The sequence below is a fragment of the Panthera pardus genome, unplaced genomic scaffold, assembly GCF_024362965.1.
Source record: "Panthera pardus isolate Hobbes unplaced genomic scaffold, ASM2436296v1 HiC_scaffold_17, whole genome shotgun sequence".
NCBI classification, from domain to species: domain Eukaryota; kingdom Metazoa; phylum Chordata; class Mammalia; order Carnivora; family Felidae; genus Panthera; species Panthera pardus.
The window spans coordinates 25,533,278-25,677,456 of NW_026526732.1; the positions used below are offsets into that span (position 1 = coordinate 25,533,278).

Here is a 144,179-nt window from a genome sequence, read left to right on the forward strand (position 1 = left end):
GGTTCTAGCAATAAATTTCTTGGTACTGGCCAGGAAATTCCATGTTGACTGATTAAAGTTTACATTCCTTGGATGATTAAAACTGCAGTTTGTTTAGGTATTAAGTTTTGGTTTGTTGACATGGGGCCTTAACATAAGTGACTCCATTTGAGGCCTTTGTTTATTTGTTTGTTTTGTTCTGTTTTGTTGTTAACAAGACAATAGTATGCACCTTTTTATCTTAATTTAAAAAAATAAAAGTTTGTTAAAGCAATCTCTATGTCCAGTGTGGGGCTTGAACTCATGATCCTGAGATCAAGAGTCATATACTCCACTGACTGAGCCAGCCAGGTGCCCTAAATGGTATGCACTCTTGACTTAGCTTAAACTTTCTAGGGGTTATTAAGAAGTTAAAAATATCTTAGATGCCCAGAAAAATCAACTGGGTTTCTACACATTCAGAAAGATGAATGCCCCCACTCGTTCCGTAAACCACTGTTTAGCATCTATACTACTGGGCCCTAAGTTTGGACAGTAGAAATGTTAACAAAGCTACTCCAAATATTTCCTTCTGAGGTGTGTTTATTTATGTATCAGGTTGGCTAGGGTAAGGTGCTTATTTGTTTGATTACACATTATTCTAGATGGTATTTTTTAGATGTGATTAACATTTACAATCAGTTGACTTTGAATAAAGCAGACTACCCTCCATAATGTAGATGAGCCTCATTTCATCAGTTTAAGGTTGTATAAGCAAACACAGGCTTCCCAAAGAAAAGGAAATTCTGTCTCAAGACTACAATATAGAAGGACACCTGGGTGGCTCAGTCAGTTGAGCACCTAACTCTTGAATTCAGTTTAGGTCACGATATCATGGTTTGTGGGATTGAGCCCTATGTTGGGCTTTGCATTGACAGTGCGGAGCCTTCTTGGGATTCTGTCTCTCTCTTTGCCCATTTCCTGCTCTCTCTCTTTCACCATAAATAAATAAATGTTTAAAAAAAAAAAAAGACTACAATATAGACATTCTGCTTGAGCTTCCTGCCTGCTGCCCTGTTCTGCAGATTTTGGACTTAATATTGCAACATCAACTCTTACATGATTTCCAGTCTACTGACTTACCCTACAGATTTCAGACTTGCCAGCCTCTACAATTATGTTAGCCAAATATATATCTATATATATATATATCTATATATATATATATATTTATATTTATATATATATACATGCAATAACCTAGCTGCATATATATATATATATGTATATATACATATATATACATATATATAGATATATACATATATATGTATATATATACATGCAATAACATAGCTGCAAAGCAATTCAGAAAATGCACCTGTTAAAGGAGACCTTCTTGTACTGTTGGTGGGAATGTAAACTGGTGCAGCCACTTTGGAAATAGTATGGAAGTTCCTCAGAAAGTTAAAAATAGAACTACCCTGTGATCCAGCAACCACACTACTCAGTATTTACCCAAAGAATACAAAAACACTAATTCAAAGGGAATACATGCACTCCAATGTTTATAGCAACATTATCAACAATGACCAAATTATGGAAACAGCCCAAGTGTCCACTGATTGATAAATGGATAAAGAAGCTTATCTATATGACATGGAATATTACTCAGCCATACAAAAGAATGAAATCTTGCCGTATGCAACAACATGGTTGGAGCTAGAGAGTATTATGCTAAGTGAAATAAGTCAGTCAGAGAAAGACAAATATCGTATGATTTACACATATGTGGAATTTAAGAAACAAAACAAATGAGCAAAGGGGGAGCAAAAACCAGGGAGAAAGGCAAACCAAGAAACAGACTCTTAACTGTAGGGAACAAACTGATGGCTCCCAGAGAGGAGGAGGGTGAAGGGATAGGTTAAATAGGTTATAGAGATTAAGGCATGCACTTGTCATGATGAGAGCTGGGTGATGTATGGAAGTGTTGAATCACTATATCGTACACCCCAAACTAATATAAACTGTATGCTAAGTAATTGTGATTTATAAAAACTTCTTAAAAGTGTACCCCTATTAGCTTCCCAGCCTCTTAGAAGAAAAGACCACATGGAAGGGGAGTGGGAATGGTAGCTAGTGCTTCAATCTCTAGTACTGCTACATAGATATATGATTATTTATTTATATATCAGCTTCCCCTGGTAATCAGTTGGCCTTGAATCAGTATTGTAACCTCATACCACCCATCCAATCTGGCCATATACTTCATAACATACAAATACATAAGATATCCTAGCCCCCGATTTGTCATTTACAAATGATTTAAACATTTAATTAGTTTCTGTGTGTTTACTTACTTGATGATATTATGCCTATATATCTTTAAGAAAAAGAAAATAAATAAAATAATTTATAATCTCTATTTTGAGAAAACTGAAGGAAAAAGGATGACTCATTTAACCCAAGTCATTTGACAATTCAACTTAAGGAAGCAACAGAGCCTGGCCTAGAATACAGGTTTTGTGAGTTCTTGATTAGTGTCCTTTCCACTCTACCGTGCACAAATAAACATTATAACCCACAAGGAAATATTCACCTAACTACAGCCTGACTTGCCCATGTGTAAATAAACCAAGGCAACAGGAAGAAATGTGGAGTTGAGGCAGGGGAGATCGCAAACAGACAAAAGCTCTCTGGACAAACCTCAAACTTCAGTGCTTTATGTAAGGATGAAACCCATAGAACATATTCTTTTCCTCAAATGTTTAATTTGTTATTCTTTTATATGTAGAAATTAGACAACATTCCGAAAATCTAACAGCAGTCTGTGCTCTTTCTCTGAATTCAAATAGTCCACTTTTATTGAACATTTTACTAAGCTTAGATAAATCAGAGAGATTATCCAAACGCATTCAGCTCATTGTAAAAAACACCAGAGAGACCTTTAAAAGGATTGTAAACACTCTCAATCAAACTAGTTCTCACAGAAAATGTGTTAAAGGACATAGGACACAGTTAAGAAGCTGGAAGCGGGATCCATTTCCACAGCTACCATTTAAATTCACTCTTCTGCTACCTCCATCTAGAATTCTTTAACAGCACTCCCAATGGCCTCCCCTTTCTAATCTTCCTCCTCCAGTTTGACCTTGAAACACTGTTTTTAGATTAGTCTTGAAAAAATATCATGCCATTCTACTGTTAGACAGAGTGATGAAGGACTGATAGCCAAAAAGTCTTGGCTTGGGCTCCTAAACTCTGGTCTTGGGCAAAATATACTTTTCCTGAAAATACTATTCTGAGCCTGTGTCTCTCTGTTTTTCCGTCTCTCTTTCTCATCAATTAAACTGTTTCATAATCCCTTCCAAAAACATGGTTCATATTATAATTAAATCAAGTGATTAATTTGAAAAAGTGTTAAGCACTTTTAAATATTTCAAAACAGAAAATAATAAAATATTTTGAGGTTATCAAGCCAATAATCTAAACTCAAAAGTCAACAGATAGGCTATATAAATTTTAATTGTGACCATATTTGTATTCTGATACATCATTTTCTTTTATTGGTGAACATCTGTGAAAATAAAATTAATTTTGTCCACTTTTAAATAAAACATGATTTATTAGTGCAAGGTCAAATTCCTCAAATTATCCATTATACTCATTAACCATTAGAAGTCTTATTTTTAAAACATTCAGTCTTTATTTTAGTGTGTTTTTTTTTTTGCTTTTCTATTCTCTCCACAAGTACACACATGCATGTATACAGACACACACACACACACAATCCTCATGTTAGTCATAATGCATTTATTAAATAAATGATGATATAATCTAAGTATTTGAAACATAATAGTAAGAAATGTTTTTAAATATTATTTTAAAAAGACAACTTGTTGACTGTTATGTGCCTATGATATTTCAACAGTCCTAAGAAGTTCAAAGGGTGAAAATGATTGCACTGTGTTAGAATTCTACAAATCAGAGCAATATTCTCCAATAAAATAAAGGTGCTTCTTTTTTTTTAAGTGTATTTATTTTGAAATAGAGAGAGAGGGAGAGACAGCGTGTGGAAGGGGCAGGGAGAGAGGGAATCTCAAGCAGGCTGTGCATCGTGAATGTGGAGCATGTGGGGTTTGAACTTAACAGTAAGATCATGACCTGAACTGAAATCTAGAGTCAGACACTTAACCAGCTGAGCTACCCAGTTTACCCAAAATAAGTAAATATTATTGTAATGCCATGTTATCAGTGGCTTTATTATTATCCATCTCTTATTCTTCCATAAAGAGCTCAGACCACATTGACAACTTCTACAGCTAGGAATCCATCTTTAAAAACACATTTAAGGTGGTCAGCTATTATTATGTAAATAAAGACATCCATATTCTTTTTTATTCTACACTTCACCTCCATATAGGATAAACTCAACTTAAAGAAAATATGTAGCTAAGATTAGCATCCCTCTAGATTCTTTTATGAAATTGATTCAAGCTACTGACCAAAATAAATGGTCTGCTTCAATAACATGCCATTACTTTTCAATTGTACTGGTCCCAACTTGTTCTTTTTATTAAACAAAATAAAAACTTGTTTATCAGACGATGTAGTTGTACATAGCTCTAATACATTTTTCGTGGCTGACTAGTATTTCCTTGCATGAATATACCACAATTTACTGGCCTATTCACTTATTGATAGACATTTAAGGCATTTCACTCTTGACCTTTATGAATTTGCTGACATGAATACTTTTGTAAGGGTCTCCTGGTACAAAGGTGCCAAGATTCTCTAGGGTAAATATGTAGGCATAGAATTGCTGAGTCATTGAGTGTATGCATGTTCAGATTTACCAGGCACTGCCGAATGTGTAAGTCCTACTTTGTGTGACTCTCTCAGAACTGTCTATTCATCTCAGGTCAAATCACAAGGGGCATGGCAGAGGCCCTCGGGGCCAACCCACAACCTTGCTTGCTTTGTCTTATTTGGACTGATGATTTCCTTACACTCTGGCCATGGAATTTTTTCAAAAATATGTTTATTTGTCCTGCATGTTATATACTACTGTGGGAGAGTTTTAAGTTCGGTTGTTTGTTTGTTTGCTTAGTTTACCCTAACCACGCTGCTGAAAATGTAAATTTAGGTACAGTCTAGTCAACTCCTCTTGATTTATCTTTATCTTGCATCACTTTTTGCCCTCACAGATTATCCGGCTGTCATTTCTACTTTTAGTTTTAAGATTTTTTTGAAAAAAAAAATTACTTCTTTTCTTTCAGTTTCCATCTCTAATTCTCACTTTCTTTTTTTATTTGTTCGGTGGCTTGCATTACTCTTCGATGCGTATTATGCAAATTCGAGAGTTGCTCTAACTCTTTCTTCATTACAAGGAACAAGTATCATAGATTATGTGGTGATAATTGGCAGTGGGCAGAAGAACAGTCATTAAAAACAGATACAAAATGTAACAGCCACAGTCCAAACAGGAGATAGAATCCACATCATAATTTGAACAGCGAATGTTTAAAATTAAGAATTATTAACTCTAACAGGGCCCTGGCACCTGAGGAGTATGGATAACTTTAGACAATAAAGCAATAGCAGATAGAAGAATCAGCCCGCACTCCTGGGACTATGATAATGTGTGCAAAGAAGAGGCTTCACATTCACAAGTGAGCTCCAGAACTTGGTGAAGAGGGTCTGGCCAAGGTACCTGAATGACAGAGAAATCACTATGAAACTATACTAGAGGGACTTGCTTGAAATCTGCCCTCTGGACCTTGCCCAAAGTCTCCTGTGTTGCAAGAAAAGTTGTTTGGGGTAGGGTGTCTTGCTGGAGATATTCTGTTACAAAACTGTCCAGAGAAGGTGCAGGGGGAAGCTGTTTGCCATTGGCTGTTGCTGATCCTGGGACACTGAGTTCTCCCAACAATCAGTAAAAGGACCTTGAGTTCAAGAACAGAACACAGCCCTGCCACCAGCAAGACCATAACCTTGTCGAACCCTGAACAGTGGACCAAGTTAAGCTGATGGACCCAAACTCCTCACTCATAGAAACTATGAGACAACCAATGTATGTTGGTTTTAGCTGATACGTTTGGGGTAATTTATTATGCAGCAATAGTTATTTTTTGGAAGCAGTATTTTGACCCTCTGTAACATTATTCCTGGAGCCTTGGCTAATCTTGAATGTAGCTAGTGGAGAAGAATCCAGGTTTTGCCACAAGAGAGAGATGCATCTAGAGTGAAAGATTGTAAATATAAAGGCATCAAACACGGGGCGAATTTTCCCCATGAGACATTTACTGAATTATGAAGTTGAGTAAGACGGGAAACTCAACACTTAAACCACAATTCTCTAAAATACTGAGCTTCATTGATGGCAGTCTTTCATATTAAGAAGCAAAAAACCACTGAGGAGATGCTTCACAGTCATAACATGCTGTAACTTGAAGTTCCAGAAGAGATATAACCTAGAAAAGGGGACAAAGAAATATAGATTGACTATTACAGCTTACTCTCTGATTAGATTGAGATGGTTAGTCACCTACTCTGTCTGCTAGGAAAATAAAAATGTGAAATTCCTTATGGTAATGTAGTATCACGTGAGGTCTCTACAAATGTTTTATGCAGTTTCTGGAGTTCAGTTATAGTAATTTAATTTTTAAAATTCATGTCAAAAGAAAGTACAGAATTATTAAACAAACAAACCCAAAATAAAACAGATTTACAGATGATCCAGATCTAACCAACAAGGATATAATTATGGTTAATTTGTTTAAAACATATAGATAAAAAAGATAAAACAGGGTAAAATATTGAGAATTTCATAAGAGAATTAGAATCTAAAAAATATAATAAAATAGAACTTACAGAAATGGTAATAGAATATGTGAAACGGAAAGTAGATTATTTTAATAGCATAATAATCTAAGAGAAAGAGAATTAGTCAACTGGTCAAAAGAAAATATTTACACTGACACAGAGAAGAGTAAAAGGAAAATACAGAGAAGAGTGTAAGAGACCAATGGAATATAAAAGAGTTGCACTAGCTGTAATTGGAGTTCTAGTCGAAGAGAAAGAATTGGGCAGCAGGAAAAATTAAAAAGAGAATGAGTCTTAAAATTACTAACTAATGATACTAAATCACAGGACAGAAATCTGTGCATATACCCAGAAAGATGTATAACAATCAAAACAAATCAAGTAATACACTTAAGTACATCATAGTCAAAATAATGAAAAGGAAAAGGAAAGAAAGAAACAGAGAGAGAGAGAAGGATAGAGAGAGAGAACATGTTAAAAGCAACCAAAGGTAATACAGACATAACATTCGGGCACCTGGGTGGCTCAGTTGGTTGAGCATCTGACTTTAGCTCAGGTCATGATCTCAAGGTTCATGAGTTTGAGCCCCACATCGGGCTTTCTGCTGCCAGCCTGTCAACGTAGAACCCACTTAGGGTCTTCTGTCCCCCTCTCTACTGTCCTCCCCCCACTGTGCTATCCAAAAAATAAATAAATATTTTTTTAAAAAAGAAATAGATGAAACATTCAAGAGTAACAATCTGATAGGTAGCTGAAATATTATAAAAATGTAGCAACCAATAGACAACATGAGGCATCTTTAAAGTGCTGAACACAAGTAAATGTCCCTTCAAAATCTTCTGCACTGTAATTATTTCTATAAGTATGAAGACAAATTAAGGATATTTTTGAATAAACGAAAACTGAAATAAACGGTCGCCAAGAGACCTGTATTTATTTATTTATTTATTTATTTTTTAGTTTTTGTTTTGTTTTTGTTTTTTTTTTAATATATGAAATTTATTGTCAAATTGGTTTCCATACAACACCCAGTGCTCATCCCAAAAGGTGCCCTCCTCAATACCCATCACCCACCCCCCCTCCCTCCCACCCCCCATCAACCCTCACTTTGTTCTCAGTTTTTAACAGTATCTTATGCTTTGGCTCTCTCCCACTCTAACCTCTTTTTTTTTTTTCCTTCTCCTCCCCCATGGGTTTCTGTTAAGTTTCTCAGGATCCAAAGAGACCTGTATTTAAAAAACGCCAAGGGACAGAGAACAAACTGAGGATTGCTGGCAGGGAGGTGGGTGGGGGTATGGCCTGAATAGGTGATGGACATTAATGATGGCGCTTGTTGGGATGAGCACTGGGTGTTATATGTAAGTGATGAGTCACTAAATTCTATCCTGAAAACATTATTACACTGTATGTCAACTAACTTGGATTAAAATAAAATGTAAAACAAAAGAAAGAAAAAACATTTTAATAAAATATTAATAAATAAATAAACAATACATTCATACATACATACATACATACATACATACCTAAATAAAGCTAACGGGAATTATTTACTCAGAAGGAAATGATACCAGAAGAAAAGACAGAGAAGCAGAAAAGAATGAATAAAAACAGCATAAAATAGAAGTTAAGATTGTATAAAAATGAGTATATTGTATAGAGTTTTAAATATATGCATAATACAATTCTTGAAAAGAAAAACACTAAATAGGGGATGAGGATAAATGGAATTTGTAAAACTTATCATTTATATTAGGTTATGAGAAGTCAAGTGTGCATGTTGTAATACCTTGAATAAAAATATTTAGTGTAAAAAATTTCAGTAAACTGAAAAAATAGTGAAGAATTTTATACTAACACCTTAGTAGAGAAAAAGTTAAACAATAACAATAAACATTACATTAATACAAAAGAAAGCAACAAAGGAAAGAAAAAAGGAATATAAAGCCCCTAGTAAAAATAGGAAACGTAGTAAAATTTTAGATACAAACCCAAGTATATCAATAAATTAAATGTAAATGATCTAAATATACATACAACAAGGGCTTATATTAAGATCTATAAAGTACTACCACAAATCATAAGGACTAGATAGAAAACCAAAAAGATATGTACAAAATATTTATATAAGACAATCCGTGCTATACGACTTTGTTAAGTTTACTTAAATATGCCATTGATAGAGTTCTAGAAAGATAGTCATCAAAATCTTAGAGGTGGTTTCTACTGTGTCAACATTTGACTGATGTTAATGTATTTATTATACAGTTCTTTACTATATTATTTATATATTAGCAATATATACTTTTTTATAATTTGGAAAACACTTATTTTTATTATATATTCACCTCGTAGGTCTTGTCTTCATTTCCCAACAGCTAAACTTGTGCCAGAGCTACGTAGGAAAATTATTTAAGCCTCTTCCCTCATTAATAACCCATTTAAGTTTCTAAAAAATTCAATTCTCCTTCCCAAGGAATTAAATCAGTTTCAATAAAACTGATTAGCACCTTACCGAACATATTGTACTTCCATTTTAAAGATGCAAAATATCTGAGGCACAGAATACCTTCATTAGAGCTGCGTTAGTGACAGAATTTGGTTAAAAGCATTGCATGTATTTCTCTTGCTTAGTGTGAACCCAAGTGCTGTGAAACATGGGATAAAAATGGTTCTTTTATAAATGGAAATAAGCTAAGGTAGAGTAAAACCTATGGTCAAAAACTTACAAGTACTCCAGAGTGAAGTTGAATTTCCTCTCTATAATCCTTTACTGATAGGTTTATATATAAGTTTATTAGGTTTATCAATCTTCCTTAACACAGTTACATGCTATAAAACATCTGGTAAGGAAAAACAGAACACAGTATTTGACTTAATGCTAGTACAGTCAGGATATATATTTCTTATTATATTAGTAACAGACACAATTCCACAATACAATAAGTAAAAATGTTTCCCCTTAAAAGCAAAGTACTCCCTTCTTGGAAATAAATTACCCTGGCGAGGACCATCATGGGGCTCCCGAGAATAGGTAATTCACTTCAAATGAATGAACCCTCAACCAAAGGGAGAGTGCTTCTCCTGGTGAATTTTAAACTGTTGTTTCACTTTCTGCCTCAGTTTCCTTATTTAAAACATATGGTAATACACAGCCCGTTTACAAGTGGGGATAATACGAGTGTATTTACAGGCAAGTTATGAATATATTGACACAGATTTAAATCTCCCCAAATGACGAATCCCATACACATACTGAATAACAGACTCCAGCATTAAACTCATCTGTTTTTTTTTTTTTCACACTAACTTCCCAGCATTGTCTGAAATACACCTATGTACTAAACAAAAATCTCCCTGTATTTTACCACCTTAGGCACATCACTAGATGAGTATCTCTTGAGCTGAATACAAAGTATTCTGGGGTTGTTGGGCTTTTTCCCCCTACTATAAAAAGACAATAACTGTTGGGGTCCTTTCGGTTAGAATGAGCAATTGATGTCTTTTTCAATTGTGCCATACTTATAAAATTGAGCAGTTTATATTCATCTGGGTGCTTTATTTATTCACTTCTGTGTGAGCTGTTGTGAACTGGAACTTGAACATGTAGTTGCTTTTCCCATTCTTTAGTGAAAAGATTTGTAATGTGCACCTCCCCCACAGTACTTGAAAAATATACACTTTATTGACCTATTATTGATGTTTTGTGGTTCCTGAGACGATTTTATATAATTACATTGTGAATTCTGGCTTGAGTTCAAGCATCTTTGAAAGTGAAGCTCTGATTACTGACTTGTATGCATAACATAAGTAGGAGTAAATGAACACCTCCCTCAACCTTCCCCAGACACTCAGTTCTAACCTCATCTCCCCTTTCCTTTGGTTCCCTTTGAAACATGTAGAGTAAGGTCAGATTATATTTGAGCATTTGGTAGTTAAGGATGTGTTTTATTTCCTTCCTCATTTGGCACCATTTGTTGTATCTGAACAGGTAATCTTTCCTCTTTGAGTCACCAGAAACAAAACACAGCCTCTCAGAAAGTGTTGGAGACTTTTAAAGGACCATTACTCTTCTAGACAGTGAATACACTGCTTCCATAGAAAAAGAAAAGTATCTTGTCTCCCCCTGTCTCTCTCTCCCTGTCTCTCTTCTTCCTCTCTGTCTCTCCTCCTTATATCTCTCTTTTGCATTGCATAATAAGAAATACTGTTGTATTATACACACTGATGGACCTTTCAGTGCAGAAAGGGAATGCAGGAAGAATCCACCAAATGCTGAGTGCTAACTAAACACACCTCATTTCATCAAAAGGTTGCAATTAATAGTAAGAGACTCACTAAGGTGTGGCATATGGACTCAAAGCCTTTGAGCAGGAGGAAATTGAGTTGAATGTCAGCTGCTTTGCTTATGGACTATATGACATGCAACTTACAAAGAAACGTAGACGTGAATCTCAGTTTTTATATCAATAAAATGGGAATAATAAATTCTGCCTTGAATAACTGTTTTTCTTTGACACTTCTTCCTCGTAACTTTTGAACATAGACGTTCCTCAGACAAAGGTGTCTCATGTCTCTGTGTGTATTCTGGCCTGCTGAAGGATATCGTCCACTCGTGATGTTTTGACCCCACCTTTACACCATTAACTCCAAAATGTGTATCTACAGCCCAGACATCTCCAGACTCTGTCTACGTATCCCCACCAGCCTACTTCACGTCTCCTAAAATTCTTAATTGTATCTCAAACTTAAACCAAACTATGGATCTCCCTCCTGACCTAAAGCCGATTCCCTTCTGGGGCACCTGGGTGGCTCATTTGGTTAAGCATCTGACACTTGATTGCAGCTCAGCCCATGACCTCACAGTCATGAGTTTGAGCCCTGTGTCAGGCTCTGCAATGAGCATGGAGGCTGCTTAAGATTCTCTCTCCCTGTCTCTTTGCCCCTCCCCCACTCACTCGCTCTCTGTCTCAAAAGTAAATAAATTAATTAATTTACAAAATGGATTACCTTCCAACATTCTTTTCCTCAGTGAAGAGGAAATCCTCCAATACTTAATTCAAAAACTGGAGATAACTGGAGTTATCTCGGACATTTGTCTTTTAAATGTCTCTCAAAATCTGTCCAGTTGTGTCTGTCTTTCTTCCAACAAACTGATTCCAAGAACCATCACTCTGTGCCTCCCTAGAGAGACACAACAGGTGTTTAACTGACATTTTCACGCAGTGGGTTTTTTTGGTTTAGGGGGTTTCTTTTATTTTAGAGAGAAAGGGAGAGGGAGAGTGCATGCTGGCGAGAGGGGAAAAGGAAGAGAGAGAAAGAGAGAGAGAGAGAGAAAGAGAGACAGAGACAGAGAATCTCAAGCAGGCTCCATGTTCAGCACAGAGTGCAACTCGGGGCTCAATCCTATCACCCTGGGATCATGACCTGAGATGAAATCAAGAGTCAGACACTCAACCGACTGCACCACCCGGGCGACCCCACATAGTTTAATACTCCTTACAATAGAGTGATCTTTTAACATGCAAACCTGATCGTATTATATTCTGTCTTAAAATCCAATTGTAAAATAGTTAATGTGCATTGAACATTCAGTGTGTTCTAGATCTTGCCTTAAGGATTTTACATAAGTCACCTCATTCTATACATAAGATGGGAATTATTGTTATTATTACTAAATTGTTATTATTATATTCATTTTATAGCTGAGAAGACTGAAACACTAAGAGACTAAGAAACATGCTCATGGAAACGCAGCTGCTAAGTGGAAGAAGCAGGTCATAGTCTAGGTTTAGAGTTCACATCCCTAACAAGACACTACACTGTTGCCCAGTATCTCCTGTTCATTCTTGAGAATAGACAAAGATTTAAGAATATCTAGCTACAATGCTCTTATTAAACCCATCTTGCAATGTGTGTGATTGACTTGTAGATTGCAAGAACCCATTGATAAATTTTCAGGAATATTGCAAGCTTATTGGTAAACACAGCCATTATTAAAAACTAAATTTTATTAACTTACAATTAAATAAATTTTCTTAAAGCTGAAGGCAAAGATAATAATTACTCAAAGCTCATCACTTCCTGCTTATCTTTTGCTCTTGAGATTATGTCTCAGCATAGTAAAAATACAATAGAATGGTGAGCTACTGGAAATCTCTTCCCAATTCCGTGTTCAGATGATACTGCTCATGGTCGGGCAATTAACTGCATAAAAACTGTAAATGCTTCCCATCAGGACTTTGTTCATCATTTTTGCTCTAGGCTTAAGAAAATAATGGAGAAAAATATTAATGAGAACTGAGTAAACTTAATATCTTTGCTGACTATTGACATTGTATTGTGACCAGCACAAAAAAATTGAGGAGATACACTTTCAGTATTCAAAGATTAGTATCCAAATCAGTAAAGGTGTCTCTCATACCATTAATGAATGGGTGAAGTTCTGACACACATATTTGTTTCATTTCCATCTTGCTCTTTCCTGTAAATGAAAACATCAGCTAACAGTCACGTTGGAATCATATTCTCTCGTCAGTTGCAACTATTGTCTATGGACACACTAGATGGGCAAAAATCAATAAAAGTATTCCGTGAAAATCAATTACATGGAGTTGATGTTAATATTATCTAAAGCATGTAAGCTATTCTATATATATTTAAATATAAAGCATTTTTTTACAAATTCTGAAATATTGTTCAGATAACCTAAGATGTGTCTTCCTTTTAATAAATTTGACAAAATTGGTAAATCCTTACTGCAAGCTGTTTTGAAAGCTATAAATCATGCACTTTGTAAACAATAGAGACTCTTCTTTTTATTTTTTCATATATCCAACAGGTTTTTATAGAACTTATAGACTTGATAACTATGTGATATGTTCCAGAGTATTCTATAAACTTGACGTGTTCTTGTTTGACATTGATCTCCAGCAAGAAACCAGGCAGAGAACTTAAAGAGATGATTTATGAGTATAGAAAAAAATTAATAACCATCACCAGAAGACAGCCTGTGTTTATTTGGCTCAAGTAATGGCAGACTAACCATATTCAAACACTTTGAAAAGAGATGAGACTCTTGTATTGTTGAAATGCAATATTTATGTAATATATTTTTTTGTCTCAATAAAGCATTTGACAGATTCAAGACACTGGGTAAACAAAATGTTGAAATATGGATTGAATAATAGCACCAATGAACATAACTAGGAGACATATATCAAATCAACAGTAAGCACTTTGCATGAGTTGAACTTATGCAAGAAAATAGAATGAGTAGACCTAATGAGGAGGGGATTTTCTATCACCAGATGTTTATTTAACCAATACATGCAGGTAAGCTGGACTTACCTATATAATAGAAGGGTTAAGAAGGTTGGATGAGGTTGGCCTAGAATCCATTTCAACGGGCCTTTTATGTTCTTAAGATGGTTTCAAATGTCTGTGTAAATTGTAAAATACTTATTTCTAAAATAAGGTGTTTTAAATTTTTTCTATGAAAACATTGTGATAGCTAAAGATGTATATAACCCCATTCTAGAATTTGACCCAGTAAATTAGTCACTGGTTTAGTTTTAAATGCTAAGCACTGCACCTGGTATCTCAAAAGTATCCCAGATGATGAATATATTATTCTCAAAAGACAAGATGGGAATCAGATCAAATGTTTTTATCCTCATATAAAAATAGACTCATTTTTATCCTCCAGGATTCAACAGGGACTTGGAAGTCAGTACACTATGCTTCTGTTTTGTTTGAAGCACTTTCAACACCTTGATTTGATAATCCAGGAGTTGAATATTCTTGAAACATTTTACTCTTGGAAAGAAATGCTCACATCAAATTACTAATTTTGGATTACTATTTATCATAATCTGTACCCCCCCCAAAAAAAGAAAACACTGGAAGGAATTGAAAGTACCAAATATCATAGAAGGCCTGTCAATGGAAAAGGATTACCATTAAATTCTAAATGCAGAAATTTGTTATAATTACTATCACTATGAGAAAATAAAAGTAATAAAAATCAGTGCATGAAAGTGAAGCATGTTGTAAAACATCTCAATCACCAGAAAATATTAAAAGGTAGAAATAATAACACCATATCTTGGTGCTGATTAGCAATTAGATTTCACAGTTTTTAAACTCCATCTGGTCCTAAAGTGTGGGTAAGTAACTCTAAGTTTCGATTACTTAGAACCGCATTCAGCTTCAAATAATAGAAAACCTAAGCAACGATTTGTCCACAAATAGAGATCTGTTTTTCCAACAGAACAGAATGTCCAGAAGAAGGAAGTTGCTTGTCTTGCTTTCTTTGTTCAGTGTTGCCATCAAACACTCTACTTCTCTGCTCTGCTGCCTCAATGTGTTGGCTTCTCATTCTCTTGAATTGTATCTCATAATCACAACCAATCAGCCACAAATCTCTGCCTAAAGCTTTGTGCTCAAAATTTCGAAGTACAAAAAAACAAAAAACAAAAAAAACAGGCTAAGAATTCAGGGCAAGTGGGAATTTAGTATTTCCTATTAATAGAGAGGATAATGATTTTTCTAATATTGTGAAAGTATTTTTACAGAAAATGGAAAATAAACAAATACTTTCAATTTGATAGCAGTTGGTTTCAACTGCATAGTAGTTCCAGTAAACCATCATCCTTGGCTACAGAATCAATATGTTTTAGTTCTGGCATGAATCTCATGGGTCATCTGGCCCAGCGTCTTACTTTAAAGATAAAGAAAACTGGGATAGAGACAACTTAAATTATTTGTTCAAGATCATACATGCTACAAAGTTGTGGGTAAACAGCAGTCACAGATTGCTAGCAAGAAAATATTTTTTAGGTACCCATAGAGATCTGTACACAGACACATAAAAAGACTCACAGTCTAATGGCTGGATTGGAAAGCATCCAGCGTATTGTAATGGTACTGAGATCTATGTGGGAAACATATTCAGAATTTCTTTTTATCCTCATCCAGATTTTAATACTAGATTTAAACGTTCTGCATTAAATAATTGATTCCCAGTCTTTGCAGGTGGGATTTAGTACAGTAACACAAAATAATAGGGAAACGGCATTTAGCAGCATCATTGTTATTTGCCTTTCAAATTTTTTTTTCATTTGAGTTGATCTGTGTTTTTAAATGTTACCTTTGGAAAAGCTGTCCACAAAGCATTGGAAAAATAGGGAACTATATTTAAATGGTATAATTGTCAAGGAACCCATGTGTAATTGTGCCATACTAAAGCAGAAAGTATTGAGTCACATCCACAGATGATATTTTATAACAGGCATTAAGAAATTTAAAAGTATGTAGACTTATTGGCAGCAAATTACCCATAAGTTGGAGGGGATGATTGGCGCAGAACAAAAAGGTCAATTGTGCTTGGAAAACACATCCTTCCCGTAAGACAGCCCCCGAGTAAAGCCACAAAGCAGACACATGTGTGAACCTTGAAATAAGCAGTATTTTCAAATAAGTGAAGTAATTGTATATGAATTCATTGTGTACATAAGTGTAGCACCCTACCTGTATTGCAACTGAGAGCTATAAAACCAGAGAGGCATGTTATGGAATCAGAATAACCTGAAAATGGGTTGACGGTCTCAGCTGCCTCGTGTGTAAACTGGGAATAATAACAGTATTTACTTCACTGTGCTGTTATGAGAACAAAATGAGATAAGGCAAAGCGAAGCACCCAACCCAGGGGCTGGCATATAGTGAGCACTCCGTGACTATCAGTGGTTACTATTATTACAAAGCCATATCCTTCCCTTCCCAGGAAACCAATGACACAACCTGGAAAGATCAGCTGCTGGTAACTCACAGACATGAAAACGTGACACACCGGATCTCGCCACCCTTGGCGTCTACCTAAAGACTTTTTACATGTCTTAAACATCACTTCCTTGTTTACAGGTGCTAAGGGACAGTAGCATTGAAATGGTATTCAACAGTGTCATAGTCCTGTCATTCTATTAACTGTCTTTAAGCCAATGGGATTTATGGAGGATAGAGAGGTTTATTATCTTATTATCCAAAATATATTCCATGGTGTGTAAGTCAAATTTACAATTTGAGCATCAAATAGTGTTGGCTATTCTTTATTCTCATTTTATTCCAGTGCAGAGTACGCCAGATATGCTAAAAGTACTGGCCAGAAAAGCATCCAATTTAACCAGCATTCTCATTGGAAATAGTGATCCTCCAAATATAGCTCTCCATTGATTTTTACCACCACAGTGATAAGTCATCAAGTATCAGTGCCACTTAGGCGGTGTGACTGTGTGTGTGTGTGTGTGTGTGTGTGTGTGTGTGTGTGTGTGTGTGTGATGATGTGTATGTGTATGATTGAGGGAGAGAGAGAGAGAGAGAGAGAGAGAGAGAGAAGAGATTAAGAAACAGAAAGAGACATTGAGTGGGGGGAAATCTGTGTTTATTATATTATTGCTTCTTTCATCCTAAGATGACTCCGTTTGGTGCTGTGAAATTTTTAAGTGCCAACCAAGATGCAAAACCATCACTGTCACACAGAATAAACCCTTAAATGAGCAGATGCAGTTGCGTTTGTCTAATATGCTATTATTGATATGTCATTATTTCTGTCTACCTTTCTCTCTGGGCATTGATCACTTTTGCTCAAACTGAACACTCTTAATTTGTCCTATTTATGCCATAAGAAACAGCAACTTACATCATTTGCCCTTCAGTATTCCTGAGCTAAGCTTCATGTCTTCTAATAAATCATTCTTCCTTGATGGGGGGGCATATTTTATTCATCTTTGGGTCTGCAGAGCTTGGTATAGTGCTGCTGGTTCACAGTAGACACTGAATGACTAGCCACCATATTGAATTGAACTATACCATTTAAAATTGTCTTTAAGCAAGGGTTTTTATATCTACCCCCTCTGGCTTTTCTAATTGAATTCAAATAATTTGAAGTGAAGTTTCAATTCTTGTAGAGGGGTGGCATTTCCATCCTTAATTACCAGTGACCTACTCTTATCTATCGATGTTAACTCTGGTCTTTTAATGTCAAACATGACATTGATCCAGAAGCCAAATGTGATTCCTTCAGTTTGGATAAGAGCCTGAACCTATATTGTTTTGGATGACATTATCATACATGAACCTTAAACATGCTCTTTATGGTAATGCAAACTTCCTAGTCTAGAAACTCTAGCATAGTTTCTACCTTAGAGGCAAGATGGAAACATCATCCTTACTGTTGTATCTCTCATTGTTTCAACATCTTTAGCATGGTAAATTTATGCATGGTCTTCCTATTTTTTTCTTTCAGGAAAGGGGCTGTGGAAAAGGTATTTTAACATTCATATTTTCTAGTGAATGTTATTAAAATTCTATTAATTCTAATATTTATTATTGTTGTAGTAATCTTTTATAAATAAATAAGATCAAATTGCAAAATTTAATGATTAATTTTCTCCCCTAATTTATTAGACTCTTAGCAAATTGTCATCCATTTAACTCCTTTCCTTTTTTCTTAAAAATCCATCCTCAGTATACATTATAAAACCAATCATAGAGTAATGAAAACCTAGGAATATTATGGTATAACTTGTAAACTTAAAGTGTAAATTCTTGAGAACTGATTATGGTGAGTTTTTAGATTTCATAACTTAATGGCACTTTAGAAATAAATTGCCCTGATTCCTTCATTGTTGAAATAAGGAAGCTAAAATTATGTGTCAGTTAATGATTGCCCCCAGTCATAGTTGGTGAGATGCTCAAACGTGACAGAAGATTTTCTCACTTTAGGTCTAAATATTTTACTCTTAAATCATGTGACCTCTGACTGATCCCTTTAAAAAGTAACTGAGTAGAGAATGTGTATGGGTGCCATTTACAGACACGTAGAGCCACATACTCATTGTTGGCAGGTAGTATCAATTACTATGCAGATAACTCTATATATACCATGGTGGTATATCATCAATTCAAATATTTAGTGACAATACCAACTTGATGTCTTATTTGAAAAAGCTACTAAATGTTAAGAAATCAAAAACCTGTATCATCAATTGCAATGATGCCAGAAAGAGGCATGGAACATGGAAAGGTCACAGTGGGGGAATGTGTTTGACTTTTCATACCAGAGCCAATACTTCATACGAGATATATTCATACGAGATATATTCATACAAGATATATTCATACATCATGAATATATTCATACGAGATATATTCATACGAGATATATTCATACTTCATACCTCATACGAGATATATTATTAGTTACACCTATTTCATAATATCTGCTATATCATACGATTAGTTTTCCTTATTAACAATATTACGACCAATAGCTACCATTTTTGAGAACCTACTTCGAGCCAAGTTTTATTACATCATTCAAGAGATTACAACAGGTCCCATAAGTGGAATCTAAAAAAAAATAATAATAAAAAATAAAAATAATAAACAAACAAAAAAGCAGAATCAGACCTATAAATACAGTGAATAAACTGATGGTTGCCAAAGGGCAGGGTGGTAGGTTGGGCAAATTGGGTGAAGGAGAGTGGGAGATACAGGTTTCCAGTTAGGGAATGCACAAGTCATGGGAATAAAAGGCATAGCATAAGGAATACAGTCAATTATATTGTAATAGCAATGCAATAGGACAGATGATAGCTACACTCGTGGTGGTGGTGAACACAGCATAATGTGTAAACTTGTCAAGTTACTAAGTTGTACACCTGAAACTAATGTAGCACTGTGTGTCAACTCTACTCAAATAAAACCATAAAGAAGATGTACAGCAATTCTGCAAGATAGATATGATTGCCCTCATTTTACCAAAACAATATTGTTACCAAAAAAATACCAAATTGCTAAGTAAGAGAAATAGAATGAAAAATCCAGGTACACCATAACAACCTCTACCAAATCAATCACCCCAAGTAAATAAATAACTCTTGCTCTCTTCCCATAAATCATTCTTCCTCCTTGTGCCAGTTTGGATTCTTTGGAAAGAAAATGCCAAAACAGAATTTGCAGTACGAAAGATTTATTTTAGGTAATGTGTGTGAAAGCTAACAGAAGAGAAAGCAGAAGTGGGCAAAGCTCTCCGACTGTGGTGTTGGTCTGACACCTGTGGAAGAAAGGGGGAACAATTAGGAAGAGAGAGACTCAGGCTATGGTATAGGTGTGAGAAAGTCTGAAGCTCAAAGGGGTCTAAAGGCTGTCAGTAGAGGAATCCTGCCTTCAACCGAAATAACAACATCCCGCTCTATTATGCTTGGGCATTGGTTAAAGCTGCCTAAGGAGAACATAACCTCACCTTGCTGCAATCAGAGATGGTCACTTGAGGCAGGATGTCTCTTAAACGGTGATTAGAGTAGTGCATGCCTATGGCCAACTTACTTTGTAAAAGTCCCTTAGAAGTTCTTAATTTCCTTGACTAAAATGGGGACACTTGATCTAACTGAAAGTGTTAGCATTTATTTGCTAGTAACCAATTACTAGAAAGCATCTAGGAATTTGCCAGTACATAAAAAGCACTCGAAATATTTTCATGAAAATAAATGTAGGGCATTCAATAACACGACTTTTAGTATTTTAAATACACTATCTCTACAGTTATTGGCTAATTGGGTAGAAAAATAGAGAAATGGTCTTTCAGAATGTATCATTTTAAGTTTATCATTCTCAACTCTGGATTTGCTTTTGCCAGTGCTAGGGATAACCCTAACCCAAACGCATCAACCATTAAACATCTATGGCCAGTCACTAGTACTACTGAAGAAACATCATTCCCGAGGGTAATATTCCTGTTACTATTTTATATTATCACACTCAATTAAAAAATTCTACAGTAAAGTTCATTGCAACGTGATTGCTCAACTCCCAAGTGAATTGAAGACTGTTAACTTGGCCAAATGAGATAGGTCTTTATTTTCCAGCCCTTATCTGGATAATTTAGGCAGAAAATAAAACCACTGAGGAAGGGCTGAAAGATTGTTTATTTTAGAGTTGATAAGATTATGGGAAAATTAAATTAAAGAACTACTCAGTGTACACCAAGGAAGATATTTTTCATACTATGAAAAATATAATGACGGAGCATATTTTCTCTATCTTCACTAACAGTTGAGCAAAGGAAAATTAGTGCTACCATAACAAATTTATTTTAGAGTATAAGAAAAATTATCCTGTATTTGGGATTTTTATACTACAGAATAAGTCACTAAGGTAGGTAATATAAATCTTTCTATGGGTGTACTGATTGATTTATTAATTCATTCATGCATTCATTCAATATTATTTTTCAGTATTTACTATATGTAAAATTTTAGGCTTTACAGTGGAATATCATGAAACATAGTATGAAATAGAAGTCTAGACCGCAATAAGTGTCCATTCTGTCTATAACTTAAAATCAATATCAAAAAGTAAGCTAGAGTGACATCAGAACATTAGAGTAGCAATTTCAAAACTTTGTCTCATTACAAAAGCAAGATATGAGCTGGCAAAAACTGTCAGAATTAACGTTTTTTTTTGAATTCTGGAATCAAAACACAACAATCAGGGGAATATTTAATGAAGAGAAACACTGTTGGATTTTGGTAAAAGATCTCTGGGGCACTTTAACTCATGTGGTTGCCATCTGCACGACTCATTTTAGCAGCAGCAGCCTTGAGATGGCAACTTGTGTTGCTGGTGCAGGTTATTGGTAACAGAGGGATCAATATGCACCTTGTTCTTAAAGAATTGTGGCTGTGTGTTTTGGCCTGTCTATTGGATGTCTGAAGGATCATCTCAAGGGCTTGATGTGTTTCATCTACCTCAGAGCTGTCACAGGAATGTGACAGCATCCCCAGCAGTGTTTGCTGAAAACATGTAAAGGTAAATGTATTAGCCATGGCCACTTGGACCAAATTAGAATATTTGAGACAAACAAGAGACCAAGAAGCTTGGGAATAAAGAGGCTGGGGAAGGAGAAACATAGGGTGGAAAGGCTTTGAAAACTTCCCACATAGTCTCAAGTATATAGATGGTCATGAAAATGGCTAAGTCTGAATGCATGCTCAGAAAACACCTGAGAAGAACCTAAGTTTTCACCTCTCGCTGAACTTCAGGCTCTGTGTGGCAGGAAGTCAGGAAGTGAAGACCACAGCAGTCTTATAAATTACCTGGCAAGTGGGGTGCCTGGGTGGCTCAGTCAGTTAAGCATCTGACTCTTGATTTTGGCTCAGGTCACAAACTCACGGTTTGTGAGTTGGAGCCCAGTTTGTGAGCTTGAACCCCACATGGGGCTCTGTGCTGACAGCACAAAGCCTGCTTGGTATTCTCTCTCTCTCCCTCTCTGTCTTGGCCCCTCCACTGCTCACACTTTCCCTCTCCTGTCTCAAAAACAAAACAAAACAAAAACAAAACAAATAACAAACAAAAACTACCTGGCAAATCTTGGAGTGCCTGAATGCAGAGTCCATCTGAAAAGTCAAGGAGAGGTGGTTGTTTTTTTTTCTCCTTTCTTTTTTGGTTTTAAGTACTTAACAACATCTCTGTCAAATCTTTAGCTGACTACAAAGCTGAAGAAACAGAAAAGTCAGTGGCCAATAAGACAAAGAATGTATATTAACAAAATTAGTTTAGAAAAAGAACTAGACAAACAACCCACCAAAACAAATTGTAACAACAAACTATGGGGAAGGAGAAGAATCTGATTTCTAGAGTTACCACACTGCAATGTTCAAAATATCCATCTTTCAACAAAAAATTATGAGACAGGCAAAAAAAAAAATAATACACATGAATGTTCATACCACTAACAGGAAAAAAAATTAGTAGTAACTGTCACCAAAGAACCCCTGAAATTGATCTGACCTAACAAGTAATTTAAAATAATTGTTTTAAATATGTTAAAGGAGCTAAATGAAACCAAGAGAATGGTGCCTCACCAAATGGGTAATATCACTTAAGAGATGGAATTTGTTTTAAAGCCATATAGAAATTCTGGAGGTAAAAGGTATAATAACTAAAAGAAAAATTTCAGTAAAGCAGTTCAATAGCAGTTTTGAATAGACAAAAAAAAATCTGTAAATTTGAAGATTGATTATTTGAGAGCATCCAGGGTGAAAAACAGAAAGAAAAAAAATAAAGAAAAACAATAAAGAAAGATGAGACTTCTGGAACACCATCAAGCATATCAATATAAACATAATGGAGTCCCAGAAGATGAGGAGAAAGAGACAGTGGTCAAAATAATATTTGAAAAATTCACGGCTAAACACTTCCTAAATTTGCATACTGAATCTACACATCTAAGAATTTCAACAAACCCAGCTTGAGTAAACTCAAACAGTTCTACACTAAGACTTCTTGAAAATTGTTGAAAGACAAAGAAAGAATTATGAAAGTAGCAAGACAGAAGTGAATTGTCTCATACAAAGGAAACTTAATAGTATTAACAGCCATTTCTCACCAGAAACTATAAAGGCCAGAGGGCAGTATGATGAGATATTTAAAGTGTTGAAAGAAAAAAAAAAATCTGTTAGCCAAGAATTCTATGTGTGGTGAATTTCCTTCAAAAATGAACCCATTCTTATATAAACAAAACTACAGAGTTCAGTACTAGCAGAGATGTCTTGTATGAAATGTTAAAGGAGGTCCTCAAAATGAATTAAAAGGACTAGAAGTAACTCAGAGCCATAGGAAAAAAATAAAAACCCTGGTAAAGGTAACGACATAGGTAAACACATAAGCCAGTATTATTGTATTTTTTATTTCTTTTTCCTCTTTTCCTCATTTTTTTCTTCATTTTTAGCAAATTTCTTTATAATTGTAGTTGACACAAAATGTTATATTAGTGTCAGGTGTGCAGCACAGTGATTTGACAAGTTTATATATTAGGCTATGTTCACCATCACTGTAGCTTCCGTCTATCACCATACAATGCCACTATAGTATCATTGACTACATTCCTTATGCTGTGCCTTTTATTCCCATGACTTATTCATTTGTAACACTTCTTTTTAGTCTATACAATTTAAAAGAGAATTGCATAAAAATAATTATTAATCAATGTTAATGGGTACACAATGTGTAAAGATATAATTTGTGGCAATAATAATATAAGAGGGTTGGAGTTATATAGAAGCAAATTTGTATACTATTGAAACTAAGCTGGTATTAATTGGAAATAGAATACGATGTCAATTGTATTCCCCAAGGTTACCGTTAAAAAAATAACTAAAAAATATACAGTTAAAGAAATACCATGGGCTCCACTAATATCATATAAAATAGATTGTAATGCAAAAATTGTCCCAAAAGAAAAAGAAATACTGTATATTACATATTACATATTGATAAAAGAGTCTGTTTTTAAGAATTTTTAACAATTACAAACATATACACAGCTAACAACAGGGCCCCAAAATCTGTAAAGCAAAAACTGACAGAGAGAAATACTTCTAAAACAATAGTTTTAAACTTGAATATCTCACTTTTAATAATAAATAGAGCAACTAGACAGAAAATGAAAAGTAAATAGAGTATTTGAAGAGCACTATGATGCAATTAGGCCTAATAGACACATGTACTGCAGAATATACATTTATTTGATATGGACCTGGAAGATTCCCCAGGCTACACTGTATTCTACTCCATAAAACAAGTCTCCATAGATTTTTAAATAGCTAAAGAATAAAATATATTTTCTCCAGCTGCAATGGAATGAAACTGCAAACCAATAATAGAAGCAAATCTGAAAAAAAAATTATGGAAATTGGACAACATAGTTTAAATAACTAATAGTTTAAAGAAGAAATCACAAGAAAATTTTGATAGTACTTTGAGACAAATGGAAACAAAATCCCAAAATAATGAAACCTGTAAGATGCAGCTACAGTAGTTCTCAGAGGGAAATTTGTACCTATAAATCATACATTTAAAAATAGAACTATCTAAACTCAATAGCCTAATTTTAAACATAAAGGAACTAAAAAAGAAGGGCAAACTAAGTCCAAAGCTAGCAGAAGAAAGGAAATGAGAAAGATAAGAATGAAGATTTAAATTAAATAAATAAGTAAATAAATTATGGAATAAGTGAAAATAAAAGTTGGTCCCTTGAAAAGATCAACAATACTGACAAACCTTCAGGTAGACAAAGAAAAAAGACAGATTATTCAAATTACTTAAATTAGAAGTGAAAATGGGAACCACAGAAAAATGAAAATGAGGATATTGTTTCTGGCCTTAGATAAAAATATTATAAAAAACTTCATAAACAATTGTATGCCAAGAAATTAGTGCACTATATTATTTTATATGTTGAATCACCCTTGAAATTCTTGGGTAAATCTCATTTGGCCGCAGTGTATAATCCTTTCAAATGCTGCTTGGTTCAGTTTGATAGTATTTTGTTGAGAATTTTGCATCTATTCTTACAAAGATGTTGTGTTTTTCTTTTCTTGTGATGCCTTTGTCTGGGTCTGGCATCACGCTAATGTTAACTTCACAAAACAAGTTAGAAAGTGATCCCTCCTCTCCTATTATTTTGTAAGAGTTTGAGAAATTTCGTGTTAATTTTTCTCTAAATGTTTGGTAGAGTTAATCAGAAAAAGTGAGATTTATCCAAGAATTTCAAGGGTGATTCAACACATTAAATCAATCAATAATATATCACATTACCACAATGAAAAAAATGCATGATTGTGACGATTGATATAGCAAAATCACCTGACAAAATCCAGCATCCAGAATGTATAAGTTACACTTAAAACTCAACAACAAAAAGGCAACCAGTCCAATTTAAAAATTGGCAGAAGACTTGAACAGGCATTTCTTCAAAAAAGATATACTTAAGTATCCAATATGCACTTGAAAATGTGCTAAATAGCATCAGTCATTAGAGAAATGCAAATTAAAACCACAAGATATCACTTCATAGTAACTAAATGGCTACAACAAAAATGCAAAAATTAAAAAAAAAGAAAAACACCAGAATGTAACAAGCGTTGGCTAGTAACGAAACATGGAGAAATGAACTCTCACACATTGCTGGTCAGAATAGAAGAGTGCTACCACTGTGGAAAACATTTGACTCTTCTTTGAAAGTTAAACACAGTGTTCCCATAAAACTCAGCAATTCCTCTACCAGATATATATACAAAAGAATGAAAAACAGATGTTCCAGCAAAAACTTGTGCACAAATGTTCAAAGTAGCACTATTCAAAATTGGTCCAACAATGGTAATAATTCAAATGTCTACCTGTTGATGGATGGATAAGTAGTGGTATATCCATAGGATAGAATCTTACTCAACCATAAAAAGGAATGAAACAAGGATATATGCCACAACATAGGTGGATATCAAAGGCATTATGCTAAGTGAAGGAAGACAGACACAAAGGCCACGTTTCGCATGATTCCCTTTATATGGTATATTCACAGTAGACAAATCCAGGGAGACAACCATCTTGTGATTGTCAGAGGCTAAGGGATCAAGGAGTAGGGATTAGGGAGTGACTGTTTAATGGTTGTGAGGGGCTGTGAGGGGCTGGAGAGAGGGGGAAATGAATAGTGACTGCATAATGGGTAAAGATTTTCCTTTGGGGTAATATCAATATTCTGGAACTAGATGGTGGTGATGTTGTACAACATTGTAAATGTACTAAAAGCCACCATGAATTTTATCTCAAGTTAAAGAAGTATAAATTAATGGGCAGCATAATATGATCCTACGAAAGATGTCACGCAGTGGTATATAATTCCTACCAAACAGATGAGACAAAAAAATGTTCTGAAGGAAGGTGGAAGGAGAGTTCAATAAGCTTCAGAAGGGGAAATGTTTACTAGGAGAATCAAAACTTCCTCTGAACTTTCAAAGAAGTTAGGATGGAGATGGCTAAGGGGGGGTTTGAGTGAGCCGCGAGGAAGTGGGGAGAAGTTCAGAAGCAAAAGATAATGCTCTGCATGGGGTGGCATAGTTCTGCTATCACCTGAAAAAAAAAAAAGCCATTTTCGGAAACATAAATGGCAAATGGGTAACTCAAAAGTCACATGTAGCTCATCGATGACAACTGTTTGGTGCACATAGCTATTTAAATAGCACAAAGCTATTTAAAATTTTAAGTGGAAAAATCCACTTAAAATCTGGATTTTGAACTTTTCTTAAAAATTAAATATATAGGAATGCCCAGGTGGCTCAGTCTGATGAGTGGCTGACCCTTGATTTCAGCTCAGGTCATGAACTCGTGGTTTGTGTGTTCAAGCCCCACATCAGGCTCTATGCTAACAAAGGCAGAGCCTGCTTGGGATTCTTTCTCTCCCCCTGTCTCTACCCCTCCCCTGCTCAAGCTTTTGCTCTCTCTCTCAAAGTAAATAAATAAACTTAAAAAAATAACAAAAAATTAAATATATGTATTTAATATATATGGCAATGGACTCCTTATTCTTAAACATTACAGATTTACTGGAGCAAAACAATGGTGGGCCCTTTCCGAAGGAGTCTGAAAACACTCAGTTGCATTACTTATTTCCTAGACATTTAAATTTGAAGGACAGAATCAAAATTTTTAACATCTCTTTTAGCTTCTACAGTACCGTAATTCTAAAGTAAATTTGCAAGAATAACCTTTCCATGAACCTTAAGAATCTAAGTAATAATTTTAAATTTTTGAGTCATTATGCATCCCATAGAACGTAAGGTGCTCTGTGTTACAGACATCCAGTTTTAATTTTACATCAAGCCATCCAACTCTCCTTATGAGATGAGCAGATTTATTATTTCATAATCTCATTTTAGGATTTTATAGACCAAATGGGACACATGTCCTAGGAAATGTTAATGTGGAAAGGATTTGTTCAGAAATATAAATTTTCTCTATTTAAAAAACAGAATTTAAAGAAAGGATATATTTTTTCAATCAGTTTTATAATGGCACCCCCACGCATATTTTGCACCTTCAAAATATCCCAATTCTATATATTTGTAGCTGAATATATTTTTGTTCTGACACAGCTGGAAAAAGCTTCAATTTAGCAATTTAGATTTAGCAAACAATTTGTGCATAATATGGCCCATTTGCTTTTGGTGTTATTTCATCATGATTTTAGAGCCAAAAATACTGCAATATAAAAATCAGCAATTGAGTATGTGCAGTGACTCTGATGAACTGGATTTTCAATAGTGTTTTGTTTAAAATATTATCCAGCCTGCTTAGAATGTATAATTTCAAAAATGTCATGGCTTAAAAGGTAAGATGCCCCTTACTGGGTCTAATTTCCATTACAAATCAAGAGGACACAAGCTGTGATATCACTCACGGCCTATGTGAGAAGAACTTAACCCTCTGACCCACCTCATTCTTCTCTGTTCTTGCGAACACTGAACCAAGGCTATGTCTGATAAATTTATAACTTAATTTGTTTTGAGATGGTACATCTAGATTTTATGCAGTTTCTCAAATGGGAAGCAAATTATGCCCTACCTTCCAAGACTCTTGTCCTCTAAGTAAAAGAAGGAACAAGACTCAGTTGCACTGAAACTAATCAGTGTGGGCTTTTCAGGATCTTCCAGGTACGGCCAGTGAGACACTGAAGCCCCATTTTGTTCAAGTTTGGTTCAGGAGAAGAGGTTATAAAATCCATAGACACAAACGCAAATGCACACACACATACGCACGTATGCAATGAATGAGGAAAGGTGATCTCAGGATCAGGACCTCCTGCTTTGAGTTTCTAGTGGTTATTTGGAGGCTAGCAACCACTTGACCTCAGAGCACTTGTTTTCTTGCCTTTAGGATGAATGTTCTCTGGTGCCTCCCTGATTGTACACAGCTTGACTTACTAAAAAAAGCTGTGCGTGTACTGCTCTAGAACCCACTCAAGTATAAACTCTATTTTTTTAAATTTTTTTAATGTTTATTTTTGATTAAGAGAGAGAGAGACCGACAGACAGACAGAACACAAGCAGGGGAGGGACAGAGAGAGAGGCAGACCCAGAATCCGAAGCAGGCTCCAGGCTTTGAGCTGTCAGCACAGAGACTGACGTGGGGCTCGAAGCTACAAACCATGAGATCATGACCTGAGCCAGAGTGGGACACTCAACTGACTGAGCCTCCCAGGCACCCCAGGGTTTTAATGAATAGGATTAATGAAGGGAAAGAAGATGGTGAGGATGAGGGGACAAAAGGAGGTAAAGAAAAAAAGTACTGCATCCGGAGGTAGCAGAATAAGGACATGAGAATGAGAATCAACATACTGTCGCAGGGGACTACAGGCTTCCTCATGGTGTCCAATTAAAAAGTGGGAGCCAGAGATCATTAGAATTGAGGAAGGAAAAGTACGATGAATTCAGATGTCTGCAGGCCTTAAATCCCAAGATAACCCTGGGTCCTAGCATTCTACCAGATGGCAGTAAATATCCTTCAAAATTAAGCTTCTAAACACCTATACACTTATTATATTTCTTTCTTAAGGTGAATATTACCTTAATCATTATTTCCCACACTTCCTTTATGAAAAGAATCAATTGGAGTTGTAAAAAGCCTCACATTATGAGGCCCCTCTGGAAGACTGAAACAATACTGTCTGAGAGGGCGCAAGAATCTGGATTCTTCACAGGAGTCTTATGGTCAGACATGTTCGAAAACTCTAATGGTGGAATTTCCTTAGCAGTAATTTCTATCAAAAGATAATGTGTCAGGGGTGTCTGGGTGCTTCAGTTCTTTAAGTGTCCAACTCTTGATTTTGGGTCAGGTCATGATCTCTGTTGTGAGATTGAGCCCCATGTGGAGCTCCCCACTGAGTATGAAGCCTGCTTAAGATTCTCTCTTTCCCACAGCCCCTCCCCCACTCATGCTCTCTCTTTCTCTCTCTCAAAAAAACAAAAACAAAAACAATGACAAGATAGAAAAAACCACACCAGGATGTGTCAAATTTGATGTTTTCTTTTTAAGTTTTAAATAACATTAAAATACAAGGAGGCTATTGTATACACTGGAGAGAAATCAGTATTATAATAAAAAAAATTATTTAGTATGTCACAGTTAGGGTAAGATTTAAATTTGTTATTTCAGAATTGTATGAAGCAATTTTATACCATTGAATGACTGAATTAATTAACCATAAAATGCTGATAACCAGTTTTCTTCCTATATTTTCTTTTTAAAAGGAAATGAATGAAAATACAAAGAAATGATAATTATAGTTTTATAAATTCCAAAGATTAATTTCCATGTCCAGTCTAATTTGTGTGATAACGACATTCTGTCAACCTTAATTTTTACTCTGAATTTTCACTTGGTCATGGTATATGTATTTGCGTTTTTCTTTATGCTTTGCTGGTAATTCTTAAAATAGGTGACATTTTAATCCAGGGGTAATACAGAAAATATATACGTGATATAAACTGTGTGATATGTTCATATAGCTTCCAAAGTACCTCACAATTCATCTACATGAGAGTTGTTATTGAAGCTTAAGATCATTAGCACAGGAAACTTGGCAAGGACATAAGACTGGGTTATAAATATTGGCTTCAGATGTCATTTTAGGACAGAATTAACTTCTCTCAGGATGTAGTAGCACGGATTATACAAGAGATCTCAGTTGAATCCAAAGTTATTTGTGAGATTAATGAATTAGACTGAAGGAAAAGCATAGAATACAATTTGAATTCATGTTGCTTTTGATTAAAAAAAAAAGTTTTGGGGGCACCTGTGTGGCTCGGTTGGTTAAGTGTCTTTTTTCAGCTCAGGTCACGATCTCACACTCCATGAGTTCAAGCCCCACATCTGGCTCTGTGTTGACAGTGCAAAGCCTGCTTGGGATTCTCTCTCTCTCCGTCTTTCTGCCCCTCCCCTGCTGAGGCTCTCTCTCTCTCAAAATAAGTAAACAAACTTTTAACAACAACAACAACAACAAAAAGTTTTGGTAGCAAAGTTGAAGAGTTCAATTTTTGTAACTTATACATTATCTAACATGAGGAAAGTTACTTAACTTCTCTAAATGTAGTTTTTGTCCTGCGTCAAATTCAAGTAGATGGAAACTGCTTTTTTTTCTATGGTTCTTGGCACATGCTAAGTTCTTCTCCTTCCTCTTTCTTTTCTATACTTCATTTTCCTTCATCTTCCTCCTCTTTTTAGTCTATTATCATTAGTTTCACATCACTTTTCCACATTTACTGACACATCCCTCTACCTCTGTTTTCTCAAGATTCTTTAGTTCCTTGAAAACCTTGCAAAATTACATTTTATCTATGAGAGTAGCTGTATATAGAGCAAATATGTACATCAAAACACTTTCTCAGTGACATACAGTTTGAAAAAAAATACTATTTATTCAAATATCTATTGTAAAAATGTATTAGGGCTGTTTATAAAATTGCATGGATTCTGACAAGATAAAAAAAATAAGTGATGAAAATAAGAAGGGAAAGAATGAGGTGAAGTCAGAAGAAAGTTTAATACACCAAGGAATTCCATAAAATAATTTGTAAGAATTTAGGCTGTAAATTTGCTTTTCCCAAAGCTAATGCATACAATAATGATGATGGTAATAACCAAAAAAGAGAATAAGGAAAAATTATGTTTCATAAGTTACAGAGTTGGAAAGATGGGATCACATCACCAAGACCAGCAGTGGAGGGCAGTGATAACCACTGCTGTTACTAAGAATAGAGACAATTTTTTCCTTTAGTCCTCCTGAGGTAAGTACCGATTGGTAGAAAGGGCAATGGCCTTGGCATTCCTCCAGGAAATGAGTCTGTCCCAGAGGGCACTGGTATCACCAGCATTTGGAATTGAGGCATTGACATGAGACCAAAGTAATGTTCAATGAAAACTACCCTACAACTAGCCAAAATAGTGTTGTTCCATTGTGGACCTCTATGATGGTCTGACATGACAGAGGAGTAAGTTGTAGAATGCCTTAGAGAGATATTCTTGGCATATTTTTCAATCCTCAATAAATCCCGCAGACCTAGGTAAAAAATGTGGGGTAGTAAGTTTAAAGTTGTATTCTGATTAGTACCTGGATAGTAAAGATAATACATTGTCAATTTAAGGTGGATCACATGACAATCACAGGCCTGACATCTCCTTGCAAACTGTTAGGAACTAGCAACAACATATGAACAGTTGGAAACTCATTCCATTTCTACACAGGTGTGCACGAAGGAGATAACATATTGTCAGAGTCAACATTTTCCTCAGAAAAGGAATCCAGTTTTGCTTTAACACACAGGAAAATGGCCTGTGATGGCTTCCAGTCGAATCTTATTGAATGTTGTTATAACCTAAGGCACAGATTTAAAAATTGATTCTAATTTATATCAGTTTAATAATATTTACCTGAAGAAATATATATCCTAATATATGTGTGTTTCATTATTTAATGAAATCTTACAAAATGCATCTGGCAATTCTCATGGTTTTGACATATCTGTTAAAATATACGAGTATACCTGGACTCAACATAATCACCCTTTTATTGAGAGAGGTGGCGTAATATTATGGAAGGTGTTGGAGACTTAAAGTAGAGAGATCTATGTTCTGTTCCAGAATGCACATGAACTTTCTGTGCAACCACTATGGTGTTCAGCTAAGTTTTCTTTTTGGTGAAATGAGAGATTGGTAACAGATAAGTTCCAAGGTCCCTTCCATGTACAGATTTGAAGGGATTCTCACTGACTTTAACGTTTAAGAAATGAGAGATTGGTAACAGATAAGTTCCAAGGTCCCTTCCATGTACAGATTTGAAGGGATTCTCACTGACTTTAACGTTTAAGCAGTTGTATGTACGTTATCCATCTTAAAATTTTATTCAGTTGCTAAAACAGCTCTTTCATCTTTCACCAAATACAGCTGAGGATTGTCTCCTCAAGCAGGAGTGAAACAATTACTCAGTCAACAAATCACTAACTAACTACTTAACAAACATCCATAGGTTACGTCAATAAGCAAAATAAGTAATAAAAATCATTCCTATCACCTAAGACATACAGAATAGTCCTCATTTTAGAAACATAAAAACTAGTGACCAGAAGATGTAAGTAGATTTCAAAGGCCGTACACCTAGCGAGATAGAATTTGAGTTTTGATTTTTCAACTTCAAGAATTATGATCTTTTTCTAGTAAGCCATGCTCTTGAGGACATGACAGAGATTCGGGTTATAGAGGTAGATAAGCCAAGACATTCTAAAGAACAAAACAACAGTACTCAGTGATAAATTGTGTCAAAATTATTCTTTGAAGATTATGTTAGTTTTTCCATAGAAAGCATGCATCACTAACAAGCACAAATCAAGTCACTAGGCTGATAAAATATTAAAAAAAAAAAAACCTGAAATGTGGGGCACCTGGCAGGCACAGTAATTAAAGCATAAGACTCTCGATCTTGGGGTTGTGAGTTCTAGCCCCACATGGGAGAGTGGCAAAGAATACTTGAAAAAAAAATTTTAAAAGTGAAAATGCTCAATTTAATTTATAAATACCCATTATTGGAGACTCAATACATTGCATTTACCTTTACATAATTGGAAAAGAAGCATGTATGCCATTTAAAAATTTTTCTGTCATTAAATACCTGGAAATTGTCAGCTGGGCTTTAAAGAAAGAGGAAGACCAAGAAGATTTTTTAAATAAATAGTTATAAAAAGTATCCTTGTTTCAGCACATGACCTTTGCTTTGTCACCACTTTCCTTAGGAAAGACAAAGGGGGCACTAATGGGGTCCAGGATATACTACCCCCAAATATGGTGTCTGGGCATATTGATTACTTTAAGCTGAAGACATTTGAGAAACAGCCAGTACAGGAAGGATTTTCCCTGAATCAGTTCATAAGATCTTTATGTGAGAAGGACCCTCTCTCCTCCCAGAGGAAAGGATCATCCTTATCTCAAAAAAGAAGAGTGAGATAAATCTGAATGAACAGGTTTTGCTAACTTTCCCTCAGGTTACTACCCTTAGCTCATATCCTTTTTGTTCTGCCACATTTTTCTACCACTTTCTCCTCTTTATCAAACCTGGTATAAAGACACTCAGATTAACTCTATCTTTCTGTCTTCATTTCCATATGAAGTGCCCATGTCAGGTAAAATTTACATTAAATAAATGTGCACACTTTTCTTAATTTGTCTTTTGTCACACAGACCCCACTGAGAACCAAAAGGATAGGAGGATGAAGGTATTTTTCTTTCCCTCCAGAATAATGCTTTCAGACTTTAGCTTTCTCATACGTGAGACATAGAGACTTGTCAAAATAGTATCTAAGGTCCGTTCTGGTCAATAACATTCTTAGAGTTTATTAAAATAATTAGTTGTAGGGGTGCCTGGCTGGCTCAGTCAGTAGAGCATGAGACTCTTGATCTCAGGGTCATGAGTTCAAGCCCCATGTTGGGCATAGTGCTTTGTTAAAAAAAAAAAAAAAAATGTAAAACAGTTAACAAGTAGCAGCAATAGAGAAAGGAAGAGAAGAAAAGGGTAGTGTGATTTTACAACGTATAGTAAGTCAAGAAAAACCAAATTTTTGACTAACAATGACTTTGGGATCTTTTTCTTTGTAGGAAACATTATCTCAAAATAGCAGAAGATGGCCCAAAATGTGAAGAAGATTTAACATTTATCTCATTCTTAGGCCTTGAATCACTGCATAGAAACCATGATAGTCTAATAATTTCCATTAGATATTATATAATCATAAGGATTTGCAGTTAAATATATGGACTACAAACTTTTATAAGCTACATTTTAAAATGGGGTCAATATCATTAAATTTCTAATACAGAATGTGAAGGAAATGAACTACTTTACGTTTCAAGTGCTATCCTTATTATGAAAACATGAATCTAAATCTGCAGTTGTACTAACCTATTGCCTAAGGCATTAGAAAGAAAATACCAGTATCTCTGTGTATTTCCACAGTTAATTGTTGTACTTTCAAAATAGTGCACGATCAGGGCGTCTGGGTGGCTCGGTCGGTTAAGCCGCTGACTTCGGCTCAGGTCATGATCTTGCGGTCCGTGAGTTCGAGCCCCGCGTCGGGCTGTGTGCTGACAGCTCAGAGCCTGGAGCCTGTTTCAGATTCTGTGTCTCCCTCTCTCTGACCCTCCCCCGTTCATGCTCTGTCTCTCTCTGTCTCAAAAATAAATAAACGTTAAAAAAAATTAAAAAAAAAAACAACAAAATAGTGCACGATCAATATATAAATTATAAGGTATTCACTGTAATTTTTATTTCTTAATCTTCACAAATTCATTAACAGTCAAGATAACCAGTACCTGGGACAATCTCAACTCAAAAACCATGCAAGGAGGAACCTGAAAATATTTCACGTTTGTTAGATTCTGAATACTTTAAAAATAAGTATCCCAGGGGCGCCTAGGTGGCTCAGTCAGTTAAGCATCCGACTTAGGCTCAGGTCATGATGTCACAGTTTGTGAGTTCGAGCCCCGCATCGGGCTCTATGTTGACAGCTCAGAGCCTGGAGCCTGCTTCAAATTCTATGTCTCCCTCTCTCTCTGCTCCTCCCCTGCTCATGCTCTGTCTCTCTCTCCTTCAAAAATAAATAAAAACATGGGGCGCCTGGGTGGCTCAGTCGGTTAAGCGGCCGACTTCGGCTCAGGTCATGATCTCGCGGTCCGTGAGCTCGAGCCCCGTGTCAGGCTCTGTGCTGACAGCCCAGAGCCTGGAGCCTGTTTCAGATTCTGTGTCTCCCTCTCTCTGACCCTCCCCCATTCATGCTCTGTCTCTCTCTGTATCAAAAAAAAATAAACATTAAAAAATAAATAAATAAATAAATAAATAAATAAAAACATTTAAAAAAATTAAAAAAAAAAGTATCCGAAAGATTTAAGGCCAAAAACAAAACTAAAATAAATCAAACAACAGTCACAAAAATCGGTAAACATCAGACTTTCAAACGGTAACTAAGACCACCAACCAACATAATTTAGGGTTGGAAAATCTATAACCCACAGTAAAAGGTGTGTTTAGGTTAAAAGAGTATATGTTATTATCTCCAACATGAATTTAAAACGGAAAATGAAAATGAGTTGCTTTTGATAGACCCTCATTTTCAAGATTCAAATCTCAAAACATTTCAGAATGACATATTTATGAAATGGTCACCTAACGAAAGACTGTTGGATATTTATATTGTTGTAATCTTATTAAGTTTGTAAGTAAAGGTTGGGAATAAAGCACAAAACTTTAAACTGGACATCCAGACGTCACTGCTAACCACAGACTTACATTCTTTCTCTATTTATACCGTTTGTTTACTTTTTGCATTTCCTCAGCTTGGACAGGGACTTTCTGCTTCTAGTCAATTTCACTCTTATTTTTGGCACATAAGTAAATTTTCCAGTACTTCTGGAAAATGTTACATCTAAACAATCCTTAGCAAAGAGATGATGGAAACATTCCTATTGGGATTTAATAAATTGGGTGGTGATAGTTGTCACTATTGTCCCAGAAGATATCCACGGTAACCCAAAACAGGTCTCCCAGTCATCTCTAGGAAGCTGACAGCAGTTTAATAGTTGGTGACTTCTCTCCTTCCTCCCTCCCCAACACTACAATCTCAAACTACTATCCCCGTGTAAAACAAAAATGGCCTCCCAGGTTAGCCTGGCAACAACGAGTACATATTCCAGCCCCTCCTGAGTTTTCTGAATGATTCATTGAGAATTTCTGTCAATATGGTAGTCTGGAGAACTTAAGGCTGGTCTCTCGTGAGTACAGTTAACTCCACTCTCCTGTCAGTTACCAAATTCTTTTCCATCTAATCACATCATGTGATTTAAAACTAAACTTTAGAACACCATAAACGTATACTTCCCCCCCCCCAAAAAAAAAAAAACTGCCAAAAGGCAAGGGGATATTTTGTGTATAATAACTTACAGCTTTTATGGATTACACATACTCTGTTAAAAGGGAATAGTAAAATTAATTTCCAGATCAATACTCATCCGACACCTTCATTTGTATGCTTGCAAAAGAAGTTGCCTTATTCAAATCCCAGGGTTTTCTGTTATTATTTTAACTGGGGCTCTCCGCTTTATCTACCTGCTGGTGAGAAGTAGATTTTACTTGTTTTATTGCCCAGTCAGGAGAAAATTTCCACACCAGGGTAGCCAAACTAAAAATGAAGAGGAAATTATAAATACAGCTTGAGGAGGAAGGAAAGACCATTTCCTTTCAGCCACTCTCGATTTGGCCTGACTGCATTATGACAAATATCGTGCAGCCTCAATATAGAAAGTGCTCCTATTGTAAAACCCTCAGTGCCGCCTCCAAACAGAACACAGAAGCAGCTTCCCACCAGGAACTCCAAGGAACACCCTGCATCCCGAAAGTAGTTTCCTATCTCGGTAACTTTCAATCTCAGAATCTTTAGTTCAAAGGTAACAATTGCTGCTTATGGCACAAACGTAATGATTAACAAGATTTTTATATCGTGGTAATGGATGTGCCTGTGACCACTTCGGGGTCTATGTTAATGCCCTTTGGAATCAGGGAATGACTCCCCAGCTCTTGCTGAAATGTCCTAATACATGTCAGGAAGGGAATAGAATAAACAAAGACTATGACTTACTTGGATAGGAATCTAAGATATTTTACCATTTATCATTTCTCCTGTTTAGTTTACACAGAGAAATTCTAAATATTTCCTGGCATACCTGCATTTTCAAAGTGACCCGAAATGAAAGAGGAAACATAGCAATTTTATACAATGTAACAAATCTTACATGTTATCTTTAAAATTAAAATTTTACACTTTAGGGGCACCTGGGTGGCTCAGTCGGTTAATTCAGCTCAGGTCATGATCTCGCAGTTTGTGGGTTCGAGCCCCACGTCAGGCTCTGTGCTGACACCTCCGAGCCTGGAGCCTGCTTCAGATTCTGTGTCTCCCTCTCTCTCTCTGCCCCTCCCCTACTCGTACTTGGTCTCTCTCTCTCTCAAAATAAAATAAAGACATAACAAATATTTTTAAAAACTTTACACTTTACATTGAAATCTATGACCATTTTGAGTTGATTTTTTATGTCGGGTATGGGGTTTAGTTTGAGGTTTAGAGCCTGGTGAACAGATCTGGGACATGAAGGCAAAAGCATGGTCTATAAAAGGAAATAATCGATAAATGGGACTGCAGCAAAATTAAAAATGTCTGCCCTCCCAAAGACCTTATTAAGAAGATTAGAAGACAAGCCGTATAGACTGAGAAAATATTTGCAAACCACGTATCTGACGAATGACTTCTATATGTAATACGTAAAGAACTCTCAAAATTCCACATTAAAACAATAATCCAGTTAGAAATGGGCAAAAACAAAATAGTTCACCCCAAACGATATACAGACAGCAAATAAACTTTTGATAAACGATCAATATCACCAGCCATTAAGAAAATGCAAATTAAAAGAACAAATAAAATATCACAACACACCTTTCAGAAAGGCTAACATTTTTGAAGTTATAGCACAAAGTGCAATCCAGGAGGTAGAGAAAGGGATCTCTTCTTCACTGCTGATGGGACTGTAAAACGCCTTCCAACAAGAGCAAGCTATAGTGGGGGTGGGGGGGGCGGGGGAGTAATCCCTCCTCCATTAATAAGGTCCAGACAGGGCCTTGTTCCCTATCTGCAGCGATCAGTACCTGTCCTAGGACGGCCAATAAAAAGGCTTCCTTCCCCTGACCAGAGCAATTGATTTAGGCGTGAGAAATGTGACCCATACCACGCAATGTAAGTCCTTCTGAGATTAATTCATGAAATTAGAAAAAACAAAACAAAACAAAACATGTCTTGACTTCATTTACAGTCACTCCGATGATATGGTATTTAATTCAAGAATATGTTAAAAATCTGTCAACCTATGAAGAAACTAGATACAGAATCTTTTTAAATGTTTATTTCTTTTTTTGAGAGAAAAAGAGAGAGAGTGTGAGCATGAGCATGTATGCAGGAGAGGCAGAGAGAGAGGGAGACAGAAGATCCAAAGCGGGCTCTGCACTGACAGCAGAGAGCCCGATGTGGGGCTGGAACCCACCAACCATGAGATCATAACCTGAGCCAAAGCTGGAGGCTTGACCAACTGAGCCACCCAGGCACCCCGATACAGAATAATTTTAAAGGAATGTTTTGTAGTTTGTACATAAAATGTTAGCTTTAAAGGAGGATAAAATTATAAAATATTGCTGATATATTCATTGGGTTTCTTTTCTTTCATATTGACAAGCTATGCCGAATACAGCCATTTACTTTAAAAATGTTGCTTTAGCTCCTTTTTTAAAAAAATAACTTTTTTCTTTCCTTCAGTATCCTGGCCTCTGCCCCCTTACATCTCTGAATATGAAGTATGTCATCGTTAAGTTGCAATTCTTATAACTTCCTCAAATTCCTGAAAGCCATCTCCCCCTGGGAAAAACAGGAAGAAAGAATTGAAAAGTAACAGCAAATGAGCTCTGATTAGCAGATCATCTCTGGGGTTCAAAGCTATACCCCTATGACAGCTTAAACACCCCAGAAACTCAGTAAGAATTTTTATCACCATATCATAACATGTATAAAATTGTCCTTTGATTTTTATCGAAGTTTGTACGTGTGTGTTTCACGCAATTTATTATTCAAACCAAAATTGAAAACTAGAATTAGTATACACAGAAAACGAACTGACTAGGAAATGATGCATTTTTATATTTTTCATTTTACCAGGTCGAAAATTAAAAAGTAAAATGACTTTTTTTTAATTGAAGTCCACACAACATAAAATTAACCCTTTTAAAGCTTTCAACAGAGTGGCAGTTAGTGCAGTGATGATGTTGTACAACTACTATATTAACTTTCAAAACATTTTCATCATTCTCCCCACAAAAAAACCCAAAAAAACCAAAAACCAAAAAACAACAAAAACAAACATCCATTAATCAGTAATTTTACATTATCCCTTACCTTACCCCCCCCCCCCCCAGCAAGCACTAATCTCCTTTTTGTCTCTATTATTTTAGCTCCTTTGGATATTTCATATAAATGAATTAATACACTATGTGACCTCTCATGTCTGGCTTCTTCTATGTCTGGCATAAAGTTTTCAAGGTTCATCCATGTTGTAGCATGTATCAATACTTTACTCATTTGTATGGCTAAATAATATTCCATTGTATAATGCTACATTTTATTTCTCTGTTGATGGACATTACAGATGTTTCTACTTTTTAGTTATTATGGACATCGATACTATGAACATTCATATGGAATTGTTGTTTAAACACCTGTTTTCAATTATTTGGAGTATCTATCTAAGAGTGGAATTGCTGGGTCATACGGTAATTCTACCTTTTACTTTTTAAGGAACTACCCGATTGTTTTCCACAATGGCTGCTCTCTTTTACATCTCTACCAGAAATGTAATATATGAGGGTTTCAGAGTCTCCACTTCCTTGCCAATGCTTGTCATTCATTGGTTATTATTATCTATTATAACTATCCTATATTGTATATTATTAATAATATATATTGATAATATAAAATGTTATTTTATTATTATAAAAATTATTGAGGTATCATTGAAATACAACAGTTTATTAATTTCAAGATTTGTTGTTTTAAATTTCATTTCTATAATGACTAATCACTTTAAGAATCGTTTGTCATTGATATATGTCTTTTGTTTTGGATACTTCTTTTTTTATTTTTATTTAACTTATTTTTTAATTAACATCCAAGTTAGTTAGCATATAGTGCAACAATGATTTCAGGAGTAGATTCCTTACCCATTTAACCCATCCCCCCTCCCAAAACCCTGCCGGTAACCCTCTGTTTGTTCTCCATATTTAAGAGTCTCTTATGGTTTTGTCCCCCTCCCTGTTTTTATATTATTTTTACTTCCCTTCCCTATGTTCATCTGTTTTGTATCTTAAAGTCCTCATGTGAGTGAAGTAATATTACATTTTTCTTTCTCTGACTGACTAATTTCGCTTAGCATAATACCCTCCAATTCCATCCACGTAGTTACAAATGGCAAGATTTCATGCTTTTTGATTGAAATGAATAAAACTCCATTGTATATATATACCATGTCTTCTTTATCCATTCATCTATAGATGGACATTTGGGCTCTTTCCATACTTTGGTTATTGTCAATAGTGCTGCTATAAACATTGGGGTGCACGTGCCCCTTTGAAACAGCATACCTGGATCCCTTGGATAAATCATTAGAGAAATGTGTATTCAAGTTCTTTGTCCACATCCTAGTTGAATTTTTGTCTTTTTGTTGTTGAGTTGTAAGAGTTTTTATATATTCTGAATATCAGATACTTAATATCTGTCCTTTTTCTGTTTTGGGGGTTTTCTTTTCACTTTCTCAGTACTGTTCTTTGATGCCAAAAATATGTGAATTTTAATGAAGTACAATTTACCTATTTGTTTTTCTACCATTTCTTCTGCTTTTGTTCTCACGTATAGAATCCATTGCTTAACCCAAGGTCATGATGATTTACCCTTAAGTTTTTTGCTAAGAGTTTTATGGTTTTAGCTCTTACATTTAGGCTATTGATTCATTTTGAGTGAAGTTTTGTAAATGGTGTGAGGTAGGGGTTTTGTAGCCTTTTGAGCCTCATGAATATTTGAGCCCCTGAAAAAAACAATTCTGACAACATAAAAGAATTATTTTACTGTGATTTGTTATCCTTGATTAAAAAAAAATATTAATGTAGATTTTGATGTATGTATCGTCCTTACAAAACTTGGAATTAGTTGATACTACTCCAGACATATCCCATATTTGATTTACTACCTACGTTAGAGTTACTGTGCCTTTCTTATTTATTTCTGCTGGCAACTTTATCACTTGAGCACTAGTCAAACAAATCTGGCAGTGACAGGGAAGTATCCAAAACTATAATGTCCAGAACATGTCTGTCAATGTTCCTAAGGTCCTCAAATGTGGTGGTAGGGGGTGGGGCTGTAAATCTCCTCTGTGATTACCACACCTCATACTTATATAGGGCTTTCCATTTTATAAAGCACTTTCAGCATAATATTCTATTTGATCCTACTAGTCTCTTTTGAAATAGACAGGACGTGTGCTTTTTCATTATTTTATACATATGAAAACTGAATCTTTGCAGAGCTAAATGATCTTCCAACGTCAAATAACAGAACATACCAGATTAGTACTCAAAACCCAGTCCTTAGACTCTGGGAAATAAATATATATATATACGTATATATATATATATATATATATATATATACGTATATATATATATTTCTTTTCCTTTGCCCTACTGTGATGAGTCAGTGTGATTCTGAAGCAAATTTATAAGAGGGGTTTATCAAAATTTTTTTAAATTTTTTATTGAAAACCAGGTTTAAAAATGTTAAAAAGCTGTAAAGTGTTATTTCCTCTCTAAATGATTGTGCAGTGCGTATTTATAAGCGTTTATACAATAATTTGATAACCAAACAGCTGCTGAAACAATGAATTTTTATGACCAGCATCTCAGTTAGTGTTTTTCTCCTAAGCATGATAAAATAAAGTTTGTGTGATACAATTCATCTATTTCAGATGCGTTTAATATAAGCACCAGCAAAAGGATAATCAAGAGGAGAATCCATGAAATAAAATCACATGGGCAGTAGAGTAAAATAAAAACACATGTCAGTTACCTATTTTTTTTAACTCATGTGTGTGCCTGATCATAGAGAACAATACTTTTTGGGATTCTTTAAAAGAAATCAAAACTAGGACTTTTTAGAGCTGCATGGTGTAGACATCTATCCTTAGCTCATCATCACGTTGCACATACTAAGCGAGCACCTTTCATCTGGACAGCCCCATGCTAGATATTATAATAGGATAACAACGTGAGTAAGATTTAGTCTCTGGCTTTAGTTTACAATCAAAGAGAAGTGACATATATGTATCCAGCTAACTAGATTGTAAAAGAATACGCCACAGCTAAGGTAATGAGCTGCCCTGCAAGGTAATGAATTTCCTCTCCCTGGAGGTGTTCAAGCACAAGCTGGCCTTCCACTCAACAGCATTGTTATAACAGAAGCTGATGCCTGGGTAGAAGCTGGCAGTGAATCACTTGTTAGAGCACTTCCAATTTTAATATAAGCTCTAAAATAATACAGTTTACAGTTAAAGCTGTAAAATAAACCCCTTCTCAAAGCATTAGCTTGCTATTGTATTAATGTTTTTGGCCTGCTTATGATTTTCTTTATTCATTATTCATATGTACTTGTGAAACATTTTTATTACATCTTGAATGAAACATTTTCTACAAGAGAAATAGCCTAGTATGTCTTTGGTAATAGCAATTCCATCCAAGATAAGTCTTACAGTTATTCCAAGTGACTTTTTGTTTTGTTTTTTTTTCCTTAAACAGCCCTCTAACATTTGATAATGTTGATTCCACCACCAGAACTCTCTGCAGTTAATGCTATCACATTACTATTATACAGTGGATCAAAGGATTGTGTAAAAACTGAAATATAGTGTAATTAGTAGCTGAAAGCCCAACTAACAAATGTAAAATAAATTTTAGAGAAATACAAAGTGTTATTTGGCACTGATCACGACCATATAAAGCATGTCAAATTAAATAGCATCCCAATATGCTAACAATGTGTTTTCTAAAAGGTGAAGAGGTTAATTGTGTTGTAAAAGGAATTTCCAAAAGAATGCATCATCTATTTTACATTGAAACCTCAATTTACTATGGCAGGAAACCGTATTACTGAACTTTGCAGATTAGCAAGTAATTGACCAAACATTCAGAAATAGTTTTCTCTAATTGTTGGTTGTTGGAGCAGTATATATTATTATATTTAGCAATCCCAATGAAGTTGAATAAATTAAAGTGATCTTTGTTGTGAACTAAAATTTGTATTATACATTTTTAAGTTAATAAACTTATATGAATTTGCTCAAAGATTTCTGTGATTACATTTGTCATGGTTGATATAAAACTGCTCAGCCATTTGGAGGAAATGAATTTTTTTTCAGTGTTTTATGTTTAGCAAATGAGAATTGCTGATTATTATTCATCCTAACAACATTCACTTCTCAAATTATGAATCGAATACATCTTGATTGTGGCTTACGGTAATATGTAAAAAGTTTAATTAGTGTATACGAATGAGTTGGGCTTTTTTTCAGTAAATCTTATAGGTTTTGTTTTTACTTAGAGTTTTTAGTTTTCAACTTGTCCAGCTTTCGAAGGAGTAGAGAACCCAGTGAAAAGTGATGGCTTCCAGATAGCAACCAGCATTAGTAAACACTCTCTCTCATGTATGTCCTTCTTTTTAAAGAATGTATCATCCTTTAGCTGAAGAAATACCAGAGTGATTCTTAAAACGAAAAGGTATTAGTGATGGACAACATTACCCAGTGTTTGTATATATATATACACACACATAGATACATATATATACATAGCAAAACCGGTCCTAACTTCATGTACTCTGCACAGGCACAGTCAGTCCTGGATAATGTGTAATAGAGATAATTGGTATTTACAAATGTTTGTGGATAGGTGAAAAATTAATATAAGATTTAGGTAAAATTCGAAAGGATTCTTATATTTATTTATTTTTTTTTAATTTTTTTTTAAAGTTTTTATTTTTGAGACAGAGAGAGACAAAGCATGAACAGGGGAGGGTCAGGGAGAGGGAGACACAGAATCCGAAACAGGCTCCAGGCTCTGAGCTGTCAGCACAGAGCCCGACGCGGGGCTCGAACTCACGGACCGCGAGATCATGACCTGAGCCGAAGTCGGCCGCTTGATCGACTGAGCCACCCAGGCGCCCCTAGGATTCTTATGTTTAAAACCCGCTGCATATTATCGTTATTTTAAAAGGCAGAGCATGATTAATTAGTTCACAACCACTTTAAAGAGTCACATTAAATAAACAGCAGACCAAATTGAGGGAGGAAGCCACTAAAAATTAAGTCGTTATTATTGTTCTACTCTTTTATATGAGCATATAATCTTTCATTTGCTGTAAAAACAAAAATAACACAAAAACAAAAACAAAACAAAACAAAACAAATGAACAAACAACTCAAGGCAAAATAGCTCACACTATAAAGGAAATGTATTGGCTCATGTGACCCAAATGTTCTGTGCTTACTTTTATCTTTTCAAAGAAGCTTGCTTTGGCAGTTCAAATGCTGTGACCAGATTCCCAGTCTCTCTCCTCAGTTCTGCCTCTTCGGGTGGGCTCTGTTCATAGCAACCTCCTGTCGTCATGGCCTGACATTGGTTCCCAGTGGCTCCCAGGTCGTTCCTCTTCCTCCTTAATGTCATATAGAGAAGATAACAAAGTTCTATAAGAAGAATTTTAAAAAGCATCTTTTCCAGAAATCCTAGGGAAGGTTACCCTTCAATTCCTTGGATGCATTTGGAACAAAGGCCTTGCATCAATCACTCTGGTCAGAGGAAGGCAAGTGATGATTGCCTTAAGCCAATAATGAAGCTATAGTTCTGTGGCCGAAGAGGGGTTCCACTTCCCCTGAAATATGTGGCCTGTGTCAGGGAGGACAAATCCCCACAAAAATAGAGATAAACTTTTATCAAAAGAAGAGGGAAACGGACATGAGCTAACCACCAGAAAAAGTACATGACACTTGTGTTGTACGTCTCTGCCTTTCTACTGATCTTCTCCTTGCCTTCAAGTAATTAATAGAAAAATGATTTTTTGTAACGATCAAAGGTCATGAAACTGGTGAGCCAATTATTCTCTTTCCTCCCATTTAGAGCTCATTACCAAATGTGTTTATTACAAGAGGCTGCCTCCCACCCTGCTTAACATCTATGGAAAAAAAAACTAAAGACCCTGCTGAATCATAGTCCCTTTTGTAATATACTTCACTGGCCAATTCTTCAATAGTAATCATCAATGTAAGTGATCTCTCCAAATGTAGAAAAAGGTGAAGATACATAGAGTCCGTCCACTATTAAATCATATTCCATAATTCCCTTATCTTTCCAAAGAAACCTGTAGGCCTCAGTTCCTCAATTACAAATTCTATGGTTCTCAAATTGGGCCCCTGAGTCAATCATATAAATCCAAATAAAAGTTAGTGGAAAAATAAAATATGTGGATGTATGAAAAGACACAAATTATTACCCTGGCATTTGGATATTTGTAGATGCAGGCTCCCTATGCCAAAATTGTATGTGATGGGGCTCTGCTAAATAGGAGAAAGGTCATTGTCCAAACTGGAATGGTGACAGATTATCTTCTATATTCTCCTTCAGATTCATGCTCCACCTTGGACTGTGTTCCAGTAGCTAACCTGTCTAAACTGCTTAGATTCCCTGATTATCTCTGATTTATGGCTGGGCTTGGCCATTTAAAATTACCAGTAGGAGATAAGTAGAAAGATGGAGAGGGATATTTTGAAATTCTCTCCCCAGCTCTCTCTCCTCTAGTAATTCATGGTAGGTTGGTTCTGTCCATCTTTAAGACCCCACAGTTCTTTTTAAGCAGTCTCCCCCAAAAAGCTTTTCTCCCTGGTTCCAGTAACTGTTCCTTTCCCCTACTCTTTTAGATATCGGGATGTTCAGAACTATGACAATCTGAGGGTTGGATTGTTGGATTCCTTGCACTCACTTTTGTATTTAATCCAATAACTAGGCTCACTCCAATATACCCAGTAGAATATCCTATTTCTTTCCAGGACCATGACCGATACCAGGGCCAACAGGGACATGGGAATAATATAAGAAAGAACAAGTTGTGCTCAGCAAAAAGTGGGAATGGTCCAAATACACTAGAGAGAACCCTCAAGGAAAGTGTGAAATAAAATAAAGAGGGGGCCAGATGATATAGAGCCTCTAAATCCAGAGGCCTTTATAGAGTTTGCCTAACAAGAATAAAAGAACTACAAAGTGTTTGTGAGAATGATCAGGTATGCTGAAAATATCAGTTTGGCAGACTGGAAATTGAAAAGACTTAAAATAGAAAGAAAGTTTAAAGGACCATAAAGATATCTGAGCAAAGACAGATATAAGCCTGAGCAGAGAAGTTGGTAAAGAGGACAGGTGAAGAAAAATGGATGCATAGAATCTTTTAATTATGGAGACTTGAATAAGGAACATGAGAGGAGAGATACGGAGTGTGATCATATGATTTACCATCCAAAGAAAGACACCTTTAGAAGTGATAAAAGTTGTATTAATACCTAAGGTAATTAATGCCTACCAGGATTAGTCCCATAAAATGGAGGCATATAGTCAACCTAGAGATAAACAAAACATTTCATGACAGCAAACCTGAGTTCTTTAGAAACTGATCGCTTTTGGTGAGGACAAGGAAGGTAAAAATGCTAAATATCTAGCTAAAGCGAAATATGTGGGAATAAGGAAAAAGATAATGGGTCATTTTGGTACATAAAGTTGAAAATGCCCAGATAGCATTTGGCAGTATAGAACCAAACTCATGGTCAATTGAGAACACAGGATAAGAAATATGGATTTGAATCTCTTCCACATAAAGAATGAATCTGTTCTACCAAAGAGATAATTTCCCTGACAGAAATCCCTTCCCTCTTCACTATTTATGCCTGTGAATTATTACCTCCACAGCAGTCTAGGAGCCTGAAGGGCAGGGCCAGCCTCTGATTCACTTTTGTAAATCACCAGGCTTAGCACACTGTTGTATATCCGAAAGAAACTAATACATATTTGTTGAGTTAAAGACTTGTTTTACTTAGGCCACTTGAATAGCATATCCATTACCATATCTCTGTCCTGCTACTACTCTGCCATACCTCATCTTTTACCTAAACAATCCTGCTGCTGCTCAATCTGGTTTGCCATGTAAAAATAAAGAAGAGTTTAAGAATCGGTGTCTCGCCAGGGACTGAGCTATGGCAAGATTCCTGTGCTGCTTGAAAGTAAGCCAGAGCATAAATTAACTGCGTTGTACATAAAAGTCTTATGTCTTGTCTGGGCAACTGAATGGACAATGCTGTCACTGGAGTACTGGTTAAACAGTGTTATAGATTTAAATGCTAGATTTTTCTTACTCTCTTCTTCATATTTCCTTTTGAGGAGATGTTTTTGAGGTTTTAGGAGATGTTATTCTTTTTTTTTTTTTTAATAAGATGAATGGGGGAAATTTTCTTTGTATTTGTAACATTTTGATGTCCCAGATCAGTATTTGACCTCCAGTAGGTCACGTATACTCTAACTGTCTACTTATTCTCATGTTTTTGGCAACTGGTTTTATAGATATATTCATTTTACTTTTTTAAAGTAGCTGCCATTTCTTCTTTTGTCATAAAATCAATTTCCCTGCTCTGCATCCAATAAATATGAAATCCATGCTGATAGAGTTTTTCATTCATCATTTGGCAAAAAATTTACCAAATGTTTGAAACAGTGCTGGGTAAAACACATGAGATATGGATTTTGTGGGTCGGGAAACACAAAACTAAATTAATAAAACATTGCCCCTGACCTCACACAATTATAAATTTTTATGGTGACTGAATTATGTGATTCTTTTGTAACAATATTATTTGACAGAAATAAAAATGTCTGAAGTCTATAGAATCTCTTTCTCTCCCTCTCTCCGTTTCCCTCCTGCCTTCCTTTTTCCTCATATTTAAGACAGCTATTTTCAGAGCATGTCAATATTGAATATTCATTAATTTTCAAAGTCCTGGGTTTTTGCCAGTTTAGATTTAGTTGATGTTCCATTACACTGTTGAGCACATTTCATGGTTCTCTAATCAAATTAGCTCACTTCTAAACACAAACATTTTTATAAGACTTGCCCAAAGCAGTTGTGACTTAGCTCCCATCTTATTTTTTTAAATAAAAAAAACCAAGCAGCAGGTTATTAAGTTCGGCACATCACCTGCTGTGCAAAGAGACCAACACACAAGAAAAGCAGCCAACCTTCCTACAGCACATACTGTAGATCACACAGTGTAACACAGACTGTAGATCAGAGAGTTGTTACATCACTAATATTCAAAGCCCCTTGAATTTCAATTATACTTTATTTATTATCTTAGCTGCTTCACCATTTGTAATGCATAGTAATCTTCTACACATTCACTGCTTCCACCTTGATGGTTGCGAAGTATCTTCTATGATACATTTTGTCATTTAATATTACGTTTACTATGCAAAACACAGCTAAATCTTGACAGGCCCCATAAAAACCCATCCTAAATGAACCATTATATTGTATGCTGTCAACGTGGACTAAAAAAATACAGTGCCACTCCACCAAGCTTGCAGAAGCAGTAGAAAATAGGGAGGGATGTAACTCCCAAAAAGAAGATAGCAACTACATATTTTGCACCGACAGGACATATCCCGGCGGGAGATGGGGTGAGGATAACTAGGGAAATGGCAATAATTAATTAAAATTTGATTCCGTTCAGGAAGTCATTTTTTGAATTCTTACGGGAGACTCAATGTCTAACAAGACCTCGATTGTATAGAAGTTCAGCCAACGCAGGAGAATAAGAGGTACACACGTGACTGTAAAACAAGGCCACTGTCATGCGGGATGTAACAACAGCAGACGCAGCAGACCATGGCAATAGAGAAGAGGGAGTGAATTGCTGTCCCTTGGGCGCTTGGGGAGCGATGCGCTCATGACTCCCAGGGCCTGTTAATCTTCTCAAGGGTTCCGAAATACAGCGCAGTCAGCCTACTATGTTGGAATCATGGGGACCAATGAGTTCTGGGATCTTTGGCACCTGACAAGTTCCAATAGGCAGAGAGGTGATTCCCTAACTAGTCTGCATGTCCAGCTCACCGTGAGAGTCACGAATAAACGGATTCTTCTGCCCTATCCAAGAGCTGCTCTACTGAAGTCCCAGAGTAGAGTCTGTATTTTTCAAAAGTGTGCTGGGCAAATCAGATATGTAGCAAGGCACTGAAGACACAACTGTGCATCTGTGACTTGCTAGATGTTAGAGCTCCTGCCACCTGTGATCAACATTGAAATATGTTTTCTGTTCCTTACGATCCCTGGCCTGATAAAAACCACCCGTTTATCTCTCACCCTTCAGCAACCAATTTTTGTGGCCAAGCTAACAACCAGGACGCTACAGTGTAAGAGCTACATACTTCTTTAGCTTTATCTCAACCAGGGTTGTTTTCCCTCCAGGTAATTCAGCATCTTCAACCAAAAGGAGCCAATACACTGCTGCATTGAAAATAATATTTTTATTAATAGGAGTTAAGGCACAGAATTAGAAATTAGTTTAATCTTAGTATCTATAAACATGTGCTGTTTCAAAGTTATCAATACACAAATATTATATGTATAATATACATATATACATATATATACATATACACATATATATATGACATGTGTATGGTATAAAACATATCTTGGGGCACCTGGGTGGCTCAGTCGGTTAAGCGGCAGACTTCAGCTCAGGTCACGATCTCACGGTCCGTGAGTTCAAGCCCCGCGTCGGGCTCTGTGCTGACAGCTCAGAGCCTGGAGCCCGTTTCGGATTCTGTGTCTCCCTCTCTCTCTGACCCTCCCCTGCTCATGCTCTGTCTCTCTCTGTCTCAAAAATAAATAAACGTTAAAAAAAAAAGTTTTTTAAAACATATCTCATGTGGACTTGAAGATAGTGGAGTTGTATATATATATATATATATTTTTTTTTTAGAAAACAGAAGTTGGAAAATAAAAGTTACCTCCAAGAGGTAACTTATGGAAATCTAACAGTAACATTATGTAGAAAATTACAGTTTTTTTTTTTTTTTTTTTTTGGAGGGAGACAACAGGCAGGAAGGGGCAGAGAGAGAGGGAGAGAGAATCTGAAGCAGACTCCACACTCAATCTCACAACTCTGAGACCATTACCTGAGCTGAAATCAAGAGTTGGACGCTTAACCAACTGAGCCACCCAGGTGCCCTGAAAATTACAGAATCCTTAATATCACAATTTAAAAAGTGAACGTTATGGTAAAACTTTTATACACTAAGTGCGAAGCTCCACTCCACGACATGGCATGATGAGGTAGGTGCTCTTTAACATCTATCTGCACCTTGTTGATACTAAGATTGCAACTTTACCATATATTTAACCTGTATTGAGACTCCAGAGTATATCCTGTGGTAATCCTGAAGTTGTGTCCTAACGCATGGCTCATGGCTTTCAATGGGCAGATTTAGACCTGAAAAGGGACCTTTAATATCATTTTTCCTTCTATTTATGTTTCTATTTTATTTATTTTGTTTCAGTGTCTTCCTTTTACAAAATACCTGGAAATTCTGGTTAAAATAAAAACAAGCATAGTTTTCGAATTAAAAAAAAAAGAAATTAAATCGTCTAAATTTTTATTGGAAAATTAAAAGGTTTTAGGGTGCCCAGTTAGGCAGCTACATTAAAGCTGCCATAATCCATCCTGTTCCAAATAATCTAGAATCTTGATTGTTAAAACGAAGCCAGAGAATAAAGTCAAGACATGAGGACTCAAGCGTGGTGAAATGAAACTGACCACCTGAATAAGTTAGGACATTTAGAGGACTTCAACTTCAATACAGAGATGCACTAGGAAAAGTTCACCTTCTGGAAAGGAGACGTGACAAGAAACTTCTGTCTTAAAGAGGACTGTGGGTGGGAAAATAAAATAAAATAAACTCTCCCCTAAAAGTTTACCATTTGGGCCTGTCTTCACACCAATGGAATTTGATTTTATATTTCTTGCAAGTATAAGTTAAAAATTAAGAAAGAAATTAAGTTATCAAACTAACTCAAGTTCGTCCTGTGCCAGTAAGCCCTAAGGCACTCTTGTAAGGATTCATAGCCACTCAGATTTCATATGATGCAAAGAGATAAAACTCAGCTGGATGTGAACTCCCAATACAGAAAGACATATGTCAACACGAGGAAGAGTAAGCAAAAAGAACACACGGTTGAATTAGATAACCAAGGAGTTTAGATATTCCGTCTACTGCATACAGATTTTGGAGGAAGTACAATTAAACTTTTTTTTTTTTTCAAATGAGTGAATCTAGACCACAAGTGAGAAAGAGGACCCGATCAAACAAAGCCAGATGGATTCAAAAAAAGAATGAAACAGTATTTGTGTGTAAGATTATAAAAAAATATGTATGTCCATATCTATGTAACCACCACACAATTTTTAAGAAAGAGAATATTTCTAGACCTTAGAGGATCCTTGTGATACTTGCCAATCAAGATCCTTCCCTCTGAACCATAGTTATGACTGCCTTGATTTATAGAAAAAATATTCCTTAATTTTACTTACTTGTCTTAAACACTATCATATTTCATTTTGTTTATATCTGAATTATACATACATAAAGTTGCACTTTATTCATTTGGTTGCTGTCTTACTTTCTTCAAAATTACTTTTGAAATCCTTTTGTGTTCAGTTATAATGCACTCACTTTTATTAGCCTGTATTAATTTGTTGCATGCATATGCCACAATCAGCCTGTTAATTCTAGTACTCACGAACCCAAACAGAATTCCACGAGTAAAAATATAAACATCAAAAGGAATTAAGTAAAATTAATGTCATGTCATTAAAAGTAATGTTACATAATTAAAAGTGTTATTAGGGGCGCCTGAGTGGCTCAGTCGGTTAAGCATCCGACTTTGGTTCAGGTCATGGTCTTGTGGTTAGTGAGTTTGAGCCCCCATCAGGCTCTGTGCTGACAGCTCGGGGCCTGCAGCCTGTTTCAGATTCTGTGTCTCCCTCCCTCTCTTCCCCACTCACACTTTGTCTCTCTCCCTCTCTCTTTCTCAAAAACAAATAAATATTTTTAAAAAATTAAGTAATATGAAACAAAAAAATTTGATGAATAAAATTGATAATTTGTGAAGTGGAAGAAAGGCCAACAGAAATTATACAAAGTTCATCAAACAGAAACACAGTAAAGATTAAAAGCCACGGAGAAGAGAATGAAAAGGTGTGGAATATATCTAATCAGACATCAAGGAAGAGGATGAAGATAATGGGAGAGAGGAAGAATACTTTAAGAAAAGAGTTTCCCAGAAACTAAAAAGTAAATGAATATTTACATATAAGATACACAGCAAATGACCTATCCGATAAAGGGTTAGTATTCAAAATACATAAAGAGCTTATAAAACTCAAACCAAAACACCCCAAGTAATCCAATTAAAACATGGGCAGAAGACATGAACAGACATTTCTCCAAAGAAGACACAGAAGGCAAACAGGTAATGTGGAGGTTCCTCAAAAAATTAAAGTAGAATTACCATACGATCCAGTAATCACACACTGGATATTTACCCAAAGAATATGAAAATGCTAATTCAAAAGGATATGTGCAACCCTATTTTTATTGCAGCATTATTTACAATAGCCAAATTATACAAATATCCCAAATAGATGAATGGAGAAAGTGTGTTATGCATATATATATGTGCATATATATACATCACTCTTCTTCCAGTATATATAATGCATATATATAATGCATTATATATATATAATGGTATATTATTCAGCCATAAAAATAATGAAATCTTGCCATTTGTAGCAACATAGTTGGACCTAGAGGGTATAATGCTAAGCCTAATAAGTCAGTCAAAGACAAATACGACAAATACCATATGATTTCTTCATATGTGGAATTTAAGAAACAAAACAAGCAAACAAAGGGGGAAAAAAGGAGACAAACCAAGAAAGAAACTCTTAATTATAGAGAACAAACTGATGGTTATCAGAGAAGTGGGTGGGGGATGGGTGAAATTGGGGAGGGGGATTAAGAGTACATTTACGTGATAAACACTGAGTAATGTATAGAATCGTTGCAATACTACCTTGTACACCTGAAACTAATATAACCCTGTATGTAAAGTACACTGGAATTGAAATTAAAAAAAAATGTGTACAAGAAACAAGAATCTTACCAATTATGGATCTTAGTAAACAGAAATTCTAAAAGACATAATCTAGAAACAAAGAAAATAATCCTAAAAGGAAGATCTGAGCATCTAGAAGGAATAGTGAGAAAAGATATTGCATATATTTGGGTAACCTAAACAAAAATTTAGTATATACAAAATAACAATGCTTAATTTATGAGACAAAGAAAAAGACAAATTAAAATCCTGCACAAGATTAGCATTTATAATGTGAGGAAATGAGATTATAATTCAAGTGTTCTTTAATCCTTGTATTATTCAAGAAGTATGTGAATTTAAACCTTAAATTAATGTTGTTTAAATTGTAATATTATAACTTCCAAACCAAAGTTGGTTGAAGAAAATGGAATAATAACAATAACAATAATAACCACAGCCGTAATAGTTAAAAATAATCCCAGGATGGCAGGAAGTGAAGTAAAATGACCAAAAGTGTATGTAAACACATAACATAAAAATAGTTCAAAATATATCAGTAATCAATAAAAGTAAGTTGACAAATCAATTACCAATACTTGAAGGTAGGTTGGAATTAAAAGTGGGAAACCCTGCTCCATGGTATTTATAATAGTTCCTCCTAATAACTTTGTAAGTTTCGAGGGGCCTGGATGACACAGTCAGAAGAGTGAGAAACTCTTGATCTCGGGGTTGTAAACTCGAGTGTAGAGATTATTGGGTGTAGAGATGACTTAAATAAACACACAAACTAACATTACAATAAGTTTTAAAGTAAAAGAATGAAACATATTATACAGTTAGGAAACACTAAACAAAAGACAGCTGATATGGTTGTTAATGGGGCATCAGCAGGGGGATTGAATCTCAACACGTAATGTAAAGAATGGATTCATCAGGAGCTAAAAAGTTCTCAACCCATTTGAGGGAATGACCTAGGTTCAAAACACATGAGGCAAAATTGATAAAATATAAAGAAAATTTAACTCATTTAAAACTTTAGTGAGATTATTTAACACTCTTCTTCCAGTAATCTATGTTTGCAGCAATAGGTAACAATATAGTTTTGATAACAGAATTAAGTAACTGTGAATAGACATATATAGAACTTATAAAATTAGCATTCTTCTCCAGCTCATGTAGAGCATTTATGAAAACTGCCAAGCTACTAGGACATGTGGCAAGTCCTGTATCGTACAGACCAGAATCTTCAACAAGAGAAGAAATGAAAATCATCAGCATTGATACACTGAAAAACAACAACAATGGCAACACAAGCCTTAGAAAGAGCCACAAGCCTGGGTGGCTCAGTCGGTAAAGAGTCCGGCTTCGGCTCAGGTCATGATCTAGCAGTCTATGAGCTCGAGCCCCACGTCGGGCTCTGTGCTGACAGCTCGGAGCCTGGAGCCTGCTTCGGATTCTGTGTCTCCCTCTCTTTCTGCCCCTCCCCTGCTCATGCTCTGTCTCTGTCTCAAAAATAAATAAAAGCATTAAAAAAATTAAAAAAAAAAGAAAGAGGACAATTTTTTGAAGATTTTAGAACGTTTACCAAATAGCAATAGCCAACTGATTAACCCTAATGAAAACTTGAAAAGATTTAGAAGTCAATGAAAATGAAAATATTATATATGGGGCTGGTGGGATAGGGCTAACATAGTTTTCAAAAATAAATAAAGCTTAAGTGTTTCTATTAGAAAAAAAGAAAAGGCCAAAATATAATTAATTAAATACCTGCATTAAGTACTCTTTTACTCAGCACCCCAAATTCATCCTGGCCTAGAAATGTTAGTTTCCCTTTTTGAGTTTATTTTTGTGAATGGTGTAAGAAAGTGGTCTAGTTTCATTCTTCTGCATGTTGTATGGAAACCAATTTGACAATAAATTTCATATTAAAAAAAAATGTTAGTTTCCCTTTTGTGATCTCAAGTTTCTGGTCCTGATTAGACTTAGCTTATACTCAAACTATTTCCTTCTGGCCTGATAAGGTCTTAAATGAACTTAGTCACACCCCTTCACTGGACTTCACAGCACAACCTTTACCCAGTTGTACAATCTCAGCCTTTTACTGGATAAAATCAAATATATGAACCACTTGTACAATCAACCCATCCTTTTCTTTCAAGAAATTTACACGTGCCCTTTCTTTCTTGGGCCTTAATAATCTGGCAACAACACTGATAGCAGTGTGCAAAGAAAACATCTAGAGATGAAGAAATGAGCCAGCTGAATTTACATGTGTTCATTTTACTGAAGAGCATAGAGCCCTGAGGCTTTGTGTTCAGATGTTTTTTTTGTGGTGATAAGAACATCTTTCCCTGTATTTAAGAAAAGCTAGATGACCCTGCCTGAAGATCTCACTGCACATAGACCTTAGAGTAAATTCAGAACCTACCACTAAGTTCCAAACGGTTACCTCCTCATATTTTTTCTCACCATGTCATCCTTATGCTAAAAGGACTTTTTCTCTCTCCAGTAACCATAGAGGACAAACTGGTGAGAATTTTTTCTTTCTCCTTCTCCTTCTCCTCCTCCTCCTCCTCCTCCTTCTTCTTCTTCTTCTTCTTCTTCTTCTTCTTCTTCTTCTTCTTCTTCTTCTTCTTCTTCTTCTTCTTCATTCCCACCGCAAATGAAGATACTGATCAGTCATTGAATATGGGAACTCATCTTGTCTTCTTAAACTGAACTGGAATAAAACTGATACACTAACCAGAAAACCCTAAGTAACTCTCTTCAAGATCTCCAAGATGAGTTTGTCTGAGAAAATTTAATCACATGCTTGTTCAATTAAGTGTTATATTCTATCACTTGCAGAAATCTAGATAAGTTCCTGGTGAGGGGATTTTGTTGTATTGTGTAGGCACATATACTAGCCATTTCCTTGAGAGGATATGTGACCTATAACAGAAGACTCCCCACAGATCAGCTACTAAAATATATATTCCTCTACACTGAATAGTAGCTTCTATTTATAGACAAGTTCATCATCAGGAATCACCCCCAGTAATCTGTATATATTAATTTTATTTATTCCTGAAAGAAATCCTATGGGATAGGTACTTTTATCCTCATTTAACTATTTGAGACACAAATAGTTAAGTAGAAGTAATTTGACAAAGGTGAATGGAAAGTGAAAGAGTCAGGATTTGCATCCAGATACGCTGGGTTTCAGAACTCATGTTTGGAACCTTATTACTTCTACCCTCATTTTGAGTTTCTGAGGGCATCCTAAGACAACAGTAAAATATAGAAATCAATAGCTATATAACTTATACAAAAGTTTCTGTTTTAAAATGTTTATTTATTTTTGAGAGAGAGAGAGAGAGAAAGAATGAGTGGGGGGGGGGGGGCGGGGGTGCAGAGAGAGAAGGAGACAGAATCCGAAGCAAGCTCCGGGCTCTGAGCTGTCAGCACAGAGTCTGAACCGGGGCTCCGACCCACAAACAGTGAGATCATGATCTGAACCAAAGTTGGGTGCTTAACCTACTGAGGCACATAGGTGCCCCACACTTATACAAAAGTTTCTAAGATTCATCCTGTGCTACAATCACCCACCTTGCCCAACTATACTTTCCATTACTATACTTTCCATTATTGTACTTTCATTGTAAGCCACATAGTGTCTGCCTTTACTGGGGATTTCCTGTATGTAAAATGTTATTGTTTATAGTTAAGAGTCACCATTATGTAAACCATAATATGATATATTTTATTGATTCCTCCAACTCTATTCTGAGTAGCATATGAATAAAGGCCTGAGCTTTGGAATGAGATTGTAAATTCCAAACCAGATCTATATATTCTAGCATATGGGGAGGGGGTACAAAATAGCCTCAATAAGCATCAACTTCCTTTTTTGTAAAATACTGATATTAATAGTACTAACTTCAGAGAGTCGTGATGAATAAATTAGATAACATATAGAAAGAATTTGAATAAATTTTATGTGACTCATTAAGTGCCCAGCACTTTACAAAATTAATGATTCAAGGATGCGATTGCTGAATGATTTGCAAAAAAAATACATGATGATGATTTTAGAAAATAATTAATATTAAAGTGATTTATCATTTAAATTTTTGCTAGGATATCCAACCTAAACACTTATATGCATCTAGAGTGTATTTATTATAGGAAGCCAGTATGAGTTTCTCATTTGTTAGGTTTCAGACACCATAGTTTAATGTTTTAAACATCTTAATATATTCAGGAAACCCAAGAGAAATTGGCAAAGGTTCAGAGAAATCAAATGCAATTAAAAAAGAAAAAAAAAAGCACCTCTTAAAGTACTAAGGAAAATGAGGTTATTGAATCAGCATTACCCCGATTCGATAACCTCACTATGATTCTCGTGAAACTTGAGTGACAACATAGAACAACACGCTCTACAAAAATTATAACGCTCCGGAAGAGGGTTAGAACTAGAAAGTTCCATAAATCTTTGGAGGATACCTGCATTTACACAATTTGGAAACCGATTATTTAGTGAACTTCAGCCAAACTGATCTAATTTAATTTTTCCTGTGCTAATAAACACATATTGGATCAAGGGCAAGTCTGGGATGTGAGAAATTATAGATATCTGTGTGTGTTTTGAAAGAGATTTCTTTTCAAACAAAAGTATAGCCTAGAGGTGCTCCTACTGATACACATTTTTGCTAAATGAAGAGTGAAGCCAAGATGACTATTATAATCTGAATTTTTATTTAAAAAGTGAAATTTTAAGCAGCAACCAATTTTGAACGTTATGGCTTGGGAAAAATAATTTCTCACTTAGATTGCTCTTGCAGTATATAATAAGGATTTTTGGTACAAGATGATGCGTTTACCTAAGGGCCTTGGAAGAGTCGCATATATGGGTGATGCCTTGTTTTCTCTAACATTTCCATTTCTAAAACCTTTAAACTATATGTATATGCTTTATTATGTCTCAATCAACATTGATCTATTCTGAGTGCTACCATACTTTTCAGTTTTTCTTTCTTATATTTTTGAAGGGTCAAAGTTTACATTTTTCTTTCAAGATTTGAAGAAGATCTACTTAACATTTTCCTCCCAGGCCTAGTGACCTTATTTAGGTCTCCTTAGTGGAATTAAATAAAGAAACTTTAAATATAATTTTTAAATTGTAGTTAAACTTATTCTGTTGGATGCTATAAACATCAGCAAAACGTTTAGATTATGGCATAATATAATCTCTCTTATTATAGCTTAGATTATTACTCAAACTTTATTGACATTTATGGATATAAAGGTATATATATATATATATATATAATTATATATATATATATATATATATACATATAATCTCAAAAAGGATAGAAAGTCTCCCAGTATAAATACGCTTTATGATATTGTCAAAACATGTTGTATTTGTTTGAGAATTCTCAGTAATATTTATACATAAATTATTAGCTTTCACAATCGTCAGTAATTGTGGATATATTAAATAGACATTTAAACACAACTCATTAATAGAATATTAACATATAAAGCATATGATTTTTATTTCAAATTACAGACACAATCCTTACCTATACATGAAGTTATTATAAGTTATTAACCTATAACTTATAGGTTAATATAAGTAAAAGTCCAGATGGAATATTCCTAGTAGTACTATTTTTTTTAGGTTTATTTGTTTGTTTTGAGAGAGAGAGAGAGAGACGGAAAGAAAGAATATGAGCAGGGGAGGGGTGGGGGGTGGGGAAGAGAGAATCCCAAGCAGGTTCCTTGTTGTCAGCCCTAGAGCCTGATGCAGGGCTCGAACTCAGGAACCAGTGAGATCACGACCTGAGCCAAAATCAAGAGTTTGAGTCTTGACCAACTGAACCACCCAGGCACCCCAGTATGACTACTACATTTATGCTGATTAAACATAACACTATCTAACAAAATTAAATGAGTGTGATTCCCAGTTTCCGAGATACCACAAAATAAAATGAAATATGCATTTGGTCTTCAGCTTTCCAAATGTTCAATCTGCGGCTGAAACACCTGAACAAATGTTTGAAAGATTCTGAGTCCAAAGTCAAACTTCCGTGCATTTGTAGCTGGCGGATAAAATACTAGTATTATCAATTATCAGAACTAGTATTTTAAAATTTTTATTGCAGCATCTTTTTTTTTCATTTTCTTTTCCCCTTCTTCTTCATAGTTCTATTTCTCTTTCCTTCCTTTCCTTTTAGGAAGGGAAGGGGTGCTGGAGGAGGGTAGCTGCGATGGCTAGAGCAGGTTGTCAGAGTCCAAGAAGGTGGGAAGGATATTTATGTGGAGAGCGACCTGGCATGGGAGGTCAGAGTCCAAGTACATAAGAAGGATGTCCCCATAGAAGGGCAGCCTGGTATGGGGCCTCAGTTAAGGTGAGGAGGGCATTCCTGCAGGAGAAAAGCTTGGCTTGAGGTGTTAGTGACTAAGAGGGTGAGGAGTGGCCTAAATGGAGTGTCAGATGTAAGGTCAAAGGGTTTCTCTTCCTTGGGACCATTCCTGATTCCTTTAATTCATGTTTATGTAATAGATACCCCTCCTTTAACAAAATGTGTCCTTTTTTTTTTTTTTAATGTGTATACTATAAACTTCCACAAGGATTTACTTACAAAAGACAAATTAGGAATGGGTCAGTTTACATAATGTTTTTATAAACATCAAGGCTCAGGTATTCCTTTGAATTAGCATTTTTGTATTCTTTAGATTAATACCCAGTAGTATAGTTGCTGGATCACAGGGTAGTTCTGTTTTTAACTTTTTGAGGAACCTCCATACTGTTTTCCACAGTGGCTGCACCAGTTTGCATTCCCACCAACCGTGTAATAGAGCTCCCATTTCTCCACATCCTTGCTACCACTTGTTGTTTCTTGTGTTGTTGATTTTAGACATCCTGACAAGTGTGAGGTGATATCTCATTCTAGTTTTGATTTGTATTTCCCTAACGGTAAGTGATGTTGGGCATCTTTTCATGTGCCTGTTGGCTATTTGTATGTCTTCTTTGGAAAAATATCTATTCATGTCTTCTGCCCATTTTTTAATTGGATAATTTGTCTTGAGGGTGTTGAGTTTTATAAGTTCTTCATAGATTTTGGATACTAACCCTTTACCAGATACGTCATTTGCAAATATCTTCTCCCCTCCGTAGGTTGCCTTTTAGTTTTGCTGTTTGTTTTCTTCGCTGTGCTTTTTATTTTGATGAAATCCCAATAGTTTGGTTTTTTGCTTTTGTTTCCCCTGCCTCAGGGGACATATCTAGTAAAAAGTTGCTAAAGTCAATGTCAAAGAGGTTACTGCCTGTGTTCTCCTCCAGGATTTTAATGGTTTCCTGTCTCATGTTTAGGTCTTTAATCCATTTGTGGAATTTAAGAAATGCAACAAATGATCACAGGGGGAAAAAAGAGAAAAATCAAACCAAGAAACAGACTCAACTGTAGAAGAACAAACTGATGCTTACCAGAGGGGAGGTAGATGGGGGGAATAGGTTAAATAGGTGATGGTAATTAAGGAGTGCACTTGTGATGAGCACTGGGTGTTATATATAGTGTTGTACACCGGAAATTAATATCACACTGTATGTTAACTAACTGGGGTTTAAATGAAAACTTAAAAAAAAGTAATAGGTAAGTGATTCAAAGGACTGTGAGACAAAAGTCTGCACTTCTAATTTGTGTTTATTGCGTGATTCTGGAGAGCTACCTTAGCCTCCCTTTATTTATGTTTTCTCATTTGTACAATTGAATGATGTATTTTTTTTCTTTCCTGATCTGCAAAAATACTAAAGACTCTCTATTTCCTTGGAGAGATCTTGACGCTTGATATAGACTTCATAGTAATATACAGTCTTGGGAAGCATTTCAGCCATTGTGGAAATTAGTACCATTATTGATTCTGGATCTATGAGACATTTAAGCTAAAATCCAGGAAACAGCCAATTTTCAGAGTCACCGATGCACATTCATAGCTTGGTAGAATAAGCAAAAAAAGGGAACTTTAGTTCATAGAAATGGTGAGAAATTATGATTTACACTTGTGTTTTCTGACTTATTTTTCTTAAATCACTCTTCTGTGCCCATTCAATTCATATGGATTACACCAACCACGTGAGATTTTTATCTGAAGCAATTCTTTAACAACTGATTTGTTTTAACTACATTAATGACTTTTCTACATGTATGATACAGTTTTTTTTCCAATTTAAACTTAAAGCTAGGCACTTAGTAACAACGGTTTAAACTTTTCAGGTCACTGGAATAGCAATGTCCTGGAGCTGTGCCACTCACAGCATACCAAGCGCTCACTGTGGGAGTTGCCAGATGAAAATCCATAGTCAAGTTCCTGCCCTCATAAACATGTACTTGGTTTGGCTGACAAAGTATTTAACCAAAAATTGAATTGGACTTCTGATAAGGGATGCATGATCTCTTCAGCTCAGCGCAGGCCCACCCTTGCCTGGTCCTTCTCCCAGATCTAACTCAGACATTTATGTACTGGTCTGACCTGGCAGGTATTCGAGTTTGCTCATGATTTAACATAACTGCCAAAGTGACAAAACTTAATGAAGTATGGGAAATTAAGCAGGCTGCTAAAATGACTTGAGTAATTTGAAACTATATATTTTCAAGCATATCCTTAAGTAGGTGACAATTATGTTCACTGACTACTGAATCACAATAGAACACGTGCATGTGAAAATAACATGATTGTGTGCTATTCTTGCTAAATGTCTATACTCACTCTGCATGAGAGTATCAATAATTTTTATCCAATAAGATTATTATATAAGCAAAAGGTGAACATAGTTGCTCCCAAGTCAAAGTCAGTAGCAGATGCAAGGTGCCTCATTTCCAATGATATCTGCTAAAAGAAATAGAGCTAACACTATACAATTTGATTCATAGAGTCTTAATTACAGGATATAAAACGTTCTGTAAATGAGCCATTATATGTTTTCCATTTTGTTAGTTACTTCAGTAAATAAAAACTTCAGAACTAAACACATTTTTAGTTAAGATGCAAGTTGCATGTGCTGAGAAACACATTATTTAAAGAGTAGTATGCCCTTGTTTAGAAGCCCCAGATCCTAAATCCCTTTAGTTCAATGGACTTCCTATATGATCTCAGGCAAGCCTCCTCTCAGCACAGAAGTCTTTACAGCTTATAAAATGAAGACTAATACCTACTGTAGATTAATCCCAACAATTATGTAGATTTAGAACACTGATTTGTAAAGGACATTGGGCTTTTTCAAAGCAAATGAAAGACAAAAACTTACACATGTTTTTATTGTTATTGCTATAAATTCTATCATTATTTTGGTCAAAAATTTCCTTAATGATAGATTTATGCAAGAAATTGTTATTTGGAAGAATTGTGTCCATGCTAAAAGTCTATTCATTTGTTAAGTCAACCACCCACACGACAGTTCATTTTATCTATAATTTGTACATTCTTTGAGTTCTTTTGAATTACTGAAAAGGAAATATTTTCTTTTTTTCATGTTTAGGAATACATTATTATAAATCCTATTCCACATTCCTCCCTTCAAAGTTAAAAAGAAAAGAAAAGGAAAGAGAAAAGAAACAAAAAGAAGAGAAAAGATCCTAAACTAAAGTATATTCTAAATGAGATAACTTAGTCTATAAACACCCATCAAAATATTTTTTTATTTTTGTTTCATACATGAAGTTGCACAGGATATGACTCAATTTACTCTGATTTTAAATAATTAGAAGTGGAAGATAGTGTTTTTTTCATAGAAAAAAAGTAAACAAAAGGCTTAAAATCTAATTTATCCAGATAAATAATCTGTGTATATAGGAAGGTGGCTGCGTTTACATTTTGGGATGTTGTGTCCATGAAGGTCCCTTCCATCCCAAACACTTTCCATTAGTTCACCATCAAGACAGGTTGCAACTGGGTTTGTAAGCTTATTATATTTTGGGAGCAAATGACCTTGATTTTTGCCTATTTTTCCTTTTTTATTGGTTTATCACAATAAGAGATAATCAACATTCCATGTTATAAAAATCCTGTATGAGCACAGGTACAGAATTAGCAGTAAAAAGTTCAGGGCATATATTACATTATAAAATAACTAAAATAGTGATATACTATAGTTCACACCCACCTGTGTCTATCATTAACAGTTATGAATTGATTTCATTGTTGGAACGTCCTGGGTATTTCACACCATCATTTGATGTGTACATGTGGGTAAACTCATAAGAGGAAATGAGGAAGGGCAAATAATGTAGTAGCGATAGAAAATAATCAGTTCAACAAGTGGATCCAGCTGGGTACAAATTGAAGTCACTCGATTCTTCCCTTTGTCTCTTCACTCTTTTCCTTTCATTTATATTCATTGACTGAGAAGAGCCCTCAAAAAATCATCTCATAAAGCCACAATGAGATAATATAATCAAGATAATTCCGAGAGTCAGTATCTAGCAATGAAATCTGCCAGGAAGTATATTCAGTGTTTCATCGTTTTGACTCATGAAATGGTTTTCCACATGTCATTCTGAGAACCCTTCTTGTAACATCAGAACCTAAGGACATCAGTTCACGTTCTTCCTTTCATGGTCATACTTTCTCTTATCTCTGTTATGTGCTGGTTCCTGTCCTCCTCCCAAAATTCATGTGATAATTGAGGACAAGGGCTTTAGAGAGATTATTAAGTTAGGAATAAAGTCTTTATGGTAGGCTTTAGTTCCATATGACTGGTGTCTTTATAAGAAGAGGAGATTTGTGGGGCGCCTGGGTGGCGCAGTCGGTTAAGCGTCCGACTTCAGCCAGGTCACGATCTCGCGGTCCGTGAGTTCGAGCCCCGCGTCGGGCTCTGGGCTGATGGCTCGGAGCCTGGAGCCTGTTTCCGATTCTGTGTCTCCCTCTCTCTCTCTGCCCCTCCCCCGTTCATGCTCTGTCTCTCTCTGTCCCAAAAATAAATAAAAAACGTTGAAAAAAAAAATTAAAAAAAAAAAAAAAGAAGAGGAGATTTGGATGCAGGGACAGAAACACAGGAGATTTGCAAGCACAGAGACAACCATGTGAACACAAAGCAAGAAAGCAGTCATCTACAAGTCCAGCAGAGAGGCCTGGGAAGTAACAAAATCTGCTGATACTTTGATGTCAGACTTCTAGCCTCCAGAACCGTGAGAAAATAAATTTCTCCTTTTCAAGCCACCCAGCCTGCGGAATTTTGTTACGGCAGCCCTAGCGAACCCACAGAATACCCTATAGCCAACTCTGGGTTGTATCCACTTACTGGTGTAATGGGATGTCTAACAAAGCATAGAGTCAATGAGATTGAGCATTTACTTTGAAAGGAGATCTTAGAAATTATGCCATTTGATGTCTAAAGATAAAGGAGACAGGCCAACCAAATTAGAAAAGCCATCCTACGAAATTCCCTTCTCGGGAAAATTGTAAGCAATTTTTTTTTTTAACATTTATTCAGTTTTGAGAGACAGGGCTTGAGTGGGGGAGGGGCAGAGAGCTAGAGAAACACAGAATCTGAAGCAGGCTCCAGGCTCTGAGCTGTCAGCACAGAGCCGACCTGGGCTCGAACCCATGGACTGCGAGATCATGACCTGAGCTGAAGTCGGATACTTAACCGACTGAGCCACCCAGGTGCCCCAAGAAATTTTTTTATTCCAGGAAAAAACACTATTCTTTTTCTTAGCACTTCAGCAAAAAAATGTCTCTCCCCTTAGTAGGTATATTTAATCACAAGTGAGTAAGTGAACAGGTGTATTAGATCCTCTGGGTAGGAAGAGACCAACATCCTATTGTCAACTATATATTTAATATATTGATGTCAACGATGTTAGCTCAATAAAGACTTGATGGTAGTAAAGGGCAAGGCAGTCTTGAAATTAAACAATCTCAGGAAAAGAAGTAAATTGCTTAACACAAAGGCCTGAATGTTTGAGAGGTACTTTTGCCTGCCTCATTTCAATATACAGAATGAGTGTGATTTTACACCGGATTTATCAAATGAAGAAATTAGCATGAGTCACCTTGCCCAGAGCCTTTTGATCTTTGGACACTACTTCTTCTTACCTAAGCCTTGATTATTTATTAACCATGTCACTCTGCCAATGGTCTCCTAATGAGAATATGAGCCCCAGCCGTAACAAAGTACGCATATTATTCAGTTAGGCCTAGCACCTCAAAATTAAAAATTTAAATTTTCCCAGGACAACAATTAATATGCTTTCAGTCACTAAATACTAGTTTGTATTTTCTTTTTTTTTTTTTTTTTTAGAATATCAATAGAGGATTTATTTTTTTTTATTTATTTATTTATTTTTTTAATATATGAAATTTACTGTCAAATTGGTTTCCATACAACACCCAGTGCTCATCCCAAAAGGTGCCCTCCTCAATACCCATCACCCACCCTGCCCTCCCTCCCACCCCCCATCAACCCTCAGTTTGTTCTCAGTTTTTAACAGTCTCTAATGCTTTGGCTCTCTCCCACTCTAACCTCTTTTTTTTTTTTTTTTTCCTTCCCCTCCCCCATGGGTTTCTGTTATGTTTCTCAGGATCCACATAAGAGTGAAACCATATGGTATCTGTCTTTCTCTGTATGGCTTATTTCACTTAGCATCACACTCTCCAGTTCCATCCATGTTGCTACAAAAGGCCATATTTCATTTTTTCTCATTGTCATGTAGTATTCCATTGTGTATATAAACCACAATTTCTTTATCCATTCATCAGTTGATGGACATTTAGGCTCTTTCCATAATTTGGCTATTGTTGAGAGTGCCGCTATAAACATTGGGGTACAGGTGCCCCTATGCATCAGTACTCCTGTATCCCTTGGATAAATTCCTAGCAGTGCTATTGCTGGGTCATAGGGTAGGTCTATTTTTAATTTTCTGAGGAACCTCCACACTGCTTTCCAGAGCGGCTGCACCAATTTGCATTCCCACCAACAGTGCAAGAGGGTTCCTGTTTCTCCACATCCTCTCCAGCATCTATAGTCTCCTGATTTCTTCATTTTGGCCACTCTGACTGGCGTGAGGTGGTATCTGAGTGTGGTTTTGATTTGTATTTCCCTGATAAGGAGCGACGTTGAGCATCTTTTCATGTGCCTGTTGGCCATCCGGATGTCTTCTTTAGAGAAGTGTCTATTCATGTTTTCTGCCCATTTCTTCACTGGGTTATTTGTTTTTCGGGTGTGGAGTTTGGTGAGCTCTTTATAGATTTTGGATACTAGCCCTTTGTCCGATGTGTCATTTGCAAATATCTTTTCCCATTCCGTTGGTTGCCTTTTAGTTTTGTTGGTTGTTTCCTTTGCTGTGCAGAAGCTTTTTATCTTCATAAGGTCCCAGTAATTCATTTTTGCTTTTAATTCCCTTGCCTTTGGGGATGTGCCGAGTGAGAGATTGCTACGGCTGAGGTCAGAGAGGTCTTTTCCTGCTTTCTCCTCTAAGGTTTTGATGGTTTCCTGTCTCACATTCAGGTCCTTTATCCATTTTGAGTTTATTTTTGTGAATGGTGTGAGAAAGTGGTCTAGTTTCAACCTTCTACATGTTGCTGTCCAGTTCTCCCAGCACCATTTGTGAAAGAGACTGTCTTTTTTCCATTGGATGTTCTTTCCTGCTTTGTCAAAGATGAGTTGGCCATACGTTTGTGGGTCTAGTTCTGGGGTTTCTATTCTATTCCATTGGTCTATGTGTCTGTTTTTATGCCAATACCATGCTGTCTTGATAATGACAGCTTTGTAGTAGAGGCTAAAGTCTGGGATTGTGATGCCTCCTGCTTTGGTCTTCTTCTTCAAAATTACTTTGGCTATTCGGGGCCTTTTGTGGTTCCATATGAATTTTAGGATTGCTTGTTCTAGTTTCGAGAAGAATGCTGGTGCAATTTTGATTGGGATTGCATTGAATGTGTAGATAGCTTTGGGTAGTATTGACATTTTGACAATATTTATTCTTCCAATCCATGAGCAGGGAATGTCTTTCCATTTCTTTATATCTTCTTCAATTACCTGCATAAGCTTTCTATAGTTTTCAGCATACTGATCTTTTACATCTTTGGTTAGATTTATTCCTAGGTATTTTATGCTTCCTGGTGCAATTGTGAATGGGATCAGTTTCTTCATTTGTCTTTCTGTTGCTTCATTGTTAGTGTATAAGAATGCAACTGATTTCTGCACATTGATTTTGTATCCTGCAACTTTGCTGAATTCATGTATCAGTTCTAGCAGACTTTTGGTGGAGTCTATCGGATTTTCCATGTATAATATCATGTCATCTGCAAAAAGCGAAAGCTTGACTTCATCTTTGCCAATTTTGATGCCTTTGATTTCCTTTTGTTGTCTGACTGCTGATGCTAGAACTTCCAGCACTATATTAAACAGCAGCGGTGACAGTGGGCATCCCTGTCGTGTTCCTGATCTCAGGGAAAAAGCTCTCAGTTTTTCCCCGTTGAGGATGATGTTAGCTGTGGGCTTTTCATAAATGGCCTTTATGATCTTTAAGTATGTTCCTTCTATCCCGACTTTCTCAAGGGTTTTTATTAAGAAAGGGTGCTGGATTTTGTCAAAGGCCTTTTCTGCATCGATTGACAGGATCATATGGTTCTTCTCTTTTTTTTTGTTAATGTGATGTATCACGTTGATCGATTTGCGAATGTTGAACCAGCCCTGCATCCCAGGAATGAATCCCACTTGATCATGGTGAATAATTCTTTTTATATGCTGTTGAATTCGATTTGCTAGTATCTTATTAAGAATTTTTGCATCCATATTCATCAGGGATATTGGCCTGTAGTTCTCTTTTTTTACTGGGTCTCTGTCTGGTTTAGGAATCAAAGTAATACTGGCTTCATAGAATGAGTCTGGAAGTTTTCCTTCCCTTCTATCTCTTGGAATAGCTTGAGAAGGATAGGTATTATCTCTGCTTTAAATGTCTGGTAGAACTCCCCTGGGAAGCCATCTGGTCCTGGACTCTTATTTGTTGGGAGATTTTTGATAACCGATTCAATTTCTTCGCTGGTTATGGGTCTCTTCAAGCTTTCTATTTCCTCCTGATTGAGTTTTGGAAGAGTGTGGGTGTTTAGAAATTTGTCCATTTCTTCCAGGTTGTCCAATTTGCTGGCATATAATTTTTCATAGTATTCCCTGATAATTGTTTGTATCTCTGAGGGATTGGTTGTAATCATTCCATTTTCATTCATGATTTTATCTATTTGGGTCATCTCCCTTTTCTTTTTGAGAAGCCTGGCTAGAGGTTTGTCAATTTTGTTAATTTTTTTCAAAAAACCAACTCTTGGTTTCGTTGATCTGCTCTACAGTTTTTTTAGATTCTATATTGTTTATTTCTGCTCTGATCTTTATTATTTCTCTTCTTCTGCTGGGTTTAGGCTGCCTTTGCTGTTCTGCTTCTATTTCCTTTAGGTGTGCTGTTAGATTTTGTATTTGGGATTTTTCTTGTTTCTTGAGATAGGCCTGGATTGCAATGTATTTTCCTCTCAGGACTGCCTTCGCTGCATCCCAAAGCGTTTGGATTGTTGTATTTTCATTTGCGTTTGTTTCCATATATGTTTTAATTTCTTCTCTAATTGCCTGGTTGACCCACTCATTCTTTAGTAGGGTGTTCTTTAACCTCCATGCTTTTGGAGGTTTTCCAGACTTTTTCCTGTGGTTGATTTCAAGCTTCATAGCATTGTGGTCTGAAAGTATGCATGGTATAATTTCAATTCTTGTAAACTTATGAAGGGCTGTTTTGTGACCCAGTATATGATCTATCTTGGAGAATGTTCCATGTGCACTCGAGAAGAAAGTATATTCTGTTGCTTTGGGATGCAGAGTTCTAAATATATCTGTCAAGTCCATCTGATCCAATGTATCATTCAGGGCCCTTGTTTCTTTATTGACTGTGTGTCTAGATGATCTATCCATTTCTGTAAGTGGGGTGTTAAAGTCCCCTGCAATGACCACATTCTTATCAATAAGGTTGCTTATGTTTATGAGTAATTGTTTTATATATCTGGGGGCTCGGGTATTTGGCGCATAGACATTTATAATAGTTAGCTCTTCCTGGTGGATAGACCCTGTGATTATTATATAATGCCCTTCTTCATCTCTTGTTACAGCCTTTAATTTAAAGTCTAGTTTGTCTGATATAAGTATGGCTACTCCAGCTTTCTTTTGGCTTCCAGGAGCATGATAAATAGTTCTCCATCCCCTCACTCTCAATCTAAAGGTGTCCTCAGATCTAAAATGAGTCTCTTGTAGACAGCAAATAGATGGGTCTTGTTTTTTTATCCATTCTGATACCCTATGTCTTTTAGTTGGCGCATTTAATCCATTTACATTCAGTGTTATTATAGAAAGATATGGGTTTAGAGTCATTGTGATGTCTGTATGTTTTATGCTTGTAGTGATGTCTCTGGTACTTTGTCTCACAGGATCCCCCTTAGGATCTCTTGTAGGGCTGGTTTCGTGGTGACAAATTCCTTCAGTTTTTGTTTGTTTGGGAAGACCTTTATCTCTCCTTCTATTCTAAATGACAGACTTGCTGGATAAAGGATTCTCGGCTGCATATTTTTTCTGTTTAGCACACTGTAGATATCGTGCCAAGCCTTTCTGGCCTGCCAAGTTTCAAAGGAGAGATCAGTCACGAGTCTTATAGGTCTCCCTTTATATGTGAGGGCACGTTTATCCCTTGCTGCTTTCAGAATTTTCTCTTTATCCTTGTATTTTGCCAGTTTCACTATGATATGTCGTGCAGAAGATCGATTCAAGTTACGTCTGAAGGGAGTTCTCTGTGCCTCTTGGATTTCAATGCCTTTTTCCTTCCCCAGTTCAGGGAAGTTCTCAGCTATAATTTGTTCAAGTACCCCTTCAGCACCCTTCCCTCTCTCTTCCTCCTCTGGGATACCAATTATGCGTATATTATTTTTTTTTAGTGTATCACTTAGTTCTCTAATTTTCCCCTCATACTCCTGGATTTTTTTATCTCTCTTTCTTTCAGCTTCCTCTTTCTCCATAACTTTATCTTCTAGTTCACCTATTCTCTCCTCTGCCTCTTCAAGCCGAGCCATCGTGGATTCCATTTTGTTTTGCAATTCGTTTAAAGCGTTTTTCAACTCCTCGTGACTGTTCCTTAGTCCCTCGATCTTTGTGGCAAGAGATTCTCTGCTGTCCTGTATACTGTTTTCAAGCCCAGCGATTAATTTTATGACTATTATTCTAAATTCACTTTCTGTTATATTATTTAAATCCTTTTTGATCAGTTCATTAGCTGTTGTTATTTCCTGGAGATTCTTCTGAGGGGAAGTCTTCCATTTGGTCATTTTGGAGAGTCCCTGGCGTGGTGAGGACCTGCAGGGCACTTCCCCTGTGCTGTGGTGTATAACTGGAGTTAGTGGGCGGGGCCGCAGTCCGACCCGATGTCTGCCCCCAGCCCACTGCTGGGGCCACAGTCAGACTGGTGTGTGCCTTCTCTTCCCCTCTCCTAGGGGCGGGATTCACTGTGGGGTGGCGTGTCCCGTCTGGGCTACTTGCACACTGCCAGGCTTGTGTTGCTGGGGATCTGGCGTATTAGCTGGGGTGGGTAGGCAAGGTGCACGGGGGCTGGAGGGGCAGGCTTAGCTCGCTTCTCCTTAGGTGATCCACTTCAGGAGGAGCCCTGTGGCAGCGGGAGGGAGTCAGATCCGCTGCCGGAGGTTTGGCTCCGCAGAAGCACAGAGTTGGGTGTTTGCGCGGAGCGAGCAAGTTCCCTGGCAGGAACTGGTTCCCTTTGGGATTTTGGCTGGGGGATGGGCGGGGGAGATGGCGCTGGCGCCTTTGTTCCCCGCCAAGCTGAGCTCTGCCGTCCGGGGGCTCAGCAGCTCTCCCTCCCTTTGTCCTCCAGCCTTCCCGCTTTCCGAGCAGAGCTGTTAACTTATGACCTCCCAGACGCTAAGTCGCGCTTGCTGTCGGAACACAGTCTGTCCGGCCCCTCCGCTTTTGCCAGCCAGACTCGGGGGCTCTGCTTGGCCGGCGAGCCGCCCCTCCGCCCCGGCTCCCTCCCGCCAGTCCGTGGAGCGCGCGCCGCCTCGCCGCCCTTCCTACCCTCTTCCGTGGGCCTCTAGTCTGCGCTTGACTCCGGAGACTCCCTTCTGCTAATCCTCTGGCGGTTTTCTGGGTTCTTTAGGCAGGTGTAGGTGGAATCTAAGTGATCGGCAGGACGCGCTGTGAGCCCCGCGTCCTCCTACGCCACCATCTTCCGGAACCCCTACCTCAATAGAGGATTTAAAATGTCGTAAATCTCTAAAATATTTTTTAAGTTTATTTATTTATTGAGACAGGGAGAGAGAGAAAGAGAGAGAGAGCTAGTTTGTATTTTCTAGAGTCTGATACGAATGATATCAACTGGTATCAGCCATTTGACTTTATTCTTCCTTAAAAAAATTTTTTTTCGTTAGTCTGGGTCTTTTGCATGTTTCTATCATTTTTGGAATCCATTCATCAATTTCTGCACAATAGCCTCCTGCGATTTTGATGGGGATTGCCTAAAATTTTATCAATTTCAGGAGAAGTTCTATCTTAACAATATCAAGTTCTGATTAGTGTCCTTCACATAAGTCAGTTCCTAGTCTGTTCCTAGTTTAGTATCAGCTGTGGACCTGGGATTACATTAAATGAGAGTCCTTTTGTCTATTGTGATGATCTCATGTTTTTGTTTTTTAGTTTTCTCATTTGATTGATGATATTGATTGACTTTTATTTATTTTTTTTATTTTGTTTTTACATTTATTTATTTTTGAGAGACAGAGCACAAGTGGGGGAGGGGCGGAGAGAGAAGGAGACACAGAATCCGAAGCAGGCTCCAGGCTCTGAGCCGTCAGCACAGAACCCCACGCGGGGCTCGAACCCACAAACCGCGAGATCATGACCTTACCTGAAGTTTGTCGCTCAACTGCTCAACCCACTGAGCCACCAAGGCGCCCCTATATTGATTGACTTTTAAATGTAAAACTAACCTTCAACCTTATGTAATCATACTTTTATATTTTTACATCCTACTGGATTCAGTTGCTAAATTTTTGTTAAGAATTTGTTCTATGTTCGTGAAGGATATTAGTCTGAAGCTTTCTTTTCTCTTGACATCTATGTTTGTAGTTTAAGAATTGGGATAATGATGATTCACAGAATGTATTGTTAAGATTTGACTATTTAATTTTCTAGAAGCATTTGTTTAGGACCGGTATTATTTTTTTCCTAAATACTTAGAATAATTCAGCAACTAGGTGATCTGGGTCTGGAGCCTACTTTGTGGGAAATTTTGCAACTACAAATTAAATTTAAGAAAATAATGCCATTCACATTATCTATTCACTTAGAGAAGACTTTACTAAGTGAGCTTTGAAAGTTTGTGTCTTTAAGGAATTTAACACATTTCACCTAGAGGGTGGAATTTATTTCCATAAAGTTGTTCAGAGTATTCCTTTATGATTCTAACCATACATAACTTACAGAATTTGTACTGATGTCACTTCTCTTGTTTCTGATATTGGCAATTTGTGCATTTCCCTGTTCCGTGGGTTAGGCATTGATCAATTTCATTGATTGTTTCATAAAATTGTTTTTGGTTACATTGACTTTATTGTTTTTATTGTTTTCTATTTCATTGATTTCTGCCCTTATTTTCCTACTGTCATTAATTTGAGTTCAATTTGCTCTTCTAGTTTCTTAAAGAAAAAGCTACGCACACTGAGTCGAGACTTTTTTTTCCCTCATGTGCATTTGGTGGAGTAAATTGCAAAAAAAATAAATAAATAACTTGTATATTATTGATAAATCTCAACTAATTATCCAAGGAATTATTTTTAATTCCTACCTGTCTTTTGTTTTAGCTACATTTGATTTGTTTAAATGGTACTTTTTTAGTGAAAGTGAAACTCAAATAATAATAAAAATAATAATATAATAATAATTTGCAAAAGAAAGTGGAACAGCGGGTGCTGTTAGTTTAGGAAGCTTTATTATTTGGAATCATTTTCAGCTATGGAAAGATTCAAATCTCAAAGTCTCAACTAATGAGGGAATTTTTGTTTATTAATTTCTTCTTGCTATAAACAGCGATCAAAATCTTACTCAAAAAAGAAGCTGATAGCTCCCTGGAGATTGCACATTGTGGAATAAAAGTTACTATCATTAAGTAACATTTTCTTGAATGTTTAAGGATTTTTGAGAATAGAATAAGAGTTACCATGGGTATAATATTCACAAAGAATTTGATAGCTCTCTGGAGATTGCATACAGAGAAGTAAACATTTTTATTAAGTAACATTTTCTTGAATGTTTAAGGATTTTTGAGGAGAATGAGAATTACCAGGAGTACAATATCTGATACATATTCCACTGGTTTTTAAAATAGAACCTAACAAGCATTGCGATGTCTTTAAAGATTATTTAGGAATTTTGCTTTCAATTCTGACATGTAAAAGACTTGTAAGTGATTACTCCTGTTCTTAGAAGCATTGAGCTAAATAAAGTGAAAGCAGTGGCTTTACTTGAACCCATCAGAAGAGTAAGGTGCTGGGGCAAACTGACCTCCCCAAATCTGGAGGATCAAGAGAATACAGAGAATCACAGCAGCGATCAGCCTACCTGAAACAAAAGTACATGGAGCCATAATCAGGTAAGAAGACTTAACTGGTAATTTTGACAAATTACTGAAGGCTGCCTATGAACTAGTATGAGAATGAGAAGCTCCTGGGGACTGCAGGCTTACGGGAACACAACACTTTCATAGGTTTAAATTCCAAGAACACCAACAGGTTCTCATGGTGAAGAATAAAGAAAAATCCCCTTGTTTTTCTGACAAGAGGAGAGTAAAGCAACCATTTTGAAATAGACCCAAAGAATTATACATAACATTCATCAGTATACTCTCCAGAGTAGACTTTACCAGACGTATTATGCCTAAAAGATGGGCACTCCCCTGACTTCAGCATCTGATAGCCTTCCTGCCTTACCTAAAGGGAAGTGGTTAGGTAGGAACTAAAAAAACACTTGTGAAGGTCATATACCAGGATCATAAGCCAACTAAAAGAATGAGACTTAATCAGAAAATTATAGAATTAATTTTAGATATCTTGAAACCATCTTTGTGGATCATTCTGGTTGTTGTTCTCCTCTAAGCAGAATGTGTAATGATGTCAGTGAAACATCTCAGAAAATTGCATGTCAATCTTGGCATGGCCTGGGTTTGCTAAGATAAATGTAGTCTTTTCCTCCAAGCGAATTCCTTGAATTGGTTTGAAGCTGTACAACACAATCATATAATCTCTTGAAATACCAAGGATCAAGGCAAACTTTCTGGAATTGTTTTCATAATACTTCCGTGTCTAACTGGGTGATATAACTGACTGTTCTTCCTCACATTTGTTTTATACTGATAACTCTATATAATATTTAATGAACAAAAAATCTTGCAACATTAAGTTTGATGCCATTAGTGTTCCATTGATAAAGAACTAAAATGAAAAGACATTAAAGTTTAACTTTTCCCCCTAAATGCTAATAGAGAACATGAAAACAAAAAGGTTTCTTTAAGAAATCAAATATCACCTTCAAGGGTATAAGGGAGTACCTATCCTGTGGGCATCAAACCCTGGAATGCACAGAGCCATTATTATGCTAATAAAATACTTCCAATAAAATTTCATGGTGATTATTGTCTTTGACCACCCAGCACCACATTCTTCTTTCCTCTCATGACACAGTTTACCTTATCTCAAGTTTTGGCATGGTTACACCACTTATAATTACCTATACCCCTGTCCATGGTTTGGTCTAAAGATAGGTACATAACACAGGTGAGACAATGGTTTTTGCAGTATCTTTCTGCTGGAGCGTTAAGTAGTCACAAAAGAACCTTTCCTTTCTCCATTATCATGAGTATATAAAATGTGACCACAGAGCTGACAAAAGTAATCCTCATTATGTAAGTATGCCTGAAAGAATTAGACACACGGGGGAAAAAAGAGATGACAGATAAGAGATTGCCTCTGTTATACCCTGAGTTTCTAAGATTCCTGGAGCCTAGTAACTTTGCAACTTTTTTTTTCTTGGCCTTTATGGTGTAGATATATAGAGAGATGATAGATAGATAGATACATAAATACATAGATACATAGATACATAGATAGATTATAGAAGACGATAGATAGATAGATAGATAGATAGATAGATAGATAGATAGATGATAGAAGACGATAGGTAGATAGATAGATAGATAGATGGATAGATAGATAGATAGAAGGAAACATATGTACATAGTTATACTATATATACTGATTTGACCAAATATTGAGGAACATTGTTAGAGTTGGAGTTCAGTCATGTACAAGGGAAAGGGTACTTAGATTCAGGGGATAGCATCAATTTACGGTAATAACTGCAGTTTTCCTTCCTTGCACCAGCACTGTGTAAGGTGTGTTGAGGGAAATGGTAAATAAGTGCTGACCTTTTCCCCAAAGAATTCTCCTCCTTGTTAGGAACGTAAGAAGATCATGGGTGTAACAAAGAATAATAGAACTTAGAACATACTAGAGAGCTTTTGTGTGAGGAAATATAGGCTGTTCAGTGTGAGAAAGCACTAATAATTAGATTGTCATCTCTGTAAATATTTTGACAGTACACTTTCTAAGACCTGCACAGTAGTCCATTATATTGATAGATGTGCCATAGTTTGCTAAGGCAATTCCTCATTTAGGATATTTTGGTTGCTTTCCTTCTATTCCAGTGTTTCTCAGCTTCAGCACTATTGACATTTCGTACCAAATAAATCTTTGTTGTGGAGGCTGTCCTGTACATTGCTGCTGGCCTCCACTCACCAGGTGTCAGTGGCATACCCTTTCCCCACAGCTGTGACAAAAATATCTCCAGAAATTGCCAAATGCCTCCTGGGGGACAAAATCATCCTTGATTGAGAATTACTCTTCTACTACAAATACATTTTCAGGGGCACCTGGGTGGCTCAGTCGGTTAAGCATCTGACTTCAGCTCAGGTCATGATCTCACAGCTCATTGGTTCAAGCCCCACTCCAGGCTCTGTGCTGACAGCTCAGAGGCTAGGGTCTGCTTCGGATTCTGTGTCTCCCTCTTTCTCTTCCCCTCCCCCGCTCGTGCTCTGTCTGTCTCTCTCTCTCAAAAATAAATAAACATTAGAAAAGAAATTTATAAATAAATAAAAATACATTTTCATTGTTTTCCTGACATAAAAGTAATAAGCATTACTTAGAAAATTAATAAAATTATAGAAGGGGTGCCTAAGTGGCTCAGTTGGTTGAGTGTTCAGCTCTTGGTTTCAGCTCACGCCATGATCCCAGTGTTGTGGGATCGAGCCCTGTGTCGGGCTCCATACTGAGCATGGAGTCTGCTTAAGATTCTCTCTCTCTTTTTCTCTCTCCCCTGCTCGCACGCTCTCTCTCTGTCTCTCTAAAACACATACAGACAGAAAAATAAAATGGAGAAAGTAAAAATTATCAATTATTAGCATTTTATAAGTCACTTAACACTTTTTTTGCCACATTTCAACATAATTTATTTTTATCTGATATTAAGCTTAAATCATATCTTATTTGGCATACTATAATTTTTATTCGATGTTCCACATAAGTTATTAAATACTACTTAAGAATGTGGTTTTGATTGGCTATGTAGTGTCCAATTGCATGACAGGGTCTTTTTTTTCAAATTAGGAGAATTCTCCTGAGTTCAAGTCAAACTTCAGTGATGGTATAATGAGCTCTTTGTCTAATGAGAAAATGATTCTGAACAAAGACCTTTTCATTATTATATTTAGTAAGGAACATATTTAGTCAACCAATTGGTCCTGTAGTGAATCAATACACTCTTATTTTTTCAATTTTTTTGATGTTGGTAGTGTCCAGTTGGGTAAATTTCATTTAAGAATGTTTCAAATCCAAGAACACCTAAAGTTTTATTTAACTAGTGGAAGAACCTATACTAGTTTCAATATAATTATGGCATAGTTTTTACGTATTTATAACACTGTGCTAAGGACTGAATTTGTAGACTTATCAAACAATTTAACCCCACCCGTAAGGTGTTTTAAAGGAATGAGACATGCATAACGTCAATACACAATGTGATGTGAACTATAGCCAAGAAAGATGTGCAAAATGAAATGAAAATTCAGAAGGAAAGAGTACACTGGAAGAGATCAAGCTAGGCCTAGATGAGAAAGCAATATTTATGGGACCTCTTAAAGAAATGATAGAATTCTGACATGCCAAGCAAGGGAAGGAAAGAGAGGCCATTCCTGACAGAAGAAATGACTTGAACATGGAAGAAGGACAAGAGTGGTAAGGCTGGAGGGCAGTGAAAAGGCCTGGAATTCTAGAAGAAGGTGTCTGGGGTGAAGAAGGAAAGAGCAGAAAGCAGATGGAGAAGGAGGAAAGGAATGGAAAGCAGGATAAGCTAATGACAGCCTGCTCTTGTCAGGCACAGTGGTTTAAGTTTTATTGGCATCGTTTAATCACTCACATCTCCTTGTTTCAAATGAGAAGACCAAGGCACATGGTTACCCAGCTATTACATGGCAAAAATGGTTATAGACCTAACAAATGGAGGTGATGGTATTAAACCCAAGGATTGACTCCAGTTGTCTTTGATTCATGCTATGCCATCTTTCAAATGCCATATAGTCTATTACCAACATTTAATCGAAATAAAGCTAAAAATCCTTTCTTAAACCTTCCTTTGAAGCTAAATACATCAGTGGTCTCAGAGAACTCTGGCCACCTATTCAGCTGCTCCCACTATAATGCAGTACATTTACATATATACAGGTCTACCTACTTTCCTCAACCCACTGCCACAGTATTTTAAGTTTCATGAGTCAAGAAATCTTCTTCATCACTTCTCTGATTTCAATGTCTGGAACAGAGCGTCTCAAAATGTTCACTGATTCATAAAAATCCTATAAAAGTGGGGGTGGGGAACACCCGCTTTACTCAGTCTGTAGAACATGCAACTCTTGATCTCAGGGTTGTCTGCTTGAGCCCCATGTTGGGTGCAGAGTTGACTTAACAATAAACATTTAAAAAAAAAAAAACGTTCATTGATTAGATAAAACCAAATCCAAGCAGGGATACGTAGAAGAGCATTTCCCTCTCCCCGCAAAATGTGGTCCATCTGCCTCTCTTTGGAGTAATCATAAAAATTGAGCAAATGCCTTTATCTAGTTCTTTATCCACATATGTTCCTAGTGGATCCTGGCTTGCCGGAGGGCCCCCAGTACAAAGAAAACCCGCTGAAGCATGTTTCCCAGAGAAGTGAGAGTGTTAAGTGTGCTTTAAATGTTAGGCTTAAAATTGGATTGATTTTTGTACTAACAGTGTAATTTCCAGGTATTTGTTTTAATAACAAACAGTGTTTGAAATGACTGCTGAATAGCAGTAAGTTTATCGCTAATTAGAGGAGCGTCTCACTGATGCAAGCTAATGAGAGGCAGAGCAATAACTGAGCAGAGTGCCAAAGTTTCAAGGGTAGCATCATAAATGCAGTTTGCTTAGTTCTGTAAATATATGTTGTTTGCTTTATTTACAACAGCCCACAGATTACTCAAGTGCATAATATGCTGGTATATTAGGTGAAATAAAAATCTCACGAACATGAGCTCTCACCAAAGTGCTCTGTCTGCTATTAAACTTTTATTAAGAACAGAGATAAAACAATTCTCTTTGGAGCAGGAATTAGAGTGCCTGCTGATGATCACTGAAGTGAATGAGGATGAGACAATAAGAGAGAGAGCCATGTTCTCAAGGAAATCCCGGCTGATCACGCCCATTGTGCTCTGACCTTGCTCTTACTATCCCCAGAGGTACTTCAGGTCACTTCACATAAATGGATAACAGAACAGCTAAATGTCCTGGAGTGAGTGCCGCAGTGTGTGAAGACACAAAGGCCACTCTTGGGATGGGTGTCTGAATGTAGGTTTTGTTGTTAGGACAGAAAGCAGCTTCAGAGCCAGAGAGCTGAGTACAGCATTCCATGGGGAGATGTGAGCTTTAGAAAGAGACACGTAACCCGCAGTTTCTGAGGGGCTGGTCGTGGGCTAGACAGACAGTGAACAAGTAATGGCAAGGGCCAGATGTTTGGGAAGATCCTTAGGGAGGAGCTGGAACCTGGAAAGTTGAAAGGAAGGGATATTTTCATAACCAAAATACATGGCCATGGCGTTAACCCAAACAAAGAGAGGACATTTCAATGGAGTAATTGTTTTCACTCCAGTGGTTCATTTCTGTTTTACTGGGAATGATCTGACTGAATCAGTCAGTTGTTCCAGCTTTGAAAAGACTTGAAGACGCGTTCAAGTTTCTTACCAAAACAGTCCAATGAAAACTTGCTGTGGACATACAATTGGAATGTTCACTTTTATACGTAATATTCTTACTTATGTAATTCTCACATATCATATGTCAAAAACAGCACAACAGCTGAAAATCGAGCCCATCTAAGAGTGTGCCATCAGCTCAGCCGAGAAACAACAGCCTTGGAAGCCAGGCCACACAGAGAAAAGAGCACAAACCTTGAAGTTAAACAAGTCCTGAGCTTAAGAATTGACATTGTCACCAACTGGCTGTGTGAATTTTGGCAAATTACCAAGGCTCTCTGACTTGCAGATTCCTCATCTACATATTCAGGATAATAAGATGGACTGCTAGGTATTGCTTGTCTTGGTCTATTCGGGCCAGTATGACAAAATACCATAGACTGGGTGTCTTATAAACAGCAGAAACTTACTTCTCGCAGTTCTAAAGGATGCAAGTCCAAAAACAAGGTGGCATCAGATTCACTGTCTGATGAGGGCTCATTTGTTCACTGATGGTCATCTTCTCACTGTAACCTCATGTGGCAGAATGGGCGAGGGAGCATTCTGAGGCCTCTTTTATAAGGACGCTAATACCACTATGAAGTCTCTAATCATGACCTCATCACTTCTGACATAGGAAATAAGTAGGAATGGGGAATGCTCTGTACAAGATACCTACTCCTGGATCTTATAACATTGCTGTCATTCATTTTATGTATCCATATGCTGGAATCATCCCCAATACATTGTTGCAATGATTACTTTAAAGTTATTAGATCAATAAGGATAAGAAAATTATTTTTTTTTATCAGTATCCTTCTCCAACGTTCTTCTTTTCTTTCGTAATAAGGATTCCTGATTATATCACTTATTTTCCTTCTCCTTGAAGAAATTCTGTGAACATTTCTTGCAGGGCAGATCTGACATGATGAAATTCTTGTTTTTGTTTGTCTGAGAAAGTCTTTATTACTCTTTCATTTTGAAGGATAATTTCTCTGGATATAGAATTCTAGACTGGTCTTTTCCTTTCCATTACTTAAAAACTTCACTTCAGGGTGCCTGGGTGGCTCAGTCAGTTAAGTATCTGACTCTTGATTTTGGCCCAGATCACAATCTCACAATTCATGAGTTTGAGCCCTGCGTTGGGCTTTGTGCTAATGGTTCAGAGCCTGCTTGGGATTCTCTCTCGCCCTCTCTCTCTGCCCCTTTCCCACGTGTGTACACTCTCTCTCTCTCACAAAATAAATTAATTAAATATAAAATAAATTAAGTTATATAAAAGAAACACATTTTTAAAAATAAAATAAAATAATAAAATAAAATAAAATAAAATAAAATAAAATAAAATAAAATAAAATAAATAAAAACTTCACTCTGCTCTTGCTTGCATGATTTCTGATGAAGAGACCACTGTAATTCTTGTCCTTGTTCCACTATTTTCAAGGTGTTCCTCTCCTCTCTGGATTCTTTCAAACTTTTCTCTTTGTGTTTGGTTTTTGCAGTTTGATTTGAAAATCGAATTTTCCATGTTTATCTCATGAGGTGTCTTCTGAGCTTCCTGGGTCTACGGTTTGGTGTCTGCCATTAATTCTAGAAAAACCTTCAGCCATTATTTATTAAATATTTCTTCTCTTCTTTCCTTTCTTTTCATGCTGGTATTTCAAGTATGCATATATTACAACTTTTGAAATGGTCCCAGTTTGGTCCTAGGGATATTGTCTTCTGATTTTTATTCTTCTTCTTTTTTTTTTTTTTTTTTTTTTTTTTGGAATTTCATCTTGGGAAATTTCTAAAGACATATCTTCAAGCTCACTGATATTTTCCCTGGTCATGTGCAATCTGCTGATGAACCATCAAAGTCATTCTTCATTTTCATTACAGTGTTTTTTATTTTTAACACTCTTTTTGATCCTCCTTTAGGGTTTCCATTTCTTTGTTTATATTACCCATATATTCTTGCATATTGTGACCTTTTTTGTGCCCTGTCTTTAGACTTCAAGCAATATGATACCCTGGATTGGATCCTGAAACAGAAAAGGGGGACAACCGATAAAATTCAAATAAGGTCTGTTGTTTAGTTAATAGCAATGTACAAATATGTATTTTGTAGTTTAGACACAGGTACCACAGAAGTATAACACAGTAATATTAGGAGGCTCTCACACCTAAAACTGGGTGAGGGATATGTGAGTACTCTGTACTATTTTTGCATAGCTAAACATACTCAAAAATAAAATAGCTATTTAAAAATTTCCCAGAAAACAAAGTCTTGCCTTCTCTTTCCTTCATAGCAGTTACTATGATACTTGAGTGACCTGAGACCCAGACTGATCTCACTTCTTTAGCCTCAGTTTACTTTTCTATAAAATTAGGTTAATAATAGCACTCATCTCTGATACTTTTTGTTAGGACTAAATGATAGAAGCCATGTGAAGGACTTAGCACAAAATCTTGAACCCAGTAAGCACCTGCTTAGCATTAGCTATTGCTATTTTTATTGATGAAATAATTGATTTTTCATATATTCCAGTCCCACTGGACTCTGGACTCCGTAAGAGCTTAGCATGGTATCCGTCAAACAGACAATACTCAGTAAATATTTGTGGAACAAATATTGAATGAAAGTATAGATTCTAATATTTTTCCTCTTCTCTCCCTAGATATGCTTCTCCTAACATGACAGAAATAAATCCCTTGCCGGTTGGCTTACTTCAGTGATCAGAATTCACTACAATATCGCCCTCGTTGGCTCTCCTACTGAACTTTTCCCCACCTCAGACCTTGAAAGAAACTGCATTTCATCTATCATCCCAGAATTCATGCCCTCTATTTATTCTACTGCACAAAAGAAATCTAAACTGCAGAAGTGTATTTTTTCAGCCAACACATCTTTTGGAAGTCAAAACTCTCCTTTTATTGAATTTCTAACTTTATGCTCAATAAGGATTCCTGACTTGCCCCTAGATAGAGATTTTTTTTTCTTAGTGTTGAACTGTCTTCAGAATTAAAATGGATAAATTGTAGCTGTGAAGTGTCTGATTAATCTGGAGTCATAAAACTTGCAAAGCAGAAAAAAATTTTAACCACTCAGAATTAATTCAATTAAGTCACTGAATCTCAAGCTAAAAAGATACTTAAATGACACATAATCTGAGTGCTGCATTGCTTATCTGAACACAAGCAAGCAACGATTGCTTTCAAAACCATTGTTCCTTTTAGTGTTCCATACTTGCCCCCCCCCATACCACTAGTGATCAAACTTATATACTATTTATTCTATTTCCTGTTTATTTTTAAAATACCAGTGTAAACTTCATTCCTCCTGGAAAAGCCTTAATGCACACGCACAGACACAAATGGAGATACCACAAACATGCACACACCAAAAAGCAGATTTGGTGTGCCTGCTATGTGGTCCCATGGCATCTGGTCGTCCTTCATCAAGGCACTTATTACACCTATTTCAATTTCATTTTTAATTGGTTGTCTTGCTTGCTAGACTTTAAACTCCATGGTCAGATAACCATGTCTATCTGGTTCTTTGTTGTATTTCTAGTTCTAAGTACAGTGCAAATTGCTTAATTCAAACTTATTAAATGAATACATGAATGATTTAATGAATTAATTAAAAGAAGTTTTTAAATATTGGCAATGTTGAATACCAGGCCCTAAATATGCTATTTCTTTGACATTAAAATTGATTTTATAAAATGGATGTTAGTGTTTCCTGTGTTACATGAAAGTAAGCATGTACAAATACCACCAAGAATTTGCTATTTTAACCCTTATTTCCAACCCCTGTCATACCGAACACTTGGTCCAGATTGCAAAAAAAAAAGAAAAAAAAAATTTGGAATACACCTTTTCTTTCACTGAGGTAATTCCTTAAACTGGTGTGGTAGAAACATGTTATCACTTGAAAAATTGTTTTAGCAAAACTTGGCTAGTTTCTTTAGTTATTCCCACCCAGTGAACCCAAATTTAGAAATAACTTATTCCATGGAGTTTCTGGTGGTTCAGTCAGTTAAGTGTGCAACTCTTGATTTCAGCTCAGGTCATGATCTCACAGTTTGTAGGTTCAAGCCCCATGTCAGGCCCAGTGCTGACAGTGTGGAGAGCCTGTTTGGGATTCTCTCCCTCCTTCTCGCTCTCTCTGCTCCCCCCCCCCCACAATTTGTGCTCTCTTTCTCTTTCTCAAAATAGATAAATAAACTTAAAAACATAAATAACATGTTTCTAGAGTATATTGTATCATAACAATCACAGGAAGGAGGAAAAGTTATTTCTTTAAGTATCTTTAAATAAGTAAAACAAAACCCAATATATCCAACAAGCAGCACTATGTTAGCATATAGTATTTTGCATTAAAAATACTGTGACTGAGACTTTTCATATGTGCATAGGTAGAAAAAAATTCTGCTCTAAACGCTTTCCTGCTGATTGTGCTTTTTTTTGAATACAAAATTTTCCAAAACTTGATGTGATTTATGGTTTCTCATTTTCTTGACTGCTTCACTATCCTCTTATACTGTCCAAACTCTCCCCCTAGTTTTATTGAGAAATAATTGACAAGTAGAATATTGATTTGTATCAGGTTAAGGCATACAGCATGATGGTTTGATTTACATATGTTGAAAAATAATTACCACAATAGTTTCAGCTAGCATCCACCTTCTCATATAGATATGAGAAAAAGAAAAGAAAGAATAGAGGAAAAGAAAAATTTTTACTTGTGATGAGAATTCTTAGAATGCACTCTCTTAACAACTTCACTGTATGTCATATAACAGTGTCAACTAAGTTATCATGTTGTACATTACATCCTTCGGACTTATTTATCTTGTAACTGGAAGTTTGTGCCTTGTGACCACTTTCCTCCAATCCTCGTCCCCCTCCACCCGCACCTCCCATCCCCACCTCTGGTAACCACAAGTCTGATCTCTTTTTCTATGAGTTTGTTTGCTTTAGATTACACATGTAAATGAGATCATATAGTATTGATCTTTCTCTGTCTGACTTATTTCCTTAGTATAATGCTTTCGAGGTCATGGACATGTTGCGTGTGGTTGGATTTCCTCATTTTTTAAGGCTCCATAATTTTCCTTGTATACACATATCACAATTTTACCCATATGTCCATTGATGGACACTTAGGTTGTTTCCGTGTGTTGGTTATTGTAAATAATGCTGTTATGAATATGAGGGTGCAGATATCTTTTCAAGTTAGTGTTTTCATTGCCTGTGGATATAGTCCCAGAAGTGGGATTGCTGAATCATCTGGTAGTACTATTTTTAACTTTTTGAGAATCCTTTGTACTGTTTTCCATAGTGGCTGTACCAATTTATAATCCCATCAACAATGCACAAGGGTTTCATTTATTTTCCTCATCCATGCCAACATTTGTTATTTCTTGTGTGTTTGTTGATGGCCATTCTAACAGGTATGAGGTGATATCTCATTGTGGTTTTTGCATTTCCTTAATGACTAGTGATGTTGAGCATCTTTTGGTGTATCAGACAGCCTTTTGTATATCTTCTTTAGAAAAATGTCTATTCAGATCTTTTGCTTATTTTTTAATGATTTTTTTTTTTTGCCTTTTGAGTTTTTGTTTCTTTGTTTTTCTTTTTTTTTAATTTTTACTAGTGAGTTGTGTGAATTCTTTATATATTTTGGATATTAATTCCTTATTAGATACATGGTTTGCAAATATTTTTAATATTAAATTTATTGTCAAATTGGTTTCCATACAACAGCCAGTGCTCATACCAACAGGTGCCCTCCTCAATGCCCATCACCCACTTTCCCCTCACTCCCATCCTCCATCAACCCTCAGTTTGTTCTCAGTTTTTAAGAGTCTCTTATGGTTTGCCTTCTTCCCTGTCTGTAATTTTTTCCCCCTCCTCCTCCCCCATAGTCTTCTGTTTAGTTTCTAAGGATCCACATAAGAGTGAAAACATATGGCATCTGTCTTTCTCTGTATGACTTATTTCAGTTAGCATAACACTTTCCAGTTCCATCCACATTGTTACAAAAGACCATATTTCATTCTTTCTCATTGCCAAGTAGTATTCCATTGTATATATAAACCACAACTTCTTTATCCATTCATCAGTTGATGGACATTTAGGCTCTTTCCATAATTTGGCTATTGTTGAGAGTGCTGCTATAAACATTGGGGTACAAGTGCTCCTATGCATCAACACTCCTGTCTCCCTTGGGTAAATTCCTAGCAGTGCTATTGCTGGGTCATAGGGAAGGTCTATTTTTAATTTGTTGAGGAACCTCCACACTGTTTTCCAGAGTGGCTGCTCCAGTTTGCATTCCCACCAACAGTGCAAGAGGGTTCCCGTTTCTCCACATCCTCGCCAGCATCTATAGTCTCCTGATTTGTTCATTTTAGCCACTCTGACTGGCACAAGATGGTATCTGAGTGTGGTTTTGATTTGTATTTCCCTGATGAGGAGCAACGTTGAGCATCTTTTCACGTGCCTATTGGCCATCCGGATGTCTTCTTTAGAGAAGTGTCTATTCATGTGTTCTTCCCATTTCTTCACTGAATTATTTGTTTTTTGGGTGTGGAGTTTGGTGAGTTCTTTATAGATTTTGGATACTAACCCCTTGTCCCATATGTCATTTGCAAGCATCTTTTCCCATTCAGTCGGTTGCCTTTTAGTTTTGTTGATTGTTTCCTTTGCAGTGCAGAAGCTTTTTATTTTCATGATGTCCCAATAGTTCATTTTTGTTTTTCATTCCCTTGCCTTTGGAGATGTGTCAGGTAAGAAATTGCTGTGGCTGAGGTCAGAGAGGTTTTTCCTGCTTTCTCCTCTAAAGTTTTGATGGTTTCCTGTCTCACATTCAGATCCTTCATCCATTTTGAGTTTATTTTTGTGAATGGTCTAAGAAAGTGGTCTAGTTTCATCCTTCTGCATGTTGCTGTCCAGTTCTCCCAGCACCATTTGTTAAAGAGACTGTCTTTTTTCCATTGGATGTTCTTTCCTGCTTTGTCAAAGATTAGTTGGCCATACTTTTGTGGGTTCAATTCTGGAGTCTCTATTCTATTCCATTGGTCTATGTGTCTGTTTTTGTGTCAATACCATGCTGTCTTGATGATTACAGCTTTGTAGTAGAGGCTAAAGTCTGGGATTGTGATGCCTCCCACTTTGGTCTTCTTCAAAATTACTTTGGCTATTCAGGGTCTTTTGTGTTTCTATACAAATTTTAGGATTGCTTGTTCTAGCTTCGAGAGGAATGCTGGTGCAATTTTGATTGGGATTGCATTGAATGTGTAGATTGCTTTGAGTAGTATCGACATTTTAACAATATTTATTCTTCCAATCCATGAGCACGGAATGTTTTTCCATTTCTTTGTATCTTCTTCAATTTCCTTCATAAGCTTTCTATAGTTTTCAGCATACAGATCTTTTACATCTTTGGTTAGGTTTATTCTTAGGTATTTTATGATTCTTGGTGCAATTGTGAATGGGATCAGTTTCTTTATTTGTCTTTCTGTTGCTTCATTCTTAGTGTATAAGAAGAATGCAACTGATTTCTTTACATTAATTTTGTATCCTGTGACTTTGCTGAATTCATGTATCAGTTCTAGCAGACTTTTGGTGGAGTCTATCAGGTTTTCCATGTATAGTATCATGTCATCTGCAGAAAGTGAAAGCTTAACTTCATCTTTGCCAATGTTGATGCCTTTGATTTCCTTTTGTTGTCTGATTGCTGATGCTAGAACGTCCAACACTATGTTAAACAACAGCGGTGAGAGTAGACATCCCTGTCATGTTCCTGATCTCAGGGGAAAAGCTCTCAGTTTTTCCCCATTGAGGATGATATTAGCTGTGGGCTTTCATAAATGGCTTTTATGATGTTTAAGTATGTTCCTTCTATCCTGATTTCCTTGAGGGTTTTTATTAAGAAAGTATGCTGAATTTTGTCACATGCTTTTTCTGCATCTGTTGACAGGATCATATGGTTCTTATCTTTTCTTTTATTAATGTGATGTATCACATTGATTGACTTGAGAATGTTGAACCAGCCCCTCATCCCAGGAATGAATTCCACTTGATCATGGTAAATAATTCTTTTTATATCTGTTGAATTTGATTTGCTAGTATCTTGTTGAGAATTTTTGCATCCATATTGATCAGGGATATTGGCCTACACTTCTCTTTTTTCTCTGGGTCTCTGTCTGGTTTGGGAATCAAAGTAATGCTGGCTTCATGGAATGAATCTAGAAGTTTTCCTTCCCTTTCTATTTTCTGGAACAGCTTGAGAAGGATAGGTATTATTTCTGCTTTAAATGTCTGGTAGAATTCCCCAGGGAAGCCATCTGGTCCTGGACTTTTATTTCTTGGGAGATTTTTGATAACTGATTCAATTTCTTCGCTGGTTATGGGTCTGTTCAAATTTTCTTCCTGTTTGAGTTTAGGAAGCGTGCGGTGCTTAGGAATTGGTCTGTTTCTTCCAGGTTGTCCGGTTTGTTGGCATATAATTTTCATAGTATTCCCTGATAATTGCTTGTATTTCTGAGGGATTGCTTGTAATAATTCCATTTTCATTCATGATTTTATGTATTTGGGTCCTCTTCCTTTTCTTTTTGAGAAGCCTGGCTAGAGGTTTATCAATTTTGTTTATTTTTTTTCAAAAAGCCAACTCTTGGTTTCATTGATCTGCTCTACAAATATGTATATATATATATATATATATATATATATATATAGTGTATATATATATTTGTGTATCGCCTCAACATAGGTAATCTTTTTATTTTTTAAGGTTTCTTTTGTTGTGTAAAAGGTTTTTATTTTGATGTAGTTCACCTTGTTGATTTTTTTAATGTTTTATTTTGAGAGAGAGTGTGTGTGAGTGGGGGAAGGGCAACGACAGAGGGGAGAGAGAGAATCCCAAGCAGGCTTCGTGTTGTCAGGGCAGAGCCTGACACGGCCTTGATCTCATGACCCATGAGATCATGACCTTAGCTGAAATCAAGAGTTGGACATTTAGCTGACTGAGCCACCCAGGTACCCCTCCACTTGTTTATTTTTTTTTTATTTTGTTGTCTGTGTTTTACGTGTCATATCCAAAAAAATAAAAAATAAAAAATGTTACAAGATCCATGTCAAGGAAATTTATTCCTATTTCTTCTTCTAAGAATCTCATGGTTTCTTGTCTTACATTTAAGTTTTTAATCCATTTGAAGCTAATTGTGTGTGTAAGGTAATATATGGGTCCAATTTTATTCTTTGTACATGTGATTATGCATTATGCCAGCACCATTTATTAAAGAAACTGTCTTTTCTCCATTGAGTATTCTTGGCTCCCTTGTCAAATATTAGTTGACTGTATATGCTTAGGTTTATCTAGGCTCTCATTTTGTTCCACTGGCCTATTTGTTTTTATGGCAGCTACATACTGTTTTGATGACTACAGCTTTGTAGTAAAGCTTGAAATAAGGAGGTGTGGTACCTCTTGCTTTGCTCTTCTTTCTCAGGATTTCTTTGGCTATTTGGGGGTCTTTTGTGGTTACATAAAAATTTTAGGGGTGATTTTTTCTACTTTTGCAAATAACATGACTGGAATCTTGATAGGGATTGCATTTGAATCTATAGATGTCGTTTGATAGTATTGACGTTGAGATAATAGCAATTCTTCCAATCCATGGACACAAGATACTTTTCCACTTGTTTTTTCTTCTTGGATTTCTTTCATCAATGTATTTCATGTTCAGCATAGGTATCTTTCACCTTCTTGGTTAAATTTACTCCTAAGTATTTTATTGTTTTGATCATATTATACATGGGATTGATTTATTTCTTTCAGCAATTTATTTCTCTTTCATCATTAGTGTATAGAAACACTGCAAATTTTTATGCTAATTTTGTATCCTGCAACTTTACTGAATTCATTGAATCGAACTAACAGCTTTTTGGTTGAGTCTTTAGGATTTTCTCTATGTAAGATAATGTTGTCTACAAATAGAGACAATTTTACCTTTTCCTTTCCAATTGTGATATGTTTTATTTTTCTTGCATGATTGCTCTAGCCAGGACTTCCAGTATTATGTTGAATAGGAATGGAGAGAATGGGCATCCTTGTCTTATCCCTTATCTTAGAAAAAGAAGTTTTCATCCTTTCACCATTGAGTATGATGGTAGCTATGGGCTTTTCATATTTGGTCTTTGTTATTAAGATATGTTCCTTCTTTGTGTAATGTATTAAAAGTTTTTATCATGAATAAGTGTTAAATTTTGTCAAATGCTTTTCTATATCTATTGAGATGATCATATGATTTTTTTCATTCATTCTATTAACGTGATGTATCACATTGATTAATTTACATATGTTGAAACATCTCTGCATCCTTAGAGATAAATCTCACTTGATCATGATTAATGATGTTTTTAATGTGCTACTGAATTCAGTTTGCTATTACTTTAATTGAGAATTTTTGAATCTACATTCATCAGAGATATTCACCTATAGTTTTCTTTTCTAGTGATGTTTGTTTTCGGTTTTGGTATCAGGATAATGCTGACCTTGTAAAAATGAGACTGGGAGTATTGCTTCCTCTTTGATTTTTTGGAAGAGTTGGAGAAGGGCTGATATTAATTCTTCTGTAAATGTTTGGTAAAATTCACCAATGAAGCCATTAGTCCTGAGTTTTGTTTCATTGGGAGATTTTTGATTATTGATTCAATCTCCTTACTAGTAATTGACCTATTCAGATTTGATTCATTCTTCATAACTTGTATTTTCCTAAGAATTTTTCTACTTTGTCTAGATTATCCAGTTTGTTAGCATATAGTTGTTCATAATAGCCTTTTATGATCCTGTAAATTTCTGTGGTATCAGTTGTAATTTCTCCTTTTCATTTGTAATTTTGTTATTTGGGCCCTTTTTCTTTTTTCCTTGGCTAGTTTAGCTAAGGGTTTGTCGAATTTGTGGGGTCACACAGCTTTCTATGTGTTCTGCCTAGGTGCCCCGGTTGGACAGGCTAAAGACTGTATTCAGCAAGGAGCAGGGCTATAAATCAGAGTCTCTCCCTGGGCACAGCAGGAGAAGCAGCTCTAAAACCGATAAAACTCTCTGTTTGTTGTCTTAACTCAACTCAACCCGCACGTCAAGTTCCTTGGCCAAACAGGGCCACCGTCTTTGCTCTGCAAACTGTTGGCTCTTTCTGTTCCTCTCAGCTTGAGTGTTGCTCAATGGGCCACGTAGCTTTCAGGGTTTTTTTGCCAGGCCTTCTGTTTAGGTGGAGTTGGAAGACACTCTCCACACTGGGTGGGGCTATGCCTCAGCCCCCTTTGGCTAAAATTTTAACCACATTCCTAAATGTCACCTTCTGGTACAGGCTAATATTTTTACATAAAGAATACACATTAAACTGCTGGTGGTATCACAGAAGAAACCTTCCCTACTACTCACTAGCAGTGATGACAAAATAAAACCATGGGGCACCTGTATATCTTTTTCCAAACTCAATTACCTTAATATGTTGAGGGGATAAATGTGTCCTCAGCATCTCCAGCATTCTGACACACTTTTATAAGCATGTATTATACTGCAAATTAATTATTCATATTTGAATTGATTTCCCTGCTCAATTAGAACTCCTTGCATGTAGACTCTGTATCTTATCTGCCTACATATGGAACAGGTTCTAGAACAATGATCAGAATAAAACAAATGGTCGACAAATGCTTCTGAATGAATGTATATTATAATCCTAATAATGATTCCTAACTACTATACTGATTTTGAAACAATAGTGTATCATAATTAATTTATCTTGTGGTTAACCATAGCCTACAAGGTAATATTTCTACAGATAAATTACCTTTTATCTTCCATTTTTAGAAAGACTTTCTTCTTGAACATCATACTATTTTTATGTTGCCATTTGCCTGGTATAAGATAATTAGGTAAAATCAATAACATATCATTGGAAGGGTGCCTGGGCGGCTCAGCTGGTTAAACATCCAACTCTTAATTTTGGGTCAGGTCATGATCTTGTGGTTTGTGAGATGCAGCCCCGCACTGGGCTCTGTGCTGAAGCTTGCTTGGGATTCTCTCTCCCTCTGTCTCTGGCCCTTCCCTGCTTGTGCTCTCTCATGCTGTCTCTCTCCCAAAATAAATAAACAGTATAAATAAACTATCTGTGAGAAAAGAAAAAAATGAGATGGTTCCAAGATAGACTTGTTACCATAGACAGATAGAATGCTATTCATTCACTAATCTAATTAATTTTATTACTGGGTTGACAGGAAAACTATATTCCCAGCTCATGTGGCATTAGATTGAAAACATATGAGTAAGGTCTGGCCAATGGAATATAAGTCAATATCATACATGTGACTTCCACATTGGCTTAAAAATCCCTTGCACAACCCTCCATTCTTTTTATTTTACACACTGTGGTTGTCACAAGGATCACCAGTCTCTCTAAATGACTGTATAGCACAATGCACCCCACAGCCCCAGTGGACCACGATGAACTTTCGTATGACTAAGAAATATACTTATTGGCTACACTTCTAAGATCTGGCATTTGGGACTGTTTTCCAGCATTTGCCTACCTTACTGCTCCACTCTCATCTGCTACTTTTTATTTAACTATATGCTTTTTTTTTACTTAAATATATTAAATATATGCTACTTTTTATTTAAATGTCTGTTAAAGCTGAGGGTTGTTGGCTATAAGTGAGAATTTGGGTGCTATAGGAGCATCAGCAGGGAGAACTTATTCAAGGCTTTCTTTAGTGTAGTCTGGAACACGCCCAAGATATCAGTAAGAGAAAACACCAAGGTATGATCAGAATCCAGGAAATTATTTAAAGGAGCCTGATGCCGAGAGATGCATGGGTATCTAGAGCAGAAAGTCAACATCACCAACATCCCTGGACACAGTGAGGTGGGCTGAAATCACACAGCACTTGAAGCTGAAAGAGTGCAAAAACCCCTGGAGCCCTGGGAGTACTTCCTGATGGTTCTCAGGAAAACTGGCATTCTGTCTTCAGATGAACCTCCACCCCACAAGCATAGAGACTACGGTGCCTTTCGATATTCACAGGTTTAAGCCACTTGAAGAACACAGTCAACTAGACCTGCTTCTCAATGAGTAAACAAAGAAAAATAACAACCCATTCTTAGAGGCACGGCACTTATAAATAGGAAAATAGATTGGAAGAAACCAAGTCTATGCTTGGCACATTAGAGCTATTGGATTAGAGGCATGGGACCACTATGTAATGTTATTCAGATTATTTAATACACAAGACACTTATCCAGTAGAGCATATGGGATCTGAAATTTAGCCCCAGTGTGGTTGTTAAGGCATGCACCTTCTTAGGGCCACACATACCCAGAGGAAGGAGCCAAATTTTTAATTAACAGTAAAAGCACTATTAGCCAAAGCATATATCTATGGAACTGAGCCCACCTGGAGAAAGTCTCTTTTTCACTAAATTTTAAAAGGTACTTTATGAAGATTCTTGTGCCATTTTGTGAAAGAGTAGTGGCCCTTAAATTAGATGGCAATTTAAAAAATAACACTAAAAATGATAACACAATTCTGGAGTGGTATTATCACTTTCCAACTAAATATATTTTACATTTGGGTGCCTGGATGGCTCAGTCACAAGAGCATGAGGCTCTTGATCTCAGGGTCATGAGTTTGAGCTCCACGTTGGGTGTAGTGATCAAATAAATAAATAAATAAATAACTTTAAAACATATATATATACTTTTACATTACTTAAATATGCCAGTAATTCTAATGGGAGCCACTATCTAGAATATCAAGCATGAGAAATATCTCAAAACACATACCTTAAATACAAAGAGAGAGAACTCATGATGAGAACATGTGCGCATGCGAGAGAGATAGACTGACTGAGAGGACAGATCCTGAAGAAATAAAATCAAATGTGTCCACTTACTCATTTATTCAACACATAATTTTTGAATGCCTGTTATGTATCAGGAAATTCCGTGGGAATTTGGAATAAACCAGTGGGCAAAAAAGATAACAATCTTTATCCTCTCGGAACTTACATGCTAATGAGGAAAAAAAAAAAGACAAGAAACAGTAAACATAATAATTTATATGGTATGTTAGTAGGGATGAATTTGGGGGGAAGGGTCCTAAAGATTATACAATCTAGAAGAAACTTTTTAGGAAAAAAATTCAAACTGATGGCTCCTCCTGTTCTGCTTCTTATCCTCTTACCTGCTTTCCCTGAATAATTTAATCTAAAATTATTAGCTGCAGCTGAGCAAGGTAAGTGGCCATGCACAAAAGAGTGTGGGTACAGACCAAAATAATGAGCATACCTTGGGCAAAGATCTTGGTCTTTCAGTACTTTCTTCCACTATAGGAATCAAGCCTCCCGGGGCACCTGGGTGGCTCAGTCGGTGGGGGTCCGGCATCTGACCTTGGTTCAGGTCATGATCTCACAGCTCTTTGGTTCCAGCCCCACATCGGGCTCTGTGCTGACAGCTCAGAGCCTGGAGCGTGCTTCGGATTCTGTGTCTCAATTTCTCTCTGCCCCTCCCCCACTTGTACTCTGTCTCTCTCCCTCTCTCTTTCAAAAATAAATAAATGTTAAAAAAAAAAAAAAAGGAAAAAAAAGAACCAAGCTTCTTTAAAGAAGTAGCTGGTGTAAGGCTGAGGCAACGGAGAATACAAAATTTGTCTGGAATATCTTATTGTACGAGAAAGGAAACAAACACTGAAAGAATAATGAGGACTGAAAAAAAGGTACAAAGAAATTAGTGAAAAGAAGATTTCACTGACCTAAAATTGGGCATTTAATCATCAAAATAACTAATAATAAGGATTATAACAAGTTGTATAAAATATAAAATCATGAGTCAGTGTAGGTAGAAATGAAATAATTATTAAATTGAAATATCGATTAGCAATGAGTCTGAAATTACCTCTTTGAAAAATACTTATTAATTATAGAGAGAAAAGATTAACCTTCCAGGAATGAGTCTGACAAGTGCCAACTTAAGTGATTAATATTATTATCAATAATGAGACAAAAAATAAATTAAAAAAAATAATGAGACAAAGCACATTGGGTCCACAAGACAGGATTCAATAAGAACAATAATACAACTGTAACAGTGATGCCAACAACTTCCATGCATAATCTAATTACAAAAAAGAATCAGATGGAGAATGGCCTATAATCTTCAAAAGTGTCAAGCTCTTGAGAGTAAAAAGAGGAAAATAATTTAAATACCTTTAAAAAAAATGATGAGCAACTGATTCAGATTAAAGGAGATTGAAGGACACATGACATATAAATAAAACATGTGATCCCGAACTGAATTATTTTTTGCTTGTAAAAGTCACTATTGGGACACAAAGGAAAACTGAATGAAATTTGAAGATTTAACACTACTGATACATTAATGTTATCTTCCTGATTTTGATCATTGCATAGTGACTGTACAGAAAAATGTCTTCTTATGTAGTAAATACACATTAAAGTATTTGGGAATACTGTAGCTTTGACATCAGCAAAAATGATCCAAGAAAAACACATTTCTTGTACTCGTAACTTTCTATATATTTGAATTATTTTTCAAAGGAGAAAATCTTTAAGAAACAGATATACATTTAGGTATAAAAGTGAAAATGCAGAATGTGAAATTAGTACAAGGTATAACATGTATCATACATATAATATCATAGTGGTTTTACAATTAGCTGTCTAATACATATCTGTAATACTTTTTTCTCCACATTTTAGCTTCATATTCTTTGCCTCCTTGTCTAATAATTCTTGATACAATTTTCTATAAAGAGTATAAAAGACAAATTAATCTTTCTTCTAATAATGTTGATAATTTTTTTTAATAATTGACAGTTGAGAAAAGCCTCTTTCAGTTTCAAAACTTGTTATGGATAAGTAGCACCCATTGTCAAAAATAAGAGACATTTTTGACATTTCAAAGTCATAAGTTTTATTTTGAGGAGTGAATTTTGGGCCCTCTGTGACATTTGAATTTTGAGATGATCAATAATGTTCAAAACATATACAAATTTAATCAAAAATAAGGTATACACAAGGGCATTTTAAATACATTTTGAAATTACCACTATGTTGAACAGAAATATATGATGATATTACTCTTTTGCTACATTGACTCATTCATAGGTACATGTGAAATTTTGGTCACTGGAAATAATTTTCTTTAAGCAGTTGACTGTGATGGCCATTTTATTTTATCCAGATCTGCCAGACTTCACAAGATATGTCATATATGCTAAAATGCAATCTAATACATTGGGAGACATTAAACACCCCTCATTCCTCACACAAATATACTATTCTATAGGCTCACTATCATTTATGCACCAAAACACAGAAATTAATAAATTCTACTTTCTGTGATTCCCAATAGAAAAAAAAAATATATGGTGTATTTATAGTTGCTTCATTCAAGTATACCTTTAAGTTACTAACAGAAGACTACTTCCTTTTTCTCTTAGGTGTTCTGGAGAAACAATTACACTTATAATTTTACTCATCTGGTGATGGGAAAAAGAATTTCCAACAGATCAGTTTCTCCCTCTGTGATGTATAAACATTGTTTCTCTCTCCTGGTGACACGTAGCTAGAGCAGCTGCTAAAGGACACATCCTTATTACAGCATGAGCTATGAACCTGGACTTTGGATTACAGTAAGTGGGTTGACACCATTGCCAGTAGCCGAACACCTGGAAGCTACTGATATAAACACATGAAACTGACTGTAAGCCATATTATATCTCCCATTAATCTCAAACTTAATGCACCCACATTAAATCCCCCTCGAGTTGATTCTCCATATCCCATAGCCATTCTAGCGCCACCTATAATGAGGATCAGTTTGATGGAAGGGAAATGCTTGAGGTATGTCTTTAATTCCCCCAGGTCTGTAAACACACCAACCATTGAGGTCTTAAGATACAGTAAGATGAGACCACGCCTCCAGCCTGCACCAGTGTCTCTCTGTGTCACCTGCTTTACACATCTCTTTGCCCCTGGGCTCACCGCTCCCGCTCTACCCGGGGCTCCTGCTCCTGTCCAGGCTCCTGCTCCTGCCCAGGCTCCTGCAAACACAAAGTGCAAATGCGCCTGCAAGAAGAGTCGCCGTGCCTGCTGCCCCGTGGGCTGTGCCAAGTGTGCCCAGGGCTGCATGGGCAGGGAGGCATCACACAGGGGCAGCTGCTGTGCCTGGCATGGAGGAAAGCCCGGTCCAGATGTAAATAGATCAACATGTACACAAGTGCAGTTTTTTTCTTGTTTGTACTATCCCGACCCAGTTGTTACATTCCTGTTTCTATTAAATATTTGAATGACAATGAACTCATCTAGACTCCTCTCCCACCACCCACCACCTGCCCTCCTGCCACTCCCCCCCCCACACCCAAAAAGATACAATAAGATGAAAAGGAGAGGACAGAGTGGAGATAACAATGCACTATCAGGGCAATAATATATGAAGTAATAAAGATTCATGTACTAGAAGGCACTAAGGATTAATAGAACAATGAGAATATTTTTCCAGGAAAATGTTAGTAATTTCTAGAACTATACTATGTATTCTATCTCAGTAAGACACAGGAGTTAAACAGTAGGTTAAGAGTAATAGAGGCGGGAGAGACACTGGAGGTGTTTTACTGACATTTCTGAACAGGTAATTCTAGCCCTATACAAACTCTTTCAGTGAAAAGAAAAACAGGAAATACTTCTAATATTATTATGTGGAGCTATAATAACCATGGTCTAAAAAATTAATGGAGAGTAATATAAGAGATAATTATATTTTCCCTTAGTTATGAACACAGAATCAAAAATTTTAGACCAATTTTAGCTAAAATGATATCAATTTATTTATTTACTCATTTATTTACTTACTTACTTACTTACTTACTTACTTCCTTATTTGAAAGAGAAAGAGTGTGGGGAGATGGGCAGAGGGAGAGAGAAAAAGAATCTTAAGCAGGCTCCACACTCATCACAGAGCCTGACGCAGGACTCAATCCCATGACCTTGGAATCATGATCTGAGTTGAAATCAAGGGTCTGGCGCTCAATAGACTGAGCCACCCAGGCACCACTCAGTTTGTTTTTTTAATGCATCGTGGCTAAGACGGGTTTATCCATTGACTGCAAGATGCTTTATATATAACAGTGTCAACATAATTCACGATACTTGCAGATTAAAGGGGAAAATTATTATCTCACCAGATATATTAAAGCTACTTGTTTTAAAATTCAGCATCTTAGGAAACTAGGAATAGAAACAAAACCAAATACAATAAAGGCTATCTATCAAAAATCAATTGCTAAAAACATACATGAAAAATGAGTTGTCAGAAACACTGTTTTCAAAATCAGGATCAAAACAAACAATGTTACTATCCAGACCTGTCTATGAGAATCTTGCTGATAGTGTCAGATTAAATAAACGTACCCATGACTAATAAAAAATTAGGAAAGAAATAACAGCATTTCCATTACCTGAGAATGTCTACATACAAATAACAAGAATTAATAAGAGTTGAAGAACATTGGTGAATAGAAGATAAATTAATGACTTCCACTCCAAATCAATATATGTTAGAAATTGTAATATTTACAGAATACCATTTATGATAGCACAAAAAACATACATCACATCAAAGAAATCTAACTGAAATATAATAGGAAAGTATAAAACTTTACTGGAATGCATAAAAAATCTGTAAGGAGGAATGCAAACTACACTCATAGATAAGAAAACCCAATTTAAAAAAGAATGTCAGTTTTCCCCCAAATTAATCTATACATCCAATGCAATTCCAATCAAACTCCAAATACAAATTTGACTAGAGATTGACAAGTCAATTCTAAAATGTCTGTGAAGGGGGCCAAGAATAATTATAACCTTTTTGGAAAATCAATGAAGTGATTTCAAGACTTATTTTAAAGTCGTAGTAGTTAAGACTATGAAACTGATACAAGAATAAACAGAGAGACCTATATTATCAAGTAGTGTCTACTGAAACAGAATTGTGCGTAAAAGTAAAGTGGGTTTATAACAGACATGGTGCTGCAGATTAAGATGATCGTGAGGCACCTGGGTGGCTCAGTTGGTTAAGCGTCTGACTTTGGCTCAGTTCATGATCTTTTTTGTGAGCTCAACCCCCTACCCCTTCTCCCCCGGGACTCTGTGCTGAGAGCCCAGAGCCTGGAGCCTGCTTCGGATTCTGTGTCTCCTTATCTTTCTGCCCCTCGCTTGGCTCGCATTCTGTCTGTCTCGCTTTCTCTAAAAATTAAACAATAAATTTTTTTTTAAATGATCATGTAATAAATGGAACTGAAACAAATGGTTTCATAGCGATAAAGAAAAGGATACCTTCTACCATGCAGAAAAAAATAAATGCTAAACAAAATAAATTCTAAAAAGTAAAACTTGAAACATTTAGAAGATAATGAAGAAAACATATCACAGTGTGGTATAGAAGGAATTTTTAATCAACTCCCCTTAAATAAAAATCAAAGAGGAAAAAACGAACAAATTTGTCAACAATGAAAATGAAAATAGTTACACACCAAAAGACACTTAAAATATAAAAATACAATTATTCAGACCAAAGTGGATAAGTATCCAATATAGAAATTAGTACAAATAAATATGAAAGTAACTCATTCGAAATAGGACATATGATACATAGAACAATTTACAGAAAAGAAATCCTACAAAACCAATAAATGTTGAAGAGATGCTCAACCACCTCAGTAATCAGGAAAATAAGAATTCAAATGACAAGATATTATCTTTTTTAAAAATTTTTTCAATGTTTATTTTATTTTTGAGAGAGACAGAGTGAGAGCGGGGGAGGGGCAGAGAGGGAGGGAGACACAGAATCCAAAGCAGGCTCCAGGCTCTGAGCTGTCAGCACGAGCCCGATGCAGGGCTAGAACGCATGAAACGTGAGATCATGACCTGGGCCGAAGTTGGACGCTTAACTGACTGAGCCATCCAGGCGCCCCTAAAATGACAAGATATTATTTCATAGGTAATCGTATTAGCAACATTTTAAACATCAGTCAATACCAAGAGACGGTGAGAATTCTCACGGTGGTAGTGTACATATGTTTAACCATTGGGAAGTAATTGACAATATCTGGCAAAGTTGAAAACACATATCCATCAACCTAGAAGTTTCATCCTAGAGTAAAATCTCACAAATATATACAAGGAGACAGAGAAGCATTATTTGAATAAGGAAATAATAATGGAAATAAATTAAATGGAGATTAGGAGTAAAAAGAAAAACCATAAGAGATTAGTGTAATGGAATACACTATATACCCGTGACACATGAGGATGAATACAGGAAAGTGGCAGTAAGCCACAGACCTTTAAATTGTTCCATTTTTTTCTAAAGAGATGCAATATTGAGATAAACTGTACAATTTATTTCTTTTTATTAGATTTTGATTAATGAATCTAACATAGACAACTTTGTTGTGTGTAAAACATATCATCAGCAGAGCTATTTTTGTTGTTGAAGTACTGAGCTATTGCAAATCCTTTTCACAGAGATGTCCTTATTCAAGTGCTGAATGGATAACATTGTGTGAACATGCCCTTTGAATAAGATCCTGTAAGCTCATAAGGAACTTTGATGAGTCTGTGAAAAACGCTGAACGTGATTCTTAGTGATCCAATCATATACAACATTACTAAGAGCTTATGTGGCTTTCTTTGGCTAGATAGAAGCTTAGTTACGTTTAACGGTCTCATCAACGGCCCGAATGCTCCTCCCCTAACCACCACTGCAACGCACACAAACACGCACACACTCACACACACACACACACACACACACACACACACACACACTTCATTGCTAATGAAACAAGAAGAAATATGACTAGCAAATCTACTAATAAGTATGTAACACCAAGAAGATCAAAAGGCATAGTACAAATGTGTATCTGAATGAATGAAAAGGGACTGTATTTATTACCTGCAGGCAGTTTTCTCGCATCTCTACCTGGTGTGCCAACCTTAGCATATCAAGTAGACAGCATGCATTTTGAAGAGGGTAGAAGTCTTATTTTACACGCCAGAGTAAAGTAATTTTATATGTGCTCTAAGAGTGGATTAAGTAGTTACAGACAATTGTTAAGCTACTAAAATAATCATGAAGAAGAATGGATAGAAGAACAGATCCTTGCAACAAACCCATGTTAATTACCCTTGCAGCTGGGAGATCAATTTGCATAGAGAGTCTTTGAAGCCTGTCAGGTATGAATTGAACCACTGAGCTGCTACATTTGATAATCCAGCCCTTGAGCTTATTTTTTTTCCCCTGAAGATGTTGTTTCAGCCTACCAGGCAGGGCTTTTCATATAAAAGTACTCATTTCTAATTAATTTGGTCTTATATTTAGCACACAACACACACACACACACACACACACACACACACACACACACACAATTTGTGACTTTAAAGGAAATTATTAACAAAATATTATCAAAAGCATGGATACTGTTCATTAAAACTAGGAAAGAAGAGATATTTGTGTTTCTAAGTCTTAGGTTTAGTTTTCAAAATCTGGGAACTCAAAACTATCCTGAGACATTCATAGATTTGCGAACAGCTAATGATAATGAGGCTGTATTATGAAAGGCTTTACCTGTATTAATTCATGTAGCATTCACAACAGCCCTATGAAGTAGGTAATGCAGCTTTCTTCTTTTTACCCGAAGGAAAACGGAGGCACAGAGAACTACGATAAATTGAGGACTACAAAGTCTCTTAGTTAAGCACATGGCAGGATCAGAATCTGAATCTTAAGAGCCTGTTTCCCAGCACATTCCTAGCCCATTCACTACTGTGCCTCCCCTAAGAAGGCACATACTTCTTACTCATACTATAATGCTTCTCTAAAGGAGGGAGATTCTTTTTCTATTTTTTTCTTATAATATTTTTTTCTTATAATATTTAATCATATTAACTTAAAACAGAAACAGAAATACAGACTCATGGCACTTAGTAATATTTATCCAGTGGAATAATTTATATACTTCTGGATTTTGAAAATTGAAGAGCTAAGAGACATACAATGCAGAATAGGGAATAAGGAAAAATGTGTGAGGAAAAAAAAGAAAAGCTTTTTTTAATTAGACTCTACTCTAATAAGACTCTACTAAGGTTAATGGAGTTTGTAGAAAATGTAGCAAAAATCAGTTTGCATAACAATTACTCAACTTTTAAAAATTAGTTAGAATTGAGAACTATAAAAAATAATGATAATGACTTTAATATATAATCTGTAGATTTTCACCAACATTTTGAGAGTAGTACATTTTCTCTTCTTTGAGTATGGATCTGTTTATTAGCATTCTAGTTGTCTTTCTTGCTAACCAAGTCTAGTTTAACAAAAACCCCAGTTTCATGTGAATGAAGAATCTTCTAGAATTGAGCAAAATTTTTCCCATAATTTATAGTGCTTTCAATCCCACTAAATTTAACTTGCCTTTAACAAACCCTTACAAAGTAGTCAGTTTTGTTTTCATCAAAAATCCCAAATATCTTCTTATTTGTACTCCTGTAATTTGCATAATATTCAATTACATTTAATAATTATCAATATACAGGGGTGCCTGGATGACTCAGGCAGTTAAGCATCTGACTCTTAATTTCAGCTCAGGTCATGATCTCAAGGCTCGTGGGATCTAGCTCCATTATGGGCTTTGTACTGACAGCACAGAGCCTGCTTGGGATTATCTGTCTCCCTCTTTCTCTGCCCCTACCCTGCTCGAGTGCCCCCCCACTCTCTCTCTCTCTCTCTCAAAATAAATAAATAAACTTAAAACATAATTAGTAATACACAGATATTGACATGTTGGTGAGAAAAAATAAAACAGATTATTGATAATAGATATAATAAAAGACATTAAAAAGTCACTTTATAGATGTATACACATGAAAAGTGAGTGTTTGAGAGCACCTCATCAGCCATCCTGCAGGCATCGGTCAACTGCAGGGGTTACAGAAGGAATAGAGATCCTCAGATCATCAGAAAACTTACTAAATGCAGGTCAGTTAAGGGTTTCTTCTGTATATACAACATCTTGGAAGGAAAATAGCCATTTACTCATTCACTATTTTATGTTTAGAATGATGTAACTGTATATTAATGTTCACTCATAATATCACCCTCTAAGTGTCATGAGTCCACTTACCTATATGTATTTGTCATGTATTTCTATGTTCAAGTTACAGAACCTAACGTAAATGAGCTTAGATGCTAAGAAAAATGTATCAAAGCAAAGAACCAAAGTGCAGGACTGGAATTTGCCATATTGTTAGTTACTATGATGCATGCAGTGATACATGAAGATAAGTGCAGCCCAGAGAGGCAGGGTATAGCTTTAAATGTGGCTAATTTGGGCTAATTAAGAAGAGTTGTTACCATCTTGGAAAAAAATAAAATAATTACTAAGTACACTCTCTTGTGTGATCACATTAATTTCTGTAATTTTCATAATATTCCATTAAATTTTATAATGACACGTGCATAAATACACCTGATATATTTGGGGGAGGGGAATCTAACTGACCCTCGGTAACCATAGAAGTCACACGGTTGAAATGCACCCATGCAGGGACGGATGAGCAAGTACTGACATTGCTTGCTGACCATGAGCGGTCAGTGCCCACTTCCCATCATGTTGTAGAAAGCTTTTTCCACATGCAGAGGCATTGGGCTCCATGAGTTCATCTCACATTCTTATAGTACCAGCATGTTGAAATTCCACTTCATTAAAAAGAGTTAACCCCCCTATATTAGGTTGAATATCCATCACTAGGTCCATCACTGAAATCACCTGAATGAGGTTCCAGTTTGTTAACTATTGCAGAATACTTATAAATATTTACAACAGATGTATAGTTATAGCCCCTGCTAAGGGTGTAGGTTCCCCCGGGGAAAATTTAAACTCTGCTTACGACTGAAGTTCACATATACATATAAGCATATGTAATAGATTTGGGAAGAGTCTAACAAAGTCAGATTAGTGGGACCCGCAAGCCAAGTCACCCTAAGTGAAGCATCACAAAGGGGGGGATATTTTCCACAGGAAGGATCTGCCGTTAAAAGGCTCAGTGTGAAACTGTACTGAAAGTCACCTAATTCTGGCCTCAGGTGCCAATACAAACTAGTCAAGCAAGGTGTCTATAGTAAAATGGAAAGAAGTCTATTAAAAAAAAAAAAAAATTCACAGCAAAGACTGACCTACCAGATATGCCTATTGCCCTCTCTCTTCATTTCTTTCAAGTTAGGGAATTTTGAATTAGTATCACAAATCAGCCTTTTGACATGGAATCTAAGAAGGTGATTTTAACACAACCCCGGTGAACAGAGTGAGAATTCAAGGAGAATCAAAACATCTCACGATAGGGCAACTTCAGAGACAGACAGCTTTCAAATAGAAGAAGATAGAAAAACACCGGTGTGAGCCGGAAAAGAAGAGACAGTGCTCAACAGGAGGGGAGGAGGATATCGCCTGCCAAATAATTTTCTACCGAATATAAGTTTTAGCCTGTTAAAATTCAATTAAGTATTGACTCCATGAAACAAGATAAAAATGATGACATGATAAGAATATGAATTGAGATAAAAAATGAAAAATGTCTGAATAAGAGGTAGACATTCATAAGGGAAACAGACAAGGTAGGAAAGGCTAAAAAAAGCCCAAGACTATAGTGATTTGAATGATTAATAAGTCTGATTTAATAGATTTCCTTTTTTTAAACCCTACATTTGAAGAGATTACTTTCTCTTAAAGATGCCTTTGGAATATTTATAAAAACTGATCTTGTAATAAGACAGAGAAAACCCCGAAAAGAAATACACATAAAGAAGACATAATAACATATACTTACAATAATCTTTGTCCAAAATGTAATAAAATAACAAATTAGCAATAACAAAAGCAGTAACAACAACAACAAAAGAAACCAATATGGCTGATTTTTTTTCCACATAAAAGCCTAGATTCAAAAGTAAAAACAAAGCTACATATTTACAATTAGAAATTATAATTTTAAATTAGAATTACCATATATCATATCTTGTATAATTCAAAGTATTTTGATGATTAAACAAGGAAAACCCAAATACAATTAAATATATTGTATTTCCTAAAGTACAATTCAATTCAATAAATTCAAAAAGATAAAATTAACATAGGAGATTAGGAATGAGAAATTAAGAATACATGCAAAATTATCATTTTAAATAATAGGTAGGGTTAGGAACAAATAGTTTGAAACAGCAAGAAAAGAGACAAACAGAGAGTTGAATTTAGTAAGGCAGGTAGACAGAAATGTACATATTCACCATTAGATGTAAGAAAGAGGGTACAATTACAGAATAGAAGAGTGCAAATAATTTAAACATTCCCCATATAACTGTGGTAAATTAGAACACACCAATAGTGGCTAGAGTTTATTAAATGATGGTTGAAAAAAAAGATTTAAAGAAAAAATTAAATAGGGTCCTTGTTCTTTCATAGGTCCTCATTCTTTCCTGAACATAGCAAACAGAGGATATTCTTAAATAATAATTTTATGAAGCTAGCATTACCCAAACTATAATCATGACAAAGATAAGAGAAATGAAACAAATTTTAAGAGCAAACAGCATCCTCAATTATGAAGATATATGTAAAAACCCTAAGTAAAATAAGAGTAAATTGAGTCTAGTAATAATATGAAAAGAATATTTCATGATCTAGATGTCTGAATATAGAAATATATTTGTTTTAGTATTAAGGATCCTATTAATTTAATTAGAAGTATCAATTAGTCAAAGGAGAATGAAATCATGCAATCACCTTGACAGAAGTTGGAAAGTTATCCATTCAATAAATTTCTTCATTCTTTCTTGATACGAAAACGTTAAAAAGCAAAGAAAGGATGTAGTTAAGGAACAAGAAGAATATTTATCTCGAATCATTGGCCAGTTGGGAAACGCCAGAAGTATTTCTTCATGAAAGTCAAACAGCGGCAATACACATAGGTACTAATATTTGGTTCTCTGGAAGTTCTCACCAAAGTAAAAAGGAAAAAAAAAAATACAAATATAAGATATAAAGCACCAGAAAGGAGAAAAACAATTTATGTTCAGGTACATTATTATTATTAATCCAAGAGAATCAAGCGAAAAACACTTTAACTAGTAACAAAATTTCCCAATCTCCTATTTTCTAACTAGTGATTACTGATGTATAAGAAACTGTTTAATGTATGCATATACACGCAAATAGACAGTAATAAACTTGAAAACATGTAATAACCTATTAGAGAATTTTTTTCAAACCAAACTACATAGAAGAAAACATGGCTAAACAGGGTAACCAAGAGAACATTTATTAGCATGGATGTGGCCAGTTTCCCCCAAATCAATATACCTACTTGATTTTTGATTTATAAGGACTACAAAGGTAATTCATCTGGAAGTAAAATTTAGAGGCTGGATTACTAAAAAAAGGATTAAAAAAATTAATGAGTAGGGTCCTGGGTCCTTGCTTTTTTATTTTTTTTGAAAATAACAAAATTCCCTTGAAAGGTACCCAAGTATAATGAAAAAAAATTCAATATAATCAGTATAGAATTTAGATGACAGGACATTTAATTTACTCTTTACAGCATTTAAAAAAAATGTTAATTTATTTATTTTGAGGGAGAGTATGAGCATTAGCAGGGGAAGGGCAGAGAGAGAAAGAATTCCAAGCAGGCCCCATGCCTTCAGCACAAATCCCGATGCAGGGCTCTATTCCACAAACCATGAGATCATGACCTGAGCCAAAATCAAGAATCCAACGCTTAATTGACTGACCTCCCCAGGTGCCCCTCTGTAGAGCATTTTAAGAAACTCTCTACTTCACATCATACATATTCACTTTCCCTCACACAAATATACAGATGAATTTAACATATCAACGTAAAAAGTTTACACATTAAAGGTACTAAAAAAAACCATATCCGATCATAGAATGAGGAAGACTTCTCTAACCATAAATGTAAAGGAACAATCTTTTAAGGACAACTTAGAAAGATTTATGTGAATGAAAATTTAACACTTCCATATGTAAAAATAACATTATGGACAAAATTTTAAATGCGAATATAAAAGCAAAAGAAAAGAGTATTAACAAGGCTTAATGCATTTTAAAAAGCTCTAAGAAACTGATATGATTCAACAGAAAAAGCTGAAGTGAGGACAGGAGCAGAAATTTCATAGAAGAAAAGAAACAAAGTAGCAGTGAAAATATGAAATGGTCTATAGTTTTACTACCAAAGAAAGCAATACAAATGTAAAGAATGAAAAAGCATTGCAGACTATAAAATCCGCTTAAAATTATAATATGGTAATCAATGCTTCAGTGAAATAGAAAATGCACACACTCTTGGTAGCATGAGCTGATATAAAAGTTAGCAGAGGCAAACGTCTGAGAAGTAATGAGAAATACCATTTAGTGGAATGATTGCTCGTCTAGAAGCGTATTCTATCAAAACCATCTGAAATACCTGAAAAGGTTTATGAGCTATCACTTATTGTATTGCTATTTATAGTGTCAAAATCAAACAAGAAAAGTTTTAATACTTTTAAATGTGGATTGGTCAAATGAAGGATGGGGTACCAAAGCACTAGAATATCAAAGGGTCTTTAAAAATAATATTTTCCAATAAAATACATCCAAATGTGTTTATTAGAGGATCTGTCTTTTCAAAGGATGTCTTGACTCCAGAATAGTGGAATAGAATACTGACACGAGTGGATCCACAGTAGCTTAGCCTTCTCTGGCCCTCAGTTCCCACTTGCCCTCATGGCGGCCTGTAAGCACCCATATTTGAAAATAGCTGCTTTAGAACAATATTTAGTGGGAAATAAAATTTATAGAGTCAATGTTAAGTGAAAAATAAACTGGTTATTAGAACAATATCCCCAGTTTAAATGCACTCATATGTGCATAAAGTGCTTTAAAATATTTAGTGCATGATGGAATAAATGTTTTAACATTTTCTTTTTTGTCTGTTTTTCCGTATTTTTCCGACACATAGGGGAAGCTATATTACATTTTAATAGGACAAAAAAAGTATAATTCCTTCACAAAAAGCCTAGTTGCATAAAATGCACGCTTTAAACATAGAGGGATGTGAGAATTTGGGATATAGAAAGAAGGACCAGAATTACAACCATCACCTGCTTAGTGACCTTTATTTGAATCAGGCAGTGACACCTCTTTCTATGACAACCCCCACAGGTTTTTGTGGAACTTAGAAAACAAGTTTTCCTCTCTGACCCAAAGAGAAAAATTGGTTTTGCCCACCACAGGCCTGAAGAGCACTTTAGTATTTCTTGTGTGACAGAATGATCACACAATTAGAAGACTATTGATTGAGACATTCCCAAGATAAACACATTAGAATATTAGGAGCAGCTGAGGGAGAAATTACTCATCTGATCTTGATTTACTATTTTATATTTCTTTGTGCTTCAATTTACTAATTTATAAAATTGAATGACTGTATACATGTAACTCACAAATGAACCTTCCTACCCTTTTTATGGGTTATCTCCTTCAAGTACCCACAGGGAGAGGGCAAGTTTCTCAGGGAGTTTGTCATGTGTGTGTTCCAATGTTGCCCCTTGTCATTCAAAATTTGTATTCCGTTCTATTCTTCTTTTGACCATGGTTCACTTCCTGCCAATCTCAGTCTAGACTGGCCTGGTACAATAGAAATGTATGTGAGCTTTATATGTAATTTTATATGTGTTAGTAGGCACATTAAAACTAATAAAAAGAAACAAATAAGATTATTTTAATAAAATATATGATTTAATATATTCAAAATATTAGTTTTTCAACAAGCAATAAAAATATTGAGATATTTCTTTTAAACTAAGCTTTGAAATCTGCTACGTATATTATACTTTCAGCACACGTTCACTTAGTTTAAAGTCTCAGTAGAACATGTGTTTAGTGGCTGCCATATTGGTTAGCACAGAACTAGAAATTTTCTCTGTTTTTTGGTTATTTTATCCTCTGATATTTCCTCCAATTCTATTTGGAACTTACCGTGATATAAAGATCTCTGGCTTCTTTCCAAAGCAAACCTTTAAAAAGCTATAATTTTGTATCAGAAGGGTTAAAAAAATCTAGGAGGAAATACAATATAAGAGGTAAGTAAAAGAAAGGTTATGCACATTGCTCCAAGAAAAAGGGTAATCCTTTTTACCTTTTTACACCTTTACTTTGGGAGCAATTACACCTTTACTTTGGGAGCTTTTCAGTTCCTAGCTGTGCCCCCAACTCTCAGGTCTATAATTCACTATGAGAGAATTTTCATCTTCTAACTTCCACCCTGTGACTCTTTACTTATCAGTTAGGAAACACCACGCCTTTCCAATAGGGCATGGCCTCACCCAGACACATCACTCACTTGCCAAGTAGATTATTGCTTGGAGTCAGAGACCTTCAGATAAGACCCAAACCCTGGTCTAAAGTCATACTTACAAAACCTGAAGCTTTGTAAACCTTATGTCCCACAAAAGAATCTGGGAGGAGTGGTAGCTACCTTAATGTCACAAGATCAGTGTAATTTTCAGACTCATACTTTATTGTACTAAATTACAAGACCATAGTTTTCACAGCACCTGACAAACACACACACACACACACACACACACACACACACACACCTTCCTTCAAAGTGCAAACCTAACTCACAACACTGACACACAGTTTAACCCAACTTACAAGAAGATAGTTTCTCATTTACCTTTACAATTTGCAAGGCTGCCCTCTCAGAAAAGAATAGATACATGACCATCATCCCATACATTTCAAATTTCACCCCCTCAGGTCTAAGAGGAACAGGAAGCCACAGACACTTAACTAACAATGGCAGCCCCCTCAGCTGAACAAAATCCAGGCTTAAGCGGCAAACGTTTTGAATTTTGTTTCCTGTGATAAAGTAAGAGCTATTTTCCTCCCCATTATCTGTTTAATAGCGACGGTAGTCCATTTATTCTTACTTCATAGGTTAATTGTGAGGATAAAGAAAAAGAAAATTGAAATTGCCTGGGAGTGAGTGTGCCATGTAGAAGATATTCAATAAATCTTAGCTAATAATATCTGATGAGAAGGAAGATGATGAGGATGATAGTCATTGCTTTAATTATCTTATAATCAAAATTTATTTTGCTATACTTATCATAAAATATACCATAACAGAAAAATACTCCGTATCTCAGGTTCTTGCATTGTACCTTCGTGAAGGAGGCTGTGGCAGTTAACAGTGTGATTTTGCCTGAAGAATTTAAAATATCGAGAAGTATAAATATTTTATCATCAGGTCCATTTTTTTTAAATTCCCATATTATTCAGTAATTTACTTGGATTTCAATATGGAAAGCCAAAATGTACCACTCAAAGGCGTTTTAGTGGGACAGATTAACATTATAAAAACTAAATCTATGTGATAACTACACTCTAAGATAGTTGTATACCTATACTCATGCCAATAAATATACCATTCTAATTTCAATCTCACGCAGGTGTAAAAACAAATCGGTGAAATGAAGTTCTCTCTGTTCCTTGATCTAATGAAAAACAAAGAAATACATTAAAAGGGAACTTCTTTTTGGCTAAAATACAAAGTTTGTATAATGGAACAATTTTCTTAACGTAGCAAATATTAAAGGAAATGATCAGAGTTGATTATAATTCAAATGCAATGAATTTTACAAGCAGGTTATACAGAAAAGGAATTCAGACACAATTTTAGAAATTATAAATATTCCTACAGATCTCTTCTCTGTCTTCTCCGAATCTCTCTCTCTCTCTTCTCTTGCTCAAGTGCTTGGGCTGTCATATTTTTGGCTTTTCTTTTTTCCCACAAGGTTCTTTCCTTACTGCGTGTACTACAATGCCTCCAATCTTCAAATAAGTAAATAATTAAACAGAAGTCCTGCTGTGTTACATTTGCCTCTGTGACTAATTTGCCTTCATTTCCTTCCAGCCATTCTGTACTTCTTCACTTCCCATTCATTCTCAAGCCCTTGCAGTTCCCACCTTCAGCCTACACTAAAATAACGTAACTTCAATAAAATCCCCAGAGAATCAAACTAAATTCATTGTATTTTAGGTATTGTCTTACTTGGGCTCTCCGTGGGCATGGAACATTTGACGGGTGCCACCTTCTTCAAAGTATCTGCTCCTACCTTAAATGTGTTTCTTCTTTCTCTATCTTCAAATCTTATTGGTCTTATGGTCTTCAATTTTCAACTGGAACTCTCTGTGAGACATTTCATTAATTCTCAAGATGTCTGTTGTCACGTATATGGTAATGATTCAGAAATCTACATTCTTCAGTCAAAACTCTCTTCTGTTTCGAACCTGTGTTTCCAAAGCCCTCTGAATATCTCCACTTATACACTAACAGATAATTTAAGTTTAAGACATATGGAAAAAATGACCATCCCTCCACCCCGCCCCCATTTGCTTGATTTACATTATGCATTCTCCATCTTGCTGTAGGTACAACTATTACCTAACTTACAAATAGGGAAGTCACATTCATTCTTTCTCCTTCATCTGATTGGTAACTGCATTCTGAAAATTCTTCCTCCCAAAGACCTTTAGTAAGTGTCCTCGGTTCTTTTTTTTTTTTTTATTTTTTTAACGTTTATTTATTTTTGAGAGAAAGAGACAGATCGTGAGGGGGAGAGGGACAGAGAAAGAGGGAGACACAGAATTGGAAGCAGGCTCCAGCCTCTGAGCTGTCAGCACAGAGCCCGATGCGGGCCTCGAACTCATGAACCGTGATATCATGACCTGAGCTGAAGTCGGACGCTCAACCGACTGAGCCACCCAGGTTCCCCAAGTGTCCTCGGTTCTTATTCAAATTTTATCATCTCTCATCTGAGTTAATAACCGCTCTAGCATCCTCACTCATCTCACAAACTCCACACCCCTATCCCCAAATCATAAGTGTTCTTGTGATTTGTTCTCACATCACATAAGTGTTCTTGTGATTTGTTCTACACATGTTCTCTTGACAGCAACAAATTTATTTTGTGAAAATATAAATCACTGGCTTTTACTTTGCTGATAATTTTTTTTCATGGTCCCCTAGCATCTACAGGGTAAATACAAAGCCTTTTGCCTGGCATAGAACACTTTGCACAATTTTTACCTACCCCTGCCCTCTGACTTCTTGCACTCCATACATGAGCCACACGATACCAAGAAAATGTCTAATTTTTAAATGTCTTCTTAAACCTTGATATTCTGCTCATGAAATAGACGGTAAAGTGTCAAGAAAGAACATCTTCAATGTTAGACAAACCTGCATCTATAATGATGAGTAGCCAATAACAAACACCCATTAACCAACACGTAAAATAATATACGAAGAGACAGAAATCATGTGAGCAATCCTGTAGAAACAAAGATGAAGTAAAACAATGAAAGGAAGTTAAAAAAAAAGTCACAGAAGATACTGGATTCAGGTTAAAACTGAAGGATGAATAAATATTCTGTAAAACAGAAGGAGATTTTGAGGACATTTCAGAAAAAGTAGCACCAACAGCAAAGACGCAAAAGTAGTTATTGCTTACTAGTGAGTAGATTGACTGTCAAGGGAACAGGAAACATGCTGGCTGGGAAGCGAAAGAAATAAGATTTGATACTAAATGTCAACAGAGTGTGGAGAGCTTTGAAATTTAAATGGATAATGATGAAATCCTTAAATAGAAGACTATTATGATTATGGTGAAGAGTTTAAGGCAAAAAAGCATTCATTAAGTTGATGGAGGTACAGTTCCATAAAATAGATGAAAAGTCATGATTAGAGAAATAGATTATAGTCATGAACAGAGTCCTTAGAGCTGTGAGAATAAGCTAGCTGTCTCAGCTAGCTGTCCACAGAGAGTATATTGGAGGGAAAAAAGAAAAAAGATAACCAATGACTAAACTGGGGGAGAGAAGCAATGAAAAGAATAAACATATGCAAACTAGCCAGCTATTTCAGTTATTTACTACCCGCCAAATAGCAAACTCTCACAAAACTTAGTCAATTAAAACGATAGCCATTTTATTATTTCTCATAGTTTTGCGGGTACCCACTGGTACCGAGCTCTATGATTTCTCTGCTGGTGTTGCTTGGAGTCTATAATTGAAACTGCAGTCAGGTGGCAGATGAGGTTCACAAACGGAGACCCTGGTGGAAATGGTTGGAAGTCTCAGCTGCAACCGTAGGGCAACTATTGGGATGGTTTAGCCTCTCTCTCTCTCTCTCTCTCTCTCTCTCTCTTCTCCTTGTGACCTCTTCCTCTTCCTGTTATTTCTACACATGTTCTCTCTAGAAGGGTAGCCAGACTTTTCACATGGCACCTCAAGACTCCTGAAAGCACAAAAGCTGATGCTGCCGGGTCTTAAGGTTTAGACCCAGCTCTGGCAAAGTGTCCCTTCTGCTTTATTTGCCTATCAAATCTCATTTCTCTCTTTTTCCAGCAACGCTTTTTTTTCTCTTGTCAGTTGGTCATATTATCTTTTCGGCCGCTTCAACTTTACCTTAGTAGCTTTTGTTGATGGTCTTTATGTTTCCTAAAATGCCCCCCTTCACTCGCGTTCTCCTTTTAAAATATCAGTTGTGTTGGGGCACCTGAGTGGCTCAGTCGGGTAAGCGTCCGACTTCGGCTCAGGTCATGATCTCGCAGTTTGTGAATTCAACCCCGCGTCCGGCTCTGTGCTGACAGCTCAGAGTCTGGAGCCTGCTTTGGATTCTGTGTCTCCTTCTCTCTCTGCCCCTCCCCCACTTGTGCTCGGTCTCTCTCTTTCAAAAATAAATAAATGTAAAATAAATAAGTAAATAAAATATCAGTTGTGTCAAAGCGCATTGCAAGGGCAGTCCATATTCTGGATGAGAGGGGAATACACAAAGGTGTCCATTTCAAGAGACATTGTTCATTGGTGGCCATCTTTGGAACCTGGATCCCACCCCAACACATAGGAAAATGTCAGTAAATATTTAGCCCATTAATGCTTTACAAAAACATATGAATTGTTATCTTCATCTGACAGATGAAGAAACTGAGGCTGAAATATGTTATGTTTTGGCTAAAATCACACAGCTAACAAGTAGTAGTATAAAGCTTGTCAAACTCCAAAAAGCTATAGCACATGATGTCAGTTCGCAGGATTAAAATTAATACTATTTTGATAAAGACAAGGCTAAGGACCAGGAGTTGAGTGTATGATCATTTCTCATACTCACCTTAAAGGAGGGTAGTGACAAGAACAATAATCAAGGGGGAAACATGCTATACAGATGCTGTAGGATTCTTAAGAATCAAAAAGTCTTTTCGAAGACACCATTTCCAGCTGAGCCTTTGGGCAAGAAACTTAGTTTTCACTTTACAAATGATAATCACAGACCATGAACACCTTTTTAAATGCTATTTTTCAAGGCTGAAAGCAAGCGGTCCAATTATAAAAGAATTGATCTTGTTAAACTTATTCTTAAATTTTTTATTTCTCTCCTTGGTTAATTCAATTTCCCTTCAAATGCATGAATCATCAAGACATAATGTGAACATTCAGCCACAATGGAAAGGGATGTTACATTGTTTGGATGTACATGATAGAATTCAGACAGAAGAGACTGAGCAGGGTCAACTGAAACTCGCCTAGCTGCATATCATCAGCAACCACGATGGCCATCATCTTTCTTTCTTTATAGGATGTTGCAAAACAATTTGCTATCATAGAACGCACATTTCTTTTTGCTTATTTTATCCAAATGATAACAAATCTAAAAAGAGATGGGATGCTGACATTTATCTGTGCTTACCCTGGCCCAATGATCATGCCAAGAAATGTCTCTTCACCTTAAGCAGTTTTCATGAGAACTCTGCTAGAATGTGTAGTATCATTCCATTTTTAGCGATGAGGGAAAATGAACATCAGAGAAGTTAAGTGACTAATCCAAGTTTACTCAGTTGATCAGTAGTAGCAGATTAAAGGATTTAAGTGAAGACCCATCTGACTTTGAAGTCCTTCCCTGTTCACCACCTCCGAAGCTTTCAGCAGCAGGATCATTTGTAACTACAGCCAAGAAACTACATATTCATCAATGAAAAGTGACCTGGTAACATCATAAAATCCATTTCTAAGAAAAATCAGAAAATTTTAAGTGGAGAGCCTTTTGAGGCACGTGGTTCCGAGGGGAGAGGGGGCAGGGATTGAGAGTCATTTGCTCTTGTTTCTCAGAGAAGGAAATGGGAACAAACCAGGCCCCAGAGACTCTCCCTTTCATCAGGATTTTGCTCATGAAATATTTTGGAATTGTCCTCTTCCTTACCCCCTGCCACTCTAACCCAGAAATTTCTGACTGCACATTTGCCAAAGGGGTTTTACTATGGTAACCTTCAGGCCTACACAAAGAACACAGTCAAAACAAATAGCTCTCTTTAAATGTCATTATGGGGAGTAAAATTCTATGTGGTGTATTAATGGGCCTCCCACAGCTAAATCCTAGCATACCACTTTGAAAAATGTCCCCTGTGGGTATCGCTTAAACCAACAAAAGTGAGGGAATTTGAGAGTTAAGAGAAAACACGATCTGGCTCTGGTGAAAATTAATAGAAGACAGAAGAGTATGAATAAAGAAGTGAGAAAGCAGGAAAACAAATTAAATTTGCTTTGTTTCCATCTTTTTAATGTTATTTTAATGTGGAAGGCCTAAAGAGAAATCTAGCTTTTTTTTTCTACATGCAATTTCCTTATTTTTGAATTTATTAAATCTTTAATGGAAGTAGAAATCCTGCCTTTGGCTTAAGAAACATAAAAAAAGAAGAGAAATATGTATTTTTCCCCAGCCATCGGACAGTATTCATAAAAGATCAGAGCAATGCTCTGAGTAAATAATATACACATAGTGTTTACCCAGCATGCACCCCTTACCTGATAAATATGCTGGTTGCTCATTTTTTAAGGGCTTATTAAGGAATAAGCTAATTTTCAAAGCTTATTAAGGAATTAGTCAGCATATCTAATAGATCTCTAGAGACAATTTGACTCCTGATATCATGTATCTTGAGGATAGGACTGATGTATGGCTAGAAATCTTCATGAAAATATTTTAAAGCTTTCACCAGTTCTTTATTAAATGTACTACTTATTTGCTTATTGTATCTTTTTCAAAGCAAAGAAATTAGTTCTTGTTTTGCTTCTCCCTGCCTGGAGCCTGAGGCAGCTTGCTTTAATCTATGCTCTGACTCCCCAGGATAGCTGTGAAACTTCACCATCCATATCCAACAGAGAGAAAAACTGACATTGACCATAATCAGAACTACAACCAGGATGCTTATATGGCGTGGCCACTCTTCAGCTCTCTCTCCTTTGTTCCTACTCGTCTCTCCTTTTTTCCACACATTTCCACCCGCATTCCCCCACCAACTCCTTTTCTAAATGGCCACTACAATACCAATTTAGAAGATAACACAGTTTAACCATGTGATACCCAACACAATAAGGAAATCTAGAAGGTCTGTTAATATCATTCTTGGATGCTAAGTATGAACTCCAAGTCCTGTGCCTCATACATCAAATAAAAAAAGAGATATTGACTTCCTAAATGATTGTGATTTCTTTTCTGAAACTTCATAAGTATCATCAAACCAATTTCTGGGGGAGAATCATCTGAGAAAACAAATTATTGTTGAATTGTGTCATTAGCTTTGTGATGATAATGGGTGTGGAGTAGCATCCATACCTAAATGTTTTCTACCAAAAGTTAAAGACCGCAACATGATGCCAAAGGCAAGTTGCTATGAGTATTCCTTTATATTTTGCTAATAATTATAAAAGAAAACATTCAAAACAGATTTAGAAATAAAGCCAACCTTCATGCGCTACGGTACTTTCTCCAACATTAAGAAAATGAGTTAAGTTTAAGTTTTATTAAAACATAGCTTTAATGGGATGGCTCAGTTGGCAGAATGTACGACTCTTGATCTTGAAGTTGTAAGTTTGAGGCCCATGTTATTTGGGGAGGTTACTTAAAAATAAAACCTTTTTTAAAAAAGCAAACATGGGGGATCTATAGGAAGATGGCAGCCCCCGAGTCTGGCTGGCAAAAGCGGAGGGGCCAGACGGAGTGTGTTCCAACAGCAAGCGCGACTTAGCGTCTGGGAGGTCATAAGTTAACAGCTCTGCTCAGAAAGCGGGAAGGCTGGAGGACAAAGGGAGGGAGTGTTGCTGAGCCCCGGGACGATAGAGCTCAGTTTGGTGGAGAACAAAGGCGCTCGCCAGCGCCGTCTCCCTCGCCCACCCCCCTGCCAAAATCCCAAAGGGAACCAGTTCCTGCCAGGGAACTTGCTTGCACCTCGCAAACACCCAATGCTGTGCTTCTGCGGATCCATCCCTCCGAGGGGTCTGACTCCCTCCCGGTGCCTCAGGGCCCCTCCCGAAGCGGATCTCCGAAAGAAAAGCGAGCTGAGCCTGCCCCTCCTGCCCCTGTGCAACTTGCCGATCCACCCCAGTTAATACACCAGATCCCCAGCACCACAAGCCTGGCAGTGTGCAAGTAGCCCAGATGGGTCACTCCACCCCAGAGTGAATCCTGCCCCGAGGAAAGGGGAAGAGAAGGCACACACCAGTCTGACTGTGGCCCCGGCGGTGGGCTGGAGGCAGACATCAGGTCTGACTGTGGCCCCGCCCACCAACACAAGTTATTCAAGACAGCACAGGGGATGTGCCCTGCAGTTCTGCACCACTCCAGGGACTATCCAAAATGATGAAACGGAAGAATTCCCCTCAGAAAAATGTCCAGGAAATAACAACAGCTAACAAACTGATCAAAAATGATTTAAACAATATAACAGAAAGTGAATTTAGAATAATAGTCATAAAATTAATCGCTAGGCTTGAAAACAGTATAAAGGACAGCAGAGAATCTCTTGCTACAGAGATCAAGGGACTAAGGAACAGCCAGGAGGAGCTAAAAAATGCTATCAATGAGTTGCAAAATAAAATGGAGACAACTACGGCTCAGATTGAAGAGGCAGAGGAGAGAATAGGTGAACTAGAAGATAAAATTATGGAAAAAGAGGAAGCTGAGAAAAAGAGACATAAAAAAATCCAGGAGTATGAGGGGAAAATTAGAGAACTAAGTGATACACTAAAAAGAAATAATATACGCATAATTGGTATCCCAGAGGAGGAAGAGAGAGGGAAAAGTGCTGAAGGTGTACTTGAAGAAATAATAGCTGAGAACTTCCCTGAACTGGGGAAGGAAAAAGGCATTGAAACCAAGAGGCACAGAGAACTCCCTTCGACGTAACTTGAATCGATCTTCTGCACAACATATCATAGTGAAACTGGCAAAACACAAGGATAAAGAGAAAATTCTGAAAGCAGCAAGGGATAAACGTGCCCTAACATATAAAGGGAGACCTATGAGACTCGTGACTGATCTCTCTTTTGAAACTTGGCAGGCCAGAAAGGATTGGCACGAGATCTTCAATGTGTTGAACAGAAAAACCATGCAGCCGAGAATCCTTTATCCAGCAAGTCTGTCATTCAGAATAGAAGGAGAGATAAAGGTCTTCCCAAACAAACAAAAACTGAAGGAATTCGTCACCACTAAACCAACCCTACAATAGATCCTAAGGGGGATCCTGTGAGACAAAGTACCAGAGACATCGCTACAAGCATAAAACATACAGACATCACAATGACTCTAAACCCACATCTTTCTATAATAACACTGAATGTAAATGGATTAAATGCGCCAACCAAAAGACATAGGGGATCAGAATAAATAAAAAAAACAAGACCCATCTATTTGCTGTCTACAAGAGACTCATTTTAGACCTGAGGACACCTTCAGATTGAGAGTGAGGGGATGGAGAACTATCTATCATGCTACTGGAAGCCAAAAGAAAGCTGGAGTAGCCATACTTATATCAGACAAACTAGACTTTAAATTAAAGGCTGTAACAAGAGATGAAGAAGGGCATTATATAATAATTACAGGGTCTATCCATCAGGAAGAGCTAACAATTATAAATGTCTATGCGCCGAATACGGGAGCCCCCAAATATATAAAAGAATTACTCATAAACATAAGCAACCTTATTGATAAGAAGGTGGTAATTGCAGGGGACTTTAACACTCCACTTACAGAAATGGATAGATCATCTAGACACACGGTCAATAAAGAAACAAGGGCCCTGAATGATACATTGGATCAGATGGACTTGACAGATATATTTAGAACTCTGCATCCCAAAGCAACAGAATATACTTTCTTCTCGAGTGCACATGGAACATTCTCCAAGATAGATCATATACTGGGTCACAAAACAGCCCTTCATAAGTTTACAAGAATTGAAATTATACCATGCATACTTTCAGACCACAATGCTATGAAGCTTGAAATCAACCACAGGAAAAAGTCTGGAAAACCTCCAAAAGCATGGAGGTTAAAGAACACCCTACTAAAGAATGAGTGGGTCAACCAGGCAATTAGAGAAGAAATTAAAAAATATATGGAAACAAACGAAAATGAAAATACAACAATCCAAAAGTTTGGGATGCAGCGAAGGCAGTCCTGAGAGGAAAATACATTGCAATCCAGGCCTATCTCAAGAAACAAGAAAAATCCCAAATACAAAATCTAACAGCACACCTAAAGGAAATAGAAGCAGAACAGCAAAGGCAGCCTAAACCCAGCAGAAGAAGAGAAATAATAAAGATCAGAGCAGAAATAAACAATAGAGAATCTAAAAAAACTGTAGAGCAGATCAACGAAACCAAGAGTTGGTTTTTTGAAAAAAATAAACAAAATTGACAAACCTCTAGCCAGGCTTCTCAAAAAAGAAAAGGGAGATGACCCAAGTAGCTAAAATCATGAATGAAAATGGAATTATTACAACCAATCCCTCAGAGATACAAACAATTATCAGGGAATACTATGAAAAATTATATGCCAACAAATTGGACAACCTGGGAGAAATGGACAAATTCCTAAACACCCACACTCTTCCAAAACTCAATCAGGAGGAAATAGAAAGCTTGAACAGACCCATAACCAGCAAAGAAATTGAATCAGTTATCAAAAATCTCCCAAAAAATAAGAGTCCAGGACAAGATGGCTTCCCAGGGGAGTTCTACCAGACGTTTAAAGCAGAGATAATACCTATCCTTCTCAAGCTATTCCAAGAAATAGAAAGGGAAGGAAAACTTCCAGACTCATTCTATGAAGCCAGTATTACTTTGATTCCTAAACCAGACAGAGACCCAGTAAAAAAAGAGAACTACAGGCCAATATCCCTGATGAATATGGATGCAAAAATTCTCAATAAGATACTAGCAAATCGAATTCAACAGCATATAAAAAGAATTATTCACCATGATCAAGTGGGATTCATTCCTGGGATGCAGGGCTGGTTCAACATTCGCAAATCAATCAACGTGATACATCACATTAATAAAAGAAAAGATAAGAACCATATGATCCTGTCAATCGATGCAGAAAAGGCCTTTGACAAAATTCAGCACCCTTTCTTAATAAAAACCCTTGAGAAAGTCGGGATAGAAGGAACATACTTAACCATCATAAAAGCCATTTATGAAAAGCCCACAGCTAACATCATCCTCAATGGGGAAAAACTGAGAGCTTTTTCCCTGAGATCAGGAACACGACAGGGATGCCCACTCTCACCGCTGTTGTTTAACATAGTGTTGGAAATTCTAGCATCAGCAGTCAGACAACAAAAGGAAATCAAAGGCATCAAAATTGGCAAAGATGAAGTCAAGCTTTCACTTTTTGCAGATGACATGATACTATACATGGAAAATCCGATAGACTCCACCAAAAGTCTGCTAGAACTGATACATGAATTCAGAAAAGTTGCAGGATACAAAGTCAATGTACAGAAATCGGTTGCATTCTTACACACTAACAATGAAGCAACAGAAAGACAAATAAAGAAACTGATCCCATTCAGAATTGCACCAAGAAGCATAAAATACCTAGGAATAAATCTAACTAAAGATGTAAAAGATCTGTATGCTGAAAACTATAGAAAGCTTATGAAGATAATTGAAGAAGATATAAAGAAATGGAAAGACATTCCCTGCTCATGGATTGGAAGAATAAATATTGTCAAAATGTCAATACTACCCAAAGCTATCTACACATTCAATGCAATCCCAATAAAAATTGCACCAGCATTCTTCTCGAAACTAGAACAAGCAATCCAAAAATTCATATGGAACCACAAAAGGCCCCGAATAGCCAAAGTAATTTTGAAGAAGACCAAAGCAGGAGGCATCACAATCCCAGACTTTAGCCTCTACTACAAAGCTGTAGTCATCAAGACAGCATGGTATTGGCACAAAAACAGACACATAGACCAATGGAATAGAATAGAAACACCAGAACTAGACCCACAAACGTATGGCCAACTCATCTTTGACAAAGCAGGAAAGAACATCCAATGGAACAAAGACAGTCTCTTTCACAAATGGTGCTGGGAGAACTGGACAGCAACATGCAGAAGGTTGAAACTAGACCACTTTCTCACACCATTCACAAAAATAAACTCAAAATGGATAAAGGACCTGAATGTGAGACAGGAAACCATCAAAACCCTAGAGGAGAAAGCAGGAAAAGACCTCTCTGACCTCAGCCGTAGCAGTCTCTTACTTGACACATCCCCAAAGGCAAGGGAAATAAAAGCAAAAATGAATTACTGGGACCTTATGAAGATAAAAAGCTTCTGCACAGCAAAGGAAACAACCAACAAAACTAAAAGGCAACCAACAGAATGGGAAAAGATATTTGCAAATGACATATCAGACAAAGGACTAGTATCCAAAATCTATAAAGAGCTCACCAAACTCCACACCTGAAAAACAAATGATTCAGTGAAGAAATAGCCCGAAATCTTGAATAGACACTTCTCTAAAGAAGACATCCGGATGGCCAACAGGCACATGAAAACATGCTCAACGTCGCTCCTCATCAGGGAAATACAAATCAAAACTACACTCAGATATCACCTCACGCCAGTCAGAGTGGCCAAAATGAACAAATCAGGAGACTATAGATGCTGATGAGGATGTGGAGAAACAGGAACCCTCTTGCACTGTTGGTGGGAATGCAAACTGGTGCAGCCGCTCTGGAAAACAGTGTGGAGGTTCCTCAAAAAATTAAAGATAGATCTACCCTATGACCCAGCAATAGCATTGCTAGGAATTTACCCAAGGGATACAGGAGTGCTGATGCATAGGGGCACTTGTACCCCAACGTTTATAGCAGCACTCTCAACAATAGCCAAATTATGGAAAGAGCCTAAATGTCCATCAACTGATGAATGGATAAAGAAATTGTGGTTTATATACACAATGGAGTACTACAGGGCAATGCGAAAGAATGAAATATGGCCCTTTGTAGCAACATGGATGGGACTGGAGAGTGTGATGCTAAGTGAAATAAGCCATACAGAGAAAGACAGATACCATATGGTTTCACTCTTATGTGGATCCTGAGAAACTTAACAGAAACCCATGGGGGAGGGGAAGGAAAAAAAAAAAAAAGAGGTTAGAGTGGGAGACAGCCAAAGCATAAGAGACTCTTAAAAACAGAACAAACTGAGGGTTGATAGGGGGTGGGAGGGAGGGGAGGGTGGGTGATGGGTATTGAAGAGGGCACCTTTTGGGATGAGCACTGGGTGTTGTATGGAAACCAATTTGACAAAAAATTTCATATATTGAAAAAAAATTAAATAAATAAATAAAAAAGCAAACATAAGCCTTAAAATTATGTTCCCAAATGTTTAGTAGAAAGAACACTAACCCAATGTCCTGACCCTAGTTTTGCCATACACTTAAGATGACTTTGGTCATTTCACTTTGCAATAATGATAATACATACCTTAAAAATTTTCTGTTAAAATTCATTTATATAATATCCATTTATTTATTACATTTAAATAAATTATTTTATCTATCATGCCATACAACCTTGTGCTGGGAAGGGTGCAGGGGATAAAGTAATGAACAAAAATCTCTATTGTCAAGAATCTTATTTATATTCAAGTAGTGGTTAAGAAAATAATGTTGGAGTAGACTGAGAGAAAAAAAGAGAGAGAAAGAAAGAAAGAAACAGAGGAAGGAAGGAAGGAAGGAAGGAAGGAAGGAAGGAAGGAAGGAAGGAAGGAAGGAAAAAAGAAAGAAACTAGTAGAAAATCACATCATAGAGGTAACCAATGACAGACCAGTACAGAGTAGCTTTCTAGTATGTTTCAATGTGTTGGAAGTTAATCAAAATTAATAAAAATAGAAAATTCATACAATACAATTTACCTCTGAAAAAACTCACTCTGACTACTGTGCAAATATTAAGAGGGAAGAATCAGATTGGGGAATTAGATGGGAGTCTACAGTAAGGGTCCTAGAAAAAGATGCTGATGTCTCAGATTAATATGTTAGTACTAAAATCCTTTAGAATTTGTCAAAAGTGAGGTATGTTTTTAACTGCTGAGTCAATAGTGTTTGCAGATTAATTAGATGTGGGATAGGAGAGAAAGAGAAGCTATTAATCTTGGCCTGGTCAAAAGTGGATGACAAAGCCTAGAGGCGTTGATGCTTGTGAGGTTAGCCTCGGTGCTCCCCACTTGCACAAGACCTTTCCAAACTTCTAAGGCTCTGGTCTTGGCCCTAAAAGTGCATTCACATGATCATATATTCTTTATACTTTCCAAAACCAAGGTATGTTAACTGTGATTGTTTAAAACCACTGGCTCCTCACTGTTGGTCACACCACATTTTTGGAATCCAACCAAAAGGAAGTTGAGTAGAGAACTGAGGTGGATTGTTAAACATGGGCCCCAATTAATAATCCCTCCCTTTGTCCAGACCTCTTTGCAATGTGACTATACTGCTCTTTCCTTCAAGAACTGGAGATATTTCCCCTCACTGTCTTGAACGGAGCTCGTCCTGTGACTTGCTTTCACCAATAGAATGTTGCAGAAGTGAAATCTTCAAGCCCTATTTTAAGAAGATTTACAGCTCTGCTTTCAATCTTGGAACTCATATTGAGGCCATGTGGGGAGAAAGACCATAGTGAATAAGATATCATATGGAGACAAAAACCACATAAAGGAAAATCAAGGTGCTTCAGTCTGACAGTAGCAGCAAAGCTCCTAAAATCAAAAGTAACATCACCTTTGGTCTTTTAGTCTCAGTCAAACCACTCCAGAAAAACACCACATGGGGCAGAGACAAGCCATCCCTACTAAGCCCCAAATACCCGACCCCCAGAACTGCAACAATGAAAACATTGCTGAATTAAGCCACTATTTTATGGGGTGTTTTTTACATAGAAGCGTACAACTGATTAAAGGATAATGCCATTTGGCTTCAGTAGAATATATATATGTGGCTTGCAATCGTTTCAACGTATCGTTAGGTTATTGCTTTACCTCTATGTGCATGCAGCACTGGGCTCCAGGAAAACTCCTGCCACCCATTGACTCTCCTGGCATCATGATACCAATCAATGTGCAGGGCCAGGGATGCTACCGCCCAACGAATATGTCCTGTGGTTTCTGGCACCCAAACTATGTAAACATTGGAAGAAAAACAATGCTAAAATCTACAGAGCTGGAATAACTATGGGCAAAATTCCTCCGAGCACGAGTTGTATAAAATTCTAAATTTCTTAATGTCAGATCAAAATGGAAATTCTTGAAATACGGCGTAAAAATTATAAATATACCATTTTTTTTTCCTTTTTTGATGAGAATGGCACACAATGCAATTTATTGGAAATTCTGTGCTTGTAAGGCACAAATCTATATCAGAAATACAAAGCAAGTATATTTGCAAAGACTCATATTTGAAAAAAGCCTTGTATAAGTTTTCTTTACATGATCACAGTTTCTAAACTTGGCCACAGCTTTTAAAATTCCTAGGGGGTGCCTAGTCAGTCAGTTAAGCATCCAACTCTTGATTTCAGCTCATGGTCATGAGATTGAGCCCCATGTCGGGGGTTGCACTGAGTGTGGAGCCTGTTTACAATTCTCTCTCTCCCTTTCCCTCTGCTTCCCAATGCTGCTCACATGTGAGCTCCCCCCCCCCCCACCCCGGCCTCTCTCTCTTTCTCAAAAAAAAATCCCTATGACATTATTAATAATGAGTGTGAAGCTGAAATAAATTTTTCTAAACTATCAGGAATTTAAATTTATTTTTAACTTACTTTTAAAAAATTTTAGAACTAGAGTAATTTTATAAAATTTTAATGCTTTTAGAGCAGCTTTAGGTTCATAGCAAAATTGAGAAGAAATTACAGAGATTTCCTATAAACACCCCGTGCCCCACACATGCATGGCCTCCCCCACTATCTACACGACTCGCCAGAGTAGCATACTTGTACAATTGATTAATTTATGTTGATATATCATTATCACACAAAGTCTGTAGCTTACATTAGTTTCACTCTTGGGTGTTGTACATTCTATGGGTATGGGCAAATGTCTAATGACACGTATCCACCATTATCATATCATACACAGTATTTTCACTGCCATAAAAATTCTCTGTGCTCTGCCTATTTATCCTCCCCTCCAACACTCCTTGACCCCTTGCGCCCCCCCCCCCAAAGTCTGGAAACCACTGATCTTTTTACTGTTTCCATAGTTTTGCCTTTTTCAGAATGTCATATAGTTGAAATCATATAGTATGTAGCCTTTTCTAATTAGCTCCAATTACTTAGTAATATGCATTTAGGTTTCTTCCATGTATTTTCATGGTGTGATAGCTCATTTCTTTTTATCAGTGAATAGTATTCAGTTTTATTCAATTGTCTAGATGTACTACAATTTATTTATCCATTCATCTACTGAAGGAAATGTTTTGGCAATTATGAAAACCGTTGCTTTGAATATCCATATGCAGGTTCCTGTGTGGACATAGGTTTTCAACTCCTTTGGATAAATACCAAGGAATGTGATTGCTAGATCATATGGTAAGAGCATGTTTGATATTGTAAGAAACCACCAAACTGTTTCCCAAAGTGGGTGTGCCATTTTGCATTTCCAACAGCAATCAATGAGAGTCCCTGTTGTTCCACATCCTCTCCAGAATTTGGTGTTGTCACTGTTCTGGGTTTTGGTCACCCTAACAGGTGTATGGTGGTATCATTGTTATTTTAATTTTCATCTCCCTAATGACTTTAGATGTAGAACATCTTTTCAGATACTTATTTGCTATCTATGTGTCTTCTTTGGTGAGTTATCTGTTCGGGTGTTTAGCCCATCTTTTGAAATCAGTTTGTTTTCTTATTTTTGAATTTAATTTATTTTTTGGTTAAGTTTTTAAATGTTTAATTTTAAAAGAAGGGGTTAACCATGCTAGAGAAAAGAATAAATTATCTTTCTATTGTCTCTCTGGGAAATATCATAGACTATTGTTATATGTATAAATACTAAAAAATATGTGGCAAAAAAATATTAAAAAATATGAAGATGACTTTGGGCAGCTGATTCTTAAAGCTTTTATTTGAAAAAAATTTTATTTCAGAGAGAGAGAGAGCATGACTATGGGAAAGGGGCAGAGGGAGAGAGAGAATGAGAGAGAGAATCGTAAGCAGGCTATACTTAGCATGGAGCCCGACGTAGGGCTCGATCCCACAACCCTGGGATCATAACCTGAGCTGAAATCAGGAGTCAGACGCTCAACCAACTGAGCCACCCTAGCACTGACACTTAAAAATACGACATCATTTCTATAGACTTTATGATTTTTTAATATTTTCAACCTTTCAAATTTTATAATTTTGTGTAACTTTTCATTTTAAAGAAAGTAATTTTGTCACCTATTTTGAAATTATAACTTTTTTAAATTTTCTTACGGAAAGCAATCTAAACTCTATATGCTTCACGCCTCAAAAGTCAACTTGTAACCTTGGTAGTGCCACTAACTGTAACTGGAACACTGAGGAAGATACAAAAGGGCTTTCAGAATTGTAAGGTACGACTCAAACACAAAGTCTTGCCATTTTTATATTTCTTTTCCAAAGGGCACTAAATGTATCCCCAGTGTATAACTGTGTAATGTCTGAAGGCTCACAACTTTCTAAATTCTTAGACAGCAAGTGTGCACTTTGGCTACCAAGGACCCCACTTCTGTAGGTGGGAAATTTATAAGTGTGCAAGGCTACACAATGGAAACGGGAAAGGACAAACAGGGTTGACAAAATCTTGGGACACAAGCACCCATCAGGATCGTCAGATGACTAACAAGCAGTGCTCAAAGAAGTCCTATAGGCAACTCCTTCCAGCTATGACAAGAGGAGCCAGTGCAGCCCCCCAGCACTGTTATGACAAGGTGCTCTCTTAAAAGGCAATAGATGGTCTGAGGCATAGGCCCTTTTCTCCCAGTAATTTCTGTTTGTAGCAACAACTGCTGTTCTACAGCAACTCAATGAAGACTTTACTCCCCTCTGCTTCCATTGATTTCTGATGAGTACTTCAGAAACCTACTTATAAGTTTAAAAACAAAGAGAAAATCAACTAACAGAATAATGTTTGATACTTGCTCTTTGCTTTCCTGTTAATTTCTTTCTTTCTTTCTTTCTTTCTTTCTTTCTTTCTTTCTTTCTTTCTTTTTTCTTTTTTCTTTCTAATTTTTTTTGGAGAGAGAGAGAGTGCATGTGCTAGAGAGAGCAGGGGAGGGGCAGAGGGAGATGAGAGAGAGAGTCCCAAGCAGTTTCCATGCCCAGTGCAGCTGAATGTGGGACTCAATCTAACAACCCTGAGATCCTGACCTGAGCTGAAATCAAGAGACGGACACTCAGCATACTGAGCCACTGAGGCTCCCCTTTCCTGCTAATTTCTAATTCTACTGGGCCAACATCTAAAAAGAAAAGTCATGGACAAAGAAATGAGGAAGAATAAACTTAAAGATTAATATATCAATATACAAAGCTATTCAAACTCCCAGATGCATTTCACCACTTATACATGTCTATAAACATCACAAAAAAAGGGTAATTGGGCATGCCCCAAGACTGTATTAGAGATACAATGTGTTCATAGCATTTAAAAAGCAAATTTCCAAATTTGCCTTCCTTATCCAGTTGTAGATAATATGGTTTTAATATCCATCCCCCTTGTCTCCATTGTTTCTCTCCTCCAGGTCTATGAAATGATTTCATTAGTTTTTGGCCTCATTATCCTTCTACTGGAATATCTATCAAAGTTTATGAACATATTCAGGTATCTTCTATGATTTAAAAAGGAAATTCTTCCCTGAAACCCTGTCCAATATTAACTAACTGAAACCTACTGGGTAATCAATTGATAGGAAAAAAAATCTGAGTTTTCTATAATATTATATGAACTTGAAAGACAAAGATTTACATGATTTTTTAAATTATAATCTACATATTATTGTTAGATTCAAATATGATTTACATGTATTTGAAATTAAACAATTATAAAATGCTTCGTTTTTAGTGGTTGTAATATGTCCTATTCCTGGGCATAAATCTGGTTGCCTATATGCATTTTAATGGAATTTGGGGTCTCTTTTTATAATAACTGGAAAGATTTTTTTTCCCATCTGAATCTAGGCTGCTGGTCATTTCAAGTATTTACTTCTTTTCTGAAGGCAAGTCAAAAATGCAGACTTGTTCAGAATAATAAACATAGGACTAAATGCTATGACCAAAATAACACATTAGAACTAATAAATTAGTAAATTAAAGGAAAAAATGGAATTATATTTAAAACCCTAGGTTCTTTATGTCCTATGCTTGACCCATTCAGTGCAATGTAAGTTGAATTCTACTCGATTTCCTACTCTTGTATGCCAAGAAAAACAAACATTTACTAAAAATGAATATAATGAATGTTATTAAGGCCACAGCTTACTATTCTTGTAAGTTTTTGCTTTTCAGCCTCGGCTTTAAAGGTTCTATTGATTTTGGGGTGCCTGGGTGGCTCAATCAGTATAACATCTGACTCTTGATTTTGGCTCAGGTCATGATCTCATGGTCATGGAATTGAGCCTCGTATCAGGCTATGTACTAAGTGTGGAGTCTGCCTATCTCTCTCTATATCTCTCCCTCTGCCTGTCTCTCTTGCTTGCACACTCTGTCTCTCTAAAATAAATAAAATGAAAAAAAATTAAAGGTTTCACTGATTATATTATATAAGTTTTCATCCATATATGCAAATCACTTCAAAATATCCAGACGGATGTGTTTGTCTAAGTTTGCAACACTGACAATTTTATTTATTTATTTATTTATTTATTTATTTATTTCTATTTTTAAGTAATCTCTATACCCAACGTGGGGCTTGAAATTGCAACCCCGAGATCAATTGTCACATGTTCTACCGACACAACCAGCCAGGCACCCTTATGAAAACACCTTTTAAATACAAGATAAAAATCATCTGTTAAACATTAGTACAATTTCATATAGACTTGGGCCTTTAACTTTAAAACAAAGTTCCTTAAATATTGAAATCTAAAAGAGAGACATCAAATTATTAAAATCTGGGGCTTATTTGAGAAAACGATGTTTCGTTTCTAATTGAACATCAAATAAAAGAGTCGTCTATGATACCTAACAATTCTGTCTTTATTCACCATTATAGAATAAAGTTGAGGAGTATGAGCTATCATTAGGAAAATTTTAACTTTAGTGTTTGGTCAGGTTCAGTCATATTTTACTACAAGGTGCCAGAAACTTTCAAATATGATTTAGTTTCTAAAAATATCCAAATAATATTCATAGCTTTTCACTGAGCGTTATTGTTCTAAGCCTTTGCCTATTAATGATATCTCCTACTTTTTTTTCCTTGGTTATGGAACAATGATAATATGAAACTCCTATGAGAGCGCTTTAGCTACCAAATCAAGGTACCATCTTGATGGGTACCTTCAACCTCCAAGGGTTGAAGATGAAACTCTAGATTCCAAACTTTGGTCCGATGAGCAAGAGTGAAAGGTGCAAAAAATTGGACCTCTTCCAAGTTCCAACTCCTCAGCCCATTCCCCACATTTACCTTAATTCTCCAGCATGATTTCTAGGGTGATTAACATTCTTCCCATTGGAAAGACAACCTAGTGCTCAGGAGAAGTTAACACACTATAACTGTTATCATATTTCCATTTAGGTAGGATTCTGTCTTTATTTTATGCCTGCCATTTTAGAGTTCATTAGCAATAACGAAGAAGAAGTTAAGTATTTGCTCCCCTTATTTAATAACAATCAGATAAGATTACTGTTATTTCTAAGCACCAAGAATCAAGCTATTGGAACTAAAATAAAAATTAGCCCAATAAAAAAGGCTACACAAAATCAATTTATTAATTCAAAAATAAAATTTACACCTTAGTCACATAGATCAGATGAGAAATGTGCATCTTGCTTCATTATTCTTAGTGAAAAATTAGAATATCTTTAGCTAATTTTGTGAGTGTAGTCAGCTCATGCCCAGACCAGAAGTTTAGGAGAACCTATGCTACATTGTCCAGTACAAACATGTCAGACACTTAACTAAAACCAAACTTCCCACTGTGTCTCTCCCCCAATTCAAAATCTCTGTAGAATTTCCAAACAAATGTGTGAATGAGATCAGTCCCTCAACCGACCCACACTCACAAATAAATCAGCATGTAATAATGTTTGTCAGAAGTGGATTTCCTTCCCTACAAATTAGGAGGGGAGAGCAATATCATTTTGTATGAGTGAGTGCCTTGTCTTAAATTTTGAACTAGAGTGTAGAGAAATAGATTGGTTCTAGTCACCATCAAGACCATTCATCAGAATTAAGATTCTAGTGTTACAGAGTTGAAAGCCTCCTCAAGAGGTCATCAAGCTCAGCCTCTGCCCTATTAATCAAAGGGAAGCCCAATATGTGCCCCCAGCATGCACTACGATTTGTAATTTGAAGTTGACATACTATAGATTTCTGGGAAACCGTGAGTAAATTACCTTACCATTTTCTGCTCTAGCATGACATCTGTAAAATAAGGGCAAGAATAACTATCTCAAAGAGCCACTGCAAACTGCTCAAAGATTCATGGAAGGAAAGGCATATTGATAATTAATTAATTTGTGACTAATAACCTTAGGATAGAAAAAAAAATCCATGCTTAAAAAGTACCAAGCATATTTAGTTCAGTTCTCAAAAACAAGAAAAAACTAAATTTAGACAAATAGAAAACTAATGCAGAAGTGAATTTGTGGAAATAGTTTCCTTGATATTTTATATTCCTTGATCCATCTCTGAATTGCTTTTTATATTATCTTCAAGTCTCTAATTTCAGAATATTCAACAGAATAATAGGTCTCCTGTTGTAGACTCAATGTTTAAAATAACACTGAATATTGTAGAGATTTGGACAGTGGTACTGAGAATATTGATTAACCAATAATTGGCAAAGGAAGAGGGTTTTACCTGGAAAAGGACGTGGTTGTAAATTGAATAGAGCATCCTCCTAAAAACGATGCCTTGAAATTAATCCAATTATGCAGTTTCCTTCCTCCTGTCAAAAAATTGGTCTAACAGTAGCTGAGCAAACTTTGCTGGTCAGCATCAAGGCAGACACATGAGCACAGAGTAAGGAGAATTGCATTCGATTCTTCAGGTTCCCTTCCAAAAGAGAATAGGAATAACTCTCTGGCAGACCTGTATGGAAAAAAAATTTTTTTTTTTAGATTCAGAGCCTTTTTTCCTCAGTGAGAGAATTGAAGCCTTGTGGGTCTTGATCTTAGCTGCATTAACTCCAGTCACTGAAGGGCATCAAAATAAAAATAAATAAATAATAAAGGAAAGAGTGACAGGTCTTTACATCATATTTCCAAAAACCAAGAGGAGAGAATCCTATAACCTCTGAGAATGTAGGTAATATGTGGAAACTGACAGGGAAATATCCTACTATTCTCTCTCCCTTGGGCTCCAGAGAAGATGATTACTGTAATAACCACCATATTTTGATGTTTATTAAATATCAAATGACTCTGTGAGGTTTAAATTCTGCAAAACATGGATATTAACTCTTTAATTAGCTATGCTATCTAAGTAGTAGTCATATCTAGCTTTATCATTTGTTGAAGGAACTCATCTACTAGAAAGCAGTAACTACAGAAGTCCTCCTTACTCACTCAAAAAAAAATGTAAATAGTCTTCAATACTTTATATTTTTTAATTTGCTTTATAATTTCCATTTATATTTAAATTTCTTTATTTGATCAAATAAGTAATAAGGAAGTTAAATGAAATAATTCTAAGTCCAAGATGATCAGAGTAATGACCCATGAGCCATCTGATTCATACCCAAAAGATACTTTGATTCAAAAAACTTATGATTTAATTCTGAGGCACCATGTGTATGTGCATGGCCACTTCCTACCCCTCACCCAAGATAGACATCACTGGTGAATCACAAAACATTCCTCACTGCAGGGTTCTACACACACACACACACACACGCACACGCACACACAAACACACCCATACACACACACTCACACATGCACCCTCATATAAGGCTGTGTGATTTTTCAATTTTTCTCCAGTGGGTAATTACTATTCATCTCCAAGATTGGAAGAAAAGCCAATGAGGACCCTCAAGAAGCTTCTAGATCACCAGAGCACTTGGGCAAGAACAAACCTAGGAGATTCTTTAGGTCCTTCAAAGGAATCATCAGTTTTTCATGTTCCATGGAGATTTCTTCCTTCCAATGTTCTTTGGATAAAATTCTGACCCAGCATATTAGTTTTCTAGAGCTGGCATAACAAAGTACCACAAACTGGGTGATTTAAATAACAAACACTTATTTTCTCAGTTTTGGAGGCTAGAAGACCCAGATTAAAGTGTCAGCAAGGCTGGCTTCTTTTAAGATCTTTCTCCTTGGCCATCTTTTCCCTCTGCCTTCGCATGGTCTTACTGCTATGTATGCCTAAGTCCAGGGTTCCTTTTTGTATAAGGACACCAATTATATTGGATTAGGGTCCACTCTGCTAACCTCATTTTAACTTAATTACCTCTTTAATACCCTCAACTACAGTTACATTCTGAGGTACTAGAGGTTCACCATGTAAATCTGAGGCGACATGACTGAGCCCATAATACCTCTATTACTAGAAACTGGGATGTTCTTCAAATTTAAGCCAAATATCACAAGCTTATCAATCATTTGCCTTTATAGGTCAAATGATAATGCATTTATATTGATACAACAGCATTCTCTCAGTCAGCTGTACCATCATGGTGTGGCGTCTATAGTAAATTATGCATTTAAACATTTATATTATTCTTTTCCTTTTGTGCCTCTTAAGGATGATGTCAAGGTTTGCAATTATTCTTAGCTAACTGATTGAGATTCTTATAAGGTATTGATCTTTGACCTTGAATTTCTATGACTGAAGTTTCTCCTTTTCCTGCTGTTCTCTTCTTTCTATGTATCTAGTTTCAAGATAATCTACACTATTGCAAACCAATTTTCTGTCCTCCTTTTTTTCCATTTTGATCTTATGCCTTGATATTTCTCAGTGTTACAAATTACTTCTCTTCTTAAAATCATGTATTCAGTAAGCAAAGTGTTCCAAGGATATAGAATGCTATCCCCTGAGAACACAAACTAAGTACTGAAGTGTTTTCAGGGTTTCCTATACATGATTTACTCAGAAGTCAGATTTCTTTTGATCATAAAACAATACATATTCACACCGAAAAATCATAACAAAAGAGCTTGCTATTTGTTTTTTCATAGATGCAACTGGGTGGCTCAGTGATTTAAGCATCCAACCCTCGATTCAGCTCAGGTCATGATCTCACTGCATGAAACAGAGCCCCACATTGGGCTCCATGCTGGGCATAGAGTCTGCTTAAGATTCTCTCTCTCTCCCTCTCTCTCTGCCTCTACCCCCCCCATCTCTCTCTAAAAATAAAATAAAAATAAAAATAAAATAAAATAAAATAGATGCAGCTTACTCAACGCATTTTGCCATAGCAAAAGTTAAAGTTGGCATTTTCCAGTGAGTTTGTGAATTTCCTTAAAAAGGGAGAAAAGAAAGGAAGCATTTGGAAACACCCACAGAAGAGTTTCCGAACTAAGTGCAAAATCAAAACTGGGGCATCAGCTAATAACGGGGCATCAGACAAACTAATAACATGGCACCTTGGAGTAAAAATTAATTGAATAAGTGCATGAGATATAAAGCAGCTGTTAAAGCTGGATATTCTAAAAGTGAAGCAAAAAGATCCTGTGACTGGCATTACAAAATACAAAGTATACTTTACTGCACTGCTTCTTGGAAACAATTTCTTTTGTTGAATTAATTTGGTAGCAGAAGGCATAGAAATACTATAGCAGTCTCTCAAACTGATAAGGAGAAACAGAGTGGTTAGTTTTAATATCTACCTATGAAAAATTTCTTACATCAATTCACTTGATTACTCTTACTCTATTTTTTTCTAATAAATAATCAATTATTTAAAGTTCACTCTCCCCATTCGTGAGTTAGTATTTTTTTTATTCTTTCCTGCCAACAACATCCAACACACATAAACGCACGAGAACCTCTGAGTATTTGTCAGAAAACAAAATGCAATCTTTCCCTGAGTCACCTTGCACTCGCGCTGACAGATTGACTCACAGTTAGAGGTGATGCTTTATGGTTTTGTTGGCCAGACTTCCATCTGCGTGACTGTTTGGGGTATAAGAATATCCCTGCCTTGGCTACTGTTCTTTTCAGCACAGCTTTCCTTGTTCCGTGTCCTTTATTTAACCTTGATACCGAAAAGAAGTCATTCCTAGGCATTTTGCCTTTTCCCAAGTACAGTTTTATTAAATATGTGCACGCGCGTGTGTGGGTGCAATTGCAACAGCCTAGGAGCAATGCCAAAAGGAAGAGTCGCAACACAAGTTTGAACAGCAAGTGTCTTTGACTTATTGCTGTGATTATACTAATTGCTCATCTACTTGGTGGGAGGTTGCAGGAAGCTGTTTTGAAGTAATCAAGCTGAGATAGGCCCTTCTATTTATAATAATTCTGAAAATTCTTACACCCCAAAACGACGTAATTGCATTTTTCTTCCTTTAAAGACAGACTCATTTTTCCTTCTTCTCACTCTTTTCATTGTCTCAGTCCCAGGAATAAATATTTGATAGCTTCTTAGCGATTATAGGAATAAGCATTAACTACCCTTCATTCAATAGATCTGAACACAAAGCCCTCAATATTCATTACTGGACTTGAAGTGCAATACAAACCCACTACAAAATAATAATTGCTTTGGTAATCTCTCAGAGAGGGTAAGTTTTATGTGCATATCATTCTTGCGAAAGTATTTCTGGGTTATGAGAAAAGATGATGGCCTTAGCTCAAGGCTTGGATCCTTATTTATCTAGCCAATATTTTAGTATTATGATTAGCATTATAATGTCATTTAATAGTACAGAATCAACACACATAAGTCTTTCTTAGCACCACGATGGTCTTATGTACTTTATTTTAACTTGTTCTGAGGACAAAATGTTTTAATACAAATTCAAAGGTTAATCAAATGTATTATTGATCTTGGAACTATATGGGAGCCTAGATATAAAGCTCTTTATTGTATGTGCTGCTCAATTCTCCAAGATGCACTTCTTTTTTACTATGCCACCCTCATAAACAAAGATCATATTGTGATCTGGTAAGAACACACAGTCTTTGGAGTCACTCAAATCCAAATACCCTAGCGGGGCTAACTCTATGGATCTCGAACTCTGCTGAGCCACAGTTTACCAAACACTACAAATTGGATATTAATACTTCCTTCCAACTTGTTGTAAAAATTAAGTAATTATCTTATATAATATACATGACCTAAAAGACACTAAAATACGCAGTGACTTCCCCTCAAATCTCCCTCAAAAATTGTATCGCCTGCAACACCTTTTAGTTCTTTGGGCTTCAGGAACTATCTCTTATTCCTGCCTCTTGCCCATTCTTCTTTACCTTTAATTCTTCTCTGAATGTCAAGGAAGCATGAAAAAGAATCAATGGTGTGAAACCATTTTAGGAAAAGCCTTTATACAAAAATGTAACCAAGTTGATAAATTAAGATGTGGTAAGTTTCATAAAATTAGCCACAGAACCACTCAATACTGGAAATTAGAGAAATCTAAAATACCTAGTCCAACCCCTTGCTTTGCAGAAGAAATTGCAGTCGGAGAACTTCATTGACTTAGAGCACAGAGTTGCAATATTTCTTTCAATGCAAAGTACTCTCTGCACATTTCATATAATTACATTTTTAAAAATTTATTTTCATATAGTGTTCAGGAAAAAAATCTAATACAAAGTAATCCTTTTTAGGGATAACACACATCATCAAAGATGATTATTTTTATTTTTGTGGGGGTTTGGACATGATTACATGGTTTTATCTTCACAACAGTTCCTAAACATCACTGTACATGTTAGCCTATTCTTCTCAGTTTACCTTTCTTCCCCAAATACACACACACACACACACACACACACACACACACACACACACACTTTAGCTCTGCCCTGAGGTTTTTGAATGATTGCTCTGGGTGGAGATCCTAGAACACACCCACATCTTTACATGTGAACTTGTAGAACTTTAGAAAGAAGTCATCATAATTCACTAGGGAATGAACTAGATAACTAAAACATCATAATATGCCTTGAATGGAAGCAAGCCTTAAAGATGGGAAAATCCCCCCAAAGTAAACCAAGTCTTTTATAAACTTGGGATGTTACTTCAGAAGATGAAAACAACATCTGCAATGAGTTATGTGAATTTAGGCAGGAGTTGGGGAGAAAGGTAGATTCTCGATTCTTCCTAAATAAATCCCTCTCAGCTTTCCTAAAAGGAATCAAGGGTACCACTTAACATTTCCTTCTTTTCAGCCATTTCCTAATAAGTTTGATGGAGAGAGTTTGTACCCTTCAAATAACTATATGTAATGTAAAAGAAATATTGGCATTGTTTCCCAATGAACAAAAATTTGTGAGATATTCCTTAAGTCAAAATATTATAAACATTAAAATGTAGTCCAATGATAAATAGTTGTACCAGTCATGCTGTATTGACACCTTTGCCTGAAATACACTTATATGGATAATTTAATCTAAGTTCACTAAGTTGAACATATCATTTACACAAGCAAAATGACCTAGAAAGAGAAAACATGAATGAAACGAAGACATATCATTCATACAAGACCACAATCTGGTCTGTTTTGTGACCACCAGGTATGGTATACAATTGATCTTCAGAATAATTGCATACCAAATCATCTAAACCTGATAAAAATTTTATTCAGTAAGGATTGTCCACATAGCTCCTTGGTCTTTTGCCCAAATAGCACTTGTTTGAGGTCAGGGAAGCTGTGAGTTTAGACGAGGAACTTGAGGGACAAAGAAGAATAAAAATTGGGGTGCCTGTGTGGCTCAGTCAGTTGAGCAACAGACTCTTGATTTTGGCTCAGGTCATGATCCCAGGGTCGTGGGTTCGAGCCCCATGTCAGGCGCTGCACTGAGTATGGAACCTGCTTGGGATTCTCTCTCTCCCTCTCTCTCTCCCCCTGCCCTTCTTCCCCTTCAAGCATATTCTCTTTTTCTCTAAAAAGTAAAATAAAATAAAGAATAAAAATCAGGTACAAGCCTTTTAAAATTTATGTTTGTCCTGAATTTATCATTTTACCTTTTGGATAAGTGTTATATTTCTTTTGGGTTTCCCAGGGTACCTTGGTGAAATCCATACAGAGTGGATATTCAGTATCTATGGCTTGAGTGATTGGCTGATCTATTTCTTCCTCTTTCCTTCTAATGGTTGTTCAATAAGTCATAGAGTAACTGCGATAGTTTCCATATTGAAGTAGTCAGATGAAAAAGAATATTGTTTCTGCTTTAAACACTATTTTCTGCTAGCACAGCACACTTGTCAAAGTCCCTGAGTATTTCAATGATAGGAATCATGTAAACATATAAATAACTAGGTAAATTACTGACAAAACACTGTACATTATTTGGAGATAAACATAAGCACACCACAAATCGCAAGATTAATACCTAGCATCTTTTAGAAGATGCTTCGAAGCTAAGAAGAATGTGTCATTAACATGAGCTTGTGGAAGGGGGTTCCATAAGTATTTAAAAGTTCTTGTTGGCCAGTGAGTATTTTCTAATTGCTAGGTAACAATCATAACATGGCATGATTCAGTTCTAAACGAATCATACTGAATGATTAAATAATTATAAAATAATCAAAGACTCTTCTGTTTTGTGTTATGAAAGATCATAGGCTGCGCTGTAAATGAGGACTGGGACGAACATCTACAGCTCAAGTAGCCATCAAGATCAGTGCAGCATCATCCTTGGAATACTAACATAATTATGAGATCGAATATAAAAATCACAATCCCTAGTTTTCTCAGACAAATGTTATAGATACTGTAAATAAGATACTTATGATGGAAGGAAAAGAAGATCAAAATAAAAAAAAAAAAAAAAAAAACAACTTGGTCCCTGAATCATGACACGTCAATGCAATGGGGGTGTTTTGCATTGGAAGGGCAGTCCCATAACTTGGTAGACCAGATCTGTCAGGCCCACGAGCAGGCCATCCTGATGTGCTTATCCTTCATGTGACACACCGTGCACGGATTATGATGTATAAGAGCCAGGAATACTTGCACTATGTGTCACGATCGTGAGAAAGACAGAGCCAGAGCCTGGCTGCTATTGACAGTCAGTGATGGTATTAGCTGGCCTTCTGGAATGGTAGCGGCAGAAAACTCAGTTAACATATTTTAACCTTCAGAGTTATTCAGGCACATTCTGATCTCACCAAATGGGCTGATAAGAGTGAAGTACAAACTTGGCGTTAAACAGCTGTTTCCAAACAACCAATGGGAGGCGGGGCGAAGGAGTGCTTTTTTTTCTTTCTTCTTCTTCTTTTTTTTTTTTTTTCTGTTTTTAGATACACTCAGTGCCTTTCAAGGCTAAGACTTCAGCAGCAAATTTTCCATTGCATAAAACACAAAGAGCTATCCTTTTAAATGTATCAGAACACAGCAAGGCAATGAGAAAAAAAAAAAAATTAAGGAAGAAGAAAAGAAAGAGTAACTTAAATGCTACAGGGTGAAACCAACCAGGATCTGGGGCCAAAGCACTATGTGAACATTAGATTATGCAGTTGATTCAATTCTAATTCAAGTCAAGCTGGTTCAATGTTTCACTTATAGTCTTTTGTCCTTTTTCACTTGTTCCTTATCATGAAATCTGATCTATTTGTAGGTTTAATGCAGGGGACAGGGAAAAGGCTGACCTAACCTTGGTATTATAGGGGATTGCACTAAATGTGGGTGGGAGAATAATCGTTCCACAGCTTCCTACTTGGAAATGGGCCCAGCTTGAAGAAATAAAAATAGAAGTGTCTGAATGCAACTAAAAAGCTCAGCCACATGGAATTAAAATGCCAGTTCCCTTCAGCCTCTCGTTCTTTCTGTCTCTCCTCGTTTTTTTCTTTCTTTCTTTTCTTTCTTTCTTTCTTTCTTTCTTTCTTTCTTTCTTTCTTTCTCTCTTTCTTTCTGTCATCAGAACTTCAGAGTCCACAAAGTCTGGTATTGTTTTTGGTAACCCGTCCCTTGAAGTTACATCGATCTAAAACTGCATATACAATGTGTAGTGCACTACGTGTCTGTATACAGCACATGCAGTATAGAGTGGTTTCATCTGGCTATTCACATTCCTTCGAAAAAGATTATCAAGCTTAAAATGTAAATAAATAAATACATATGCCTAAGGGACACTGAAACTCCAGGATAGTAATGGCTTAGCAGATGGCCATCCTTACGATTCCAGAATGCACTTCTATTAACTTTCTTTACCTTCTAAATAAGCACAACATTTTAAATTGAAATAAGAAAAAAAAAAATGTTTTCCTAATGTTTTACCAATCTCTGTTTCTGATTTGCCCAAGGCCCACATTGAGCATATTTTCAATATCACATATTCAAAGTGGAAGAACTGGAAACAAAAAACAGATTTAGGAAACCAAGACTTACCACTTTCATGAGATGATAATTTGATGTATCTCATGATCACTATAGACGTTAATTGTTTTTATGAATACATACATATTTTAACTTCTGTCTTCTGAATAAAAGATATGTCTTGATGGTCTCAGAAAAAAAAAAAAAAAGAATTTCTCTTTCCCTCCACTGTTCATTAGTGCTTTGCCTGAATGGGATCTCTTTGAAATTAAGGGAAACTTGGTTTAAAAGTGGTAGTTAGGGTACTAGAAGGAATAAGAATCTGACCCAGGCCATTTTAAACTCATGTTTATCCAGCCTTCATCATTTTCTCCTCTAACATATGAATATAGTTTCCAAAACCACAAACCTCACAAGTGTTTAGATCCCAGACTTGTAAACAGGTTTGATTTCCTTTTATTGAACGTCTTCCTTCCTCATCCTTTATTGCATTCAGCTGGCTCTAATTCCTTTCCATGTACTTAAAGAAATGAAATATTTTGGCCGAATTAAGAATAATCATGTGTTTGAGAAGATCAATCGTGAAACAACAGAAAAGTGAATTGTTTTCAATGAATCTGTGTACAGTGACTGAGCAACTAGGGTTCAGATGAATAAATAAAAAGACCAGCAATTTTATTGAATTATATTGTTCAATTTCAATTGTGTCTCTTAACGTAAACAGCTCAGTGATTGATGTATTGCTGAGTATTCGTGGAGTGTGTCTGTAATGAATATGTTTATGAATGACCCTCTGGGAATAAATCGAGGTTAGAAAGAGACCTCTGTTGATTTGGAGTTTAGATGATTGCAAATCAAACTTTAAAATGTCCAGATTCTAACACCGCATACTTTAAAATTTAAGAGGGGAAATAAAAGTACCCCAATGCAAAACAGCTAATGATTCATGGGAAAAAGAAAAGAAAAAAATCATTCTTACTAACCTTTCTTAGTACCCAAGGCCATTATTTGGAAACATCCTTAAGAACATTATAACATCATCATGACATGGTCAAAAATGACAGTGCCTAAAACCAATCATGCTTTTCATTTAAAGTTATTCAATTATTAATAATCAGGCTAATTCACGTATTATTCAGCCCTACAGATCGATTATCCCTGTGAAAATGCTACTCTCCAAATGCTACTAAACCACACATTTTTTTTTCTTGAGTTTCATAGATGTTTAAGTATCTGAATTGTTTGATAATACAAGGAATTAACATCTTTTTACGGATAACCAGTTGCAGAATCTCTCATTCCTTATTCCTTTAATCCTTTATAAAACTCATTATCTCCTTCATTTGCACTGTCTTCTTTCTCAGTGCCTGTGACTTGATCCAAGGCACTAATGGATTCTAGATGTATATCTTCCACCATCCATGGAACAGCTGCTTATAAACCCCCTACCCAAAGAAGACACTTCCATAATATTCAAGTAGGGAATGCCTAGAAAACCCAACTCTCATCCTCAGTCATGAAGAAGTAGCATCTGTTGATACAGCTCAGGGTTGGACAAGTAGTGTCTCTATGACAAGGCGCTAGAATGCGGTCCATCTTCTGACGATATCCTTTCCTTCTCATATCTTCAAATGTTACCTTTTTTCCCAATTCTATGCTTAATCTCTTTTCTTCTACACACCCACATATTCAAAAGCATCGTTCGATCATATGTGTACGACGCCTAAATTGGTATCTCAAGACTACATCTTTTTTCAAGTCTATTTCTGTCTTATGTTTTCAACTGCCTGCTACTTTTCCCTCAAATCAACATTTTTCTTAAACCAGTTATTTTTTTCTGACTTCTCTATTTCTAGAAATGTGTCAAAATCCTCCTAGTTAGTCAGCTCAAAACTCAGAGTTGTCTTTTTCTGTCTCTTCTTTCAATCTACAACTACCACCTTACGTTTACACTTTGCTCCATAATTTGCATTTTTTTTTACTTGTATGCCTCATTTAAGTTTAACAATAATCATATGAAGTATGGAAAAAACCAAAATGGCCTAGGACCTTGCTAATCAGAGTCTGCTTCATGGAGTAACAACATTCGTATCCTGTGGGAGCTTGTTAAAAATGCAGAAATTCACTGTCCCTCCCAGACCAACTGAATTTGAATCTGCATTCTATCAAGATCCCAAGTAAATGGTATATTGTCGGAGTTAAGCACTGTCCTATGATAGGTAATGGATTTGCTTGAGTTATCACAGTCAGTAAGTAGCAGAAGCAAAACGGAAAACAAAATATTCTAACTCCAGCTCCCAAACCTTAATGCAGTGCTATTCAAAATGTGATCCTTAGACCAGCAGCATCAACACCACTGGGAACTTCCTTAAAATGCACATTCTTGAGTCTTGTCTCAGATCACTAAATCAGGATCTTAGGTGGGAACAAAACCAATGTGTTTAAGGGTTCTAGAGGTAATCTTACACATGTTAGAGTTTGAGAAAAACTACTCTAATGTGATATATGTCTCCTAAGTTCAATTAGATTCCAACTCGTCTCTCATCTTTCTTTCTATGTCCTTTATTGCCTCTCACATCTAACTCATTATTCACATTTTTTATGTAAGCCAGTAGCCAACTTATCCTTCTTTAAGCAACCTGGCCAGCTACACCTCTCTCTTAAGTATTTATACATTCATTTATTCACTCATTCATTCAACAAATATTTCCGTGTCACAGATAACTGCAAAAATTTTAGTATCTTCTCACTGCCTCCTAAACAAAGGCAGTTCTCTTTGCATTGCCCTGCATGAACTTGGCTTCTTCATCCTTCCTACAATATCTCTGCATGATGCTTTTCTCCAGATAAAAAGTCATGAGGAAAAATCCAAGAAAATTCACTAAAACAACAATGGACATACCTATAGGTGAGAACCTTAATCTGTGACAGCAAGAACTGAGGTCGTGTTGAGCCAAGGTCTCCACAGGTCACTTCCTGCCCAGGGCCAAAATTTACCTCATAAAATGATTGGATTTGAACCTACTGGCAAAAGGAAGTGGCTTGGACGTGTAGTAAAGAAGTAGGGACCAAAGTAGTTTTACGCAGTCTGGAGGGAGTTTTTTGAGTGGTTGACAATTCCTTAGCATTGACATGACTACAAAGCCACATAGGTGAAGAACCTTCAACGTGACTAGGAAAGACCACAGATAGGCATCCACTTTCTTTGAAGTGCTGAATGTTAGGAATGTGATCGTTTTTAGAGATCTTCAAATGACCTCCATTCTATTTCAAATGAGATAACTGGGCTCTACTGAGATCAGGTGTCTTACACTAAACCTAGTATCTTGACACCGATGACATGTGGTGTTCTGATGTCCACGGAGGACAGCAGTGATGCTCAATCCTGGCTGCATCCTGAAATCACCAGTGGAACTTTAAGAAACACACATACTTAGTTCCCATCTCCAGAAATTATGTACAAATCATTTAAATATAAGTAACTACATGACTTTCGCTCAAGTAACTACATGACTTTGGTTCCTGTTTTTGTTTTCTCTTCCCTCCACATGGTTTTCTTCTCAGTGCACAAACATGGAATTCTCCCTTAAAATTTTCTCCTTACATGTTACATAGCTTATCCCTTCATTCGACAGATATCCGAATTTCTCCTATGTGCCGTACTTGGTTATGGTGTCTGTAAGTTATGACAATCAACTTACGTTATCTAAAAATAAAAGTCCGAATGAAATAAACCAAGCTATTCCAAAGCAAGAAGTTGATACTGGCATATTACCTTGAAAATTTGCAGGCCCTTGGTGGGTTTGGAAATGGGCAAAAAGGCAAAGAGAAGTGTTGTGATATAGTGTGGGGATGATGCAATGCCAGGGAAAGAACGGAAGCCTTTGAGTGTGTAGCTGAGTGCCTGTTACCTCATCTTGAAACAAGGATGATAACAGCAGCAATGTCACACAACTGTTGTGAGTCAATGAGAGTATGTATTTAACAGTGCTTTGTAAACAGAAATGTACTATATTTTATTCTCAGCAACTGGCTCTTGACATTGAAATCCCGAGAAAATTTTCCAAAAGAT

At 36.3% G+C, this 144,179-nt stretch overlaps 2 long non-coding RNA genes and 1 other non-coding gene across 3 annotated transcripts; 1 reads left to right on the forward strand and 2 right to left on the reverse strand.

Annotated features, from left to right (window-relative positions):
- Positions 1 to 6,029: 6,029 nt before the first annotated feature.
- LOC109249825 (uncharacterized) lies at positions 6,030 to 9,605 on the reverse strand. The gene is made up of 2 exons (XR_002072773.2): positions 9,510 to 9,605; positions 6,030 to 6,428 (listed from the first exon to the last, which is right to left on the reverse strand). It is a non-coding gene; the product is annotated as an uncharacterized LOC109249825 (long non-coding RNA).
- A 3,598-nt stretch (positions 9,606 to 13,203) lies between these two features.
- Positions 13,204 to 76,097, reverse strand: LOC109249826 (uncharacterized). The gene is made up of 4 exons (XR_002072774.2): positions 76,020 to 76,097; positions 49,862 to 49,940; positions 44,895 to 45,059; positions 13,204 to 13,264 (listed from the first exon to the last, which is right to left on the reverse strand). It is a non-coding gene; the product is annotated as an uncharacterized LOC109249826 (long non-coding RNA).
- TRNAK-CUU (transfer RNA lysine (anticodon CUU)) lies at positions 34,082 to 34,154 on the forward strand. Its single transcript has one exon. It is a non-coding gene; the product is annotated as a tRNA-Lys (tRNA).
- Positions 76,098 to 144,179: the final 68,082 nt, after the last annotated feature.